Source organism: Bemisia tabaci, chromosome 3 (assembly GCF_918797505.1).
Source record: "Bemisia tabaci chromosome 3, PGI_BMITA_v3".
Taxonomy (NCBI): domain Eukaryota; kingdom Metazoa; phylum Arthropoda; class Insecta; order Hemiptera; family Aleyrodidae; genus Bemisia; species Bemisia tabaci.
In genome coordinates, this window is record NC_092795.1 from 38,300,712 (window position 1) to 38,434,698 (window position 133,987).

General features: G+C 38.5%; 6 protein-coding genes across 12 annotated transcripts in view; 3 read left to right on the plus strand and 3 right to left on the minus strand.

Annotated features, from left to right (window-relative positions):
- LOC109038955 (uncharacterized) overlaps positions 1 to 18,465 on the plus strand; it is an 18,586-nt gene extending 121 nt beyond the window's left edge. Inside the window, exons 2-3 of the mRNA XM_072297581.1 lie at positions 1,071 to 2,342; positions 17,667 to 18,465. Of these exons, the coding sequence (XP_072153682.1) occupies positions 1,071 to 2,342; positions 17,667 to 18,365 (1,971 nt within the window). The 3' untranslated portion in view covers positions 18,366 to 18,465. The remainder of the gene's footprint in view (positions 1 to 1,070; positions 2,343 to 17,666) is intronic.
- Positions 18,466 to 48,619: 30,154 nt separating this feature from the next.
- On the plus strand, positions 48,620 to 55,528 carry LOC109038993 (uncharacterized). The gene is made up of 4 exons (XM_019054297.2): positions 48,620 to 49,461; positions 51,412 to 52,594; positions 53,030 to 53,417; positions 55,153 to 55,528. The coding sequence occupies exons 1-3, from the start codon at positions 48,967 to 48,969 to the stop codon at positions 53,407 to 53,409; spliced, it is 2,058 nt and encodes a 685-aa protein (XP_018909842.2). The 5' UTR covers positions 48,620 to 48,966; the 3' UTR covers positions 53,410 to 53,417; positions 55,153 to 55,528.
- On the minus strand, positions 55,071 to 61,786 carry LOC109038996 (uncharacterized). 3 transcript variants are annotated; one of them, XM_019054299.2, is made up of 7 exons: positions 61,343 to 61,779; positions 59,921 to 60,028; positions 58,950 to 59,079; positions 57,640 to 57,761; positions 56,855 to 57,011; positions 55,869 to 56,146; positions 55,071 to 55,308 (listed from the first exon to the last, which is right to left on the minus strand). In XM_019054299.2, exons 2-6 carry the CDS (start codon positions 59,996 to 59,998, stop codon positions 55,932 to 55,934), a joined length of 702 nt encoding a protein of 233 aa, XP_018909844.2. In that variant the 5' UTR covers positions 59,999 to 60,028; positions 61,343 to 61,779; the 3' UTR covers positions 55,071 to 55,308; positions 55,869 to 55,931. The 3 variants fall into 3 exon arrangements, with proteins under 3 accessions (XP_018909844.2, XP_072154431.1, XP_072154430.1); XM_072298330.1 differs by lacking the exon at positions 55,869 to 56,146 and having other exon boundaries at positions 61,343 to 61,786; XM_072298329.1 differs by lacking the exon at positions 61,343 to 61,779 and having other exon boundaries at positions 59,925 to 60,028.
- Positions 61,787 to 63,011: 1,225 nt separating this feature from the next.
- Positions 63,012 to 78,439, plus strand: LOC109038991 (beta-hexosaminidase subunit beta). 2 transcript variants are annotated; one of them, XM_072298327.1, is made up of 10 exons: positions 63,012 to 63,168; positions 64,294 to 64,370; positions 68,854 to 69,179; positions 69,902 to 70,109; positions 70,763 to 70,896; positions 71,896 to 72,101; positions 72,685 to 72,800; positions 73,667 to 73,859; positions 74,224 to 74,443; positions 75,500 to 78,439. In XM_072298327.1, exons 1-10 carry the CDS (start codon positions 63,161 to 63,163, stop codon positions 76,091 to 76,093), a joined length of 2,082 nt encoding a protein of 693 aa, XP_072154428.1. In that variant the 5' UTR covers positions 63,012 to 63,160; the 3' UTR covers positions 76,094 to 78,439. The 2 variants fall into 2 exon arrangements, with proteins under 2 accessions (XP_072154428.1, XP_072154429.1); XM_072298328.1 differs by lacking the exon at positions 64,294 to 64,370 and having other exon boundaries at positions 63,016 to 63,168.
- Positions 78,440 to 78,587: 148 nt separating this feature from the next.
- LOC109038992 (cytochrome P450 4g15) lies at positions 78,588 to 94,419 on the minus strand. Of its 4 annotated transcripts, none has more exons than XM_019054294.2 (13): positions 94,050 to 94,419; positions 90,769 to 90,980; positions 90,216 to 90,331; positions 88,973 to 89,063; positions 88,254 to 88,436; positions 87,188 to 87,257; positions 86,699 to 86,825; positions 86,068 to 86,275; positions 85,219 to 85,328; positions 84,686 to 84,754; positions 83,914 to 84,082; positions 83,283 to 83,468; positions 78,588 to 78,949 (listed from the first exon to the last, which is right to left on the minus strand). In XM_019054294.2, exons 2-13 carry the CDS (start codon positions 90,968 to 90,970, stop codon positions 78,768 to 78,770), a joined length of 1,713 nt encoding a protein of 570 aa, XP_018909839.2. In that variant the 5' UTR covers positions 90,971 to 90,980; positions 94,050 to 94,419; the 3' UTR covers positions 78,588 to 78,767. The 4 variants fall into 4 exon arrangements, with proteins under 4 accessions (XP_018909839.2, XP_018909840.2, XP_018909838.2 ...); XM_019054295.2 differs by having other exon boundaries at positions 94,277 to 94,417; XM_019054293.2 differs by lacking the exon at positions 94,050 to 94,419 and adding an exon at positions 92,617 to 92,755.
- A 13,935-nt stretch (positions 94,420 to 108,354) lies between these two features.
- On the minus strand, positions 108,355 to 121,263 carry LOC109038995 (uncharacterized). Its single transcript, XM_019054298.2, has 2 exons — positions 118,284 to 121,263; positions 108,355 to 110,422 (listed from the first exon to the last, which is right to left on the minus strand). The coding sequence occupies exons 1-2, from the start codon at positions 118,299 to 118,301 to the stop codon at positions 109,244 to 109,246; spliced, it is 1,197 nt and encodes a 398-aa protein (XP_018909843.2). The 5' UTR covers positions 118,302 to 121,263; the 3' UTR covers positions 108,355 to 109,243.
- Between the last annotated feature and the right edge of the window lie 12,724 nt (positions 121,264 to 133,987).

A 133,987-nucleotide genomic window follows, 5' to 3' on the forward strand; every position in this document is an offset into this window, starting at 1 on the left:
AGCACCGCGCGGGCAAAAACAGTAAAGAACGCCTTCAACTTTTTTGACGCAACACCGACAGTCACTGAGTACGAATAGTTGTATCCCAACGTTGAGATCACAAACACGTTGCAAGGCCCGAGGTTTAGAGCAAGCTTCATGAAATCCGCTAAGTATTTTACACGTTACCTAAACAGAGTTACTTTCAGCGAGCCATGGGAAGGATGATTCCATGGTAAAATTGAGGCTTAGAGGTTTTTTTTTTTTATACAATTTCAGGAGTGAAAATTTTAATCAGGTGTTGAGAAGTTTAGAAAACACAATTACTTAAATCGATTTGGACTTTCCAAATGTTTTGTATGTTCTTCAATTAGAGAACAGAAAGCAGAACATATATTTTTGGTAGTTTGGTAAACATAATATTGGAACGTTCATGGAAAATGAAATCGGCAATCGAAGTGCGACTTTTTTCATTAGAATCAAGATTTCATTATTATTAAATTTTGAACACAAATATTTTTAGTTGGCACTAATTTTCATGTACATATAAGTGAAAATCTTGAACCTAAATACCTTTAATTACAAGAAAGATAATAATTCAGGGGCTCTGAACTTTGTAGTCGTAGTTACGAGTTACACATAGAGTGATGCTGTCTGCTCTCGATTCAAGAGCTTTGTCTTCTAAGTCTCGTAATTACGGAACTAATGGCCTCTGAACACGAAGTGGAGGATGCTTCAATGTATTTCGGAATCACAACTTTTAGGCCCAGAGTTTTTTCGTTCAGTCCACTCCAAATGTTGAGCATCTCATCACTGAAACATTATTAATATCATACCAAGAGCTAAGAAACAACACTGCTTAACTGACAAGTTTGGCAAAATTTGCCGCATTCCGCAGTATAAAATACGTAAAACTGACGATTTCCGTTTTTTCCAATTTTGTGGGGCAGCGCAGTATCGTAGTAATGGCACTGTAATTTTTGAAAAAAAAAATAAAAATCTAACCTCAAAATTATAAAAATGGCGAAGTTTCCTCTTCGTCTTGCAAAATTTTCAGTTTGCAGATAGGCGGTATCGGTACCTAGCCATAGATACAGTTTCCCATCATTCATAATTCCCTTTGTCTCACATCATCTAATGAAACACCTTGTTTGTTACAGGGAAATTTCCTCATCTTGTCTTTCGTCATCGGTGCGATCAGCGAAGAGGACTCGACGGAGCCAGCCTTCTCGGATCAAGACAACGCATACAGCAACGTGACAGTGGTAGTCCTCCCAGACCACGATCAGGACCTCAATTCAACCTCGGAGGACACAAAAACTCAAAAGCGGGGCATCTTCGGCGTGGGCTACGGTCTCGGCCAAGGCACCGGCTACTACGGACCCTCTGTCTACGCGCCGGCTGCCTACGGAATCCCCGGAGGCTATGGCCACACCTTGGGCGGCTACGCCGTCGGCCACGGAGTCAAGTTCAGCGGGATCCCCGGCGGGGTCTACAACCACGCTCCTGCCCCAGCTCCATTCTACGGCTTCAACTACGGCTACAAACTGGGTCAGCCTATCAGCCACGGGGTCGTCAAAGCCGTCACCATCCATCAGGAAGTCCCGGTCGCCGTCCCGCAGCCGTACCCAGTCCCGGTCGAGAAGAAAGTCCCGTACCCAGTCAAAGTCCCGTATGCAGTTCCAGTCGACCGACCATACCCAGTCCACGTCCCCAAACCATACCCAGTGACAGTCGAGAAACCAGTGCCGTACCCGGTGGAAAAGCCAGTCCCGTACCCGGTCAAAGTCCCCGTCAAAGTCCCAGTCTCACACCCGGTCCCGTACCCTGTGCCCAAGCCGTATCCAGTTCCCGTATCCAAACCTGTGCCCGTGCCATACCCACAGCCGGTGTATATAAAGAAGACAATCCCGGTGTATATCGGAGGTTCAGGTGGCGGACACTCGTATCCGTTACCGCCCAGTAGTAGCGGAAGTGTGTACCCACCTAGCAGTAGTGGGAGTATATATCCGCCTAGTAGTAGTAGTAGTAGTGGATGGTATCCACCTAGTAGTAGTGGGTGGTATCCACCGAGCAGCTCTGGGCATACACCACCCACCAAGTACCACAACCCGACCTACATTAATGCGATGGGTGGTTTTGCTAATACTGCAGGTGGGCTCGGTAAGTACGGAGGCATCTCTGCAGGGTCAGTGCCCTACGGACCCGTTGGAAGTTATTCAGAACACCCGGAAGTGGTCAGTACTTTGGACGGTGAACATAGCAGCAGCAGTGATACGAGTAGTCCCAACATCGGCGCTCCCGAGAACTACGAGAGTCCCAGTTACAGCGATGAGGCTCACATGACACAGATAAGTCGTTCCTGAAATACCACTATGCCTTTAACTTGTGGATATCGAGACAGACGGCAGATTGCAAATAATAGATTACAAAAGATAATGGGCTAATGTGCCTATTCTGTATCTCCAATTTTGCTGGAGATTTTATCTTCTTATAATTATGTTCCCTCACAGTTCACTTTAAGAATGTGAGCTTAAGAAATAGTATGAATTTTACCACCAACTTGAGGTCTAACGACTCTTCCTTCATTCAAGTCAATTAGATGGCATACTATTTCTTTATCTGAACGTCTTTTCTATGACCAACCTTTGAACTTACGATGGCCAAATTATATAAAATTACGAGGGATCTAGTTTATTGACAAATATGCATTTGTGGCTGTTAAAGAGGGTATATTAATTTAAGGTAGCGCACTATTTAGGAGTGCGATTTTCGCCCAATTGGACTAAAAAATCGAGATTTGAGTTTGCGACGGGAAAATAACTGTGGTATAATCATATTCATGAGATTGAAAAAACGCTTTGAATTTCAGTTCGAAAATGAGGTGTAAACTTAATGGATTTAAAAATATTGGATAGCTCTCAAAACTAGGGTTTATTACTGCAAAATTCACACTGTGTGTTTGTCATATAATTTGATTTGAACACATTCGGCGATTAATGTATACCGAAATTTATTCGCTTTCCCCGATACGATTTCGATCTTGGAGTTTTTGATGCTCAGGTATCTTACTTCCTAGATAGTTACATTTTGTTTCATTCTATTGTATGTGTATGCCTTACAAATTTAGATTCTTCAACAAATAATTTGTTTATTTACATCTCTTATTATATTAAGCATTCCTTAATACTGAGTGCAAAATAAGGTTTTTGGCATGATTGTACTACTCAATTTTCTCCATCAATAATTCTTCTGTACTATTCCCATTAATGCACTTTAAGACCTATATTATGATCGCAAGATTTGCAAGAACGTGATTTTTTGTGTCATTAGCGTTGAAAAAGGCATGTTTGCGCCTCAGACATTTTGCGTTTTGTATGTACTACAATTTATGGTAACTTATTAGGTTAAATTAATCAAACTTTTCATGCTCAGTCATCCTAGATTTAGTGCCAATATTAAATTATCTCAGTAATAAGTAATGTGATAAATCATTTTTTGCGAAGATTTAGCGGTTTCGTAAATTCATTTTTTGGTCAAGTAAAAGAACTTTTTTATGCGTATACACATAAACATATACACTTATGTTTATGAACGCGTCAGTGACTCATTGTGAAAACTTTGTGGTGGCAGCAAACCGCCATCCAGTCAGGGCTGGAGGCGGTGCGCCTTGCACTCGTCCCTTGTTGTATGGTGGTGGGTCACCGGCACAAACTATTGCACATTACAGGCAAATGAATTCTGCAATTTTGAAATGGTTTAAGGTTAAGTGCCATTTCTGCGATATAACCTCACCACAACTAACCTTTTTCACACTAATGAAATGTATTGTGCCAATTAACGCATAAACTCTACATTCTTAGGATTTAAAACCAAGAATATAATTGCGAGGAGACAAAATGGTAGAAAAATGTGGATCCATCTGAAATACACACCCTGGTAAAAATTGGCGGTAGGAGCTGCGTTTCAAAATACCACAGGAGTACTTATGGCCGACTAAAGAAGGCCATAGAAAATCATACAGCTGGTCGTAGAAAGCTGAGAAAATCATACGGCCGGGCTACACGAAGCGATAAAAAATTATGCAGCCGGGCTACAGTTCCTATCGCCGGGCTTTACACTTTATTGCTTGGCTGTTGCTTTATCGTCATCGGGTATAAAAGGCTAGAAGAAATTGTGTAGAAATTCGTGTGCTTTGTAAATCCTTAAGTTTGTACGGAATCACCTTAATATTTACAAAACACACATTATATTTTCCTTTAATACATATTTTTTCATAAATTAAAATGAGAATAATCCATACAGAGTGTGCAAACATTTCAAAATCATGAGTTGAAAAGCACTGACTCCGCGAGATTAAATATTAGAGCCTAATACAAAGCGGAGCGGCGACGCACTGGCGCCTACAAACCTAACAGGGATACTTCACGCATTGCGCAATGCGTGAAGTATTCCTGTTAGGTTTGTAGGCGCTTTCTGCCCGCCCGCCGCGCCGCAGCGTGCCACGGCGCCTGAAGCAACTATTTCACACCAGAGGTATTGCACAGTATCATACGAAATTGAAGGCGCTCCAACATATTAAGAATGCAGGCATCCTTCAAAAGTACGGAGCTTTCCTCGCAAATTAAATCAAGATACTACGGCTTCAAAAGAGAGCAGTAGTCCAAAAACTCACTAAGTCCTAGCATCCGTAATTAGTAACGTTTAGCATACACTTTTTCGCCTGGCTGTTGCTTAATCGCCATCGGCTTTAAAAGGCTATTAGAAATTAGGTAGCCGACTATAGAGGCTATTGGAGATCTTACAGCCGGCTTTAGGTCTATGGTATTTTGGAACACAGATTCTACTGTCAAAGTTTACCAGAGCATACAATAGAGTAATCGTTCATTTGTTTAATTTACTCGAAAATAATCGAAACCCTTAATTTAAACTTTGTATTTATAAACCAATTGAGTACCAACACTATTTATGTACCAATTAAGTAGTGCCTCTAAGTTTAATTGTGTTGTAAATAATTCGGTTTTATCTCTGTGCACTTGAGGAACGGCGCAAAGAATTATTATTGTTAAAGTTGCTGGTCTGTTGATAACTCACCCAAATATTATTTTATCTATCAGATTGACGGTTAACAATGAACAAACAAAGTTTAAAATCCTCTGCTGTTCGCTCTCTCTGATATTTAGGACATAGTTGAAAGTTACCACTTATTTGGATAAAAATACAAATTATTGTTAAGTTTTCTTCACATAAAAAAAGTTTTAACACACTACCGTCTTACTATCTGTCACGTCGATAACTTTCAAGTATGTTGTAAGATACAATAATTTTCGTCTGATTGTTAAAAAATCTCATCTAGTTGTTAGAATTTGGGGAATTTGTAATGTATAAAGGTCAAGTATGTGAGTCTCATTTTTTCTGGCCTCTACTTGTTTAAATTAAGCACTTGATCTAGTTTTTTGCGTGATTTTTAACCTTATGAATTTTATATGGATATTAAAGCGTGCACCTTTTAAATTGTGTTTCTTTCTTTTAAAATACAACTGGAGTTAATCGCAATACCAGTGGTAACTGATTGGGCAAATGGTAGAAAAAATATAGTAAAATAAACAATAAAGAAAAATCATTTAGCAGAGGCTCGTAAAGGAGGAACTTGCTCAACTTCTAACGATCATACAATGCAAAAGGTAGCCCAAACCGATTAACGCCGATTTGATTTTTTTTCTGACTCGGTCCTTTATTGGGCGAAGGTTAGTGGGACGAGGCACTTTCAACGTCTTTATATCCCCCTTGATTTATGATGGCTCTTGAGCTCGCTTTTTTTTCTCGGCTAAAGTGGGAGCACAAAAATCGTGCCAAAAAACAAAAATCACAGCTATCTATTCTCATCCATAACTCCTGTTTGATACAGAGTGGACTCAGCACCTAACATGTCAGAGAAGCTTTAATGGAACTGAAAATGCCCATAGATTGTTGAAATGTTCATAAAATCCAAAGGAGAGGCAGGGAGGGAAGAAAGGACACATTTTTCATGACGTAATTTCATGAAAAATGTCGGGTTTTATAAAGTTTGTAAAAAAAAAGACGAATCTCTATTATAAAAACTAAGAAGATGATACGAAGCAAAGTGTGACTTGATTTTTAAAGGAGAGTCGGGCATGAGTGACAAATGAGATGCGGTGCAAAGAAGGATAGGGTCCATTTGCATAGTTCGAAAGATGATGTAATTTACAAACGGCCCAAACTGGAGAAAATATTAAGAGTACATCCAAAACTATTCCAAAAATGATCTCTCTGCTGTATCACTTTTTTATTTCTTGTTTTCAAAATTAAAATTAGTTCATGGTTATTTACTGGTTTTCACCCACGATAAACCTTCAAACAATACCATAAAGTGCTCTAATGAGCATTTTATTTTGTCTTGTTCATTAAATTCCTATCAGCTAAATGCAAACTTTCCAGCAATGTGCATTAAATTAAATCCAGTACCGAGAACAATTTTGTCCAGGGTCATAAGATCGCTGATTGCGCCTCGCCAAAATGTCATGTAACTTAAAGGGCCCAAAAATCTTTAAAAATATTATCATGTATGGAGTGCTGTCATAAATTTTGAATGTCTTATAAACCAGTTTTCAAAGAGCATTTATATCAAAACTTTCTTCATACTCCCTTGTGTATGTAACCTCAGCATATCTTGATGAAGAAGACAGTCCTGGGAAAGGTCAGAGAGCTGCACTGTGACAAGTGTGACACATATTTGGATTAGATTTTATTCTCCTTTTGGCGTGCCTATTCATCTCCATTTACAAATAAATGCATTTGTTTATCACAAAGAACTGACCCGGTTTCATGATTTCTGAGAGTCCATATTTTGCTCAACTTATTGGATTTTTTTATTTTTTGGGGAGCCAAAGACTGAGCCTTTCAAGAGGAAGAATTTCAACATAGAAAAGAGGTCTCGTGGAAAGTACTCTCAATTCTATTTTATTTTTTGTCAGATAAGTGATAAATTAAAAGATTTACAATTTAAGACTTTCAAAAGCATACTCCGTAAGAATTTCAATCCATATTGAAATTCTTGATCATGTAAGATGAGCTATGTTTTTGAGAGAAAATATAAAACCAAGACTTTAAATATACGGCTGGACAGCAGTCTATCGTCTGAAAAGCAAACTTTGATAATCCAAAGGGGGGTTGGCGCTCCAAAATACGCACTAAGCACGAGCCAATTCGGTGACGAGCGATCGAGAGGGTTGTTGCATTGCTGGGCGCGCGTTCGGCTCAAAGTTCACTTCCAAGGACGTTAGGTGTCGTGACGGGTCTTCTCAGCCCCGGCCGCGACCGATGCGCGACGGCAGTGGAAGATTGTAAACTTGGCTCTCTCACGGTCTCGTGCGGAGAAATGTGTCAAGAGCAATGACCACGCGCGCCTCGCCAGTTACGCATACGCACGTGTATGACGCGCTGCAGATGAATTACCTCCTAGGATAACTCATGTAGAAGAGAGGAAGTTTGGGCACGAATGGAGATGTTTCATGTGGTAGGAATTTGCGATTTGACTGTAGATTCTTCTGTAAAAGTTCGCGAGAAACACGATGGTGCCACTGGTTTTCTTTGAAATCAACTCCAAAGCTCAAAAAAGCTCTCATATTGAGGCCAAAACTGTGGGGATATCCCACGCTATCCTGAGACTCCACCTCTACATAAAAAAAAATTCTCCATGCAAAGATAGGGAGCAAATACATTAGCAGGGTTGCCGTGTTTCCAGTTTTTGAGTCCCCAAATAAAGTGGCAGCCCTGTCAATGTATTTGCTCCCTATCTTTGCATGGAGAGTTTGTCTTGATGTAGAGGTGGACTCTCAGTATAGCGTGGGAGATCCCCTCCATTTTGGCCTCGACTTGAGAGCTTTTTTTTAAGCTTGGGATTTCAGAGAAAACCAGTGGTACCATCGTGTTTCTCGCGACGTTTTACATAAGAATCAACAGTCAAATCGCAAATTTCTCACACGTGCAACATCTCCATTGGCTTTAGAAATATGGCAACAGCTCCAATACTCCTTTAAGTTCTAGGAGCGGAAATTCGCAGAAAAAAAAGTAACTAAGATCTTGCGTTAATTTGGGAAGTGAGACACGAAGTAACACAAGCGCTTGGTTGATTTTTTGTGTTAGGTGTCCCTGTGTCGAATGAGCAAAGTCTTTGAGTTGAAAATCTGCGACTTCGTTAAAATTTAGTTGCCACCCGCTAGGAACGAACGTGGATCACATCGACGGTAATCCAATTCACCAGCCACTCGCAAGTTACTGAGAATGGAGAGGGAAACAAGAGTGCATGAGCTCGACAGGACAGTTTCTTTATGATACGATGTCTCATAGTAACTTACGGTTTGGGTTGATTTGACACAAAATTGTGTTGAGCAACCAGTCGGTTGGGTTGATCTGACTCAAAAAAGGAACAAAAGTTAACACAGAGCAACACCAAACACTGAAATTTTCAACTGTGTTATTGCTTTCAAAATAGACATGTAGAGGAATGTGCGATCTTGATTACTGTGTCGTCACGTACGTTTACTTAAGATGGCACTGTACCTTCTTGAAGAACGGTTAGAGAATCATTCAGTAGATAATTTCTGGATTTTAGTACTTTTCATATTCCCCCAATCATCAATTCACGCTATAGGGCATAAGTATTCGTGCGCAAAATTTGACCAAGACGTACTTTAAATATAACTCGCAAGGTAGGTCTCCGATGCGCATGAGAAATGCATTTTTTTTTCGTTTTCCGATCTGCGGTATTCATTTGGGATGCACATTTTAAAGTTATGTCCGAATGTTTCTCGGTCGAAGTTTGTGTGCGAATACGTGGTGGACTTCTCCGTGATTTGACATCAGAAGATTTTTGAGAATTTTGAGTGGTATTGGTGGTTGTGTTGTAATGTATGCCCGAGCAGAGTGGCATCTTGGTGTACCTTACATGCTAGGTAAAATGTTTAACGCAATCACTGCACTGAGAAAAATCGTATTTGAGCATTTAGTTCATTTTTTAAAGGCTGGTCAAAATATCAGTTATCTTTTGGAACTTCGTTCTCTCGGTAGTCCACGGTTGACGCAAATCCACCGCATGGGGACATTCGATGACAATCTATATTTCTCATAATTTTGCCTTCATATTTAGGTGGTTTTTGACTGCATTGTTGAATTATACTTACTATAATACTAATTAAGAGTGCAACAAAATAAGAAAAATAATCATTGGTTTGATAAAATTAGACATATCTATACTTTTTACCAATAAAACTCTGCCTTTTAATACATTTTTTGGTCACTTCGAATTGAATCCGGCGGTATATGAGGCACACAGTACAAGATGTCTATCCTTGGGTCATGGTAATTGCCAGTAGTGACAAATGTTCAAAACAGGCGTTTTTTACTTGGGACAAGTCTTTTAAACAGATGTCATTAAAGGTATTGCAACAAGTAAGTCTTCGAGGTATCATCTTGACTCAACAAGTGCTCCAGTTTTTTTTCAAGCCGGATTGCAAACCAGTTTCAAAGGATAGATGTTTCGAGTCTACTTGTACTTTGACAATTAAATAAACAGAGCTGTTTGGATGGGCCCCGAATAAGTTGGAAGAATGTAAATGTCTTCACAGTTGAGCAATGAGCAACTCGAGTTGGCGCCTCTTGCGGCAGAGTCCTGAAACTGGAGCATGCCCTTACGTCCATTGCAAGTGTGCTGGAGAGAGGAAGCAATCGGTTGTGTCACTACTAAAAAAAATTCGCCCGAATTAAATTAAACATCGCCGCCAAATTTGGGTGGCATTTTAACGAGCGTCCGTTTTTTGCCTTTTAATCGTGCTTCAAACGGTCCTTTTCATTGGGGAGAAAAAAAATTGCCGTGACTTGCCATGGGTGCCAAATCACTAAAAGGTTCTAAAACTACGTGTTTCAGTGTTTTGATAAAATCACTGTAGAAGACAAAAAAATAATCATAAAAATATACCAAATACTACTTAAATATTTTTCTTTAAAACTTTTTTGAAGGTGTGTATTTTTACGTTCCGTGTGATTTTTATAAGGATCTAGATAACTATAATTTGTCATACTTTCACCGATTATGCTGAGTAAGTTGTCCCATAGAAAAATAGTTAAATGGAGAAAATTGAGAAAAGATTTTGTGATAATCTTTAATAGGAATATTTTTAAATATACATCGAAAACTAAATCTATTTCTTAATTTTTTCTCGTGTTCAGCAGGACTGATAAATAAGTAAGGCATACTTTGATTTCTTAACTCCTCAGTGGTCATTTGATGCCTTCGAAGTAAATGACCCGCCATAATTTTTCAATTTATTCAGAAGCACGCTGCGCTTGATAAATAGCGTCGTAAGATATGGAACTGGCTTAAGTTGTTTTAAGCTGCATGATAACATTCTACCCATTTCTTTCAGTGGCTTGTCGTGCTTTGCGGTGTATCGATTGATCTGCCATTTAAACCTATGAAAAAAGATCGATAAACAGAGAGTTCGCAATGAACACTTTAATAATCGATTCTGTACCACAGCCTTAAATGGGAAAATAACGATGATCGATCATTTACGCCTCGCCTTTGATTTCAGTCAGTGACGTTACGCCGGAATGATCAAAGGAGTCCCTCCTCCTAATGCGTTGCTCAACCATGCCGTTCTCAATATCAAATTTCTTGGTGAATTTCTTGTCATGATCGCTAAAATATACATTGATTATGAAACTTCAATCAAAAGAACCTGCCAAACAGAAGCTCTTATTTTGTGTTGCCGCTTCTTGATTTTGAAACTGAGTCATATGCGCTATCTTTTACCCGGTAATCTCACCGCGGGATTTGTAAGTTGTGCGCTAGAAACAAGACAAATACATGAAATTGTATAGGTAATAAACCGTAAAGGATCTTCATTACTGATATCGATGGTGAAACTATAGAAACTCATCTCTTGTTTGGTGATGTTGCACATTTTATTTCTTGGAGAACCACCAATTATCGTTCATGCATAAAATATTGATCGATTTCCCTCCCTGCCCCCGGTTTTCAGAGTATTATTAGGCACAAGAAGACGCCAAGTAATTGTCCTTCTAAAAAATATGATATTACGATGAGTGTCAGGAATCTGTTCATCAAGATTAGACAGACAGTGGTGCGGTAATTAAAGGGGGCTTTCTAGGAGTTGCAAAAGAGGAAGGTTTCTGCTATCATCTTGCGCATTCGTTTACTCTCCCATAGATCAACTCTTTGTACACACCCCTATCAGAAACTATCATACTGAAAGCTTCGAAACTTCTAAACTGCTGCAGTATAGGCAAAAATACGAAGGTGCAAGTGGAAAAGCACTAATGCACAAAGCTTTTACCTGAAAAGTTCATATCCCGAAGAATTTGAAAATTTTCATTTAAAATGGATCATTAGATGGTTCTTTTTTGTACGCTTGTATTGTATTAAAAACGTTCACAGTCGAGGCACCTCTCCAAGATTGTTCAGATAGAATTGGAGAAAAAATGGATAGTAAGTGTTTAAGCCAATTAGGCTTCAACCCATATCTCCGTGATGACGGAGACATCTTATTAATGCATTGTCTAATTCATGTGCCTCATGTAATTGCCTACCTATGCTGGGACCTAAATAAAGTAATATCTTTGTTATTTTAAAGGTTATTCCTCAATTCCTCGACTACCCAACCTGAGGGCGTAACTACACTCGACAGTGAACCCTATCTTCCATACAATGCAATGCTTTTCCAGGCTCATCTCAATATGTAGTCACGCCCTCATGTCAGCCCAACGACGAATTACTTTATAGTTCCAATTGTTTTTAAATGTAAGCAAAGGTAAGGAACTAATCGGAATCGTACACAAGTACTTGAATTTCAGAAAATATATAATTGAATTGCCAAGCATCGGGAAAGTTTCTCCTCTAGCCGACAAACTTAAGGAGCAAACTCGGCAACACCGTTCTCGAAACTTAGATTCACGCCATCCAATGCAAAGGAGTCAGGTCCAAAAAAATCCAAAACAAACGATTTGGCAACTTTTCACGGTGCTCTGATTTCCCGCGATGACCACTCGGCTCTCGGCGGCAACCCCGCGGTCCGTTCTCACGAGCCCCCGTCGGGAAGGGGGGGCTAGGAAAGGGCTTTCGCAACCCTCGCCCTCGGCCGCTAATGAATTAATTGCCCCCCGAGCTTTTGCCCGTATAAATACTCACCGGCCCCCGGATCGGATCATAGTTCGCCTACTCCTTCGCTACCACCATGATCTGCTCTAAGGTAATTCAGTGTTTACTTGCAAATCCGAGATTCGTGCCCCCGCTTCGGTTGTGTTGTGTCGTGACTCCGGCTTGTGCCCTGTGGATTAAGCGCTAAGCGCTCTTCTCTTGTGGTCTTTCTTCTCTACACCCAACGCTTCGAACAAGAACTTGACTAGCTCACTCTACGATTGCATATCGTGGCTTATTCTAACCTACCTACCGTAGTTTTTTGCTGAGTGACCTTTTAATTGGGATAAATGATGGTGAAACGAGGGGTGCTGATAACGAAAGTTTCAACTTTTTAGAGCCCAGGAGACTAACAACTTGACTAGATCACTCTTCAATTTCATCTCGTAGCTTATTCCAACTTACCTATCATAGGTTTCTGTTTCGTGGTTCTTCAATTGGAATAAATGATAGTGAAACGAGGTGTGCTGATAACGAAAGTATCCAATTTTTAGAAACCAATAGACGAAGAATTTGAGTAGATCACTCTTGGATCTCATCTCGTGGCTTATTCCAACTTACCTACCATAGTTTTATGTTAAATGATAGTGAAAAGAGGGGTGCCGATGACAAAAGTATTCAATTTTTAGGAACCAAAAACCAACAACTTGACTAGATCACTTTTAAATTCCATTTCGTTCTTTTCGTAACTAAACTATTATCGTATTTTGTTTCGTGGCTCTTTAATCAAACAAAATTAATGGTGAAGTAACGAATGCTACTGAGATTGAATGTTGTGTCGTACTGTGTTTTTCTGGACATTTCTGCGAGATTAAAGATACTAGTGATCAAAATTGCCATTTTTCTTGTCTGTTAATATTCTCATGGGGAGATAATCGTAAAGGAATTTCCAAGTGATGCGGTAATTAACACATCGTGGTTTTCCGGGAAAAATCATTTAAAGTCCGAAAAAGCCTTTTGACTTTTTTAAAACTAACGCATTTTTAACTAAATTTGAGCATATAAATAAGTTACTTCATGCTTATCTTTAAATTAGAAATACTTTTGGTCAAATCATATTTAAATTTACTGAATTTTTTTTGTTCTCTTTTTTGAAAAAAAGTAGACTTAACTTTTTCGTTCAACCGGCAATCAGTCGCAATTTATTCATTTTTCTTTATTTATTTCACAAAATGCGTGAAAAAGGGACAGAAATACAGCTGCTTTCAATGTTTTTTGGCCTTTGAGCCATTTAAATATCAAATTTTCATCCCTGAGGTCTCATTAATCTATGAACCTCAAAAGCTCCTCTTTTAAACATATCGAGTAATTTCCTGCTGAAGTAGCCGAAAAACCTCTGCCAACTGCCTCTGACGTATCAGATACCTACTGCATACAAACGTTCTTTGAGTAAACTTAACAAAAAATTCTCATGACCCATGATAAGTTCTCTGTTTGTGATTGCAAAAATGAATATTTTTATTTTTATCACAGTGCCTTTGCCCCCTCTCGACGAATAAGGTTCATGCGACGCTCGTAGTGTAACAACCGCGCTAAAAGCCTCTCTTTAAATATGATTTTTCCAATGAATCAACCATGAAAAGAAGACAATTTTACAGAATATTGTACCTTTACAAATTCTCAGATTTCCTCCTCACGCACCAAGTAAAGTTGGACCGAAGTAAGCAGAAAGAAAGAAAAAAAAACATTTTTCGGTGATCGGGGGGGGGGGGGGGGGGGGTAGGAATAGTTTTGACCCAACACGGTCCAACGCTGCCATGCTAAGGAAGAACGCCATATGAACATTTGAGAGTTGCCAAATTCCCTCCGATAAAATGTTACTTTTTGAGGAAAGTTATGAATATTTTTCCTTGAAATTTTCAGAAACTTTAGGTGAAATTCCAAACAACATTTTCTGAAAAATTGGAAGAAAACTATTCATAAATTTACCAGGTAATTCGTGTTTAATAAATAGAAATTTGGCAATGCCTGAAGATTCATACGGCGTTCTTCCTTAGCACGGCAGAACGGGTCTGCAGTGAACTAGAGATGCGGCAGGATACTGATGATACGTGTAACAATGGGGTAATAGCGCACGAAAATCACGAGAAAAAATGTATTTCAATTCAGTTCTTAACACAGCTTTTGCACACTTCAAATCAGGCATTTTCAAATGTACCACGCTTGCCAGCACTTTTTTCATTATTTTTCAGAAATTTGGATTTCTCGGAGAGAGACGAAAGAGAGCCTAACCTTAGCATACCCAAAATCTTGCAAAGTGTTTCTCTTGAATGATGTTGAGTGTTGTCATGTGTTTGTTCTACCTTTATTTCTGCATGTCGCAGAAATGAAACGATGAAAATCATACCGTGAGAAAGATGTGCAAAAGTTTGCAAGATTATTTGTTTATAATTCGATTTCACTTTCTAGCATCTCTCTTTGGGAGGACCTGCTTAACAAAAGCTAAGAAATAAGCAATCACAGACGCGGTTTTAAAAATGTGCGAGTTGTAGTGCGCTGGTTTTGCGTTAAAGAGTCAATTTGAGAAAAACCTATCATGTTCAACGTGAATTTTGCACAGTTTTACGTATGAAACATCTACGGGATACCTTAAGAGCTTTTACAGCTCCAGCTCAACCGCTGGGTACCTTTCTCTTCGATATATGATTTTAAAGAGGTAATCTTAAGGGTGGCCTTCTCTCTTCGAGCTCTACTTTCAGTCTCATGTCTAAAAATCTGTCATGTATTTTCTTCTTTCATACATTTTTGGCGGGACAGCAATTTTATTAGACATGCACTTTATCAAATATGATTCCATTTCACTTGCGAGAGCGATTCGAAAAGCGATCGACCAACTATTGATTTTCAAATTTTGAAACATTTTCGAGAATGCATAAAAGTTACAACACACTGCAGTCTGTCACATATGAGAATACAAAATTTCATTAGGCAATACAAGTTTTGTAAAAACTGAATTTCAGTGATTCCTATAGCCTTCTTTGCGTCCGGATGCACATTTCCTAAGTTTTTAAGAAGGCTATAAGAACCTTAATTCATAAAGATTTATTTTATGAATATTGATTTCCTGATTATTGGTGCTGAATGGCGCACAATAGGGAATACTTGAGGTTTTCTTGAGAAATTTTGCATCTTTTTTAGAGAAACAGCTTTATTTCTCAATAATTTGTTAAAAAACAAAGACGATGGAAACAATAGCCCTCGCCCTGATTTACTAATTACCCAGCTATTTTATCTTGCCTTTTTTAAAGTAAAGATTTCCAACTTTGATGCATTCATACTTACAATGCCACCTAAGTTGGGAGAAAAATGTTTCAACTCCTATTAGTTTTGCGTTTGCGTTTTTTTGTCTTCCAGAAAACATCAAAAGTGAATGCTACTTTCCCTGAAAATAATTTGAAAAAAAAATCACAAATTGACTCTGAGCATTCTTGAATTCAAGCCGCAAAAAGGCACCATTGAGTAAATCAATATCCTCTGAATGTCATGCTGTAAAGTAGATTTTTAACTTTTAAAAAATCAAGAATAAAGTGCTCATTTAAATGTGTAGGAGGTGAAAAATCACTAAAATCCAGTTTTTAATCGAGCTGATTTTTAGATCTTTCCACTTACGCAGAAATTTTTAATAAAAAGAGTGACTGTTTTAAAAAAAAAAACAAAAAAAAAAAAAAAAATGAACTATGAATAGAACAGTCGGAAGTTCAGCATCGAGGTTTGCTGTTTAATGACCGACAACTGTCCAACGTTTTTTGATTGCCCCTTTTTCCTCACTTCACCTTCAAATCAATGCAAAAGATATCCATGAAGTCAGCCTTAAATTCACGAACTTACCTGTCCCAAGCTTCTTACCGCAGTTCGTTCGTGCCTTCAGATGCTGCAATGCTAACCGCAGTGCCAAGGCAACTTTTCAATTAACCCAATAAAACGCTCTTAGCAGGGTCCGAGCACGTAGCCATCACAGCTCATAATAACCCTCTACGTGCACCGAAATTGGGCAATTTCCCGTTTTATGGCAACGTTGGAGGTCATACAATGACCCTTGTTGTCAGCTTGCTCCAGCATCCCACGTCTCCGGTCGATAATTAGGTGTTTGGTGCTAGGTTCACAGTCTCGGTGGTCCAAGGTTGCGTCACAGCTCAATTTTGGGTGAAGAAATATTGCATTCCTACCTGTACCTAGCCAGTTGCTAGATTTCCATGAAACACGCTCAGTTTACGGTTACTCACACGGGAAGTTTCATGCATTTTGACAATCAAGATTGCCATCCGGTCGTGGTTTTAGTTGAGTTTGTCGCACAAAATAATGCGAGAAGGAATTTTTCAAATCAGGTTTGGCATCGTGGAACAGCGTGGCGAAATTTATGGTTCCAAGACGGGAGTAAATCCATAATGATTGGGAGCACTCGGGTTATTTGCAGTTAAATTTTACGATCAAGACCAGTCGTATGCAAGAGTGACCCTCGATTTGATTTAGACTAGGGTAGACGGAGGTCAAAACATCGTGCTTTGGTCTTTTCGCGGAGAAATGGAGCTGACATAACCGCTGACCCGTTTTCTGGGTGAAACTTTCTGGACTAATAGCCTCTGATATCTGCGAGATTCTGCTGTAAAATAGCTCGTGAAATATCTCATTGATACTAATATCAATATCAGTTCTTTAGTTTACCAGATCGTTCCAAAATCGTTCTTAGGAAAAAAGTTTTTTTGCCGCACAATGTAAGATTGGTTCTGGACAATTTTTCTCCTGCACCTAAGAGATTTTTTATATCTTATATGTTCATATGTTCTTCCAATTATTTACATTGAATTCAAAAGATACGTCTACATTTTTACAAATTGCATGTGAAAAGCATAAAACTCTTTTTTGGCAATTGCTTTTTTTTGTAAGAACTCCTATCTAGGATCAGAACCCCTCGTACCCTGAGTCAAAGTATGGATTCACTTTATGAAAGTGATTTACAATGATTGTGCGATTTCACAAACTTGGTTTACTAACGGTTACTTAAATAACTGGTCATCAAAGCTTATGGGTGTTACCCATGACCGTGTGGAGACAGAAGGCTCATCGGTTGTACAAATAATTATTTTATTCATGCCACACCTAAATGGACCGCGTTTAACAGAAAGGAACCGAGTCGCATCAGCTATTGCCAAATTTAACTGAGCAATTTAATTTCTTACGTGAGAACGTTTGTGGGGATCCCTTTGAAAATTTAAAAAAATTTACCTCTTACCATGGAGAAAATTCACTGAAATTTCCACGAAAATCCGCACAACCGTTTTCATGTATAAAATTAAATTGCCCAGTTAAATGGCAATAGTTGATGTGGCTTTGGTTCCTTTCTTTGAAACGCGGTCCAACTTATAAAGTCCATCGTTTAGTTAAAGTTTTACTCTAATTTTTCCCTCGTATCTTTGAGTATAGAACTAACAAAAATTTAATCTTGTTTCAGACCTTGCTTACTGCTCTGGCGCTAGCCAGCTTTGTCTACGCAGAAGACAAAACCACAACTAAGGAGGCCGAAAAAGATGGCAAGAAGCAAGACAAGCGAGGTCTCTTCGGCTTAGGCTACGGATACGACTCCTACTCCGGCTACGGACTCGGCTACGGCCACGACTCCTTCGACTCCTTCGGACACGGACTAGGCAGCTACGGAAGCTACGGCAGCTACGGCTCCGGATACGGTCACGGTCACGTATCTCACGTCACAACCACCCTCACCAAGGAAGTTGCCGTCCCGGTTCCAGTCCCCCAACCCTATCCCGTCCACGTCGAGAAACACGTCCCAGTTCCCGTCCCCGTCAAGGTCGCCGTCCCCGTCGACAGGCCGTACCCCGTCCACGTACCCAAACCCTACCCAGTAGCCGTCGAGAAGCCAGTACCCTACCCCGTTGAGAAGCCGGTGCCTTACCCAGTTCACGTTCCGGTCAAGGTGCCCGTCGCTCACCCGGTGCCATACCCAGTGCCCAAGCCCTACCCAGTCGCCGTTGAGAAGCACGTGCCAGTCCCATACCCGCAACCAGTCTACATTGAGAAGTCTCACGGTTACGGACACGGCTACGGACACGGCAGCTACGGAAGTTACGGCAGCTACGGCCACGGAGACTTCTCCGGCCTGAGCCTGCATGGTGGTTACTCGTCCTATCATTGATCTCGCTTGTTTATTGTCTTCCTCTCTTCCTTCTTAGCTTTTAAGGTCTTTTGTAAATCAAAAATTAAATATAGGGTCCTTTTTGTACAAACTTTCTAAATATTTAGTTGATTTTTTTTTCCTCAGTCGCAGAGTGACCCTCCTATTTCTGGATCAAACGGGATCTAGATTCTATGAGAATACAAAGTATTTTTTGGTAGGTTTCAATTGGACCACGTCCAGCAGAAAGGAGCCAAATCACATCCGCTATTGCCAAATTTTACTAGGCAATTTAATTTTTTTTACACGAGAACGGTTGTGCGAATTCCTTTGGAAGTGCTCAGGAATTTGCTTTGCACTATGGAGAAAATTCACTGAAACGTGCACGAAAATCCGCACAACGGTTTTCATGTAAAAATAAAATTTCCCAATTAAATTTGGCAATGGCTGATGTGGGTTGGTTCCTTTCTGTTAAACGCGGTTCATTTTATCTTCGATGGGAGGAGAAACATCCAAAATTATTTAAAAGGAGGTGATAGGAATGCACAATTATTCGATTGAAAGAAGGACAAGATTTAATCCGCTATCCTTCGGCAGAAAGTCGTCAAAATTGTTTTATAAAAAACCTAGATTATTTTTACCACGAAGAGCAACTCAGTATAAGAAAATCTGTCATATAGACGCTGTTGTTCCTCCCCACCATAGGAGGACAGTGAACATGAACAAGTTTTTTTTTAGTCTCTACGTTCTTACCTTTTCGTTCAAGTCTCTTGACAGGTGTACTTTTTGAATACACCACAGATTATAATGCGATGCTTGAAATATATCGAAGAATAAGTTTGCTCTGTAAACAGAATTTAAAAGCTTTGGGCTTTCAAAATATTTCTAATTTCTACGTTCTTACTATTTCGTTCAAGTATTTTTAACGATGGCCCTTTTTTACGAATTCCACTAGTTTTGAGATCAATGACATAACTAACAAAAAATAAGCATATGAGCGTTTGTAAATATGTTGTAAGGAATGCGATAAAAATAGTCACAGTCATTTGATATCAGTTGAGTGAATATTATTGAATTCAAATAAGAGTAATTAAAATCGGAGAAAACATAATTAATTAACATATTTGCTTACAATCTAGGTACACATTAGGTGTCTTAAATGCACGGCACACTTTTTTTTAAGGGAAGCGAACGGAAACAGGCATGAAAACGTGGTTTGTTGTCTTTTCAGTTCCTTGTAATTAATTTTAAACTAACAAAAATGTCATCTCTTTCGGCCAAAAATCGTCTGAGTTACAGAATCCATAAAATAACATGTCACATTGACTCCTCGAGACTAAATTAAAAAACAGTAATATAATTTTTTTAAAAAAAATATTAAAAATAAAATAAATTTAAATGAAAATAAAATAAAAAATGGTTTAATTTTCGAAAGGAAAAGACACACAGAATGAATTCTGCAAAATATACCATTTACATTAAATGGTGTTTCGATAGAACTGGAGAATATTATTTTCAAGAAACAGTCAAATACAAATGAAATATTGATCCGTCACAAGTACAACAGAGCTCATGCAGATTGATTTTAATTCATACATGTAGGATATAGGATTTTAGATTCACACGAAACCACATTTTGATACCGTCTTCCATTTACCTCCCCTTAAAGCCTGTGCTGTATTTTTGGACACCTTTTATACACAAATTAACAATTCAGGAAATACTTCAAATTTCCTCGGATGAAAAAGGATGGTGCTGGCTCTTAGACTTTAGGCAGAATGATATATGGTCACAGGCAGGAAACTCGCCTCTTATCACTTACCGCTATAATTTTACCTTCAATATTATTTAGTGAGTCAAATTATGCATAAATGACACTTACTTAAAACTACCGGACATTTGATTCTTTTTAATTAATTTCCTGGAATCCATCTAAACTAAGAATCTAAAGATCACTTTCATTTTCTCTTCAAAGCAAGTGTGATCGGAACTCAAGTAATCAATGGACGAGAGCTTTTAATTGAATTATTTGTCCTTTTTAGTCGATTCGAAACAAGCATCTAAACTCACCAAATTGAATAGGAAGTACTGTGGATTATGAGACGACCAATTTAATCGCATGGATTTAGCAAGATGACCGGCGCATGCAGCACATTTGAGACTAGAATTGAGTTAATAAATGTAAAATATTTTCCTGTCATCGTTTATTAAAATCAACGGTTGTAAACGACTTTCAGCAGGTTTCATCACAGCTTGAAAAGATAAAATAGCTTCCAAAGATTCCTAAGGTACCACATTTATTTATTTTTTAATACATGAGCGTCCCAGCATTTTCTTGACGCCAAGAAATACGTTTTACGGACGGAGTGTACGGTATTTCACTAATTATGAGGGGAAAATGTATTTTATACTGATATTATATATTTATTTTTAAAAGCATGAATTTAGTAGGAATAAAATAAAAGTCATAGAAGAAGCAGTGAGAGTTGTGATAGGATATATTTAGGCCCAACACAACTGAACTATAATGCAGTGGCCGTTCTTTGTCAATTTAAATGAAAAATTTGGCACTCTTTTTTCATTTCCAGTATGCATACATACAGGTTGTTATTATTGCATATAATTTTTGGGAAATTTTCATACCAATCTTTGGTGCCACATTCATTTTTTCATCACATGATATTTATTTACATACAACAAGAGCGTCAAATCTAAAGTGCTCATTTTAATATACACCTGCCATTACTGAATCTCACAGCTGAGAGGAGAGGAAGCTGAAAGCTTCTGTCAGCTTTTTTTTGTAACGAATCGCATTCAATTTGATCATGGCCATAAACACAGAGTAATAAATGTCACACCAATCATATCTCTCAAGTGCTAATTTATAAAAACTGTATTATGAGGATATTTTAAGCCTCCAACTTAATATTTCTGGAGCCTTAACGCAAGAAGTAAAACTGATGCTTTCCGCGCTGGCACATTTTGAGGATGAATCACGGGGGAAAATTGGATCAATTTTATAACAAAAGTAACTAAATTCAGGAGTCTTTTGCCATGGAAAAATCTTCTTTTAAAGATTAAAAAGCCGGAAAATGTTTAGCCAGCGGAAAAAAAAGAAATTTATGCCTTTATTGAATACCTTTTTTATAGTCGAAACTTTAAATTTTACAAAAATTGGAATCGACTTGAAGCCATTCGTAAGTTACGTCTCTTGTATAAAAGTGGGGTAGAAGTTGAGAACGATGATATAAGTAAGTGACGCATGATAGAGGATGGCGAGGAGAGGGTCACGCATTGCATGACGTCACTCAAAAACCTATCTAAAGCGTCGCATTTTTATTGAGTTTAACAGTCTTGTAAATCGTATTGGTTAAAAATTTAAATCGTCGAAGCTCAATAGAGAAAAGTATCTTACAAGACATGACGCATAACTTTTTATGGAAAGTTTCAACTTGACCGGATGAGGGAAGGAGCTTTCGGCAGGGGGTGTAAAAGTCTAGATTTCAGTTTGAAGAAGGTGTATAAGTAACGTTAGAAGATTTGTGTTGCCCATAACTGAATAAGAACAGTTACATAAAATCCAGAAAAAGTAGACGTATAATTAAATTTTCTCACCCAGTTTCCAATAATTTAAATGCAAGGAACTCTAAAACGTGTTTCTTGTTTTACAGCATTTCCGAAAAATGTCACTTAAAATCGTAAGTTAATTTTCTTTTGGAAGTAATACATGGAAGGACGTCGAAATTTTGCAGTCAAAATATGTGTTGTGTTTCTTGTGGTCAAAAATATCCAATGCTATATTTTAAGGGTTAATAACTATTTATGTCATGGATTTTGGATGCTTATTTGGGATATTTTTGGGGGTTCATTTTTGTTTTTGATTTTCTCGAAGTTTGTTTTAAGTATTTGCTTTATTTTGCAAACAGGTATTCGAAAATATTCCCCTTGGAGGACTTTGTTAGTGGACGATAAAATTCTGAAGTCGAGATCTTGATGGCTCTTCCCTGATGGGCTTTATGTTTCAGGCTTTTAACATTGGCGGATCCAGCAAATTGGCAACATTTTATTCTCCATTCAAACCTATGGGACTGGATCGATCCTTAGAGGGGCTAAGCGCTCCGACAAGAATCGATTATTTAACATAAGTGCAAATGGAGGCGGTGTTGCCAAATTGCCAAAACCGCCTCTGACCTCTAAGAAATACCTCTCATCTATGTTCACGCCACATCATCTTATGAGCCGCACACCTATTAAGTTGACAAAGCTCATTAATGCGCTATTTTGAGGTTGCTCTTATGTCCTCGAGGCGGAGGATGGGTGTACGACCTTTCTCCGTTTAAACCTATGGGACTGGATCGATTCTCAGAGGGGCTAAGCGCTCCGACAAGAATCGATTATTTAACATAGGTTCAAATGGAGGAAATCCGGTGTTGCCAAACTGCCAAAACCGCCCCTGGCCTCTCAGAAAGGCTTCTCATCTAAGTTCACGCCACATTATCTTATGAGCCGCACATCTTTCAAGTTGACAAAGCTCATTAATGCGCTATTTTGAGGTTGCTCTTATGTCCTCGAGGTGGAGGATGGGTGTACGACGGCATTGGTGGATCCAGCAAATTGGCAACATTGTCTTTTCTCCATGTAAACCTATGGTCATGTATCGATCTTTGGAGGGGCCAGGTACTCCGATATATTTAGCGTAGGTTTAAATGGAGGAAATCTGGCGTTGCCAAATTTCTGGATCCGCCTCTGTAGGACGGTCTGTGGCGTTGTTCACGAGTCCTCGTTCTCGTCGTAGTTGAAGTAGGAGTCGGTCTGGACGGGGTTCTGGAAGCCGGGCGGGAAGTGAGCGAAGGCGCTGGGCGGAAGGAAGCTCTCGGGGGCTTGGATGGGTCGCTTCTTCTGCGGGTGGACTTTGGGCTTCTGCTGGGGTAGAATTGCGGGAAGGGTTGGAGCCCGGATGAGGGACCGCTCGGTGCAGCTGGGAAGACCGGGTAGACGGTCAGCGCGTTCGCCGGTGGCTCGCGTCGGTGCTGCTGCTGGTGCGCGTAGCCAGCGCTGTACGCGTTCGCGCCCGGCACCAGTCTGAAACACGGCAAGGGCGTAAATTTGTGATGAGCGGAGCAATACAATGCATTTGAGCGATTTGTTGTAAACAAATCAGACATTTTTTCAAATTCCGAGGCGATAATAAAATAATCTTACTTGAATTGAAATTTTGGATATTTTGCTAATTTCAGAGCGGTTAGTTCTTCCGTTGCATTGTAAAATATTCACCATAAAAATGTGCAACATTCAACAGTATCCGTGGATATCTCCAGCCCTTGAACTAAGATTGTTGGGCCGTAAGTCATGTTCTCCGTAACGTAATTTATGGACGGCCCTATACCTGTCTGTCACCTTCGGACTTTCATTAAAAAATAATATAGTTGAACACACCCTCTCCTTCTCCTTTTTTATTTTTTAGTATTTAGTTTTAACCCTCTGTGGCATATCATTACGAATTCGTAACGACGTATTTTCGAGGTTTCTAAAAATTGAATCTTTTCCCTGTTGCCATGATTTTGCAAAATTTCATCAGTTTTTTCTTTTTCTGAAAAATCGATTCCCTTAAGTTAAAAATTTTGAAAAAAAAGTTGGCACTCAATATTTTTCATGCAAGCTACAAAATAGATTAGTGTCCCCTAGAGTCTGAGATCCAAAATTAATTATTGTGCCATAGTGGGTAAATGGAAAAAGAAATTGAGCTACTAATGAAATGATCGCTGACCTGGGTGCAGGTCGACTCTGGTACTGAGCCGGGTGTCCCTGTCCGGGGGCAGGTCTCAGGGGCTGATGAGCAGCCGCGAAGTGGGCATAACTTGAGGCCTTGTTGGGGGGACTTTGATAGGGCGAATATTGAGGCCCTATCCCTCTCTTGTCTTGTCGCGACGAGCGCGTCTCCCAGCTTTCGCTCTCTTCACTGCTCTCAGCTCTCTCGGCTCTCTCAGCCCGGGCTCCTGCCACAACAAACACCACACATACCTGCAACAAATCGACAAGTTTGTTTTGATAATGCGTGATTGGCTCAGGAATCACGAAGGAAAATGAGTCATGGCTCTTACAATACTGCCGTAAGAAGGAAAAACGCCTTGTGAACAGGGTCGGATTTACCTATTTGCTGCCCATGGGCCGCCTGTATTTTGCCAGCCCCCTTTTATCCGTTTTGAAACATCAATAAATACCATCAAGAAAACGTGCCGGAGGGGGAGGGGTGCATACGCGTTTACCTACTCTTGTTGGATACATTTTTTGCGAAAGCCCTGTCAACACAACTGCAAAATTTCACGGAACTTTGCGCGAAAGTTAAGTTCTGTAAACCTGGAGGTGTGGACAAGGTCCTCCATTTATAAGTAATGAACCAAAAAATTATGGAAGAACAAACATATTTGTGGTTTAATAATTTTAACTTTCCCACGATGTTTACATGAATTCCGCGATGATTGCACTGTGTTTGGCGCAATGCGTAAAGTATTCCTGCAGTCTTGTAGGCGCGATGCGTTTCACGCAAACCGCTCCTGACCGCACTGTGTTTGGTGCAATGCATGAAGTATTCATGCAGTCTTGTAGGCGCTAATATGTGTTATATGTACATGCCGACCGCCGCGCCGAGGGCTATTCCTTTTCGTCTCAAGTCCTCATCATCATTCCTCTCTGCGCTGGAGCTCCGGGCCAAATTGCGTGTTTCGTTCCTCTCTTAACTCGACTAATTAAAGATGCTGTCTCTTGTATCACCGTAAAACGACAAATTTAGAAATTACTATACTCTCAGGAAAGGGAGATCTTGTCCCCTTATCTCATTGGTCATTTTTTTTTTTCCGATTTTTTTATACCTACATTTAAAAAAAAATTCAAAATTTGCCGCCCCCTAAATTTGCCGCCATGTGGCCACCCCCTTAATACGGCCCTGCTTATGAACCTTCAGGCGTTGCCAAATTTCCTTTGATAAAACACGAATTTCCTGATAAAATTAAGAATATTTTCCTTCCAATTAATAATTTTGTTCGCAATTTTACCTGAAGTTCCTGAAAATTTCAAAGATAAATATTTATGAGTAACCTACCGCAAAAATAAAAATTTTATCGAAGAAAACGTGGCAACTCTCGAATGTTCATACGGCGTTCTTCCTTAGCACGGAAGAATATTCATAGCCGATTTTATATCAGATTTTTCCAGTACTATAAATACAATGCAGGATTGGGTCCTCCCGGCAGAGAACGCAGAGGAAGGCCTTTCAAACCGTGGATTGATGGAATAAGGCAGGAAACGAGGTGTGATTTGCTGGAGAAACTATGGCAGGATCGCGATCAATGGCGTTCGAGTGTCGCAGAGTGCATGGAAGCGCCGTAAGAGCGGCATATTAGTAATAGTAATAACTACAATGTTACTAATGGGCGACAGTTGTTTCAGCCCTGGTAAGGATGCAGGATGGGCCAGTTGTAATTCCAATTCCAACTCGCTATTCCCGTGCATTTTTACCCGTTGCTTGGACAAAATGGGCTTATTACAAACTTCAGCTAGAGCAACAAGAAAAGGTAATCCTGTTAGCAAATGGCCCAAAAATCACGATTAGCGCATTGTGGAAATCTGAAATACACTCCTAACTTCACAATCCGCGTAAAAAGTATGCTTCTTTTCAGATTGCCGCTTCAAAAACGATATTATGACACAGGTGAACATTTCATGAGAGGAGTCGTTCCATCCCACCCTTGCGCCAAAGGATGCTACGCGGTTGTAGGACATTTCGTCCACGATTTTTTGTCCGCGCACCTGTTTTTTCTAGTAGTTTACGTCCACGTGTTATTTCGGCAAGAGAGTTTCGGTCCACGTACAGATTGAGACCCAAAATAATTCAAGTTCAGCGAACATTGTAATACATCTAAAAGGTGGTAGCACTGAATATGTTGGTATTTGGAGTGTAGCTAGGAAAGTTCCGTACTCTTAAAGGATGTCTGTCATTCTTAAAATGTTGGAGCGCCTTCAATTTCGTATGATACCGTGCAACACCTCTGTTGTGAAATAGTTGCTTGAAGCGCCGCGCCGCGCCGGTCAACGGCGACGAGCGTTACGCACGCATGGGCGCCTACAAACCTAACAGGGATACTTCACGCATTGCGCAATGCGTGAAGTATCCCTGTAAGGTTTGTAGGCGCCAATGCGCGTGTCGCGCTGGCAGCACGCTGCGTGCCGTTCCGCTCTGTTTGGCTCAAATATTTAAACTCGGGGAGTCAGCATTTCTAAGTCTCGAACCTTTTTTTAAAATGAAGCAATATTTTTATTAAAAGAAGTGGTACAGCCCTCGCAAAATTTTCACCCGTAGCGCAGTAACGTTTTTGAAGCGGGTAGCTTAAAAACGCACATTTCTACGCAGATCGTGAAATTGGGAGTGTATTTCAGACTTTTCCGATGTGCTTATCGTGATTTTTGAGCCACTAGGCCCGACCCGCGGGGCACTGCGGGCCTTTGAAGGGTGCTTCGCGGCCAGCAAAATCGTCCGTTGGCGGTTAATGAGAAAATAATTTTAATTGAATGACAAAACTATGTTTCAAAGACAAATTTCCCGCCAATAACAATACTATGTTTCAAAGACAAATTTCCCGCCAAACAATCTTCTTAACTACTTACTCCTCACTTTGAATTTCGATTCCTCCTTTGGACCGTCTTAATCCCCTTCCTCACCCCGTTCATCGAGGGTCTAAAAATTATTCTATTAGGATAGAAAGGATTTTCTACTAGAAACAACTCCTCTATATCTGCTCTAACTGAAGTTTGCAATAGAATACCTTTATACGGAGAGTAGGGACAACTCGATTTGTGTAGCTCTTAGAGCCCAAAAGGGCGACAACGAGAAAAACGAAAATCACTAGAAAAGTGCCGCTGCCAACCTATGCATTTGAAATATTGATCAATAGGGCCAACAGCGTATTGTAAACAAGGGTTTTTAAGGATTAGACTTTGAAGCTGAGAAAACTTAGGCAAAATCAAAGTTTCATACGTGTTTTTATAATTTTTGATCAGTGTACCTACTTACTCTCGCAGTTTAAATTAGTACCACTAGATAATTTGAGTTCATGGGTTGGCTGCCTTTTTGGGCCCTTAGAGCTACATGCCCTGATCAAACCTAACCTCCAAATGTTCGAGTTGTCCATACTCTCCCTTTAAAGGTACTCTAGTTTGCAACAGGTACATTCGTTTTTGCGGCTGAAGTCAAAACTCGGCAAGCCTCACTTTGAGTCCCGCCGCGACCACTAAGCCAAGCCACACATCGGACGAAGCCGCTGCTGGCTCGAATCCCGGGAGACTGGAACAAGGACGCGGGCCACCGTCCTATCCTTCGACGTCTCGTCGGCCGGGTCTCCGCGCGCCTCTTTTCAATTCGATGCGATGGGAATCCGCTCGGAAACAATCTGACCAGATGTCGAAACCCCCCCCCCCCCCCCCCTGTGAATACGTAGAACTGAGAAATTTTTGCAATTACACCGATATCGGTTCTATGATTACGGTTCTCCGACGTGTCGATTACCCCGCTGCCAGGTGGGACTACGAATATGAGCTTGATTCGGTCCCTAGCTCAGCAATTTTGTAATGTTTTTGGTTGTAGAAAACTTGTTTATTCGTGTCCACAGGCAGAAATATCAAAAGAGTTTTAAGGTGATTCGTTAAGCTCAAATGACGTGGTCGAACTTGCATGCGATGTATATCATCGATTAAGTAAAAAATCGCGGAAGGTTTTGAATTTTTAGTAAAAAAAGGACGATTGCCCCTGCACATGAACCTAAAGAATCATTCTAAACCCAAAAATCGGCAAAATTCAGAGTAATGAAAGCAGAATAGTGTTTGGAAAAAAAACCTCGCATTCGATACTGAAATCGATAGCTGAATCGAATGTGAGATTTTTTCCAAACACTATTCTGCTTTCGCTTTCAGATGAATTTTGCCGATTTTTGGGATTAGAATGATTCTTTAGGCTCATGCGCAGGGGCTATCGTCCTTTTTATTTCTAAAAATCCAAAATCTGCCGAGATTTTTTACCTAATCGATGCGATATATTGCATGCCAGTTTGACCACGTCACTTGAGCTTGACGAATCACATTAAGATTTTTGTAACATTTCAATAAAATGAGATTTTACTTTTACGAATAGTGTAGAGAATCGAGTAACAACCTTGCCCATAGCCGATCTAGATTATCCATCTAACGAATTTGTGTTTTGTTTTAAAGCTCCATTTCGGCATTCTCGCCGTATTAATTCTGCACTGGGACAGCAGTAGATTAATTTCAAAGTGACAATGCATTTTTGGGAATTTCAATTTTCTTTTAGAATGGAAAGTATGGATTCAATTGACACCGATGGATATGATTCGAAAAACGAAACCGATCAATTGACAGATTTGTCGATCGGTTCTCGGATTTTATCGATTAATTCACGGATTTTTCGATCGATTCAATGGTTTTTCGATCGATTCACGGGATTATCAATCGATTCACGGTTGTCGACTGAATCACGTCGTTCGTTTCACGTTTTTATTATTCGATCGATTCATGTCGATCGAATCAACACCGGTTTTTTAATAATTTGTCGAACGAATCGGTGTAACCTCACGTCGATCGATTCACTTTTTTTTTCCTTCCAGTTTATATGTCGACCAAATGCACACCCTCCATTTAAACTCAAGCCTTTCTAAGCTTCTCTCAACCTACATCGGGTGATTTTGAATGTTCTCATGCTGAGCTGAAGATTTGTTCCACCAAGTAAATTTAATAAAATCGAAATACCCTAAAAAAATTACCGAAAACTTCATGGATCAAATGATCTAACTGTCAATCAAACTTATACCTACGATGTAGTGCATAACAGTGTTTATAATATATGTGAAGGTGTACAACAAAGCAAATATTTTGAAAGCAAAGTTTTTAGCTCTCTATAATATTTGGTGCTGTTTTTTGCTAAACATGAAGAGAGGATATAAGTATGTGAGTGTAGATTGTTGCGCATCTCATTCTAGCGATGGACATTCCCGTGAGAAAAAAAAACACGCCATGCGAAAGAATTGCACAACACCTCGGCGGATTTCTTCACTTGTGGGCCATACAATCCTCAAATGTAGATCCTATTATCGAACTGCAGATAAATAAATTCAGAAGAAGATAAAACGGAAATTTTGAGCAGACTTGTGAGAGTGATTATTCGGCAAGCCGCAAGCTTGATGGTTATGGCCATACCGATTACTATTATTCCCTAGTTAAGCTGGTGAGCGGTTTGGAAGAATGAAAACGATGCCAATATGCAATTCACATGATAGGGGTCTTAGTAAAAGAACCAGTTAAAGTCTTTAAATCAGCATAAGGAAAAAATAAAATAAAAAGTGGAACCTCACGAATTGACAGTTAAAACTCATATCGCATGGATTTTTTGGAATTCTGAGAAAATATCTTAAGAGAAGGTAGAAGTGATTGGTAGCTTTTCATTCTATTGCACGAGTACTTGAGGTTACGTTGGATGGCCTAATACTTTGAGTTAATTATTGTAGGATAGTATTTCTTTGAATTACGAGCTTCAAAGAATATTCAAGAGGTTAAAGGTCTGAAGCAGGGGTTAAAATACCTCAAACATGTTGAGTTTTACAGTGGAAAAAGTAAGGAGGAAAAACGAAAATCAAGGCTAAAAATACACAATTAATAAAACCCAAGACGTTTCGACTCAAAACTGAGTCATTTTCAGAAGGAAACAATAAAAATGTTTTTAAAAAAACGAAAAAAAACCTGAGCCCTACATGGCGGTGGTCGGGATCTGAGAAAGAAGGAAAAAAGTTGAGTTTTGGTACAGCTTTTGTGCTTGCGACATTTCTACACGTCGAATGCCGTTACATTGAGCATGTTGAGAATCGCTGCATTTCCATTTCAGACACATATTCCATCAACAAAATTATCGTTAAATTGATCATTTTTGACATTTTTACCATCTTCACTCCATTTAAACAAGAATTTTCAAAATTTATACAGTTACCATAATGAGCTTCCAAAATCAACCGAGGTCGCAAAAATTAGTCTAAAGAGTGGAAATTCTCTCTCTTTTATACTTTCTTCCAAAATAAAAAAAAAAAAATGAACAAATAATGACTGATTGTTGAAAATTAAACGATGCTTTTGAGGCATCTAAGTGTATACTCTCTGGCACAAAAATATTTCGATAAGTTCTAAAACATAGCTTCTGTAGCTTATTTTGGAAACTGTACACTACGGCTTTTTGTAAAGTTCAATGGTGTCTCATGAATCAAAATTAGCAAGGTCTTCTTTTAAGCCATTTGACTTTTCGAGGACTTAGATGCTTTAAAAAAATTCAGCTATCGATTACGGTATCTACTTAAGTGGCGGTGACTGTAAAGCAACACTTTTCAACAATGCTTAAATTCACACAAAAGAAAAGACTTTTTGCATATATTCTTTTAAGTAAAATTTACAATATAGGAAAATTTACCGAGAAGTCATTGAAAAATTACCTTGAATTATTCTCAAGGGTTGTTTCAACACTTTTTCCTCTGGGATTTTTAGTGTCATAAAAGCACAGTAAATATTTAAAGCGTTTTTAAAAGTAAATTTTATCCCTCGAAATTTTAATTAACAATTTACAAAAAAAAAGGTTTTCAAACTTAAATTTTAGGATCCTTTTAAATTACATTCTGAATTTCTAAGTTTAGATAAGTACGAAACCTACTAACAAGTGAATAAGTAAAAACGCACATCTTGTGACCCTACTTTATATTTTTTTTTAAATTCTGTGCTACACTATTTCATAAGTTAAAACAATGAGGATTTATACATCACTGTAGCCATCTACACATTTAATACATTAAAAAAAAAAAAAAACCTATTTTGATCTCCCCTCTAAGGTGTTAGTGGCTCAAATGTTAAAAACACCAAATAAACGTATCTACCGACCAACCGTAAGTTGACGGCGAAACTTTCTAGTGAACGGTTTTGCTCATGTGTACAAGACAGAGGCCTGAACCCGCGAAGACAGAGCTGCTGTCTATGAACAGCAGCTCAAACTACTAACTCGAAGAGTTGCTCGCCTGTTCTCGAGATGGCAGCACGCTCGCCGAGACCTGCTGACCCAGTTCCGGCTTTCTTTAGGTTATTTCGAATGAATTGTTCCGACCGCAGTTACATCACAGCATCTGCCCGACCAGTCCCGCCCGGTCGTTGACCGATTTCCCTGCTACACTTGTGATCCATTCGCGCCAACAGATCGGTTTACTGTCATTTACGCGTTGCATCGTTCCTGATCTTCGGCGATTAAAAAAAACTTAGAATCACCTTTTCTTCTCTCGATGAGTCGGAGAACAACAAACAACATTCGGATTTATTTTTATCCATGCGCTCATTCTTCTGTTGCTAATTTTTTGCACGCCGCACAGAGGATCGAGTCAATAGGAGAGGTCGGACAAAATTTGGAAACTTTAAACGCTTATAACTCCGTTTCTACAGAACTTTGAGGTTCAAAAGTGGCTCCATTGGTTTTTTCGTGAAATTTCCTTCTGTAGCACCCTTGAACTTTAAAATGTGACGAAATAAACATCAAAATTTGCAGTTTTTGTCAAAAATTTCATGTCCGACCTCTCTAATTTACTCGATCCAATGTGCGCCGCTGCGGTGTGAATTCAACTTTGCTAAAGCTCTACCTGGACCTAGTTACCCGCTGTGGTTGTCTTCCGAACGCGAGTGAAATTGATTAACGGTGGAGGATTTATAGAGCCTCTAGTGAGACGGTACGCTTTAGTTGTATAAAATATCCGATTAATGGGTGTTCTCGACGGAAGTAGCAAAAAAGCGTTTGGCATCGATTCCGGTCGAAAGTAGACACAATTTTTTTGTCAAGGGTTCCTTGTTTTTTGTCAATTGACTTCCAGGAAAACCGTTCAGGTTTATAGATCAGCTATCATGATACGAATGAGGAAAAACGGTCTGAACGTGGTTCAATGGTTCATTAGTGCGTACTTATGCGAGTTATATGATTAAATAACTCATTTTTAGTGCCCTTATGATATATGCATTGTCTCACCCATTTTGGGAAGGGGGGGGGGGTCAAAATTAGTGTACGAATACCGTGAGTAGTGCCAAGAAAAAAGAGGGGGAGAGAGGGTGTCAAAGGGGAAAGGAAAGAAACCTTGGAGAAAAGTATGCATGGTACTCTCGCCGTCTCCATCTCTATTTTAAAAAAATAAATCGGTTTTTGTGTATTTAAATCTGATACGTATTTTCTCTCCCGCATTCAAGATATAAAATGGGTATTTTATCCATGTGTGTTAATTTTGGTTTATTTGAACAAAATAGGCGCACGGTTACATAAAAAAATCCGTTATAAAGAAATTGAATGATTGACAAATTGTCTAAGAGCACAAAAAATATGAAAATGTTCCCCCATCAAACTACACATTCCGTTGAAAGACTTTACCTTTAAAAACATACAACGTAAAAATTCCTTCACAGTAGGTCGAGTAAAAATTTTTAGCAGTTTAAAGTCTCTAAAGAAACTCGGTCTTCTATATGCTGTCTTCTCATTTTTTGCATCGTCTCAGGCAAAAATGGATGTATGTACAACATCCAGTTAAGAATTTCAAACCAGGCAATGAGATTTGATGGGACTTTTGCTTTTCTAGACCGGTGAATGCAAACGACGAAGGGATGGCATTTCTTGGCAAAACTTATCAAAACTCATTTTCATTAAGAATATATTTCCTCCTCTCTGAAGTCAATATTTTCTCTCCAATCAGGGAAATCCTGGAGAAAGTAAAAACTGCACAAATTAGGACAGACTACTTTCGTATCCCTGCGTTCAAGTCTCCAGGAATCACTGAATATGGCGACGACTCACCCTGTATCACGCTTGCTACACATCTGTTTTACGATGTACACTACCACCAGCAAATTTTGACAGGGGTACTTTAAGCGCCGGGTGAATGCTTTTTGACAATGCATCATTCATACTTAATTTTTCAAGAATCACAAAAATCTCTGAGTCCCTGAGTTTTGATGACCATTTTGTGTAAAAATTATTATTAAGTAAAAAAGGGTTTGAAACGTTGATTGTTATCCATGCTTTTTACTTTCATCATTGATTAAGTTCGGTTTCATCGATTAATTTGGTAAAATCGGAATGAAGTCGGAGATTAGACACGTGTGGATTAACAAAAGGGGTGAAAAGAGAGTCGTCGATATAGTGGTTTGCCTCCCTTTCTACTTTGATTATCAGAGCAATAGCACGCCAGAGACCTCAAAGGCCCTCTGTGTTGTGAGGACCACGGAGCCTGAGACTCCTTCAATCTGTTCCATATGCAACATCGGCGTCTGTTTAGCACCTCAGTAATCGTTTTTAAAATCGTGGTAAACGTTCTATTGAGCTCTCACAGTCCATTCTGCATGGCTTGGTTCTTATTTGTTTGTCACAAATATGTCAATTTGGAAGATTTGAACATAAAGTTTTAAGCCAATTATTGCTATGAATTGCTGCTAAATATGTTTTCAAATCATACCATATTACTCAAAATGTAATTGAAAAATGTAAGTCTCACAAAACGTTTCCTAAAAAAAATCGAGATCATTTTCTCTGACAAACAAAAATGTCCTTAAAAAGTTTGAAAGTTTTACGAGAAATTAGTGGCATTTCCAAAGTAATTTAATATTTACTCGCACAGTGAAATTGTTCAATAAACCAACATACACTGGAAAAAAAATGCATTGGATCTTGAGCCCAGACTCTTGAAAACATTGACAAGAAAAAATACTCTTGATTCAATCGGATTTTTGCTTAAGAATCAAAACAAAATCCGCTTAAATTAAGAGGCTTGGTTCTTGATTTAAGCTAGATTCTGACTGAATCAAGAGTACTTTTTCTTGTCGATGTTTTTAAGAATTTGGACTCTACATCAAATGTGTTTTTTCCAGAGTATAAGTTTAAGAAAAAATGATTATAATATGAATACAATTATTCTTCTTTGATCTGAGTTGAAACAAATGATATTAAAACAAGAGGTAGTAATAATAGCCACCGAACCCAATTGTATTGTTCAGATATTACCGTCCTTTCCGTAATCTGTCGTCAAAGTCAGTGTCGTTTGATGTCGTTTGCATACCTCTTGCGTGCATGTTTTATCACAAAAAATGGAAGACTCGTCCGTTAATAGTCCAATAGGGATCACTCTTCACAAACACTGCGTCAAAATAGAGATGACAAATGATCCTTAAGTAATCCTCAACACGTAGAGAAACACCACACATATCCTCGGAGTGAGCTTTTCCTCGCACGGCCCTACAATCACAGACGGGAAAGCACAAACCACATTGGAAAAGTGAACGGGAAATCACGGGGCAACCTACCTGTAATATCTGGACCGCACTCATATTGATCGGAGTAAAAAAATCGGTCTGAAGACGGCCGCAATTGGACAATCACTTTTATATATGCTGTTTGTACACAGGCATTGTGCTCTCGGGCCCTATTATGCCCACCAATGAAAGTAATTTGGTGGAAAGAATTTTCATCGCGGTGAGGAAAGCGGGAGATGTCCACGTTGCCAAGTGTACACGATCAAATCATTAATTTTGCCGATCAATCATAACGTATTGCAATTAGGGAAATCTCGTGATTTGCTACCCTTTCTCGGGTCACAAATTTCTCTCTTTTGATGATCTTTTGTATCGGTGGCGCTTAAAGTCAATCTGAGCAAACACAGAAGGAAAGCTCATATGTCGAGTGAATTTAACGTATGCAAAGATAAGTTTTCTCATTGCTGGTGCCTTATAACGTCAATTTACAAATGGACTGCATTTTGCAATTTGGAACTATAAATTCTGACTCTTCTGGAAAAACACGTATGTGCATAGGGAGACTAATAGCACATACGTTGTTTTTAAACCGGGCTAGAATTTATAGTTCCAAATTGAAAAATTTAGTCTAAATATTCAATTGAGTCCATTGTTTCTTCTAGCTTTCATAAACTTCTCCACCTGACTAAAAATTAAACGCGTACGCCGATTAGGAACCGACAAATCTGCCTTTCAACAGTTTTTGCTTCACGTCTTGTTATTCACCAGCATGCTGACAACACGGGAGTGATAGGAGACAGTTCCCCGCCTTTTTTCTTCCGTCCAATCCTCGGGTTGCTTTGTTCGGTTTCTTCTTGCACGATGACTGCTCAGAATGGCACTAGCCGATCGGTACAATTTGGCATAACCGTCAAGGTTGACACGCTGCCTCTGTCCACCCTCCTTGCCACTGCCACTGAAAAAAGTGTTGAGGGTTATCCCCTGCGATTGTAGCACTATTCCAATTTGTTAGATGATAAGAGCATTTTCAATTAAATTTGGTAGTGCCGCAACATTTGGCATAGTGACCTAATTTATTGAGGTACTACCTTTATTAATTTAGTGGAAATCTCCATATCATCCAACAAGCCTGTGCTCTTTTTCCCATGATGATCTCACCCTCAACTTCTTTGAGATATTTTGTTTCCCCCATTTTTATGACAGCACGGTCAGGGATTCACATATTTGCATCCATTTGAGCTCCAACTCAAAATTGAAAAATGCAAAATTTTAAAATCGACTATTTAACTTCCCCAAAGGCAGATCTTTTTTGAAAACATAAGGACTGAACGACAAACACGGATTGAAGAGAATGTTAGTGGTTACTAAATCCCTGATTATGTATGATTTTTAGGAAATCTAGTAGCCAATACCAGATCTTTGATAATGTTAGTAATGCATTGCATGAAATAAACAACTTAGCGCACTAAGTCCTAACATTTTAGGTAAAACAGCGCCAACTGTAAGCAGTAGGGCTGAGTCCTACAGCTTGTAAAACTGTACCCGAAAGCTGTAGGACTTAGTCCTACAGTTTGTGAAGCCAGAAACTAAAGCTGTAGGGCTCAGCGCTACTGCCTGTGGTTGTTGCTATTTCACCTGAAGTGTTCGGCTCAGAGCTAAGTTGTTTTTTCTTGCAGTTAACATTTACCCGCAGCACTGTATGCACTATGAGAAATCAAGTACTTTACAGCCACTGCATTTCCTGAGAATCCTACATAATTGGGAATCCATTAACCACTAATATTCTTTCCCCCGCGTGCAGAGTATTGAACTAAATTGAAAAAGAAAAGCGACCCGCGGGTTTCAAAACAGGCTGTAGCTCGCCAGTATTTTCAGGAAAATGAGCCTGATGTTATGAACAGTGATCAAGACCATCAGCAAAATTGACAAGTTCAAAAATTTGTTTACAATTTTTAATTGGTGCAAATGAGTGGCTAGATGAATAGTGTCATTTTCGACTTATAAAATACAGCTGAGCCTTTAGAGCTTTCAGAGTATTGGAGTTCATACTTCTTGTGCGGGCTTTGAAGGAAATTTATATGAATAACAAAAAAGACTCAATTTTTCATAAGAGAGAGCAGATCAGTGGCGTGGCGTGCTGTGCGATATATCGACTGCTCTGCCATTTTAACCATGGAAAAGGATCGTTAGATAGGGAAGGATGCTCGAAACAAACACCTTATTAGTCGATTCTTTACCACAGCTTCAAACGGGGAAATATCGATAATCGATCATTCAGACCTCGCCACTGAAGCAGATTACGCCCACAAACCACTTGATCCGGACAGCACTGTTTCATTTACTTTGGCAGTGTAATAACAAATACATTCAGTGAAAGGTCGGCGTGGATCAAGTTAGTTTTTTTTTTCTTTTTTTTTTTTTTCTTTTTTCATATGAAGTTGTCCGTGGCTCACTCAATTACATCGCAAATTAAATATTCGGTGCTGTATCCGCCGTGGAGATTCAAGAGGAAGAATATTGGCTCGGGAGTGTTTGCCTCTCTTCCGACAAGTTGCATTTTTGTGTCAGGTGGTACTAGCCTCGGGCAAATTCGCAAACTTCGATGCTTCGCTGCTTATCCGGTCAGCCTCTCTTCTGAGGAATTTCCGTTGCTCCGTTCCGTAAACCTCCGTTTAGAGGATTAAAGTGATGACGTCAGATTTCGTAATTTCAATAAATCTTGGAGTCAATTTAGACTATGTCAGATAAATATCTTCTGTGTCTCGTTTCTTCTCAATCCGACCTCAATACTCTTTCACATTTTTTTTTAATTCATCATGCGCACGTGTGTGTGAATCTAAATAAGAGGATGAAAATTTTTGTGAGTTAAATTTTTGATGAATTTTACCAAACTAAAACGTCTTTTATAACTAGTAACTTTTGCACGGGTGGCTTTCTTAAAAGCAATAGTAGAGTTTCCTGCCCGAAGATTCTAAAGATCCACACATTAAAATTAACTTAGGACCTATAGTGGTAATATCGTAAATTTTCATGGAGTTGCGACCAAGTGTTTCCTAATTTTGAAGAGGACAATAGGAGGTAGATCAAAACATTCACTTATTTCCAGGATTACGTATGATCCAAGAATATGTCATCTAGGTTCATGCGTATCTATAGGTATCCCCATGATGTTTGATAAAACATTTTTTTAATAAAAACCGCGTTTCCTCAAACTTTCCAAAACTTTTTTTTTTGTTTGATTTCTTAGACTTTCTTCTAGCAGCTTTAACAAAGGAGAGGATTTTTGAAAATTTGAAAAAATAAAATTTTCTGAAGTTTTCGAAAAAAAATTGAAGCCACCCGGCTCTTCAGTCTGATTTTAATCTTTCTTGAAGAGCAACTACCTAGAGAATACCTTCTTGTCTATAGATAGAAACAAAAATTAGTATTAAAACAAAACAATTTTTTTGAAAAACCTACTGACTAATGAGAAAAGTGCATCTTAAGGTCAAAAAACTATGTTTTGAGGAAAACCTGTTCAAAGTTTTGGGTACCCATAGGAATGACGTTATCAGGGTGCCGAATTGCATTACAAAGAATCACGTAACTTGCGTAACTAATGATCAGGTTCTAAAAACCCGGGTCTTAAATCGCAGCTGAAGATATGTACAATTCGACCAGACAAAAAACTGAAAAAACTGGAACTAAAAATGACTCAGGACTCTCCTTACGTTCCCATACCCCCCAAAAATTAGACCAAAAGAACGGCATACTTCAACTTATTCAATGTTGGCTTATTGAGTGATCAATAACATATACTGCCGTGCTAAGCAAGAACGCCGTAAATCCATCAAAATTTTCCCTCGTTTTTAGGAACTTAACATTTTATAAAATAAAAACTTTTTTACCCATGAACCTCAAATTTTCAGGTTTAGTTCTTGATTGTATTTGCGAAAAAATTCCGGAAAAACGTTGTCCCAAGGTACACAAGTTTTTCTGCTACGATACATTGTTTCCAAAACATGTAAAATGGCGTTTACGGCGTTTTTGCGTTGCATGGCAGAATTGTGAGCCACGGTCCATCGTCGATGACAGAGTGAATGGCTGCAGAGGTGTCCCAAAGGTCATTGGTCAGTAATTTAAGAGTTGCATCAATGAGATGATTGACTCAAGGCACTCAGCTGTAGATCGGAACCATGGATCATTTGTGGTTATCGAAACTGCAGCAAAGTGCCGCTCGTGCGTGACTCGCACTTGTGCCCGTCAATTTCAATCCCCCCCCTCAACCCCCGTTCACCCCCGTTCACCACCCTTCGCCCCCCTCACCCCCCTTAAGCCCCCTCGCATGGATCAGAAGCGCACTCGTCTGCTACGTGCGTACCTCAAGCTGCCAATATTCTCTTGTATTTGCACACGTAGAATTTTCACTAGAACTGAGTCTGCATCGTTTAATCCAATTTCTAAAAATTATTATTCCAGAAGAAAACACTGGAAAAAAAACACATTGGATCTAGAGTCCAGACTCTTGAAAGCATTGACAAAAAAAATACGCTTGATTCAATCGGATTTTTGCGTTAATCAAAACGAAATCCGCTTAAATTAAGAGGCTTATTGGTTCTTGATTTAAGCTAGATTCTGATTGAATCAAGAGTACTTTTTCTTGTCGATGTTTTTAAGAGTCTGGACTCTAGATCCAATGTGTTCTTTTTTTCAGTGAAACAAGCGGGCAAGCTCTAATACGTTCCCATTAGAGGAGTGCTGTGCCGTTTTATATGTGGGCGCGTTTTTCAGTTTCCCGGAGAAGACGAGCACCGTTAGATGAAAGAACTTGCTCACCAAAATTTCAAACTATCAATTTTGAGAAAACCTCACTACCGCTAAAAAAAATAAACTATAGCAAAACAATTGCCGTCCGAGAAATCATTGAAATAAATGTAGATAAGCAAGCTGAAAAATTTAAAAATAAAATGGAGAACTACAGAGGATAAATTCTACATTAGTAAGCTACGATGTATTACATTGTGACTGTATTTGTTCATTATTTAGATTAATTCCTTGATTCAATGAAATGAATCGCAGTTTATTAGCTTAGGGCTCACCCGTTTTTTCTTATTCTAGAATTTATTGTTAAAGAAATTTGATGTTAAATAGAAAGGATTGGATTACATAAGAAATTAAAAGATAGGCAGATTATATAAAACATTGTTAAATCATACATTTGCATTTTTCATTACTTAAATGTCCTTTAACTTTTGCTTGAATCAAAGGTGGGAGCTTTAAGGAGCACCCATGTCCGAGTAAATTTGAGGATACTCTGAGAGCGGCATGAGTTCAAAAGATTAGCAAATCACACTTTGTCAGTCTATAACACCGCACGTGAATAAAAAATTTGAAATGAGACAGGAGAACAGTGGAAACAAACGTGAAATATGATTGATCAGGTATTTTGGGAAGGGACATTGGCTTTGCAGATGTTTGACCCCCGACCTCGTCAATTTCACCAGCGGCGTGGAGTGCTTTGCGATGTATCGATTGTTATGCCATTTAAACCTATGGAAAATTATCGATAAACAGGGTGTTCGCGGCGAACACCTTAATAATCGATTCTTTACCATAGGTTTAAATGACATAACAATCGATACATCGCAATTCACGCCACGTTACTGAATTTCACTCTCAAATTCAAAGATGCGTCCTCCGTTGTAGGGAGACGTTCTCAGACGTAGTTGTCAAACGATGCAAATAAAACATTCAATTTTTTATTTGGATTCATAGGCGTCAATTTACTTGACTCAAACCTCTGAAAAATATTTTATCGCACGTATGTCATGTGGACATACAGTAAAGGATCACAGGGGAACAAAACAAAACCATTAAACAAATGTTTGTTGTTTATTATTATTTTATAACAATTATGTTAGCCCCAAAAATATGATGCTGGCTGAATGTGGCACCACTAATTCTGGTCGCTGCATCCTCTCCTCCCCCCCCCCCCCTATCGCTGAAAAATTATCGGGCGTATCCATCATTTCTTGGACAACCAAAGTTACCGGCGGAAGTCTCCAAAGTTGTTTCCGTAATAAATCCTACACAGAATTCAGCTATGGGCCCCCTCGTGTCTGGACCCGTTAAAAGTTTCATCAAAATGAGTAACAGAACAGTCTAAGTTTGTTACATTTTTACTTCTTTTTAATGGTGTTTTTAAACTGTAATGTGCGTGGTATGCAAACTCTGTCTTCGTACTCGTAACTTGTAAAGCATGACGATACCAATAAAAATGTTCAGTTTTTTCCGATGAATTTTGTTCAAATTTTACTATGCATAAATGCACAAGATGAGTTTGGAAAAGGAATGTCATTTAACTGTTGGTAAATAACCACACATTCCTTTTAATGAAAATTTAGTCGAATAATGAGTATATGATTAAGGATGAGTTATATATTTTTTTTACCAAAGTACGAAATACTGACGGAGAAAATTCTCAAATTGGACGATTTAGCCACACCAAACAGAATTTAACGACATGCAGAAGTTTAGTTGCGGTGCATTGTGAGCTGAGAATACGATCATTGTTGATGGTAAAACTCAAGACATGCTGGTTCATTACAGGGTCAGTTGTGTAATAAGTCCAGCAGATTGTTTTACGTGTGCTGGATATTGTCCAATGAAGTCGAAATGCACAAATTATCTCATTTGCATGGGGAAGTATCTCAGTTGAGGTGATCGAGGCCCGTAGAGAAATTAATATTATCGCAACATGAAGCAAACTCAAATCAGAGTTCATTAAGGTGGAAAATGTACGTCCCGTATTAAGTACCTACTCGTAACTTTCGCAACACTGCATCGCGCATTGTGTTTCGCGAGGGTCGTTGAAGTTGGTAAAAATGTTACATGAAGACAGTTGATAATACCATCCTACGTACATGCATTGCGAAGGATGAACAAATTTCAATTTTTAGCCGTCAAGATCGTTTATCTTTTTAAATAACAAACACAGTATGATTTTCTGGTAGTTTCGCAAGTCCACTCGTGTTGCTTTGACAAAGTGCAAAAACAGCGTTGAATCACTTACCCATATCAAACGTTGAAGGAGAACGCAAAAAACATCCATGCCATTTGAAAGTTGCAATGCTTCTCGTTATCGAATATTTTTTTTTCAAGAATGTCCTAAGTCATGACCTTTGTGCTCATGTCGTTGGAATAAAAGCACTCTGTATAATCTGACAGTCAAACCCCAATGCTAAAGTATAGTGCCCCAGGACAGTGCCAGCATGTTGACACTATGGGCAGAGTGGTTTTTAGCCGGTGTTCGACGAAGATTTTGTTTACTTTTAACGTTAGGGAATAACTTCCAAACGAAAAACATGTTTTCCCATTTCTCAAACAAAAAAGGGAAATGAGGCATACTTTTTTAGATAAACGAGTCAAATTACGAATAATAGTAAAAATTGATTTGCAAAAATTATTGCAAAGCCAGCATTAAAATTTAGCCTTGTCTGCGAACGTCAGGATAATTAAGTCCTCTCTACACCGCGTCAATTTCTATTGCTCCAGCGTTGTTATCCAACTGTAAATTAGGGAGCTCCCTCCATAATTTACAGCAATGAAGCAGTAAAGTGTTAACCTACTCAAAAAAATGTCCCATCTCTCAAAAACACTCCACAAATTTGCGAGAGCACCACTGGTAGCCTGACAGGCGTCTGTTGCCTGCTGTGCAGTTTTATTCGATGCGCGATGACCTTTAGAGGGTCTTAACGGTGGCTCGTAGGACGCCGTCGGGGGCAGTGACGTAACATCGGGACCGCTCAGTGGCGTGGCGTGCTTTGCGATATATCGATTGTTATGCCTTTTAAACCTATGGAAAAGTATCGATAAACAGGGTGTTCGCAGCGAACACCTTAATAATCGATTCTTTACCATTGGTTTAAATGGCAGAACGATCAATACATCGCAATTCACGCCACGCCACTGGGACCGCTCTCCGTCCAGCGGGGACTGGAAGCCCCTCTGTAGGAGGATGAAGGGAGTGGAGCAACTCAAAAGCTCTTTCCGTAGTTTGATCGTATCAGATCTATGGATAAGACTTGAACCAACCTAGTTCTGCCACTGATGACCTTTTGGAGGTTATCCGGCGGGATACGTAGCTTGGTTTGTTTCATTAATTAGTAATAAAACTTATTGCAGGTTGAGGTGGGTGCGCGGGGATTGAGGTTGTAATAGGATTCAGAGTTGCCTAATCGCTGATATTTCCGGAATTCTGGCATTCCTATATTTAAGCCGGTATACATTAGTCGCTCAATCCTTCTACAGGAAAAATATTCAATGAACATGCCGTGTATCTCAAATCATCGCATCTAATGACATTATTGATTGTGAACGTACCAAAATATTGAACATTGGGAGACAAATGTTCATTTTCCTTTCTTACGTCATGACTTCATTCAGGGGAAGGGGGGAGGGTTCGATCAAAAATGTCCCTTGGAAAAAGTTTCAAACGTAAAAAATTCCAGTGAACACGTAAAATGACGTTATTTTGGGGAAAGTTTACCAAGGGGCCCAGATTCTCTGGATCTCCCTAAAGCTTTTCCCTCACTACGTCACGGAATGCATCGGATCTGGAACTATGATAGGAGTGAGTGAGAATAGGATGTATTTATGCTAAAAGGAACTATGTGCATAGGGTTTGTGTGCAATGTAGTTCCTTTTAGCATAAATACGTCTAATTGCATGCTTTATACTGTCTGAGGAGTGCAACGCACCTGTATCAGAAAAATAAATCTGCGCCGAGAATTGCTTTTCTTTACTCCTAAAACTGACTCTTTCTGAATATATTAAAAACCGCTAATATTGATATATTTCTCAATAAAATTTAAAACAAATTGTGATCATTTTTGAAAAGACTTAAGTTTTGAAAAATTAAATGAAAGAAAAGAAGAGAATGTCTTTTAAAGGTTTTAATTATAGATGGAAGCTTATCTTTGTAGACAGAACAAGGACTAAAAAACTCGCTTCTTTTAAAGTTTCGTCTTGTTTATAAACGTATAGAATAAAAATAACCGTAAAACCATTCAATCTGGTAACGTCGCATGGGTGTGAGATGTGACGGTGATCGCATTTTGATAATTGTAAATGAACATAAATTGATTGACTGGGTGCGGATCGAATATGAAATTACGACTCAGGAAGTCAAAGACTGCAACTCGCATTATTTTGTCGCGCCTTGCATTGATGCATTTCGACCAATGTTATATTAATTACAAACGGATCTCATCCGGAACAAGTTATTGCCTTGCCGTGAACTTCTAATGAAATTGATAAGAAATGACAATAATTGATTAGCTTGGAGGACAAGGCGCATAGTTGCAGTTTTTTAAAAAAATTGAGTATTAATGATTTCAAGTAAAACTTGTCTTCATTCGCAAAAAAGTCGCTACGAATTCCAATTTTTAAGCATCTAAAAGTCAGTGTGACCTTTCTTTCCACCTTAAAGATCCATGTAATTTCGAAACTTCAAACACGTATTTCTCGAAATCGCGAACACTGCACTTATGCGTTTTTACCTCCAAGTCCCTAAATAAAGGTGTGTCTGCAACAGCAGATTTAACTAAGATTGATATTAATTCAAACTTCTTCTTTTTCTATTCCTCTCATTTTTATCTTGTGACTTAGTTTTGAAATTTTGAACCAATGTGTAGCCTTTTATAATCTACGTACCCGAGGTGCAGTTAGAGGATCTCCAAATTAGACATCAAAGTTCTCAATAATATTAGGCCTTCCGGTCCGCAAAAAATTACCTGATTTTTTTCGCATGATCTCACAATAAAAAGCACACATCACAACGCCCCAACCTACGGCGGTCACATGCGCATACGGAGGTGAATGTATCTGACGAAACGGAGGTTCCAGATTTGCAAAGAATGAGAACTTGCTCATGTAACGAATAAGATAATTCATTAATTGGCACTTTCACTCCTTGTCTATATTTTTAACGAGGGAAATGAATTTGAATCAATTCGAGCTGAACATATAAAACACGTTTGCTTCTGCATGCAGCATCTTCGATGAAAGGAAAATAAAAGCAAAAATCCTTCAAATTAAAAATATTCTAACTGTACTTTTTCGATGAGAGCAATTTTAGTGGATGTATATTTGCACCGCGTGGACCTCTTTTTTGACCCTTAGAAAGCTATTTTAGCTATAGTATTTGGCCATTTATTTACGTGACGTTTTCATGGGAGTTGATCCTAAGTCGAATCCCGAAAATGAAACTGTGTGAGGGTTGGGTGTGTGTGTGTGTGGGGGGGGGGGAGGGTCCACAGTTATTGTCCCCATGGGACGAGGCTCTTACGTTCTTGCGTGGAAAGATACGAAGTCTGTTAGATTAGAAACCGGATTTTGGTCATAACTACCCCACAATGCGTCCAAATTACGTTTTCTTGAGCTCTTCTGATAGCTGAAAATATACTAAAGAACGCTACCTTCACAGATTTTGTTTATTTTGATCAGTGTTTATTCTGTGTCATCTTGAATACGAGTAAGTCAGGTGCGTTTTGCGATTTTCATCATGCGATCACTGATAGAACAAAGATTCAACATTAAATTTTGTTTTAAACTCGGTATACCTTGTACCAAAACTTTTTGTATACGCTAAGTAAAGTTTACCATGATCATTGTATGAGATGTTCCCACTGTTTTGAATGAGTTAAACGATTCAAAACTGGTCAGGAGTTCGTCAAAGATGAGGAGCATGGAAATCGACCCTCAACGGCAACCGACATTTGTCACGTGGAAGAAATGCGGGCAAAAGTGCTCGAAAACGGTTGTTTCGAGCTTGTTGAACTGAGTAATATTTCTGAAGGCTCTGTACATACAATTTTGATAGAATATATAGACACGCATCGAGTTTCAGGTACACTTTCCCCTTGATTGTTGTCCGTTGAACGAAAATCCAACCAAATGTCAATTTCCCTTTAGCTGCTGGAACGTTCTAACAGTGATTCTACATTTTTGGATAGGATAATTTTTGGTGAAAATATTTTAGTGTATGGCTACGATATGGAGACAAAACTCCAATCGTCCTTGTGGGTTGAAAAATGTAGTGCAAGACCGAAAAAGAGAGACAAGTTCGGTGAAACATAAAAATCGCAAAACACCCTTGAGGTTGCCTTACTTCAAGCCACATACCAACGAAGCTCATTAGGATTTTTCAAACTTGTGAACGTAGCGTTCTTAAGTATATTTCCAGCTATCAGAAAAGCTCAAGAAAACGTAATTTTGACGCATTGTGGGCTAGTTATGACCAAAATCCAGTTTCTAATCTAACAGGCCTCGTATATCGATGGTGAAACTACCAAACCACGTATCTCGGTTTGCGACGTCGCAGACTTCCTGTCATACTTTATTTTTTAAATGAAAAACTACTTAATGTCCAGTCTTAAGAATTTCTGTGATTTTTCCTCTTCGTGCGAAAGAAAATTCTGTGAAAATTTCAAGGAATGATATTGATTTGGTCTATTTCAAAAAAATAAAATGTGAGCGTATATTTTTAAACATCGCAAACGAGATACGTGGTTTGGTAATTTCACCGTCGATATTTGTCCGTCATTAGGGTAATAATAGACCTTAATTAATAATTAAAAAAATTATTTAAATTTTACAAACACGAACAATCAAGTAAACAATAAAATATCGAGCGATTTGATTTGATTTTTCCTTCCTCTCTCCGATTAGGAGATGCCTTTGATGAATAAAACATATTTGAGAGCATCCTACCTTTTTTATCCTCACAGTAATGCCTACTGTTGGTGCCGCGCCATGAGTGAAGTGGGGAGTATCTGGACGCTCAAAACGCCTTCAATTCCGTGCGTATGCAACACGGGCATCCATAGAGCCCAAATAGTTGCATCCAGGAGTTAAAAAGACATTTGTATAGTGCTCGACGGACTCGATACTAATAAAGCGTGTTGATTCTAGAGTTAACTATTTGTGCCGATGAAGTGAACTATTACCGGTATTATCGATTTTCCGAAAAATGATTTGATTTTTAAAATCTATAACAATGTCGTCTTCCTACAGATTTTGGATGCGCCCCTTCCCTTTGTAATCTGAAAAGAACGAGTGCAGGGACGGCAAATTCGTTTCATGGTCACTTCAGGATTTTTTTTAGTTTTCGCTGAAGATTTAGAGAAAAGTCCGGTCAGAAATGTAAATCAACCAACGTTTTAAAGATTAACGGAACATTACTCTCAATGAAAAATAGACATGATCTGCGAAAAATCTCTAGAGCCAGAAGCTCCTTAACAGTAACCAAGATTTCATTTAACACAACAAGGGTTATTTTATTTCATCTCTAATCTTTATTTACCTTAAAGTGTGATTTTTTAAAGGATGTGACGTTCTCTAGATTAATTTTAACCGAAAGTACAGAAACAACTAGATTATTCCCAACTTTAAGGTTTGTAGATTCTCTGCCTCATAAAAATATTTATAGGTTTTAAACAAGCATTGTTGCGACTCTTTATTTGAGACAAGTCAACGAGTGTCCCAATCGCCGCCCATTGCCTCTTTAAATAGCGAGTAATATCCCGCAGAGAGAATTTGAATAATCATCGTAGCAAACAATAAAATCAGCCGTGGTTGTCAGCGCGCAAAAAAAAAATGAGCCGATGATCATTTGCATGAGTTAATACCCATGTTCGGCGCGTCAGCCGTTACCTCCCGCATCAGCAACGGTCGCGCGTGCGACTTCCGTGAACTTTATTGGCGATTGTTGCGTTTTCGGGAGAGGTCTCCAACATGCACGCCATAGGATTTACGAGCTGCTACGATTGTTGTTGCGGCGAACGAGAATCATGTTTCTTTCGGGGCTTTACGTGATTATGATATTGATAAGTTAAGTCTGCATTCGTTGATTCAATCATCGCTCAAAACTGTGTGAACCAGTCTCGATTGAATGAACCTCGTGTTTTGTTGACAAATCGTCACCATTCGGCCAAATAATCACAAGCGCCATGTGACGTTTAAAAATCCCCGCCGCCATTTTATATTTTTAGAGAGGAGTTTTTCGACGAAGCTATTCGAAAATTTCATTTGTTTTGTTTTTGTGCTGCCGATAAAATTCAGTGAAATTTTCAAACAGATTCAACCAAAAATTTCTCTGTAAAAAAATAAAATGGTGGCAGAAATTTTGAAACGTCGCATGCCTCCTGTGATACTCTGACTTGAAGGTGACGAAATGTGGCGGAAATACGTCCAATTGGGACCGAGTTTAACAGGAACGCAGCAAGTTTGAACCAAGAAAAAGAAACTTGAAGTTGCACTCCTCCATAAGATCCAATGTTGGGGGCAAGCTTTAACGAGTACTATCACGATTTGAATTCTTTGACAGGAGAACATTTACGACTAGTTTCATTCAAAATTACTCATAACTTTATTCATCTTCAAAATGCGACTTGATGTGATTTGTCAAACTCGATCCATTTCATCCCCGATTATACTTATGCTCAAAAATGTATAGAAAGGTTTTTAGATCGTTTTTGCGATATTGGTATAAAAATCAGAAAAAGAAACTGCAGGAAATGAGGAAGAATAATACAAAAAGTAAGTTCCTCTTTCCAAATAATAAAAGATAGATCAAATTGACAATAAAGAAATATATAAGACATACTTTTAAATTTTAGACGAAGATTTTGAAAATTGATTGGCGGATACGAGAGAAAAATCAACCACACTTAAGCCACGATATCCTCAAATGAGAAAAGCAACTTTCATTTTTTTCCTTTTTCTGTTGCTGTAATGGTTATTATTCAAGTGGAGCCTGCAGTCCATGACCATCAATTCGTCTGTTGTTAATTTGAAGTCCTGGGCCAAAATCAACAGAATCACTAGGAACACTAAAAAATGAAAGGATGAAGAAACGTATCTCATACGGTCAATATATTTCGAAAAAAAAAGAAAACAAAGTATTTTCAAGTCGAAAGTACACTTTTTTCAGGATCTAACGTTGCTTTGTACTTCTCCAGGTGCATCATATATCTTCTGTAATAAAAAAAAGTATTTTCTTATCAAGCAGAGGAAGGCCGTTAAATTTTTTGCTTCCTTAAGAATCAAGTCAAGAAATTGCTTTTGAGGACAAATCTAACACAATTTTTGAATACCAAAAAAAATCGCAATCCTATACATTAAGAAAGAAGGAGCTCCTCACCTGTAAATATAAAATAGTGTGTTAAAAACAATAAAAACTGAAAGAGGGGTTCTGGTAAAAGTGCACGCTTCGTTCAGTATGCTTCAAGTTGAAAGATCGAAGCGCATGGCTGCTCGGTCGAAAATCTTTAAAAAACGACCGTGGGTAATGCGTTGCGATCCGCTGGACCACGAACATTACGAGGATGACTGGATAAACATGGACATGCGTGTGGTGATGCGGGAAAAAGACCAGAAGCCGGCCGACGCGTTCATGTCACGCATGGGCGATAGAATGCGCTCGGGTCGCCCGAAAAGCTCCGAACCGGTTGCCGTGGACAATCCCACCGCCACCGGCCGGCCCCCATGCGGGCCATCGGCCAAAGGAGACGCATCCCAGTTACACAATTGCCAATTTTTGTGGCCCAGCGAAAGTGAGAGTGAGAGGGGGCAAAAAGAAAGGGAAAGAGATGGAGCGATGAGGCGCAAGTGCATCTTACGCTCGTATAAAAGAACTTTGGACTCATCTGCTGGTCATCAGTTGTTTGTTTGGCAGCCGTTGAATAGTGTCGGGTCCAGCATGAAGGTTTTACAGGTATGAGCATCTTCAATAAATAAAAACGTTCAATATAATTGTGTTGTCAAATATATCGGAATCGGCGGAATAAAACCAACCAATCTTGGATGTTGTCAAATTTTTTTTCCGGATTGATTGGGAAACCGGGTGCTTTTAGTATTTTATTTATTCAAAGGGCATTTTGAACACAATACATAGTGGATGGACTCAACCCTTTTTTTAAGTTTCACATTTACTGCCTCTTAAAAAGATAACGGTAGAAATTTCAACAAGTAAAATTCGGTCTTGTTCAATGAAATTAAATGAATATCAACATGAATCATACTATGAAATGAACTAGAAAATCAGCTAGGAAAATAAATGATAAAACTAATAAAATATGGGCCTCTCTTTTTAAATTAAAAAAAAAAAAAAAAAAAAAAAAAACCAATGAGTTCAACTTGTGCTGCAGGGATCGAAGAGAACCGCAAACAAGAAAATATATTTGAAAAAATAATAAAAATAATTAAATAAATGAATAATATACATTTTTCAAAATGGCTCAAAACAAAACTATCGAAATACTTTTTATTCATACTTGTATCGACTGCATTTGTGTCACAGCTAGAGAGTAAAGTCAAAAGTGCTTAAGAAAGGTGATAAGCCAACCCTCCCTTGCAAGTGTGTTTTTACATTTGTGAGTAAATAAAAATAACGGGTTGAAATCTATCCATAAAAACTGATAAAATATCAAATTGTATACTTTATTCAACCCGTGATAATGTAAGTTCAATTTAGAAACCATAATACATTTTGGGCTCATTTTTGAATGGATAAATTTGAGATAAAATAGCTCCGAAACAAATTTTTGAGCAATGAATTTGATATGCCGCGGAAATTAATATACCTTTGCTTGTATTTTGTTTTTTCTTCTTTCTTTGTTTTGACATTTATAGTGGTTAACCCCTAGCACATAATAGTGTTGCTTTAAAATCGATGAGGCTTTGAAAGTTTTCCTTGGCGATTCAATCTTTCGAATTTTTCAGGTTATTTTTCAATAATTACGATGATCCAAAATCCAGTGTTTTTTTGTATATTTAAAAGGTGAATTATTTTTAAATTTTAGTTGATCAATTAAAAATAAAAAAATTCGACGATCTAAAATTTTATTCCGCAATTTTCTGATCAAAGTAGTATTTCATTAATCCTTAATACGCATGCAGAAACTACAATACAAGGAAAAATATCCTGTTACCAAAAAGTAGCGGTTTAATTTTTTTCATATTTTCCACGTGTGAAATGCAAATACAGTAAAGAATTGACCGCTAATATAGTGTGCCCACATGTGACGTACAGAGATTACATTTTATGGAGGGATATCTCAGCATTATGCTGAGAAACTTTATTTTAACACGAGACTCTCTTGGTGACTTTAACGATGGGTTAAGAAAATAGGAAAAGAAAATGCACTGAAAAATAAAAGCAGTAATGGATATAATTGTTTCTATTCTTTCCATTCTTTTTACACTGAATCCTTGTCAGTGCCTCAAGTAAAATTTTTAAAAGTCCCTCGTCTTTCATCACATGAACGGATGAAATCATGTTAATTTCAGGGTGACTATCTCTTACAACATGTGCGAATTATTTTCCTCCCTCACTCATCAGAAACTCATAATATTTTACTTCCTTAAAAATCATTATATTGAAATATGTTCAAAATATTCAAAAGCCCCTTTGCAGAGGGTCAGTGCTAAATTTTGAATACTTACGATTTTTCTAAAATATAAATTAACCATCGCAATCCTGGTTCCCGTGGTTTCAGAGATCATCCCCACAAGAGCGAAGGATAACTCTCTAATCGTATTTTTGTGAACCTCCATCAACGACCAACATTTTGCCTTCCTGTACCGATTCAATTTCACAAATTTTCACGTAGAAATATCGAAAAAAATATCTTTGCAACACTAAAATAACCCCCTTTTTTGACAGGTATGCGCAGTCCTTGCGCTGACAGTGGCAGTCGCCTACGCTGACAGCAAAGAAAAATCCAAAACCGACAAGTCCAAGGACAAGAGAGGCCTAACTCACGGTCTTAGTTCCGGCGGCTACAGCGGCGGCTACACATCTGGGCTCGGCGGAGGCTCTTACGGAGGATACGGAGGCAGCGGCTACGGCGGCAGCTCTTACGGAAGTGGCTCCTCTTACGGAGGTGGCTCCTCTTACGGAGGTGGCTCATACGGAGGTGGCTCTTACGGCAGTGGCTCTTATGGGGGTGGCTCTTACGGAGGCAGTCTCGGCAGCAGCTACGGATCCTCGAGCCTTGGCTCTTACGGAGGCGACAGCGGTTACGGCGGAAGTTATGGCGGTAGCTCTCTTGGCTCTAGCTATGGTGGCGCCGACTACTCCGGATCATTCGGTTCCGGTGCTGGAATCGGATCAGGAATCTCAGGAGGTTACGGATCTGGCTTCTCATCTGGCTCTGGCTTCTCCTCTGGCGCAGGTTTCTCGTCCAGCAGCTCTGTCGTCTCCGGTGTATCTTCCGGCCCTGTATCCCTCCCCCAACAACCAGTCCAGGTCACTCACTCTGAGTCCCAGTCCACCGTCCATATCCCAGTGCCCAAGCCATACCAAGTAACGGTCACCAAGAAGGTCCCAGTGCCGGTTCCTCAGCCCGTCCAGGTCTCCGTCCCTCAACCCGTCACCGTTCCCATCCCTCAGCCCTACCCCGTTGCCGTCCCCAAGCCATACCCTGTTACCGTTAACAAGCCCTACACCGTCTCCGTACCCCACCCCGTACCCGTAGCCGTCCCTCACCCCGTCCCAGTCTCCGTCCCTCACCCAGTCCCCGTCGTCGTCACTCACCAAGTTCCTGTTGCCGTCCCCCACCCAGTCCCTGTCGTTAAGCACGTCCCTGTCTACAGCCACGGCTCCGTCGGCGGTGGATACTACGGCGGCGTTTCCTCTGGAGTCGGATCCTATGACTCGTCTGCTTCTTTGGGCGGCTACGGAGGTTACGGAAGCTACGGAGGATCGTCTCTTGGCAGTTACGGAGGAGCCTCTCTCGGCAGCTACGGAGGATCTTCTCTCGGCAGCTACGGAGGATCATCTCTCGGCAGCTACGGAGGATCTTCTCTCGGCAGCTACGGAGGATCTTCTCTCGGCAGCTACGGAGGTAAGTTTTGCTTTTTTTCAAAAATAAAGAAAATACGGTAGTTTACCTGCATGGGCAGCTATAAATTAATATTAGAATTTATAAAATCCAATGGTTATTTAAATTAAAAAGGAATGGAGGCTACTTTAAATTAGTGTTTAACTTTTCAGAGCAGTCCTTCTTTTTTCACCTAATTTTTGAAAATGGATATTTATTTTTGAGTTTTTTCAATGTTTTATACAGGATAGTAAAAGCAGAGTTAATAATATATCCCGCAACCTTTTTTTAAACACATCGAAAATAAATTCATCTTGATTTTAAAACGGAAAGATACATATGTGTGACATCGTACCCCAGAGTAACTACTTAAATGTGTGCCTCTACTGAATGAGGTTAGCTTGATAATGGTTTGTTTAAATCGATTTTTAACCCAGTGAATTCTATTTATCTTAATAGGTAGCTACGGTGGTTCTTCATTAGGCAGCTACGGTGGATCTTCCTTGGGCAGCTACGGTGGTTCCTCATTGGGTAGCTACGGTGGCTCTTCTCTGGGCAGCTATGGTGGTTCCTCATTGGGTGGCTCTTACGGAGGCTCCTACGGAGGCTACGAGTCTGCTCCCTCTTACTCATCTGGTAACAGCTACGACTCTCACGGCTCCTACGAGTCATCCTCTTACCCAAGTTCCTCATACGGCGGCTCATCCTACGGTGGCTCATCCTACGGTAGCTCCAGCTCTCCCAGCTCCAGCTACGGACCCCCCAACTACACCCCTGGTGCACCCATCGGATCCTCCCATGGCTCTGACAAATATAAGCGAGCTAACCCAAAGCAGTAATATGACACGTAAGTTCCCTTTTACGTTAAATCCATTACTATAATTTTAGGTCTCTCGTCAATTTTCCCCCCTATTTTTCAGAGTATTGCAAGTTAAAATTCTAGCCGAATAGAAAAAATCGCGAATCTTTTATGACGGTCGTTTCTTGAAATAATTGAACGCTTTCATGCTAAAAAGAAAATGCAAGAATGAATTAAATTATAAGGACACTCGCGCTTCATGGTTCATTTTGCTTTATTCATTTGTACATAGTTCCTTTGTGCATAACCAGGTTCAATTTAACGCATCAAGACGACTTTGACATTATGATAGATGCCTCTTACTGACGTATTTCTGCCAAACAGAACTATATTACGACTTGAGCCCTAATACCCAAAAGAATATGTGCATAACAGGGCTCACGTCATAATCTTTGAAAGAGAGTGAAAGTCGGAACCTCGATTTTTTAATTTTTTGTCCGAGTCTCTCTCGTTTCTAAAACGGCCAAACTCGGGGTTTTTATGATGTTATTTTTTTTTTGCGTAGAAACGCTCTTTTCTGGAAGTTGTGCAGTTTTTGCTTTCGCCTAAAACATTTCTTTTTTCCGAGGTGGGTCATTTTCGAGCTGAGAAGTCCAATTATTTACATTATGCATGTCATACTTGAAATTAAATTTTTCACGATGCAAAAACATCTAGATATCCCCTCATGTAGGATTCATTCTATTTTTCTGATGAGAACTAAACAAATTCAATACACTCTAAAGGAAGGGGTTATCCTACGCAAAAAAAAAAATTAATTCCACCTATTATAAAAGCGAGGAGAGGATGAGTTGGCCAACTTCTGAGCGAAGTCTGGAATCCCGGCCAGATAAACTTGCTTCACGGCCTTAAATCAGCACGACGAACGGGGCGCTAAACAAATTAAAGTATCAGTGTTACCAGGTGATCAACGGCAAATGTCACATATCCTTTACTTCTCATTTGGGCAACTAACCGCTGCAATCGGGTTCCCCCTCCACCGCTCTGGCCGTCGGGGGCCAGTTTCGGCGGACCCCGTTATCTTTTTATGGGCGCGCCTCAGTGAAGATGTCATCGGATCCCCCCAAATTTCGTAACGAGCTGCCCGATTGCCCACGCAACAATCGAGATCCCGAAATCGGCCGTTTGTTCTGACGGCTGACTCTCCGTTTACCGTCCAAAGTGATGTATCCGACACATTCCGGCTGAAAGGTCACGTGATGGGTGATGTAATTGTGCCCGGAAGTGAAACCGTTCTCAGGTAACGACCGCGCTCCGGTGAATATCATCCGATCGACCTTTTTGTCTACAAATATTCGTATTCCTAGCGTGTTAACGGGCTCGACGCGGGCAGGCTAACCCAGTGGGCGATTCTGATTCTTTTAAGAACTTTAGTTTTGGTGCTAGAATAATCCGAGTGTTTGACAACATAGCTTTTTTTGTTGCGTGTCTACAGAACTGCAAGCTTTGTTGAAGGGTTTGAAGAAATAATAATAAAAAAAAAAGAAATTAAAGAAAATAAATTGTTTAAAAATCTGACTAAAATTTTGAAAAGATTCTCATGGCGCTGTTGATAAAAGTATATTGCAAAATTATCAAGGAGCAGAGGGGCACTTTATGAAGGGACAGAGAGATAGCTTTTAAAAATGTCTAGAATATAAATTTACAAACTTAACAACAAATATTTATTTTGAATTTAAGAATTACAATATTTTAAAACAATTGTGTCTTCTTTCTGTTGCAGGTGATTGAGAAATTACTTGTGTATTATTATTCTGACTGATATTCAGTTACCAATGCACGGCTGTAGTGGCCCAAAAGCGGCTTTTGTCCTCCGACAACTTAAGTTCTCCTCACTGGTCGGACAGCGAGACCGAAGCTGTTCTAATACAAACCTCGCCTGAAAAACACCATCAGTAAATTAGTTTGTACTCGTTCGTTGCTGATCCACTTCGACGGTGCGGAAGAACCGGTCAAAAATCTGATTTTCCAGTTATTTTGGAAAATTTCAAGTCATTGCAAGTCATTATTGTTTAAGTCATTCAAGTTAGAAGTTATTTTTAACTTATTTTGTTAAAAATGCGTTTAATAAATTCTAGGTAGTTTACATGTTCGTAAAACTGACTTTTCATATTTTTTCAATCCCAACCTCGAACTTTTGCCAATTTTCAAAATAATTATCAAGTGATGCAGTTAAACGTTTCCAAGTAAACCGTTCAACATTATTTTTTGATTTTCTCACAGAATTTCACCGAAAATTTTAAGAAACATTATTAACTTTCTTTTAAAAATCCAAAATATCATAGGAAAAATTGCAACGTTGCATTATTTACATTATTTTTTATTCATTTAGTTCTTTTTTCTATTCGATTTTCTCATTAAAGCAGCTAATCAACCTTTACGCTAATAAAAGAACTTATAACTAATGAGAAAAGTTAAGTTTTAAGTTTGAGCTCTCACTTTTTAATCCTGGCTTGACTTTTTCAGTAGTTAATGCTTTGTTATCAAAAGAGACTGCACGCATTAAGTTCCATCTTTTGTAAATTCGCAATGAGTCTCAAACCCAGCAGGTAATGTTGAGGCTTTGGCTCTACTTTGAACAGCCGGGTTATAGGGTGGGTTGGTTTCTCCCAAAAATGGTGGGTAGTAAGGAGGTGCCCTTGGCATTGGTCTTCCTGTTTTGAGCTTCTCTTTTTTGTAAAAACTGAACACTACCCAGATAAAATACGATAAGAAGACTGGAATCAAATAAAAATTATTTACTAATAAAAAGATTAAATCATAAAATATAGTTATTTTTCCTTTATTTACATTATCGTATCGAATGACAATTTATTCTCTCTGTATCCAAAGCAAAAAAGTAAATATGGAGTAACATAATTACAGAACTTTAGACGAATAATTTGTGAGAAGGAACATTTGAGTTGTGTAACATTTGAAACGTACGGAGTAGAATTTAAATCATTTAAAATTTCTCACACGTGTTCCTCTCTTTTGCCTACTCAATCGTTTTGTGCAAATATTCTTAACTCTACCCCTGAGTTAAAAATCAAAAAATTTAAAATGAAGTCGCGTGATTTTACTGCGATATGACGCTGAAATCAGAAATTAAACGTGATCGGCTGACATTTCTCTCGTTCTCTTTAAAAAAAAAAAAAAAAAAAAAAAAAGACACAAACAGGAGGGTAGTAACTAGGCTGCGGGCGGTTTCGTTCAATCCTTAGAATAATTCTTAGTTTCAAAACTAACAAAACCTTCTACAAATCGTAGGAACTATCAAATCTGGAATACTTCTCGTAGCTCTCATGCTCTCTTCTCTACAGCGTAACTTGACAAATAGGTAATTAATTAATGCGCTTTCAGGATGATTTCGTAATAGTTGGACAACTTTATTTCCTTTTCTATCTTGTTTCTGAAAGTAGAACAACAAATCCTCTTTCACTTACCACCATGTGAAACTGCATTGATGGCATCAGCCATGAAATACTCCGGATATTGACCTGAAACACTCATGATGACGAGATTCGTGCAAGAGACTCCCGTCTCTGTTATACACGCTTGACTGAACATAATGAGCCATGGCAGAAAATAATCTGGTCGCCCCTGTACAATTTTAAATCAGTAAACATTAAGCTTATTCTTTTCCTATTCATACGTTGGATTTTAATGTCAACTTTCCTAAAATTCTTACACTAAATCATTTTTTAAAAGCCAACCCATCCTAAAAATAATGAAAGTTTCATGAGGCCATACAATAGACAGTTAAAAAAGTTAAACTCGTGAATGGTAAGGCACGAAAAAAACATGTATGAGAACGTTTGCTGATATTTTATCATTTATTAGTGATATTTCGTTCTTTAGAGAAAATTGAAGGTCATCAATATCTATGCGTTACAATTATAAAAAAAAAAAAAAATTCTAAGAATTACTCTCGAACGTGTCAAGTCTTCGCAAAAAATTTGGTAAGATAGATTTTTGCCTGTAACTTCAATGAGGCTGAGAATTGAAAACATCGCATATCAAAATGAATGAAGCGATTCGTTAAAGTTATTTGAGCAATAATTTAAATTCCAGTGCCTGCTTAAATTTTCTGAGAGTGTTGCGATGGAAACTATCAGGTTGGCACTCGTTCCTTAAAAATGAAATCAAAACATAAAGCTGGTGAAGATCACCCACTTTTGGTTCTAAACCATTTTCATACAAACAAGGGTGTGAAACATGAGTTAATTACCTTATCCAAGGCAAAAATTCCAAGTGCGCAGGCTATGATCTGGAAGAAAGCCGTGATGCCTGTCATGATAACATAACGTTGAATATATGTTCCTTTCGTGAAGAACAGTAGCTGATCAATTCCTGTTTGAGATCAAAGAACATGTATGTGAATAGGCAGATTGCTGCAGCTCTTCATATACGAAATAAGCACTGAAGTAATTAAATTTGAGCACTCTACGTCTCGTCTCGATAACATCACTATGGTGTGAGTAAAATTTTCATAACTTATCATCATTTATTTAGTTGTATTTAAACTAGCTGTGAGGAATTTCTATCAAATGAAAAATGGGTAGCTTGTTCAAAGTTTTGTATGTGTGGCATCTTTTTCATCAATTTTGTTCGGAAGCAGTTGCACCCAAATAGAATAACTTTTAGAACAGTTTATTGGAAAATCTTTCCACGTTGAAAATGCTTAAATCTGCTTAAGGTAAAAAGTCTAAAGGCCAATTTGAAATTTTTGACGGACCATAGCTATCAAAATTCGCTCTTAGTTTCCATCGTTTGAAATTTGACACTGGTACTTTCAAACCAAATTCAGTAGATAGTAACAACAGCAAATAGAGGTTTGTTCGTTAGTTGCGAGAATATAAACTCCATTCAAGTGATTCTTATGCAGTTAGTTTCTCTCGCTGAACTGATTGGAAGACTCGTCTTGCATTCAGGAGGAAAGGAACTAAATTAATGAAAATTCAAAGGAAATTAGCATTAAATTTTATTCTCTCGGCCGTAAATAAAAAACAAAAACAGAAGGTCGTAAGTTGACTAAGATTAAGTATTGATTTTTTTCTCGACAAAAAATAAATAAAAAGTTTACGTCAAGCAGACCCCAAAAAACTTGGTTTCTCTCTGCTTAACTTAATCTATTTTTACGGAGAGGGAAGGAACCACCGTTTTTTTGTGCAGGGGAGATGTCTGAAGTTTAAAAGAAGTTTCTAAAAATGACGTTTTTGGGGAAAATTTCGAGATGGGGGGGGGGGGGGGGGTTCCAGACTTCCGAGCCCTCTGTGGCTACGCCTTCGACCTGGTAACTGGAACTAGAATGATTTTCTTTTGTATCATACGACGCAACCGATCTTTGGCAACACTAGCCTTGATGCCACGTTTCATATATTCACCTCACCACCGCGCTCCTTTTCCAACCTCTTTGTCCGACACAGATGTGTCCCACCGACGTCGAGGCGTCTCCGTCGAGCGTCGACGTCGCGTCGACGTCGCGTCGGCGTCGCGGCGCGCGGGAAACTGGTGATTGATGTAAGAGGGAAAACTCACCGTGGCCGATTTCGTAATAGAAGGAGTTGTTGGAGGGACGCGGGTAATTCGTGACGACTTGATTCGCCTCGCTCCGCAGCAAAGACGTAGCCAGGTATATCGTCGTGAAGACCAGTAGCAACCTCGTCAGCTGAAACAATCGAGCACACGAAAAATTACACGGGCAAGTTACAGGCCCATTGAAATTCAATCACAGCAAAATCGATGAGAGTCAAAATATGAGGTCGAGTATACAGTGGTGTTACTAGACTGAAAACTTGAAGGAAGAAGTTTGGCAAAAGTCTAAAAATTACCCGTGAACACTGAATTACACAGTATATGGTAATACATAAAAAGATAATTACTCATTCTCAAACTTCTTGGAGGAAGCAGTGTTTCCCTAGTACCATATACGCAGAAAGCGTCACTAGTCGGGTAAACTTTGATAACACACTGCAAAGTCATTCAAATTCTGTATAAAGAGACCGGAATCAATGCTAAAAATGTATGCATTATTTTTTTCCCCCTTTTATTTTAAGCAGTGCAATGCAGGAACAAAGGTAAAACATACACGTCAATTTATAAGAATTCGACTTTTTGGACGCCTTTCATCTGCTTTTGTTCAGTCTTGGCACGGTACTCCTTGGCGTTGCATTTTTCCGTCATCATTTCGATGAGCAGGCAGAAAAACTCTCAGATACCTCATTAAAGTCGCATCCGCGAAAACCAAACTGTATCGTTCCGTATTGTTCTTTTGAGAGTTTAAATCGTTGCAGCTTTGCAATCTCATATAACACACTAGAAAGGGTCACGTTATAAGATTACAACAGTTGGTTTTTATAGCTTTTACTTTTAACAACGGAACACTCTTCTCCAAAATACTTCGAGTGTATATGTTGGATGAATGGTGGTGTGAAATTAAATTTCTTACAATGCAATTTTCTTACAATTTTCTTCTAATATGCTAAAGAAAATGATCAGTTACAACTTACGCACGTTATCCATATGACAATTTGAGTACCAGTGCGCAATGGAATGCAGCATAAAAAACTCTTCAGTAGATATACCATATTACTAAGGCACACAATAGATACATTCAACTGAAAATTAGCCAAGGAGAGTTCAATTAGTTTTGATAGTGCTCCAATATAATAATGGAATCATAACAGTAAATATGAAAAGAAAGATACAGAACATTTTACATTGAGACGATAGGGATGTTTGGGATTTGAGGACTCATTTTTATGCTGAGAAACAGAGTTGAAAAGTTCAGCTTCCCAGGTTCACATAAAAGCAAAGAAGAAGAAGAGTTGTACATTTTTACCATAAAAACATTACGCATGGTTCGAGATTCTGAATCGCTTCAATTGAGGTACATATTTTTTCAGAAACTACATATATGATAAAACGGAAAGAGAACATCAAGTCGATATTTATGACGCCTAGTCCTAGTTTGGCGGTGGCGCTATTAGCACCGCGCCAACCAGCCCTGCATGGTCGTGTCAGCGCCGCAGTGTGAAGCGCCTTCAATTTCACTTAGCTGCAATATGGGCAACACCCATGGTCGAATAGTTATCTCACAAACGCCTTCCCTAAATAGTGTCCAATAGCGACGGCTACACGCGAAGAAGCCAATTTATCTCCGATTGAAACGTTGCATACCTCCGCTTGTGTTGTATTTTGATTTACTTTTTTAAAATTAAGGAACCATATTTCTAATGATAATTTTTCGCGGCTTTTCCCTATTCTATTTCAAACATATTTACAAAAAGTTCAAACAGGAGAATTGTTTTCTTCTTCTTTTTGTCTTTTTTTGGGTATTTTATTGTAGAACAAGCGCAATTATTTCCGACCTCGGATGAAATCTATTCCGATGAATGCTTTTACTTAATGATACCTATATTTGAAAAACATTCACTTCGAAGGTGATTCACAAGTAAAATTGCAGCCTCCTCACTATTGTGTCGATGTATTTATTTGTTACAACGCGATTTTCTTGCAAAAAAAGCAATTTTCGATCATAGTAACAATTACTTAATGATAAAAATTAACAACTCGAGATTTTTAGAAGAAAACCGCCGGCGTGAGTTCTAAAAATGGCCCGATCGGTTTGAATCTTTATGGGAATTTTTTAAAGTAGCGGCTGCTATTGGGAACTGGAGTGATGAGCTTTTCCAACATTTTTTTAGGATATAAATGAGGCGTATATTAGTGAGGCAACCTATTCTGGAGGATTTTTGGATAAAGTGATGAAGTGATAACTACATCGATTATATTACTCTTAACAGAAAATCGCAAATCCGCATACTAGAGGACTGTGGTAGATAAATCTGGGTGAAAAAATTTGGTGAAACCAGCTAGATATTATTTGAGAATAAATATATCTAAATTTAACGCCTCTCTTTAAAACTCACCTCGCTGCTTCATCTCTTGATAATTTATTTCAATCCAGGGAGACTGGAGATACAACAGGGCCCATCACAGGGTTTTCACCGAAAGTAAACTCTTAGTTCACTTACTTACATAAGAAATGAATTTTTTGAAAAACCAATTCCACTCTTGTTGTTTATCATTCAATCAGAAACACAACCTTTGAACATATACATCTAATGCAATTCACTTCTGTTTGGAAAGGTCTTCGATTTAATGTGCCGTATGCGCTCCTGTCCCGTTTTTTAGCTGAAATGAAAATCTAGTCTCACTTTCTGTAGTAAGTACAAATCACAAAATCTTCCATAAAACTAAAACAGCTATGTATTTTCACTGAAAAGCTAATTGACTTCATTTAGTCATTTAAATCCCTAATTTTTAATCCTAACCCCATTGTTTTTATTCCGCATAGGAACAGCTGATAGATAACCTAAAAAAAATCAAACAGATACAACCTGGGAAAAAACCGTAGAGTAAATTGGACTAAGTTTAACAGAAAGGAACCAAGCCACATCAATTATTGCCAAATTTAAGTGGGCAATACAATTTTTTACGAGAGAACGTTAGTGCGGATTCCTTTGAAATTTTTAAGGAATTTGCTTCAAACTGTGGAGAATTTTCACTGAAATTTGCACGAAAATCCGCACAACCGTTTTCATGTAAAACATTAAATTGCCCAATTAAATTTGGCAATAGCTGATGTGGCTTGGTTCCTTTCTGTTTAACGCGATCCAATTAGAGGACGTCACAATGTGCTGGAGTGCCGATAGAGTTACTTTTTAAAGCTGTTTTGTCCAGGACTCCTAAGAATAGTGTGCGGTGAATGGCGATGCCGTATGCACGGGGTCCCAGCTCCAGGCTTCGCTCAGGAAATATGGGTATAACATTTATTTCATAGAAACCGGGAGTTTCGTAAATTCTTTAACTTGGTCAATATAATTTGAAAATAATAATCTATTTATATGAATAAATCCCAAAAACCACTCGCGGCCCGTGACTCTCCCATAAGCCGCGAGAAAATGCCGTATGGTTCCCATTTTCCGGCGAATGCAAGAGGCTAGAAATGTATCGTTCTAGAATTGACTTCATCGGCGCTCCAGCGCGTCGCTACTTAATTGTACTTAATGAGAAAAACCACATCACTCTCGACAAAACCGAAATAAATTTTTCAAATTACCTGCGATTTTAGTGACATGGTTATAATGATCAACATGAAATGATCCGCCGACGTCGATCTCTCTCAGCTCTCTTTCGAGAGGCTTATGTTCATCTGAACGAAGTTCGGCCAATGAAACAAGAACAAACAAATAATCAATACCCCGTTTTTTATCACTCGACATTCCGGGTTCACTTTTAAAAAAAATTACCTGAAATTTTTTCTTCAAATGAAAAAAATGCTGACTTTTCAACCGGATTTCCTTCAAATTGTACTGGGAGCAGTAATTTTTCTCTCCGTTTATTTATTTATCCTGCATAGCAAATAAGGAGATCACATCAAATGTCTCAAAAAATGCAGCGAAGTTAGCGTAAGTAACTGAGCTGGTTTTTGATTTGGCAACGAGTTGTTTTTGATGAGCCACAAAATACCCGGTGAACTTAGCATAATGTGTTTGTTCAACGTGATCAAACATACGAAGCGCGGCGACAGACGTAAGTCGGCCCAATTGCTCGGTTGGATGTTCACTGTTAGTGTTTTAACCCTGTGACACTAACGCTTCCATTTTTAATGTATGATACCGGTTGATTAGAAAAGAAACCTTTATTTTCCATTTCGTGTGCTTTTTCATGATAAAGTGAGCGGCATGATAAAGTAAGTAAATGCACATAAATTGAACGACACTACTGAAAGAAAGCAAATAAATAATGGCAGTTTTACTCATCATTAAATTAAACTGGGCGAAAATTTAAATACAACAACAAGGAGTCCTTCAAAAATGGTCACCATGTGTAGGCGTCATACAGCAATGGTGTTTTTTTTGTTTTGAAAAATTGCAATCTTGCATCCCGGTATTTTTTGGATGCCGACAAGCTTCGATCGCTCCAGCAATTTAGCACCCCATTAGACTGCATTTTTCAAATAAGAACCTCTATGTTGGATCATTCAATAGTGCATCTACCTATGCAATGAGACTAATGGCACATAAATTGTTTCAAAAATGAACCTCAAGTAGTGGCTCCGTATTGAAAAAAGTAGTCCAACTGAAAGTATATCATGCAGTGATGAAACTACCAATAAGCACGGCATTTAGATTTCCTGTCAGATATTACTTTGTTGCAGGATGACAACCTGTCATTAGCGCACAATGTTTGTACAATTTTATTGCCTTTCCAAGAATATAATCTGATAATTTCTCATTGAAATTTCATGGGAAGTACTCTTAAAAATAAGGTAGCGGAATTTTTGTAAAATCGAAGTCCATGTACATTATTCGATAGCCTCAGTCATCGATAAATGGGAAACCGGTGAACCATGGCCATGCATGGGGCCTTACGGAGTCTTTTCCAACGGTGAAGCGTTTACAGAGCGCGTATCGGGAATTCAAGTGGTTGCATCTTCAAATATACGAAAACTGCGCATATTTCCCAGAGAGGATCAAATTCTCACCGGGAAAGAGGTGGAATAAACTTACTCCTGGTTGGTTTTTGTTGAAATTCCACAAACCTGAGAACAAATCAACGCATTTATGTTATTTAAAAATAATAATGTCCATTGTTTGATTCGTTTGCCGCTGTTGACCTCGAAAAAAGGCAGCGTCCCTTTCTGTTATTTCTGTCGGAGGGGGGAGGGGGGCGGGGGGGGGGGCTTTAGTGTAACAGAGCCATTAATTCGATTGAAAAATATCAGATTCATTTCAATCTTGGGCTGTTCTGGCTATTAGTTACTCATATCTCTCTTTTAATGCAAAAAATATAATGGAAATTATTTTTATTTTAGGACCGGCGCATACACTGGATCGAGTCAATCGGAGAGGTCGGACATGGAATATTTGACTAAAACTGCAAATTTTGATGGTAATTTCGTCACATTTTTAATTTCAAGGGGTACGTCCGAGTAGAATCAAATAAGTTTTGCTCTACCATGTCTGTCGACTTTTTAGCCCTTCAAAATGGAAAAATCTGACCTTTTTTTTTAAATTTGTTCAAAATTTTACGCTTAATCAGATCCCAACATCGTTTTAGGCAGTTTTTGCCATTAAATATCAGAATTTTGGCCCTAAACAGCTGAAATGTCCTGTGCCGTAGCCTGTCTGTGACTCAAGTGCGCAACTTTAACGCTACATAACCATCATCTTGCATCTAAATACTTCCACTTCTGCTGTAAATTCACACTCAACTTGTACCTAACTTATTATTTTCAGTTATATTAATCCAAATAAGTGAAAATATTGACCGTCTTTGCGTCAAGCAGCCTTGTCTGCGGAATTCGCGTCCTGTACCGTAGCCCCCTTTTTTCAGCATCATTTCGTCCGTTAGAGTGCAGCACTTATGAACTTTGTTTACTTTTTTTGCGTTATCGTGACTATCACACGCTGATGTCGAGCAGAGGAAAAAAACCCGCAGTGAAACAGTAAAGAGCGACGCCAAAAACGACCGTTTTTTGGCACAATTTGGGCCAGAAGGGATTTTTCTGAAACCGGGCCCAAATGATACCTTATGATACCCTAAAACTCTGGTAAAAATTTTAGCTTGAGTATACGCACCGTTTTTGAGAAATGGGGGGGGGGGCAAAGTTGCCAAATCGCCATCATTCTGGACAGCATTTTTACAGCAAAAAGACGGGAAAAATGGACGAAAAAGTTACACTATTGATGGGTTTGGGCTGTAAATGTTCTTATTGAGCCCCCGTGCATGTAACTGTGTTCAGTTTTAAAAATTTTGGACGTACAGTGGTCCAAAATGGGGAGAAATCGTGGACAGATAAGGATTCTTTGTCAAACTTTTTAAAAATGGAAGTAAAATTGTTGGTCTCCTGCAGAGATCATGTGGAACAATGTTCTTATCGGTCTTCAATGCATTCAATTGAGTTCAGTTTATCAAATTTTCATCGCACAATGGTCCAAAATGGGAAATCAGTGGACAAATTAAGTTCTTCTGCCTAACTTTTTAAAAATGATGTACGACTATTGGTCCCCTGCAGAGATCATGGGGAACAATGTTCTTATCAAAGCATTCAATTGGGTTCAGTTTATCAAATTTTCATCGCACAATGGTCCAAAATGGGAAATTAGTGGACAAATTAAGATCTTCTGTTGAAATCTAACCTAACCTAACCTAACCTTTCCTAAATCCTTAGAAAGGATTTATTGTAAAGTATTATTCTAACTACAATTATTCTCTGACAACTAACTAGGACAAAAACCACCCAGTTAGCCGGATTTTAAGGATCCAAAAGCTAAGTTCCTCCTGAATTACCGTTTCCAGACCTCATTTGTTCAGTTCAAAACAGTGAACATGGATAGCTTTTATTGGCTACTAACTTATTTTGAATTTACTTCTTTCGAATCTAGTGAAGAACCTCATAGTTTCATGTTATTTTTCAAAAATTTCAACAGAAGATCTTAATTTGTCCACTAATTTCCCATTTTGGACCATTGTGCGATGAAAATTTGATAAACTGAACCCAATTGAATGCATTGATAAGAACATTGTTCCCCATGATCTCTGCAGGGGACCAATAGTCGTACATCATTTTTAAAAAGTTAGGCAGAAGATCTTAATTTGTCCACTGATTTTCCATTTTGAACCATTGTGCGATGAAAATGTGATAAACTGAACTCAATTGAATGCATTGAAGACCGATAAGAACATTGTTCCACATGATCTCTGCAGGAGACCAACAATTTTACTTCCATTTTTAAAGTTTGACAAAGAATCCTTATCTGTCCACGATTTCTCCCCATTTTGGACCACTGTACGTCCAAAATTTTTAAAACTGAACACAGTTACATGCACGGGGGCTCAATAAGAACATTTACAGCCCAAAGAATGACAAAGAATCCTTATCTGTCCACGATTTCTCCCCATTTTGGACCACTGTACGTCCAAAATTTTTAAAACTGAACACAGTTACATGCACGGGGGCTCAATAAGAACATTTACAGCCCAAACCCATCAATAGTGTAACTTTTTCGTCCATTTTTCCCGTCTTTTTGCTGTAAAAATGCTGTCCAGAATGATGGCGATTTGGCAACTTTGCCCCCCCCCCATTTCTCAAAAACGGTGCGTATACTCAAGCTAAAATTTTTACCAGAGTTTTAGGGTATCATAAGGTATCATTTGGGCCCGGTTTCAGAAAAATCCCTTCTGGCCCAAATTGTGCCATTCTTGGCGTCGCTCTTTTGACCGTTTTTTATGAGTTTCTAGGTTTAACGACCATCTAGGATGTCCTTACCGTATACCTACCTTTTTAATGCATAAATCACTTCAAACTCTCGAATTTTGGTATTTTTTGATACGCTCTGATATCTTAACCTCAAATCCAGAATTTCAACCACATGCGTGAATATGCCCGAGCACCATTGCCAATAATCACACGATTTGTCCGCACCGTAGCCGTCCGTACCGTAGCCCGTAGCCGTCTGGTATCGTAGCCCGTAGCTGACGCGCGATGCGGCCGGGTCTACGGTAAGTACGGACAAAATGCGAAAGTCATCCAAAAATCGGTGCGCTGTTTGATAGATCATCCCACTATACTTTATTTTATCTATCACCAAAATTTGGAATTTAAAAAAAAAGAGAGACGTATTTTTTTTTAGTACGACGCGACTTAGAAGAAGGAGGCTTTTTTTTCGATGATTGCATAAGGATCGCCATCTTTTTATTTTTTTCATTTTGTCTTTTGGAACTTAGAGTCCTCTTTTTCGTCTGAAGTTGTCTACCACATCTTCTAAGTTAGTTCTAAAGAAATTAATTAAAATTAAGCGTTTAATTACATTTCCTGGCTTTTTTAGGAGAAAAATGATGGCGCAAAATTCTAGAAATCGGACTTTGGAGCAATTTGGGGGCTAAATTTTGAAAGTAAAAAGTTTGAAGGATATTTTGTTTTATTCTTCTACAAGAATATAGCTCTATGAGTGCAAAAAAACTTAAAACGGTATTATTATCGCACGTATTGATAGGAAAACAAGCCTGTTTAGTTGGTTTACGGTACGGACAAAAAATTTAACTTCCAGTGATGAAAGAGGCCAAAAAAAATTTTCTGTTGAAAACGAAGATTGACCACTATTAAAATCGACTTTCCAAGAGTATGAGGACTTCAGAAAACATGCTGAAGTTTTAAAATAACTAAAGTCACTTTTTTAAAAAACGATGGCTCCAAGAGCAAAACTTATTTGATTCTACTCGTCCGGAGGAAAATTTCACGAGGAAACCAATGGAACCACTTTTAGAGCCTCAAAATTGGGTATAAACGGAGTTTATAGCGTTTAAAGTTTTTAAAGTTTCCAAATTTTGTCCAACCTCTCCTATTGACTCGATCTGTGCGGCGGTTTAAAATCTGCAGAGAATTCTCAAAATCGTATTTGATAGGTCAAGTTCATTTGGATACGTTGTTTTACCGCATGCCTCTCAATTAAATTTGAAGAAACGATTTGTGTTAAGCCATGGTCGTTGAGTGCTTTCAACTCGTTCCAATTTTTAAAAGGAAAAAAAAACGAGATAAGAATGTGTCAACTGACTCGATAATTGTAACGGCGCGGCGCGGTGGTGGGTAGATGGATGCGCAAACTTTTTTGAACATTGATAGATAAGTTGAAACGACAATGAGTATTAGCTTTGCTAATACAGGCGCGTCATCTCCTCAATACTCCAACCTCTTCCTCGTGAGCCTCCAGTACATGATATTGAAGTAATCATCAAGAATCACTGACGAATTAGTAAGCTTGGAGGAGTGATTCTACAATGAATAGCTCAGTTATTCCACATCCTTTGACAAGGTTTAGTAAGCTTTAAGTCAGGTTATCGAATCATTAAAAATTTATGACTTAGAGTAAGTAGCCTGTTGCACTGTTAGTTGCAGACCGAAATATTAAATGAGAATCAAGCTGACTCTAATTATTTCCACAATTGATATTCAATTTAATGAATTAAACATCTTTTTAAGTGAGAAAGTACAACAAATAGTGAAGTTTTGACCGGATAAAGTTTGGTGTAAGTGACATTATTTTAAAAAGTCCACAATGATTCACGATTTCAAAATATGCAGTATTTCTTTTAGCGGTTCTGCCGATGCTCGTGCCCCTGTGCTGCAATTCCGATCTTCTTCACTTTTGGATGTCCAATGCGCCATGTTTGTGAGAGTGCGTGGTTTCCACGCAATTATTGATCTGCTCGAGGAACGATAAATCAATTTATCCATGTGAATAAACGAACTAAAGTGTGCGAAAACGCGTTTAATTAAGTGTTTCAATACAAACTTCGAAAAATGCGGAGGCTTATTGAATGGTGTATCAAGCTTTGAGTGTTACATTTAAAGTGAATTTTGTAATTTTTGAAGGACTTAGAGGGCACTTCCTTGCAGAGGAGATACGGCGTTATGTCTCTAAGATCAGATCAAAACACATCATCAACAGCAGCTTGAACATCAGCTTGTATACTATCATGATGAGGTTAAAGTGCCTGAGTATGGCGCCTATAAATCTTTGTCAGTTTTTTCCGATGGTCATTGGGCTTTTATTTCACCTGTTTATCACTCTGTACGCGGCTACCTCAAACCTTGGACCGGAGAGGCCTGCAACCCAAGGTTCTATTTGGCCGAAACCTAGATTTGAAAAACGGTTCCAGTTTTACTTCACAATCGACACAAATCAGTTGCAGTTTCAGGTGAGACCAAATTTTCAAGACTACTTCAATATTGGAATCTACCCCCTTTAAACCCTGATCTAATAGTAAGAAGCTGCAACCTTGCGGTAACATGAAATGTGAATATTACTATATTAAATTTAAGGCAATATCAGAAAATATTAACACCGTTTGAAGTGGCTAAACCCATACAGTGCATTCTGTGAGAGCAAAGCAAATTACAAACAAGGCATGTAACCAGAACCTGTTGTTTCAGCAACTATTTTTCTGACTTTTCTAATTTTTTAGCGTCTGGGGATACCTCAATTTATCTCAGAATGCCCCAGTAGAATTGATTGACAAAGTTGATAACCTGTTGTATACTTTTCTTCATTATGATTCAATGTTCCATACACATTGATTGTCAAACTTGATATAATTGGAAGGGATTACCGGCATAATTTTAACTACGTCGAACGTTGCCTAATTTCCTTTCATGTTTCATTATTTTGCAAGAAAATTGAACACTTATCTGTCTTGAAATTTTTGGGAACATATTTCAGACTCTGAAGAAATTCATGGAAAGTGTTTCGGCGTCATGTTGATTAATTTTCCTTTAATAAAAATAAAATTGGAGAAAACTAAGCAATACAGAATGCAGATAGTCTGATATTGGTTCAATATGTTCATTTATTACAGCCCTCCACATTTTCTTCAAGTCAAATACCCTCCCTCCCCCCCATTTTTCTCTTTTTCTGCTTCAGATCGTGGGTGAAACCTGCAGTATTATTGACAGAGCTCTTGAGCGGTATGCAGTCCTTGCAAAGTCGACCGTCATGTATGGAAAAATTGACTCTACTCGTCGTGGAGTGAAGAGTGCCCCGGAGCTCAATACGAAAAACTTGACAACGTTTAGAATAAACTTGAAGAAACCATGTGAGGAGTATCCAACGGAGAAAATGGATGAATCGTGTAAGTAGTTATCTATCTTTCTTCCAGTCCTCTCTCTCAACCTATCACCTTTCTTTGCCCCTCTTAAAATTGTATATGCGTAAAAAATCAATGCGTGATTTTGTAGGAATTTTCATTAAAAAATAAGTTAGTAAATAAAATGTAAGAAATTTGCGAGTGTTACCACCTATATATTTGTACTCTCATCATCGGTTTGTACTTCCACTAAATTACGGATGTATGCTTATTCTGAGGGAGAAATTCCACTAGATTTTTGGCCCTAATACGGTAAGTGACAGCATAGTACAATAGCGCTCGATCCACACTATTATAGGCGCGAGGGATTTAAAGCTAGAAAAACACATAAAAAATTGTAAGAGTCACAAAATAAAATCCAATGATTTTCGGTGTAAGTCGATATCAGCTATAAGAGAACTGGAATACTCAGCTGGGGTTTCGTTTGCTTACAATACTATAATTTTAATTTTTGGTTTTTTTGGAACTTGATATCTTCTCCACAGACCACAGTGAACCCAACATTATTCTATCATCCTAGTTACCTACACGGAGGTTAACTGAGTTCATATTTCCTGGTTCTTACCTAGTCATTTTTAGTATTTTTCCATTCACGCATTCTAAAATTTAAAACTGGAATAATATTCTTTTATTTGAAGATCAACTAACTGTGGCTCATCATTCATTAAATGACATGCCTGAAGATAATCTATCAGCCGATTCAGTTTGGGGCATACTCAGAGGACTTGAATCATTTTCTCAGATGCTTGTACCACATAAAGAAGGACGTGTGGTAAGTATTCTGAGCTATGTGCAAACGTATTTGTTTATCTCCGTTCCTTTCATCCAAAAAGTCAAGACGTGAGCTGTAGATTGTAATTCATATCGTCAGCGATTATATTTCTCCTCCAATTTCCTTTTATGCAACTCTTACAGTCCGCGAGCATGGTGTGGTGTTCATTCTTTTTGAAGGAGTTTTTTATTTGAAAGTTATACGGATTTTTAAGGAAGATCGAGGATTAAGAACTTGGATTTTTTAAGACATTGCGAAGAAAAAAGACAGACAAACTAGACTAAGAGTTCGCAGTGAGTGATTTTATATTGGAATTAAATTTACTTTAAGGCTGTTTTAGAAAGAAGTTTCAGCGAATAAAAGAACAATGAAATTGCTCCGCTAACCTTGATTAAGTATCTCGTGTTAGTCTGCATGGCCTGGGATTATTTTATCTCGGATTAGCTCAGCTTATGGAAATAATTGAATAAAATCTGCAGGTTTATGCAACTTCTCTCTTGTAGGTAAAGAATACACCAAGTATCTTGAACTTTTACAACCCAGGAAATTAACTAGTAGCAATAAACGTATAACTTTAGACAATACGAACAGTTACAGGCGGAGCCTTATACTGTCCCTTTGTTTTCTACAATTTTTACGTATTTCTAATGTCAAATATTACATAATACATTACACCGTTTACTTTTGATGATAAATGTAATAAGACTATTACGACCTAGCTAAGCAGAAAAAGTAAAATTAGAGGAAATTGAGTCAAGAGATATGCTCGCCCATACGAGTTTATGTATAAATGAGTTTAAAGTTTACTTGCTGGATACTTAAAACCCAGTGCATGATCTTGGTCTTTTGTATCGTAGGAGCTAACAGCAGGTTAATCGGGCTTTTGGACTCATCTCGCACCAATTTTACTTCAAAGTTTGACATAGTTCCTTTCTAATATTTAGATTGCAAAACTTAATTGCAATGGTTGCTTTTAAGAGAATCTACCCTTACTTCCAGTTCATACTGCAAGGAGTTTTGATAGAAGATTCTCCTCGATTTCCCTATCGCGGTCTCCTCTTAGACACCTCTCGACATTTCTTCCCTGTGCCTGAGATTCTCCGTGTGCTGGATGGGATGGCTTATTCTAAGATGAACATATTCCATTGGCATATCGTCGACGACCAGTCGTTCCCGTACCGGAGCATCCTCTTTCCTGAGCTGAGGTTAGCATACGCTCTTTTTCAAAATTATTTTTTACCTGTGAGAATTACCAAGATATTTATTTTGTGCCCTGAAACAAGAACTAAATAAAAGACAAAACCTAATGGATCAATACGTCGTCCCAGATCCCAGGAGAAGATAGGTAACTCCTAACTAACAAACCTTGGTTAACCTTGGTCCTAACCTCCTTGGTTTTCAAAACTAATTTTAACAATTCAATTTTTTACAAAAATATAACTGCAATTTCTGTACAACGTATTGTGAATTTTTACAAGTACATATAATTAGAGGAAAAATTGATTGTTTTTTTTTTAAATTACGCATTTTCTAGATTGCTAGGTTTAAATAGTTTAACCCTCTTCAAAATCAAGAGGATATTTTTTGGAGTTTATCATTTTACTGATGAGGTTTTTTGGATTATGCGATATATGTATTTTTCTAGTAATCATCGATGTGTTTCCGATAATGTAAATGTCTTTCGCAATAAATACAATCAACACAAATTTTACTTTTTCGTCTATGTTAAATCTTAATCACTCTGAAAAAAAATATGTTTTATTAGTTCTCAGTATAATACTTTTGTAGTGCCAAAGGAGCATACCAATCTGAATTGGCTGTGTACACACCCTGTGACGTATTGGCTATAATTGACTACGCGCGTGATCGTGGTATACGCGTGATTCCGGAATTCGACGTGCCAGGTAATTGTCATTCTATACACGAGCTCTGAATTATTATTTGATCAACCTAATTTTATTCTTCTCCTTGTACTCCACCTTATTCTCAGTAGTTTTCATGAATTATCCATTTACCATGCAGTCAAAAAATTTTGTAATATGTCATCAAAGGAGGAATTCCAGTAAGGGAACCATTTACTGATAATGAGTTAAATTTTAGTTGAGTAAGCATATGGCTGACGACATCTTTAGTTCCAATCGTTTGGTTTGGCGACCCAAATGATTGTCCTGAAAATAACCGTTTTTAGGTGGCATCTCTTACAGTTTAGGGTTGGGCAAAAATCCAAGGAATGAAAGATTTACGACCCTTTTTTTCGGGCGCATCATCATACGTATGAATATACATCGCATGCATATCCTTATTCCATTAACTTATAGGAGTGACATTATGTTAAAAATTTGTAAAAGCCTCATTGTAGTTTTTATTCAAGTACTTACAAATTGAAACAGCAGAATATGACACCCTCGTAAAAAAAACATAATCATGATGTTCAACCGATTATCAGGGGGACCTTACGCAGAGATCTTCAACGCACCTCACTATAGGGTTGACAAAGTGTGATGTAGTCCACTCTTCGTTTCTTTACCTAGAATTTCCGAGTCAGAATTAGCGAGTTTCTAGGTAAAGAAACTACAACGGGTCCCGTAACAATCGAGCAATACTGTCGTGATAATCATTGAAGATTTATTCATACTTCTCATGATCTCATGAAAATCATTATGGATGATGTATCATATTTTTACAAGGGATGCCCAAATATTTAAAAAAAATTCAACAGACCGCAAGTATTTTGACTTTTAGGTTCTATGTCTTTTAATTACGTCCATAGGCCATGCTCGATCTTGGGGCGAAGGCGTGGATGGTCTGCTAACTAGATGTTCCTCTACGAATGAGTACGGACCCATGGACCCTACCAAGACAGAAACCTATGTCTTTCTCAGGGATTTTTTCGCGGAAATAGCCTCCGTCTTTAAAGACAAGTATGTGCACCTAGGAGGTGATGAACTAAATACGAGATGCTGGTAAGTATGCCTAGACAGTTAAGTGAATTTTATAAAAACTAATAAAAATTATAATAAAAACTTAAAAAAAAAACTAATTATATCATTTTCTAGCTTTCGAAGCCACGATGCTGAAGGCCACGCATGTAGTAGGATATTCCATCAAATGCGTACATTTTGGTAGGCCAATTGCGGTCAGCATGTATTCAACTAGCAATCCTCAAAGGTCAATATAAACGGATAAGTCATCATTTGAAAATGATGCACAGAGCAGTTTATAAATGAGGAGTCTTTATCACAGCCACTCACGTATCTAGATTTTTACATATATGACAAAATTTTATCGAAGTGAGCATGATTACGACCTATTTCTCTCGCATTTCAGGGAGGACAACAAGCTGATAGCAGATTTTATGGCTAAGAGCAACGACAGTCAAGATATAACAAGCCTGAAAAGATTGTTTTACCAGAGGGTGCTGGATATTAACAACAAGCTTGGCTTAAAATCCATGTTTTGGGAGGAAATTTTGGAGACGGGCTTGCCCTTGAACAAAGACACAGTGATCCAAGTTTGGAAGGTTGAAAGCACTTACACCATCCAACCGGTGAGTTAAAAATAGGGTATTTGGATATTGATGAGATTGAGAATACTCATTTTGATTTCGGTCAAAAATCCCATTTGGATTTGCACTTCTATAGGAAAACTTATAGTTAGTGAATTTTTGCATGACATTTTATGGAAGAATACTTCTGAAGTTATGCAATAAGCAAAAAAATTTTTGGCCTTAATTGTGACTGAAAACTCAAATCCAAAACTTGGGCATTTCAATTGTTGAAACAAAAAATAATTTTATCACCATCGGAGGGCAAAATATAGCTAGAAATTGTACGTCATTTCGCAATTGAATTTGTGCTGATTTACTTGCGTAAAGGATGAATTCATTCATGAAAAATAAGTCCATAAGTTTTGGTTCCTCTTGAAATAATGTCACGTGAAAACCAGCTCAGTGTTCATGCCAAGAAAAAAAGGTTGGCAAACCGGGGTTACCTAGATTTTGGGTATAGTTATACTGGCTGTGTCCTGATTACTGGTATTGTGAAGGTTAGTGCTGGTACACACCCAAAATGCTTAGGTGTTGCCATTCGGTAGAACCCATGTCTGAAGTTGATTTTTCTGTGCTATCTCTATTTCGAATCTTCCTTAATCGGTTGATTGTTGAACCGATTGCTAACAGATTAATCTTAGCGAGAAATGAAATCGGCAAAAATTGGCAATCCGACCGCCAACTTTTGATGAATGGATCGCCCCTGAAGGTGATATGGCGATCCAGTCACCAGCTTCGACGATCGAATCCCATACTTTCCAGTTGCACCATACACAGTTTACAACTCCGTCAACAACCGTTACCTCTGCGTTTTTTTGTTTTAACATGTTATCCGCTAAGCAACTTAGATAGAATTTGTGAATCCAATCACTTCATAAATTACATGTTAAGTTGTACGATAATGGGACTGAGCTAATGAGAAAATAACCAAGTTATTGGCTCTATTTCAAAACAACGTATCTTAAATGAATAGTGCACATGAGAAAAGTGGTTCTGTAACAAGGCGGAAAATTTGGTTCCTCTCTGATAAACTCAGTCCGATGATGATGTTACCAGGTCGTATCCCGGGGCTTCAAGGCGGTCTACTCCGGCTGCTGGTATCTGAACATGCTGGAGAGGAAGTGGCACGACTACTACAAGTGCGACATCCTGGAGTTCAACGGGACGCCGCGGCAGAAGTCCCTGGTGGTGGGCGGCGAGGTCAGCGTCTGGGGCGAGTGGGTTGACGAGTCGAACCTCTCGCCGCACATCTGGCCGCGAGCCTGCGCGGCGGCCGAGCGCCTCTGGACCTACACGCCGGACTCCGAGGCTGCCGCTGGGGCCCGGATTGAAGAGCACGCCTGCAGGCTCAAGCGCCGCGGGGTCCCGGCCGCCCCGCCCAACGGCCCTGGATATTGTCCCGTCATCCCTCTCGCAGAAGACACTGGTGCTTCCACTCGCGAGGTGGACGCCGAGACGCAGACTCGAAAGGTGGACGCCGAGACACAAACTCGAGAGGTGGACACAGAGACGCAAACTCGAGAGACCCCCAAGCCGCAGGCACCAACCAAGGCCCCCTCCGACGTCTCCAAGCCGGAGAGTGAGGGCTCCTTTGTGGAGTCACTTTTTGAGTTTTTTTCGTATTTTAGGTTTCTCAGAGCTTCTAATTAGATGAGTTACTTCAATATCTATGTAAACCATTATAACATAAAAACACATACCACATATGAAGACTTATACGTAACAATGGCGGATGTGAAAAATTACCTTTTTGAAACACGTTCAAAAAACTGTTTTGGCACCGAGAAAATTTTGATAAAATACTTGTGATGTGATCTTCGAGATCATTGCATTATGCCAGAGGCAAACATTTTAAAGTTTTGTGTGACCTAAACAGTTTTTTAAGCGTGTTTCGAAAAGGTAATTTTTTTCATCCGCCATTGTTACATATAACTTAATATAACGAGGCCTTATATGATATAAGGCCTCATATGTAAAAGCCTTCTTTCCGGAGGAGCCCAATCAAGCATATTCTTCGGTCATGACGTCGAATACGATGACATCTTATGGACGGCATACTTGAGCAATAGGACGTATTTTGCTATAAACGGAACTAGAAATGTGTGGGAAATATGGGGTGCGCTCGTGGTGAGCTGGATAAGAAACAATGTAAATGTGGGGGTGACTTTTTTTAGGGAAATGAACAAGCGGGATTAGACATTAAATCAAACGGAACCAAGCGCCAATCGTATGCTAGCTCATGAGCCGTGGGCGCGAGACACTAACGTTGTGGACAGGGCTCATGAGTTAATGTGGCATCGTTGAGCTCGTCAAGTCAGGTCGTCGAAGGCGACGTCACTGGCCCCTTATTTTTTTTTGTTTACACCTTAGATATCCCACGAGGGATACTATTGCGCTTTGCCGTCCCTAAAGTTCCACCCCTCATCCTCCATGCCTAATCAAGCCAGTCCCAGATAACCGTTGTTTGAGGTATTCAAACTCAAGTCACTCTGACCAGGAATCGAACCCAGGACCTCTCGATCATAGAGCAAGCGGTCATGGAGCAAAGCTTTATAATTCCTACTCATTCTAACGACTCTTATTTAACGAGCACACCCCTTCTTTCCCACCTGCCTCTGGTTCCGTTTAGCAGAGATACGTCAAACTGTCTCTCTTCGGTGGATAGCCTTTGCAGTACGAATGGCCCAGAAAGCTTTCATAAAGGAAAACTACTTCAACTCGTTCACCACTGGAAAAAAACTACAAGTAAAAATCGTAAAACAACCATGTAGAAGTTTCTTGAGAGATGGATGGATTCAAAACCCGACGGATGCACCCAAAAGAAAGCTACATTCATCTCTGATTGCAACGTTATGCACCACTTTTATATTTTATTTTTAATAAATGTTTAATAGCTACACACACTTCTTCTGAAAAGTTGCCGCGTATATACCTAAATGATTCCAGATGAAAGTATCGAAAATTTCGACGCGATACTTTCGTTCGTTCTTTTTTCGTTGAATGTAACAAAAAAAAAATTGAATACCATCCGAGTTTCTGAATTGTTACATTGAGGATAAATATTTATTCCTTTTAAATTACCATAGTAAAAACTGGAGCAGAGAGTCAAAAATGATGACACACGGTCATACAGCAGTTCTACAGTCTTGTAAGCGCTAGTATGCGTTTCACGCCAACTGACCGACTGCGCACTGCGTTTGGCGCAATGCGAGAAGTATTCATGCAGTCTTGTAGGCGCTATTATGGGCACTTGACGCAATGCATGAAGTATTCCTCAAGTCTTGCAGGCGCTAATATACGTTCAACGCCCGCCGCAATGTGTTTGGCGCGATTATTTGAACTCGCGTCATCGAATAATAGAGCTTTCAAGGTCTATGTTGTGTTTCGACGCAGTATGAGCATTGAGCATTCCAACCGTTACCTCATTTCTCCAGTTTAAATATTTTTTCAGAGAAAAATTAGGAACACTCTTTATACCCACGACTATTATTCAATATTTTCACTTCATAGATCATCAGAAGGTAAGACATCGATGACTTGTCAACAAACTAACATAAACTATCGTTAAAATAAAAGTGCGATTATTTTACAACCGTTTCCTGCTTTGCCAAGCTTCTATTTTAATTAACTTCATTTTAAATTCCCACATTCCTGTAGCAGATGTTGAGGTTTCTATTCGCGCAATCCTTCTGCCTTTTTCGCGCAATCCTCATGTATTATCTCAGACCTCTCGCGCAATCTTGGATCACCGCAATGTTGCTAGGATTTTGCAGCTTTCATTCCTTACTATAAAGTTACTGAAGTAATGAAAAAAATTAAATTTACAAAGGTGATTTTCATCTAGAATTTATAGTTTATTGGGAGTGAGGATAAAACTTGTTTAGATATTCAATTTATAATTGCAAGGTAAAAACAAGTTGCATCATCTCACGTATCCCAATGTATAAATTGAAACATTCCGCTCATAGAAAAAACAATCATCATCTTATTTCGACAATGGGATATTGTTTTCGTATCATTCAGGGCGAATGGAATGGAAGCGTAGGTAACTCTACACTCATTACATTCACCTTGCTAGAGCTTTTTGGAACCTCCCTCATCTCTGGTGTGGGGGGGATGAAAAAGAACTAACATGTAGACGAGGTGCATTATATAAATGAGTAAACAATATATTAAGGATCAGAGAAGAGAGAGGAAAAAACATAATACCTAGAAACATAATAAAAATCACTACAAACAAAATGAAGCTCTCTATATGTTCCTTGTTTATATCTGCCAAAATTTGATCAACACTACCAAAGATCATTTGTGCTTTAAAAACCATTCAATTCTTTGGTTTTGGTGTCATTTTCCGTGGTTCTAATCTAATCCTAAAACCATCAGCTCTTTTAAGAATGATGTCGGCTTGCAGCTTCCAGTCTTTTTGTGGGACGTCGCTGTAGATTTTATAGTTCCTCAAAACCGTGGAGAGCAGTACTTTTAGTTGGAGCATGGCAAATTTGCGACCTGTAATCGTGAAAGTCAGAATGAAATTGATTGATGGTAAATATAGTATATTGAAGAGCACTCATTGTTTTAGCAAACTGCTGTGTTCTTTAATGTTCTCTACTCGACATTAAAAGAAATTAACAAATTCTGTATTTAACCTTCTTTTTTTGCAATTTCATTTTGCATATATATCACCGGCAGAATTTGTTCAATATTACCCTTCGAGAATTTTTTAGATCAATGGTTAAACACCATGTTTTTAATGAAAAACGAAGAATGAAAAAATTCTGTGAGTTACGATAAGTAATAAAAGGTAGTCATAATTAAACAACTGGATTTTAATTAATCTAAAGAAAATCAAAAGAGGACATTGATTCCTTTCCTGTAAAACGGAGTCTATAATTTTCATAGGCCTGTTACAAACTTTTGCTAGAGCAAGAATAAGAATTTTGTCCATCAGTAAATGTCTTACAAACCACGATAAGGGCATTGGCAAAGTTTGAAATGTACTCCTAACTTCACAATTTGCGTAAGAAATTTGCGTTCGTTTGAGCTTCGCGCTTCAAAAACGATACTACGGCACAAGTGAACATTTCGTTAGGGGAGTTGTTCCATTCAACCCTTTCGTAATAGCAATACCCTACATAGCCGACGCTTCCGCGCGCAAATCGCAAGCGGGAGCACAAGGTAAACCAAAGCGGATCTTTATCAACGCGAGGAAATCGTGAATGTAAACAAGCTGTGTTGTTAACAAAAGGTTATTAAGGTTATACGTGTATGTAGAATCTCGTCCAGGCACATGTGTTTTGGCGGGTTGTTGTCGGCCATGTTGAATATTGTGTAGTATCCAAGTGCACACGGGTTGGATAAAACGACACCCCTAACGAAATGTTCAACTGTGCCGTGGTAGTGTTTTTGAGGCGGGAAGCTAAACAAGCAGGAAGCTCCAACGCATTGGCGTCGGAGAGCGGCTCTGGGGGCAGTAGTTGTAGTCAAGAATGAGGGCCTAGACACATTTTGTCATTGATGTACAATCCGACAACTGTCGATTCATGTTTTGTAACTTAGCAGATTTACGTAGCCGGTGTATAAATGTGTATTGGGCTTTGATATGGCGAATACATGGCATTATCACTTGTTGTATACTTTTAATTTTGAAAGCTCTTTGGAGGTCCGCTTCCTAAAAAATCTCTGGTTGATAAGTCGTTTAGCGAGGCTGCAAAAAATTTGCATTTTTATATCTGAAAGTGTAGGTATTGGTTTTTTGTATAATTGTTTTTTTGGATTGCTGGAAAAGTAACGCATACTTCTATAATTTAGGACTGAGTCAGGGAAATATAAGGTTCGTTAAATAGTAAATATTCCTAGTACCGTGTGACACTATTGTTAACGAAAAGTTTTTGCAACTTGTCAAAGAGGTTGTTGAATGATCTTCGAATAACTTTTGATGAGCTAGAGGTTCTATCTGCAGCTCGTGGACTTCTGTACGATATTGTCCAGAATCATCTGAATTTTCAAAAAGTGTCCGCTTGTTCGATACCCAATTTGCTCATTCATGCATACAAGGAGAAGCACATGAAAGCTTTAGCAGACATTTTGGAGATGAATCAAGAATTAGATGAAGAATTTATGACTTAAATCACGGCACCTTAATCACGGGATGACCTTAATTACGGCAACTATTTATTGTCCATGAGATGCAGATGGTTCCATTTCCCTAGCTCATCAAAAGGTATTCGAAGATCAATTTCATCAGCCACCCGTACGAACCACGTTTCTAGTGACCCGTACTTGCTTCGCACGTATGAAACATACAATCAGAGAAAACAGAATTCATCTTACAATAATCAATAATCAGTAGGACATGAATCGTTGCGATGTATAATACGACATTATAATGCGGCATTACTATTGTAATTCATTTTAATGGATTAGGGGCATTATAAATCATTATTGCCACGTCGGAATGAAATGTTGTAGACTGAATTGAAAAGCATGTTGGCAAAATTTATTATAAAAATAGTATAACATGTAGGTACATAACATAAAGGTAATACAAATTAAATGATTAGAGCGTGTATATTTCATTACATTATAGGTATATTACAATCATTTTTGTCATTGTTGGAAATTTTGATAGTTTGAAATTTGATAGTTGATAGTTTGAGAGTTGAAAATTTGGTTATTTTATTTAGTTAAGGTGATTCGATAGACGCCATATTTTGTGTCAGAATGGCATGCGACATATCCCATCAATTGGTTCCATTTTTTCATTTACTCATCATTTTTCTCCAATTTTAAGTTTCGCAATTCTGTTTTCAGGAGACTAAAGCACTCACTTATCAATTTGTATATTTATATTGAGTTAAGGGTAGAGACGTATTCCTCACCGGAATTGAGGAATGGAGGTGTTACAGTAAGTCCGGCATTAGGTTCCATTTCGACATCAGCGACGATCAACGCTACGATACTGGAAGCCAGTCTTCCGATATTAAATCCCTAGCGGGGAAGAAAAAAAATGCCTAGATTTCGCTAAAAATCCCTAAATCCCCAGATTTGCTCAAATATACTTAAAAAATCCCTAGATTTTGCAAAAAGCGCCATTTTTAACGAAGAATCATGATGTCATTCGATGTAGCGATTTGCAATATTTAAATCTGATTGGCTCGTTTGAATTTTGGCGCTCTCTGAAAGCAGTGCTAATCCAGACCAATAAAATGAAAGAATATTAGTTGATTTCTTATTATTAACAGGTTGAATGCAGTTGAATGTCAAGTACATCGAAGGACGCAATCGTTTTAATTTCCGGCTTATTTGCGGGGAAAATAGTGTTGCCAAAAAGGCCTACAAAATATAGATGAAAAAATGTTTTCGATTGTCGAAGCTAGAATTGAGGTTAAAAAGTTGATTTTTGGTAACTTTACCTCATCAAAAAAAAATCCCTAGATTTCCTGAAAAATCCCTAAATCCCTGGAAATTCCGGAAAATCCCTAAATCTAGGGATAAACCCTTAGACATCGGATGGCTGTTGGAAGCATTAGAGTCAACATTTGAAACGCTGCTGCAGAATTTGCCGGGAGTATAATCGAGTGTTGAAAGTCAGTAGAATTGAACAATGTAATAATTGCTTTCCGAAATAAGCGTTATAATAAAAAAACCACGAATCTGAACTGTTAATACTGGAACACACCTTCTGTAAATGTACCTTGCGAGAGATAAGTAAAAAAAATAGATGTACTGGAGGAGAAGTGCTTCTCCACAGAGTTTGAAGAAGGAAAAAAAATGCCCAAATTTACTTACTTCAGCATTTTCGGCAAAATCACTGCAATTTCCGAACCTTTTTCTGGCCAGGGGCCAAAATTAAATGATTATGAAGGGCCACTTAGATGTTGTAGATAAAAATAGGACTGCTGAAAAAGTCGCCGTTTTCAATAAATATGTTCCCGGAATGGAAAAAACAGCTCACAAATAAAAGCAAATTGCCATAGAAACTTCTTCACGAAATCACACACACAACGAAGAACGATGCGCTACAGACGAGTCCGTCCAGGACAAGTTAAAAAATTCCCATGAACCGAGTGCCGTAGGTTAAGGGCCCGTTCGCCAAAACTAATCGGAACTGTATGAATGAATTGCTCCTTTTAAAAATCAAAACAATATCGAATTGCGATATATTACACAGTTAAGATAGGGCTATGTCCTGTCGTAAGCGGCGACATACAGTCGATATCATTTCAATAATCGCCCCAATGGCCACGATAGTTGTTAGACGTTTACGGTTTCCCTGGTAACCTTTGTTTGCTATCAGCTGATATCGAGTAATTAACTAGGAAGCTCCAACCCAGTGGTTAAAGCTTCCTTAACCGCGAAAACTTTAAAATTCAAATTTTCAAATTTTGAACGTAAAGTACATTTTTTCCATCACGAGATAAAAGCACAAACAAGTTTTGAATTATTGACTGTATCACCATGATTCCAAAAATACAATACACAACATAGCATTGACTAACAATAAAACAGTATGCAATAAAATAAAGTCATGACAAGGAACATAGCCGAAAATGGCGCCGATTCCCATCAACCAACGCGCGGTCTCTACAATGTAACATGCTGCATTGATACTCCCCAGCTGGGACCGTCCGGAATAGCAGCTCTAGTGCAAGCACCAGAGCCGCTAAAAGAAACGCAAATCTGCGCAGATTGTCAAGTTAGAAGTGCATTTCAAACTTTGCCAATACGCTCATCGTGATTTTTGAAACTTTTACTGATATAAACAACCCTTATTTTTGCTCTAGCCAAAGTTTGCAACAGGCCCATTATGTGAGAACTTTTAAAATTGACTTCCACTCACCAAGACAGCCTCTAGGTCCTGCACCGAACGGGACGAAAGCATAGTAGTGCCTGTTCGACGTTTTATCAGGTAAGAAATTGTCAGGGTTGAATTCATCAGGATTTGGATAAATCGATGGATCTCTGTGCAGCTTAAATATTCCGATGAGAACAGTGCATTTTGCAGGAACTGTTAAATCCGTGGACTCTGAAAATTTCATCAAAAGTTTATTTTAACAGCATCTCAAACTGTTATTTAAATTTTAAGAGCGTTTTGAACAAATATTTGCTCTCCTGATTCATGAAAATATCACAGAAGTAGAGTACGCACCTTTACAGGCACTACTAACAGTTACCTTTAAATACATTTTAATGCCAAATTTGGCTGACTAAGCTGCATAGAACATGGTAATTGATTACAAAAAATTCAGGTAAAAGCCAAAAATGAAAGGTTCAAAAATGAAAAGAAACGTTTGCTTTGTTTCTTTTATGTTTTTTTATTATTTCTCATACCTTCATGTAGTTTGAAATATTACCTACTTGTTTAATTGATTTTTGGCTTATAGCTCAATTTTTTTAATCAATTACCATGTTAGGTACCTTTAAATTTGTTTCTTCTACAAGGAAAAAATTGTCTTGATTTTCAAGCTTACTTAATTTGATCTCTTCCTGGGGCTCTCGGCCGGTCATGGGCACCGGTGGATACAGCCTCAAAGTCTCCATTATGCACCTTTCCATATATTTCATTTCTAACGTATCTTCAAACGTGCATGGCCTGTCCGAATCACCGAATATTTGTTCAAGCTCCTCTACCACCTTTTCCTATAACAACAAAGGTGAGTTAAGAGGAAAAAAAAAAATATGAAGTCAAATGCATTTTTACTCAGGTGATAAAGGTTTTTTATCACCCCTGAGCCAAAATGTAGTTTTCACTTCTCAAGTATGACTGAGCTCATTGGTACCTATATTTCAAAGAGTGCGACGCTCTGAATCAGTCGTTTTCAAAAGGGGACAGGTTCATTCCTTAGTTATAGCATGCCCTGTTATGCAAGCCAATTAGGCTTAATGGACTTGTTCCATTTTGAAAACAACTGTTTCACTTATGAATGTGAGTGGACAATAATGAATTTTAACGTGCATTATTTGCGAAAAGAGAATTTTCTTTGTCACTAACTGATTTCGAAATTATTCTGTACACAACCGAGTTTGTGTCTTAATGAATTGATCATTCAATGTTCAATTCTAGATATTCCTGTTTCCCATCATTTTTAGAAGTAAAGTGCCTATAACTTTCTCACGTGACACTAGCGTGCTTTGAAAATTCACCGTTCAAATCTCACAACGAATGCAAATATCACATTGTAGTTGAGGAGGAAAAACAATTAAACATGAGAATAGATAACGATTAAAAAAATGTAGACTTGCCTGTATATCGGGGCGGACTCCCATCATACAAAGGAAGAAACTGCTTCCAGCGGCCGTGGTGTCGTGGCCCTATAATGTTGGTTGCAAACAATTTCAATATTAAGTATTATTTGAGATGATTATTTGAGTATGAGCCCAAGTCTCAGTAAATGTAAAGTTCATCTCTTGAATTATGATGCAAACTTTATTTCCTGTGGAAAATAATCCTTAAAAACGTTGAAATAAATGCTAAAATGAAAAAATTTCCACATCATAGTATGTGATATTTCTACTACGTTCCGATAGTTCGATGATTTTAAATAATTTTGCTGTATTTTCAGTATGAATATGAAATATATGTGGATGATGTTTTCGATCAATGTGTGAAATAAATGGTTACTTGTGAATACTTTTTCAAAGTAATTTTCATTCAATTTGGATGTATGCAAAATCGCATCATCTTTCTCCTCACGCGAAAATTTTTATAATCGGTTTTACCTAATTATAAGAAACATTTAGACCAGAGGATCAAAATAATGCTGAAAACAACTTACTGCAAACATGATGGTATTAATTTGGTCTCTGATATCTTCATCGGTCAAGTTAGCTCCATTTGCTGCATTTTCAATGAGTGATTCTAGGAAAGGCTGGCGCTTCTTTTCACCTGACAATTTGAAATTGAATTGTTACTTCATCTTCATCTTTGATTTAACCAGAAAAAAATGATCAACCGTACATGGGGGTTTGTACTGTCACAGGTTCAGCAATCCTGCGGACCCCAGCTAGTATAGCCGCGGCCTCAAAGGGGGCTCGGAATTTGTCACCGACTTTTAGGTGTATGAACCATCCAGGGTAAGGCGGATTGGGCTCTTAGCCGTTACTGAGGGTAACCGATATGGATTGGGTGTCTCAGAGCGCCAGAGAGCGCTATGAGAAAGGCTCTTATGTATATGAAATGATCAACGGTCAACCAAAAATGATTGGAACTATCAGACTTTGATATTTCGTGACGTTCATTATCGCGGCTTTAACTTAATGTCCCCTCGAGGAGCCGGGAATGGATTGATACAAGTACACTGGAAAAAAAGAAAAATACATTGGATCTAGAGTCCAGACTTTTGAAAACATTGACATGAAAAAGGACCCTTGATTCAATCAGATTTAAGCTTAAATCCAAAGGGAAGCCGCTTAAATTAAGAGGCTTGGTTCTTGATTTAAGCTTAAATTAAGCTGATTGAACCAAAAGTATTTTTTCTTGCGGATGTTTTTAAGAGTCTGGACTCTAGATCCAATGTGTTTTTTTCCAGTGTATGTACGATATTTACGATTTTAAAGTGAAGTTATACGTTCTTTCATTGCCAAGTGACAATTTTTTCATTACTTTTACAAGCAAAATGCGTTACCAATGTCATCATCTAGATCGTCTTTGAGCCCTGCTGATTGACCATATGAAACTCCTTCTACTGTCTCCGTGACTTCTCCCTTGTTCCTTTTCGCGTCAAGTCTCTGGGCCCCTCTTTCGGCCTCTTTGACCTCTTCGGACTTTGTATTACACTTTTCAGTTGTCGTTTGTTTCTTTTTCAAGAAATCTGCTTTCTTCTTTTTCATGACCTTGAAAAAAAATCACAAAAAACAGTTATTTAGCATGAGCTACAGTTCAACGGTAGAAGATACATTTTGGTGATGTTTCGACATTTAAAAAATCAGATTGACCATGATATAATGATATAATATCAGCTATCAATGGAAGCGCATAAACAGTTGCACGTACTTAAAAAATTAGAATTTAATGCAGAAAAGTCGCAAATTCTGTGTAATAGTTTACATCAAGCAGCAAAAATGAGTATAACCGTTAAAAGCACAGATTAAATAAATCCTAGTGATTGGGCAAAATTTTAAATCACATTATTGCGAAATGTGCAAAACAAATCAAACCAACGCAGCAGCTCCAATTTTAAGATTGTGTCCTTAATCTTTTGAGCTACTGTTGGAATCAATACCTATTGAAAATTAGAGATTTTTTTAGAGACTCACTTTCTGAGGTAATTCATCGATATATTTAAGCAGTCTATTATGTTCAGACGCATAACTGGTAAGTTTAAAAGCACTGTCCGGCCGCAACCATAATTTCACTTGTCGTAGATGCAAAATTTCACATAGCCTGAAACAATATTTGTCAGTGTGTAGCATGCAAGTAAAATAAAAACAGCATATTTACAGCCAAGACAACTGTTTCTGAGTATACTCCCTTTGTCTCATTTTCCCTTTTTTAAGCATTAATTTAACTCAATTTAGTCAAAACAAAGAGTAAATTGTTTTCAATAAGGACTGACATCGACATTTCACTTACTTCTGCGTTGGCCTACACAAATTTACCATGCATATGACTTTTGGAATGTAACAAAAGAACTTGAATTCGAATCCCAGATCTCCTCGACGTTTCACTTTCATCCATCACATGACTATCATTTTGTAGTTAAAAGGGCAATGTGAAGACATACAGTTTAACAACTGTGAACTTACTTCATGACAGCTGAGGCATATTCAAAACCGTTGACCTGGTGTGTTTTTTTGTCGACACCCATCGCAGTTTCTGGAAATCATGTAAGATGAGGGTAAAATTATACTCGACGTAAAATAATTCATAATTTTTTGTGTGAATTAAAATACTTCACTAAATACTACAAGCACTATAAGCTCTGGAAAGACCGTCCTAGTGGATCCCGTTTCAAATGAAGTTGCCTTTTTTTTCCTTGTGGGAATACTATAACTGCTATAAGTGCTATTATGAGGAAAGATAATTTAATTAAATTGGGATTTATAAAGATGATCTTTAGTTATATCACATTATGTCGGTATCGTGTCATGGTGTTGTGTTTTTAGTGTATTTTCTGAAGAAAACACACTATTGCATTCTCCCATGATGTCGGACCTAGACCTGAGATCTTGTGAAAAGCACCGATCGCGGGTCGTGGATCACGAAAATATAGTCCACTCATGTGTGTATATATGCAGATTTATAAATTTATTTAAAGGTGCTTCAACATAACATGGGTTATTAACACCTTAGAGTAGAAATCAAAAAAGACAAGTACAAAAAATAAAAAAAGAGAGGAAGGATAATCAGTTAAATTTGGAGATTGAGTCGTTTGAAAAACGGAGGGATTTGATGAAAAAAATTCGAAAGTATGGTATTGAGATCAGAAAGAGGAGGGAAAATTTTGGATATGGCTTGGAGCGAAACATCTCGATTTTAATATGTATAATTTTAGCCTTGTTTCCCCTGTTTCGTGTTTCACATTATGTAGTGTAACGTAATCGTAACTTAATTGTAACGTGAGTGAAACGTTTGTATATCACGAGTGTCTCGTATTTATTTCGGATTAAAATGGTGAACTACATCTGTGACGAGAGACCGTCAGTTTGAAAAAAATATTTCGGAGAGTTTCCACTGTTGGTCATCAAATGGAGGAAAAACTTGGTTCATTTTCGGAGATGCCGATCTTTATTCTTCTGATGCATTCTCCTTGCCACCGAGCACATATTTTCAACTAAAATTTAGCGTGGTTTTATCTAATTCATAGCTTACCCAACAAAATTTCTGTGGTGCATGCACCCATGTAATGGTGGACGTCAAATTCTTTGGAACCTTCCTCCTTCATTTTATGGACGACTGATAAACTATGTTTGTAGAAGTGATCAACGAATGATCTCAGAACATTCAAATGGAAGGATGGTGCGATGAGCTTTCTCAGAGCTCGCCATTTTTCACCTTAAATTTTGGAAAAAAAAAAAAAACATTATCAACTCGGATTTCGGTAAGTTAATTTTATAAGTTTGCGAAGAAGACAATTCATTTCGTTTTTCAGTGTTAAAAGTAACTTTGCTTCACAGAACAGCAGGAAAACTAATTTAGGCGTGCAAGAAAACGCAAGTACTGTATAGGAAATTTGAAAGCATACATTTGCTTGATTTCAATATATTAAAGATTAGTATTAATTTTTCCCAAGGAACCCCAGAAGTGATTTCAGGTAACAACTCTTAATTTTCCCCTAAAATGTGGGTTTCACGAGCATTACGAGGATACATAAGATTTTTCTAAAATGTCCTAAGTTTAAATAATCTTAGTACTACTAAAATGCCCAGTGAGTTCTAAAATGCAGCATGACAATTCATCTCTAGGCAAAGAATATTCACATGTCACTCACATCAACTAACAACAGCTCATTTCCGCGCACACCATTGCTTCTTCCAGTACACTGAGCGGTATATTTTAAATGTTGCAAGTCGATTATATTTCTAACTTACCATTATTGATAAGGATACCACTACGAAGCCAAGAATTGAAAAATCCATATTCAGGAGATTTGTAGATGTGTGTTTGACTGCCATAAATTACCTATAACACAATAATTATTTTTTATAACAATCCTCTTCTTATTAGAGCTATGAAATAGAAAAAAGGCCAGAGATACTTTAAAAATATTTTTTTTCGACATTGATGTGGGAAGCCCCAAGTCAATTTTTACAATTTTCAAAGGATTGCTGCAAATATTGTAAATACAAGTGTTGCACACTTAAAGTAATACATAAAGCGCAAAAGCACAAGGCGGCAGAATCTCAACATGAATAGTTCCGTCTTGAAGGTGCTCCTTCAAATCGAAAGCTAGGCTGCAAGCACTCGACTGTATCTAGTTTGGTTATTAAAGTCCAAACTCGAAAATATACCTGGACTCCCCTCGCCCTTAGGTAGATTCTTTTGCACACAGTCTGATATGACATTATTTAAAAATATAAACCCCTCGGTTCAGCTCGGCTTTTCGATGGTAATAAGTTTCTGTATTAATTTCCGGAAATATTAAGATGAACAAACGGAGATCGGACTGCTTACACGATTACAACCAAAAAAATGTACGCGTCATATTGACGCTGGTCCTAGTAATAATATGAATTCAAAATGCTCCAAAATAGGTATTTTCCACGATGGCCAACAAGATAGAGGCCCTTTATACTGCGAGTTAAGACAACCTCCTTTCATGGAGTCACAAACGGGAATAAAGATTACACAAATTGAACATTTTTCGTAATCTTTGATTGGCTCATTCTCAAATTCCTTCCTTCGTTCCTTCTCTCATTCCGCTAACCCTTGTCGAACCTCTGATTCCCCGGTCTATGCAATTGGTGAAAATGAAATCTTTACTGCCGTGTGTGACACTGTGGAGGCCTGAAATGCGGGAACCAATCAGAAATGGTTTCGCATTGTCTTAACTCTCAGTGTAAAGGGACTCTACAACAAGATATCTGACTTTTTTAAGAATGAACCTTTAAAGTTTATGATTGTGTGAAATCTTACTTGCGAGTGCGTGAGATCAGACTTTATAGCCATATTGGGACTGAGATTGTTTTCCATCCCAAAAAACTCTCTCAGCGGAGCTGTTATGAATGACATAATAAGGACGGTCAACTTCAACTTGTGTCTTCGCAAATTTATTTCTTTTGTTATCTGCTCTTCACGGATGTAAAGTTCCATCAAAATTGAGGAATGGCTTACCTCGATGTCTTTTGGGTGTGATAGAAATATAATGAGACGATGACCGATCCAAAGTTTTCCTGGGGAGCCATTCTTTGTGTATTTGTGACTAAGTTTCCACATCTTCTGGAATATCTCTGAAAACATACTCATATTAAAATAATGGTACTTTTGAATTTTTTTAACTTATTAGAACACCGGTAGTGAGATGATGATATTTGTTTGAGGAATAGTCGATGAGAAAATTATAACCACTCCTGTAGTAGAGCAATACTTAGAAAATCTCAGAATTTATAAAAAAACTGTATATCTTTTACTATACAAAAAGCTGCTTTTTAAATCAACTAACTAACAAATATATACTAAAGCATTGAAACTGAACATTTCCCCATGAAACGGACGTAATTTAATGAGTGTTTTTTTACTAGTTTTAAAAATTAGATCTGCTACAACAGCGTAAAATGTTGAAATTAAATTTTAACCGTGAATATAAACTATGTTTTCCATTTTTAAAACAGAATTATGCTCAGATTAGTGTTTTTGAGAAAATGTATGGATACTTAATTTAACCTACTCATTGGATCACCGACAAACTCGTGAATGCTACCCACTAAAGGGTATCCCTCTAGTCCTTGAAATTGGGCTGCTAGCTCGTAGAGCCGTTTACGGCTCATTCTGAAGTAGACAAACCATAGAATGATGGTTGGAATTAGTAAGTAGAAGAAAGCATCAGGGTTTGAAAACAGCGAGGAAGAGCTGAGGCTTGTTTTAGCCATGTCTGCCTTTCTGCAACCAAACCAGGAAAAATTAAGTACGTAAATAACCTTGACTTTATAAGTGTCACGTTAAAAAATTATATGAATTTTGAAAATGCAAAATTTAAACTTTTTTGGACGAAAATGCAGTATCAACTCCATCAAACGCGTAGAAAGTAAGTTTCATCCTTCTTTTGAGGCGCAAAACAAATGGATTGATAGAAATAAATTTTAGGAGTAAATGGATCAAATTTTTACTGGGTGTGTGGATCTTGTAGTTTGATCAAGTAAGCTCTCATCCGGAAAAATCCATACACGTTTCAAGTATGTACTCCTAATTAGTTTTGAATGTTAAAATAAAAAAAAATGTCATTTTCTAATACCGTAGACCGTTTTCTGAAAATTGAAATTTCTCCGATAAATCTTCATATGATCGGAGAGAGATGGCTTGTATTTTTTAAGTCAGTGATAAATATACATATCGACGGTGCAAGTCGGCAATCACATAAATCGTTTGCGGTGTCTGAAAATCTCCGCAACTATGTTATTTTTTTAAAGGAGAACAAATGGACATTATTCCTTGAAGTTTTTGCAGAATTTTCTTCGCACACAGAAGAAAAATCACGGAGGTTTTAAAGAATTACCGTTGAGTAGTTTTCCATTTAAAAAATAAAGTATGACAGGGAGTCTGCGACGTCGCAAACCGAGTTATGTGATTGCCGACTTTCACCGTCGATATGTGATAAAGCGTACTGTCTGAGCTCCTTGCTTCGTATACGACTTTGTTTTTATGTCATGCATAAATATACACCGAGAGAAATTTCCACACAAAAGTTTGGTTAATACGGGAATTAAAACACAAAATTACCCTAGCCTTATATTCGATATACGATTTAAAGAGAAAATGCTGGCTTGTTTCCTTGAAGAAATTCAATCAAAAACGAGTGGTAAATAATAACGATGCAGTTGGAGTAATGCATTTTCTCAGCCTGTCCATTCTTAATTGCCTAAATTGACCGCAAACTGTACCAGAAATCAACACAAAATTTGTGTTGGTTTGTATTTTACTTCCTATATCAACCAAAAGTAACACAATAACACACATATTATTATCAGTGTACAACATACGACTTATGCATAACACAAGTGCATGCAAACGTAAACACACGTATCAAGTCAGTACATGTATCAAAGTAAACACGATCATCGTTTAGTAAACAACATCGTTTCGTAAACTCAGCAGCAAAATATGTTTTGTCATTATATATTTTACACGAAGTTTAGCCAAGCATGAAATCACTTTTTTGCGATAGGCGATACGTTCACATTACGGCCTGATGATACCCCATGAAAGGGATCCGCGTAGAAGGGTGGTGGATGTAGAAAAATCCACTTACCCAGGTTTTTAGGTGATCAAATTGAATGTCTTTCAACGCGCTAAAAAGTGAGGTGTAATTGTTCGAGATGCTTTATATCGGTCGTCTTTGTCTATAATCGGTACGTAATCTTCAACTGTAGCCATTGATAGTTTTAGCTATTGATAGATTGATATATAATTAACTTTAATCTTAAAACGCTTAAAATAGTAGCAAATCTTATCGAAAGTGAATAAGAGGGGTGAAAAACAGTAACATTTAACAACAAATTCATTGAAATGAAAGTCTTACCCCATGTATTGAAACTTCATTATGACGAGAAGAACAGAGGAACAAATTGATATTGTAGTGTCATCTGACATGAAACTTGAGAAACTGGGAGAGGAGTGGTTCTTTTCTACTAAAGTAATATTTGCACCTCAAATTCCAGAGGACAATAATACGCTCTATTTATATTCAAAGGCACAAAAAATTTGAAGCGAATATCTGTTCTTGACATTACACAATAGTACGTCGGATCGGTGGCGCGAAATAATTAACCATAAATAAATACATAGAAATGTTGAAATGGACCTCCCACGAGGTGTTTAATTTTTTGTTATATATTCCTTGCAAATATATTTTTTTCCAAATGAGACATGAGTGCTTCGTTGTAATACTCAAGGATGTTACATAAAAATGGAATTTTCCGAACTTTCGCCTGATGTCAGATTGTGCGATAAAATTTGGATACTTTACATGGGTTTTAATGAGGGAAAGTGTTGTTTTTCAGCACTATCTGGCAACTGCTTTCCTTCTATGTCTAAAAAATCTACCTCTGTAATTCGATGCGTGCCCATAACTGAGCGTTTGGATTTTAAAGAGAAGTGCTTGATGAAATTCTGAAGTGAAAAAAAAGAATCGCAAGCCATGTTTTGTGGTTATGTAAGACATTTTTTTACTGGTTGGACACAATGCAAGGCTTTTTACTCTTTAAATGATTTTTTTTAATAATTTGTAACTGTAATTTACTATACCTTTTATTTTATTTTGTAAAATTTTGTAATATTCTTAATGCTTCCCTGTGTTCTTACGTACCTATATTATATTAATGTGTAATATTTAGGGGGGGGGGGGGTTGACAAGTATTATAGCCACAACGTGTGGCATTTATGTACATGAATAAATAAATAAATAAATAAATAGATAAATAAATAAATAAATAATGAAATAAATAAATAAAGAATGAAATAAGAAAATGCATTGAATTAGAACTTTTCGCACTGTATAATGCATTTTTAGACAATTCAAAGCTTTAATGGCAGATTTAAACATTTTGTTCTGTCACATATGCTGTCAATCAAACGCAGCGTGCCAAGGCCCGTGAAATTTAAATGCTCATAATACATTTTTGTGACTAGGTAAGCCGATTACCGCATGTATTTCGTATAGATAATTACATTCACACAAGTTCGGTTTTAAACACAGGCAGTGTTTAAGATCAAGTATTTTGCGGTTACATCAATTAAATAAGGCATATTAAAATTGGCATTACGTGTTTTCTCAAGGTGCACATGTTCAGTAAATGTTACGTTACTTACGTAATCTTGCATTATTTAATATTTTTGTTAGATACCTATACGATTCACCTTGTGATAGATTATGTTTCTAATTGTCATAATTTCCATTCAGAGTTATTTCAGAAAAACAGAAATAGTTAAGATGTACAACATATTTTTACATACCACTTATAATAATGAAGAGTAGAATCGAAACCTTTGTCAAGTGACTACATTTTCAGGCAAAGTTCTTTGTGAGCGCGAATACTGAAAAAGCTCGAAAAACACTAAAAATATTCGCAACATGTGATTCCACTGAATGGATATTTATACGTCACAGGTATTCTAAATAGAACATTTCGTTATTATAAAACCATTATTATTATTATTATTTACGAAATAATAAAAAATACCTAAATATGTTGCCACTACTTCAAAGAAAGGTAAATCTTTCGACCGGAAATTTTGAACTCGCGCAATCATACCATATAACATGTTTCGCACTCGCAAAATACTTGATAATCCGGATCTCTACTTGCTTACACCTGTGTCTAAACGTTTCTCCATAAATTTATTCATCGGTCGGAAGAAAATTGACGTGCCTAATTTTGCACGTAGCGTCACTGCCCTTGAACAGAGCACTCGAATATGTTCGAAAGCGGTCTCCGTTTTCCAGTGCCTCAGCAATGCATTTTTTTATATTTTGTTCCATTACGATCTCTACCTCCTTCTTTCATGAATGGATTGATCCAGTAAAATCTATTTCAGTTAGAATATATGATTGTACCTGAGCTAATTTACGAGTGCCGTTTACAACAGGTGTTCTACAAGGAAATTGATCGCACGACATGTCAATGTCCCGGTCCCCCCCCCCCAAAAAAAAAACATTTAGTATGTAAATAAAAAAAATTAATATGTAAACAAAGGCCTTCGGCCACAATTCTGTTCAATTGTGGTTCCACCCTGTAAACAAACTAATGAAAGTATTTCGTTATTTAAAAAAAAAAAAAATGTCCCGGTCCCCCAATGCCCGGAAAAATAGAGGGATCGCGCGGCGAGTCCCGCGCCCCATCCACGCTTTGGAAGATCGGTTATCCCGTTCGTTCCGTCGGGAGATGCGCAATTTTGCGTTATTTCAATTGAAAAATCTTCTCTCTCGATTAAAAAAATTTGGAAAAATGAGTGAAAAAAGAACAGGAAAATTTCCACAATCCTTCGATCCCAGGATTGCAGGCTCGCGGTGTGAGCACCAATAGGCGACGAGGATATCGATCGCTCGACGTCGAGCTCGAAGGATCAAAATCCTAAGCTTAGATTAATTCCTTAACCGTGGTAATAACGGTTTTTATGAATAAATTTAACCTTTCCACTCATGGAAGAAAGAATAATTTATTTCGGTTAAATTGCACGCCAAACCTCACTATGACAGTCTCAGTAATATGAAAACAAGTTGGTTTTTGCAATCGCTAGGGATAGCAATATTCGTCATGGGAACTTTTGCTTCTGGGATATGAAAATGTTAAGGTACAGTTCGTTTGTAGTATCTTCAGAATTGAAGGGGCTATGTAATTTTGTGTCGACATCTCTTTTTTAACATTTTTAATTTTTTTTCTTTGCAAACAAGAAAGCTGTTATTTACCAATTATTTATTTTTGTTGGATTATGTATGGTTTTCGGAAGTTAACGCATTTAACTTTCAGTTTCGTTTTTTCGGCGTAAAGTATGATATTTCTACTCTACGCATATGCCTGAATACGCATCATAAGTGACCTATGTGCTTCCTCAGTTGCCATTTTTTTCATTCAAATAGATGTAACTGAAATGTTAGATGTGTACCTATACTACTTTCATGTCATTGCTCTATTTATTTATTTATTTATTTACTTTTTGCGCAGGTATAAATTGTTATTTTTTGCTGAATTTTGGAGAAAATATTGCTTTAAGAACGTGGAATGTAAATTAATTTTATTGAAAAAAGAAAATACCATCATTAATTTGGGCGAACAGAGAAAATATACATCAATATTTGGGTCAACATCTCCCTGATTATATAAGGGATGAATATATTAGTATTTCTGTATCAAAAAACTTAGCTTTTGTCTTCAGAGATACAATGATTCTAGTTCCAGTCAATTTGTTTTATTGAAAAAACAAAAAAACAAAAAATAAATTAAAAAAAACAACTGAAATGTTAGACATACTATTTTCATGTCTTTCTATTTGTATCAATAGGTACTTTTTGCTTAACTTACGAACGTTGAATGCAAATTAACTTTATTGAAAAAAGAAAATAACGTCATTAATTTGGGGGAACATGTGGCTGATTATATGAAGGAGGTATATTCCATTATTTTTGTTTAACATAGTAACTGACGAGAAAATGTTCGTACATTTATCATCTAGTATTAATTATTTTTTGATGATTAGTCTAAAACATTCAATACAACCATATTAAAAAGTAACACCCATCGTCGGGTATCGAACTCCCGATCGCCTATTGCCCGCACCTAATCAAAAATATGAGGCGGATTAGTCAACTAGACTATAACGAGTCGAGGTGTGAGGGAGTAAAAATAGCATACAAAAGACTCGGGCAATGGGCGGGACTTATCACAAGGGACCTTGACGCGCTGGGATATGAGAGAAATCAGCTAAGCGCATTGCTGCATGTAGGAGCCATGGTTCGCACTGTTTTAATGTGTCTCGAGGTTCATCCCAGCATGCATCCCGATTGCGGCAGTTGAGCTAAGGCAATATTTGCGTATCCATGAATTAAATCAATCAATCAAGCTCTGATTTTGACTTCTTTGTCCGTAACGAGTCCTCCAGAGCAATTTTCCACCTTGTACGATGGTTATTATGTCTTTATTTCTATTTGTCAAATTTGAGGTGGGATAATGGCGGCTTCTCAAGAGCAACGAGGTAGGCGATCTTTTGCACCAACGAACAGAAAACTGATGGCGAAAAATAACCAATCAGAACCTCCCAAAAAAAAGAATTTGCCCAAAATCGGAACTTCGTGGTTCTGCGCAGATTTACCAGTCAGACACGACATCTCAAGGTGGAAAAAAACTCGCTGAAAGCGAATTTTAGAAATCAACACAACTTGACGTAGAGACATGATTGGCTAAAAAATACAACGGTTTTTGATACATCGGAAAATCAACCAAAAATCGAAGACTGGGCGAAACGCTCAAGGTCGCAGAGGCATAGGGAATCCCATAGCGATAGCAACGGAACGATTGTAATATCATGGGGAACTCCGTTCCCATGACAATATGGCAACCTCAATCTTGACGCTCAGCTCAAGCTGTATAGTGGGGCGGATTGGCATAACAATCGTGCATTTCCGGATAAAAGCATGAAACTTTCAGGAAGTCTTCTACACCGATGAAGAAACGAATTTAGCCTGGGTGCCCAGTTCTATGGGGTCCCAGGGGGGCAGGGGGGCGGGGGGGACCCTAAAATCATAAAATTCAGGTTTTTCTGTGAGAATTTTTGTACACAAGGGCATAAAACTGATTGAGTTTGCGGAATTGACCAGTTCAAGGCCACCTCAATACATACTGGAACGATTTCACCCACTAATCGCCCAATTTTGACCAAAAGGGTGCTTGGAGGGGAGGGGGGACCTGAGATTTAAAGCCCTGATTTTCTTGTGAACTTCGAATGCGTAGTTAAGGTTTATAACAACTAAATCCATTAAGCATTATAATTTTATACTGCCGAACTATTTCAAAATTGATACAAAAAATTCGTCATGGCCGTGGGGGGGGGGGGGGGGGGGGGGGGAAGCGAAGCGCAAGCGCACACCGTGCGAAGGTGGCGCAGCGTGCAATAAGGCTCTCCTAATATAACGTCTATGTTGTGCCGCATTTTATATTCGATCGTTGCACGTATCTTACGCTCGGTGAAATTGGGGGGGGGGGGACGACTCATTTTCAACCGCTATTATAAAAATATTTAAAAAAAAAAAAAAAAAAAAAAATGGAAACGAAAAATCATAACATCCACCGATTCCAAGAGATTATAATTGAGTATGTCCCATCTCTTTTTGGATTAGAAATCCTTTTCGGTAACATCAGGATAATTTGCAGTTTCCTCCTCATTATCATCATTACCAGTGTTATAGTTTCTCATGTTTTTCGTGCACTTCTTGTAGCCGTTCCCACAAGCTTCGCAATATTGTAGAGCCTCGTGCATTTTAACAGTGCCCCCTCACATCTAGTGTTACACTTTCGGTAGCTGCAACTCAAGTATGTTGTACCTAATGATAGGTTGGATTCACATTGAAAAGGCCATTCTGAATTTCTTGAAGAACTTTCAAATGACAGTGTCTGTATTGAGACTCTCATCGAAGCCAAAATGCGGCATCCTTAGGACGTACGCAGTTTTCAAGTTATGTCCATCATACAAAAAGGACAAGCCATGCACAAAATTCACATCAATTGACCCTGAGAGCTTCATTTGATGTTAAAAAACAAGCATGTCCAAATTTTGTTGTAGATTTTAAGAAAAACAATGAGAACGGAGCTTCTTCCGCTTGAAGAACGCAACAAATGAGGCAGAGAATCAAGCCCTCAGTATTTACATCGGAGTCTTGCAATTTAGCTGGAATAGTGCCACCTTGAATATCTGATATCACTGCGAAGCTCCAACTTTGAACTTTACGTAAAATCTTTGACGAAAATTTCTTCTTGGTTTTCCACTTTTAATCGTTGCACGTATGTCAGATGGCTACCAATTCATTTGTGAGATATGGTAAATCTCAAAGTACTGGATACCTTAATTTACACCGATTTTTTTAATGGAAAATTCATTGCTTATTATGGTGAGAGAGAATTTGCCGTCATATAGGCTTATGATAGGCTCATGAATAATGTAACTGCAGGGTCAATAATATTGGAGTAGTTGTCGGTTCCAGAGAGAATCCCAGGTTCAGAAAAGAGGATCAGCCAAGAAAACCAACTGCATTGACCATCTCTGCCACTGTGAACACAGATGTTATGGTGATATCACTCGCCGCTTTTGGTGAGCTCAACTTCGACAGATTGTAAATAGCTTTTGGTACTGGTACGGAATTTGAATGATTTTCGATCCATCAAGTTTTGAGTAAAATTGGTGCTGCAAGAGCCGCACCTCATTCGCTACTTCATGTTTTTATCGGATCTGATACAACGTCTGCACTCGATGAATATGGTAAAAAGTCGATCTGAAAAACTTTATATAATTTCTCCGAGGTCTTAAAAATTTTTAAGTCCTGTCAAACAAGCTCGCAGACGCTGTTGAGGCTCTAGTGTAGTGACATCGAACAGTTCGTTGTGGCTATGTATATGGTCAAACTTAATATCTGAAACCTTCGCGAATAAAGTGCTGTAAAGAAGTTTCTATGAGAAAACGTCGGATTTTGATGAACTGCCACCCATGCACGCAGCTTTGCTACAGCACGTTTGCGATGCCTTTACCAAGCAGGATATTGTTGAGAGGAAGTGTAAAAGAAGAACAAGAGGAATCTGCTCTAACACAGTAGTAGTACATGGGAAACTAACATTGGTTGGTAATGATGATAATGAGGAGGAAACTGCAAATTATCCTGATGTTACCGAAAAGGATTTCTAATCCAAAAAGAGATGGGACATACTCAATTATAATCTCTTGGAATCGGTGGATGTTATGATTTTTCGTTTCCATTTTTTTTTTTTTTTTTTTTTTTTAAATATTTTTATAATAGCGGTTGAAAATGAGTCGTCCCCCCCCCCCCCCCAATTTCACCGAGCGTAAGATACGTGCAACGATCGAATATAAAATGCGGCACAACATAGACGTTATATTAGGAGAGCCTTATTGCACGCTGCGCCACCTTCGCACGGTGTGCGCTTGCGCTTCGCTTCCCCCCCCCCCCCCCCCCCACGGCCATGACGAATTTTTTGTATCAATTTTGAAATAGTTCGGCAGTATAAAATTATAATGCTTAATGGATTTAGTTGTTATAAACCTTAACTACGCATTCGAAGTTCACAAGAAAATCAGGGCTTTAAATCTCAGGTCCCCCCTCCCCTCCAAGCACCCTTTTGGTCAAAATTGGGCGATTAGTGGGTGAAATCGTTCCAGTATGTATTGAGGTGGCCTTGAACTGGTCAATTCCGCAAACTCAATCAGTTTTATGCCCTTGTGTACAAAAATTCTCACAGAAAAACCTGAATTTTATGATTTTAGGGTCCCCCCGCCCCCCTGCCCCCCTGGGACCCCATAGAACTGGGCACCCAGGCTAAATTCGTTTCTTCATTGGTGTAGAAGACTTCCTGAAAGTTTCATGCTTTTATCCGGAAATGCACGATTCTAGGGGTATTTCTTGCTAATCCGCCCCACTAGTACAGACTTTGAACAACACAGTGTGGGAGAGAAACAATGCTCGATTGAGTAGTCTGCTAAAGCCGTTATAGCGCACAATTCGACTCAAGTATGGTTTTGTTTTTCTTGTGACCGGGCAATTCAAAGTTCCCGTAACCAATGGACAATAAAAACGTTTATTTCTTAGCTAGAAGTTGATTTCAGTAGTTTTCGTTCTACCGAGCGTTATGCTCACTCTGCAGCGTTGGTTTTTGCTTTGTTTACATCGCTTTTTTCCAACTTAGTTATCCAAAGTCTGGAGACAAGTCGCTTCAAGTCTAAAGCTTTATTGTAGTTAAAAATTTTTTGTCATCCAAAACAGATTGATGCCTTAACAAAGGCAGTTGTTGTTAATTTAAGACTATTCCACCTATGTCATGTTCATTGTATTTACACTGTTTTGACAATAAAGAATATATATATAGTAGTTTTCGTTGCGCGAATCGTATTCTACGTGAAATTTTGGTGGGGAATCATGTATCAGAGTGCTTAAAATCGTTCCTTGTTTAATGGTCAATTCAATATAAAAAAGCGAACACACAGAACTTTCCTAACTTTTCTCATAAAAAAATATTTCATAGGGAGAAACGAGGCAACGTTGGAATGTTCATACGGCGTTGAAACACAACATGAACCTTTCAAGTCCCATTTTTCGATGCCGCGATTGTCCTAACGCGAGTTCAAATAATCGCGCCACACACGGTATGGTCAGCGAGGGGTCTAACTCATATCAGCGCCTGCAAGACTGCGTGAATACTTCTCGCATTGCGCCAAACAGCGCGGTCGGCGTAGCGCCTTCCTGACTGCATGAATACTTCTCGCATTGCACCAAACGTAATGCGAGAGTTATTTGCGGTAACTAGTCGACCACTTATATCGGCATATTGCCGCTAGCTGGATTGAAAGCGCATCATACTGTGAAGATGACTCAACACGACGCTCGACCGCACTCCAGTCCCTGGCTTCCGCGACGCTAAAATCCCTGCAAAACTATGTTCACGCCTAATTTCTTTTGAAGATCCCTGCGCGGTTCTTACTCCAACTAAAGTGTAAATATGTATCTTAATTGCACGGATTCTGAAACTTTGACAATGTTTAAAAGATGCAGTGATTCTGAAACTAGAATCGAATATAATTAATTTTTGTTTAATAAAAAGAAAACAGAATGAACGGAGGTATCGCGTCGAAATTTCGTGTGATTATATTTTAAATCATTGCGGAAATTTCGAAACTACTAAAAAAACTGTGTGTAGCTTTTTTGTATGGAAAAACAAAAACAAAAAACTTGGGAACTCTTCAGAAAAACAGTGTGTGTAGCTTTTTAAAAACGGTGTTCAAAAATAAGACATAATTCGCGTGCACCCGTTGGCTTTTGAGTCTATTTATCTATGGTATAACCTAAACATGGTTGTACTACGATTTTTTGCGTGTAATTTTTATCAGTGGTAGGCGGTTGCGTAGCGACCACAGGCCCCTAGTTTGAATTAATCTTGAAAGAGGTTATCCAAAAATAAAGCGCAAGTCCAGTGGTGGAAGGGGGGGGGTCATACTGTACATACTTAAGATGTAATTTGAGAGACTCCATATTTTTAACTATTTTTGCATGTCATCCCCTGGGCCCCTCTTCAGCTCTAAGGGTGTCAATTGCAAAGATCCCGACAGCAAGTCACCGAGTAATCTCCAAGAGGTGTTATTAAATCACCGCGAGCTGTCACTCCTGCTCGAGGAATGCACTGACTGCCGAGCCCACACGCACATTTATTGACAAGTCTGTCAAGCGGGGGTCACCAATTACTCCTGCGCGGGATGCGGGTAAACAGTGCGAAGTTTCGGGGCGATGAGGCAAATAAACGGTCGGTGATGCAACAGAGGTGATATGAACACGCTCCCGGTTAAATCACCGATGATCTGGATCGGACCGATTGCCCAAGATCATCCGAGATGACCGCTGATGATGCATGCTGCAACCGGTGCGGTGCAGAGCCGCGCCGCGATTAACAGCGTCGTTGACAGTTTGACATTCGTTGACGGACCGTTATTCAACACTGAAAAAAAACACATTTGATCTAGAGTCCGGACTCTTGAAAACATTGACAAGAAAAGATACTGAAAAGCGAATTTTCGCGATCGAATGTCATTCATCAAACGAATTGATCAGTGCTGAGTGATGCCGATGATCGGTGATGTCAGGAGCCAATCAGAGCTCAGATTTTTTTCCTAAATGAAATTCAGAAGAAAATAAGAAAACACGAAACACTAAAACACAGAAATTGCGAAAACACCAGACTTGAATTGACTAAACACAACAACAGAAAGAGATGACAGAACAAAAATTTTGGTGAGAGATGAGGTTTCTGACATCGATTGCATCAATTCAAAAATCGAATTCAAGTCCCGAGGTGAATTCGAATTTTCAAATTGATGGATTTCAACGGTCTCTGGCGAGACCAACGAAGAAGTCGAATATCATTGAAAAAAAATGCACAATCGTCGAATATCATTCAACGGTGAATGATATCCGATCGCGAAAATTCGCTTCTTGATTCAATCAGATTTAAGCTTAAATCAAAAGGAAATCCGCTCAGATTAAGAGGCTTGGTTCTTGATTTAAGCTTAAATCTGATTGAATCAAGAGTATTTTTTCTTGTCGATGTTTTTAAGAGTCTGGACTCTAGATCCAATGTGCTTTTTTTTTTTTTTTTTTTTTTTTTTTGTGAATAACAGATTTTCTTGTTCCAAAGGACCAATACCTGTCCTGTAAGTGTCCTGTAAGTGCCTCTATCGGGCCTTGACTTGGTCACGAATTCTGAATATGTGCAGCGAAATTTTTGTGAGGAAAATTTTACCTTTCAATATCATTACTCAAAGACCGCGGGCTCAGTTTTGAATTTTTTCGCTATGATAATGGTAGCATTTTGCTTCCGTGGTCGGGTTTTACCGTGTTCTTTTGCGGAATTTATGAATGTATTTAAGATTTTTTTTTCTTTTAAGAAAATGGCAAATTTATTAACTTATTTACTGTAATGTAACTTGGAGCGTGAAGATTACTTTCCTTCCCTTTGAGTGTGTGACTCCTAAGATGCATTAGATAACATATACATACATTCCAGTCGCTTTACAGCGCGCTCGGGCGCTCTGCGACACCTAATCGCCATCCTTGCCTATCGATCCAGAGGTCATCTGGTAGATGGCATCTTGTGATTTCATCTTGAATGCCACCAATCCACGATTTTGCTGGGCGTTGGGCGTCCCCTACGCCTTCTCCCAGGAGGAACCCAATCTAGCACCTTCTTAGGCAACCTATCATCCGCCATTCGTTGAACATGACCATACCAGACAAGCTGTTTGGTCATAATTTCATGCACGATGTTCTGCTCGGCGTTCATGATCTCACGGACTCTTTCGTTCCTTACGTGATCTCTCCTCGAGATTCCGGCTGATCTTCGCCAGAAATCCATCTCAGTTGCCTTAAGAATCTTTTTGGTACGCTCTTTCATGGGCCACACTTCACTGCCGTAAGTCAGAATGCTTTTGATTATGGTGTTATAAATCATTCTCTTTTTTTCTTTAGAGATACTTTGATCCCAAAGAATCCTATTTAACATAGCAATAGCTTTCCTTCCCTGCAGGTTTAGATCTTTTATGGCTTGGTCCATCTTTCCATCCTGGGATACTCGAACTCCTAAATATTTGTAATGCTCGCAGCTTTTAATACACTGTCCGTCTTCCAGCTCTATGTCTTGCTGATCCCCTCCAATCGTCAACTTTTCCGTTTTCTTGACACTGACCTCTAGGCCCCACCTTCGATATTCTAGCACTAATTTCCGAGTCATATATTCAGCGTCATCCATTCACCGTCAGATAACATATTCAAAGTTAAAATATTGGCGACTTTGCGTTCATAGTAAACACGAAGCAAATGAAATACATTGAAGAAATGCCAAAATAATTATTTCCAACTATGCTTAGGAATAGACGCAGGGAGGCCTGATTTTGAGTACTGAGTACTATACCTCAAAGATAAAATTTCAAGACTGAGTTAGAGTCTTTAAGTAATGCTAATGAAAAGTGCAATTTCAATGTTGAAATGATTTTTGAACACTTTGAGCTTCAAAGTCAAAAGAGTCTCTTATGGGCATTTGTCCCTCATAGTTATAATTCGGTTATTACATTTGGGGCCCTCGTCAGGGTTCAACGCATGGCCTTGTTCAGTAAAATTTCTGGGATTTCAAGGAAAACGGATTCCAAAATGAGTAATTTCATGGAATCTCGAAGCTAAAAAATGATCCTGCCGTACTCCGAATGATCAATATATCAATTTCGTCCTAACTTTTATCCGTTGAGCTCACACAATGGGCTGTATACACATTTTAATATACATTTAAGGGAGTGACGGACCCTGGGGGCCCTTAGCTGAGCAGGGTTACAAAAAATCCCACCTCGTTGAACATATCGACGATGTAAATGCGCAACCACGTATCTCTGTTTGCGACGTCGTAGACTTCCTGCCATACTTTATGTTTTAAATGAAAAACTACCCAACGGAAATTCTTAAAAAATGCCGTGATTATTCTCCTTAGTGCCAAGAAAATTATGCGAAAACTTCGAGGAATGAAGTCGATTTGTTCTCCATTAAAAAAATAAACTAGGAGCGGAGATTTTCAAACACCGCTAACGAGATACGTGGTTGCGCACTGGAAAAACATTGAAAAGAAAAAGTACTCTTGATTCAATCAGATACATACATACGAGTCGCTGTTATAGCGCTCTTTGGCGCTTTGCGACACCTAATCGCCACAAAGCTCGGTCTTCCCACAGGTTATCAGGGAGTTGACACTCCCTCATCTCACTTAACACCCCCTGTCGCCAACCTCTCACTGGGCGTCCCCTACGCCTCCTCCCAGGAGGAACCCAATCAAGCATCTTTTTTGGCAGCCTCTCTTCCGTCATCCTATTGACATGACCATACCAAACAAGTTGTTTGGTCATGACGTCGAACACGATGTCATTTTCGACTTCCATTATCTGACGCACTCTATCATTACGGACCCGATCTCTCCTAGAAATTCCTGCCGACCTTCTCCAGAAATCCATCTCCGTTGCTCTTAGCATATCCTGTGTCCGTTTCTTCAGCTGCCAAACTTCACATCCGTATCAATCAGATTTAAGCTTAAATCAAAAGGAAATCCGCTCAAATTAAGAGGCTTGGTTCTTGATGATTTACGCTTAGATCTGATTGAATCAAGAGTATTTTTTCTCGTCGATGTTTTTAAGAGTCTGGACTCTAGATCCAATGTGTTTTTTTTTTTTTGTTTTTTTTTGTTTTTTTTTTGTTTTGTTTTTTTTTTTTCCAGTGCGGACTTACGCTGTCGATATGCAAGTTTTGGCTAAGTTATCTTCAAGTTGTGGCCCAGAAATGTGTAATTTAGGGATGTTTGGTATAGCAAATAGGTCCGTTATGACGTTGACTTTGAAACGCTGGAGCGGGATTGGCGCGCGAGTTCCGCGTGGCTGCCGAGAAAGCTGTCCACGGCGCGACACGGAGCTCCAAGCGGAGCGTTTGAGTCGGAGCCTGTAGGAGTGTTTCCTGACGCTCCACATTGGGTCGATCGACTAGCCCATTTTGCTCCAATTTGTCGTCTGACTACCGGACAAATTCCGTAGTCGCTCAGCCTCAGTGGAAGATCCATCCGGAAGATGCGAGGACACGTAGACGAGGAACCAAACAACTTGAAAGTTAGGAAGGCGGTCACTTTGTGCTACTTGGATGTAGATGACTCTAGAGTCCCTTTATACTGAGAGTCAAGACAATTTAAATTAATTTCCGATTGGTTCCCGTATTTAAGGCCTCCACAGTGTCACAAATGGGAAAGAAGATGACATTTTCACCCATTGCAAAGATTATGACGTAGAATGGACCGAGGAATAACGGGTTCGACAAGGAACAAACTGAATGAGAGAAGGAACGGAGAAAGGAATTTGAGAATGAGCCGATCAAAGATTATGAAAAACTGTCAATTTATGTGATCTTTATTCCCGTTTGTGACTCCATGAGGGGGGTTCTCTTGACTCTCGCAGTATAAAGGGACTCTAGATGACTCATTCTGCTGTGCTAAGGAAAAACGCCGCATGAACATTCTAGAGTTGCAAAATTCCCTTCGATAAATTTTCAGGAACTTTAGATGAAATTATGAAGAAAATTATCTGAAAAATTGGAAGGAACATATTTACAAAATTTCTCGAAAATTCGCTATTTACTAAAGGAAATTAGGCAACTCCTGAAGGTCCATACGACGTTTTTCCTTTTACAGCCTTCCTTTGCAGCGCATTACTGCCATACTCACCTACGACCACAACCAAAAGCCTTACTCGTAAAGAATAATTGTCAGAAAGTGATATTTATATTTTTGATTTGCAAAATCCGAAAACAACTTTCTTGCATACTCACCCCCGAAAGCTAGCTTTTCTCAGTTTCCTCTTGTGAAGATCAGTCTTTAAAATTGGATACCTTAAACTTCAACTAATTGACGATGATGAAACATCTAATAGCCGCACTATCAAATGTACATGTTTCAGCAAGGACACTTTCTGAGTTTTTTCGTGGGATGTAGGATGTGGGAAGGGTGCGAATCAATCGCGGAGCTGTGGCATTGGATGGACGTTAAATCTTAAGAGATGATAAATGAAACTTCTTGGAGATACGTTCGGCTTTTTTAGGAACTTGATGAAAGCTAAGGAAAGAACCAAATCATCTCCTCTCACGCTTGGCTTGCGAGTACCTATAGGTAATAAGTAGTACTTTATTTTTTCTAAAATGATTGGTCTTTTCTGTAAAGTACGTTGATAGGAGATTGATAAGTGGGATGGTAGTTGAAGTTTGAAACTGTTCATGCTGATTGTTTAGAAGTTTAAAAACACATCGTCATAATCAAGACATACATATTTTGAATTTTTAATCGTAAAATGTGTGTATGCTTTTCAATAGACCTCAATCATTCAACATAGCAGTTGAAATCATGGTGCTATGGACTAGAATATATTGTAAAATTAACAAATTGAAAAAGGAAGTCTATTTCAAGACTGCAGCGGTTCCTGAACCAAAATATATAGGAAAGAGAAGCCAGGATTAAATGAACTACATTTTGCAATTCGGAACTATAATTCCTGGCTCATTTGTAGAAACACTCATGTGCATAAGGTAACTAATGGCATGGACGTTGTTTCTAAACATAGTCAGAAATTATATTTCCTAATTGCATAATGTAGTCCAAATGTTTATGAGGAGTGTTCCCCTTTGAACCTGTTCCTGTCCTAGAGCCGGTTACTCGTCATTTTAGAGTTTCGTTGGAATATAACTCTAATTTTGCCTTGCTTTCGTTTACAGCTTCCCAAGATAGGATGGCATTATATTATTATGTCATTATATCGTTGGAAAGACAATGATCTGATTTCTATCATGCATGACCTAAATTTTTTTCCTTTGATTTAAATTAAGTGCAGCAATGTATTACAGAAAGGTAAAAATATAGTTATTATGGATGAATAGGACGACTTCAAAATAAAATAAATAGTACTGTCATTCATGTATAATTACTGTCCTTTTTTACGACAATTGTCTACTAGTATTTGGTAATTGTTATAATATTGTTATATTTGGAAAAATGTTATAACTACATGCTTAATGTCTTCTCACGTTAATTTTGTATAACAGCTTTTGTATGCTTAGCGGGAATGAAAATATCGCAATAGATACTGATAAATATTTGTCATTTATTTTGATCAAATTTTCGTGCTTATGGAAGTTTTTTGAGATATAGTAAGACGAGAAAAACGTATGCTTCAATTTGTGATTTTGTGTATGAATATGTTCCATTTTTATTATTCGTATTCCTAAATCGCGATGTTTATTTTTTATAAAGATGCTTCTTTTAAATTCAATGACAATTTTTTCTATTATCTTTTGTTAATTTTATTGACCAGTGATTTTTTTTATCTTCCTTTCTTCTTTCAGTAAAATTTTAAAATAAACTATATTTTCGACGTCCTTTGAACATTTGGAGGTATGACAATGATGGTAAGCTGAGGAAAATGAGAAAACGACTTCTTAATTTTTGAGAAGTTTATTCTTCAAAACTTACAATCTAATTAAGTAAAAAAAAACAAAACACATTTAACATTAACATAAAAACAAACTTGTGGTTAGAAAATTGCTCCAACCGTTGATCAGCGATAGACACGCTTGGTAACTGAACGGTAACTTTAATTCACGTTGAACACAGATATCTCGTATCCGATATTGGCGAAAGAGGTTAGGGTGAGGTATCTTAACCTAATGACTATCATAAGAAATGCAGCGTTATTCGAATACTGCTGAGAGGACGAATTCATAGCTTTTAAGTAAGCTTACAGTCTTTTTGTAATACGTATAATTTAAGTAAAGGTTTCCTTGTCGTATAATTATGTGAAAACATATCCTCAAAGACAACCTAAGTCTATTTTATAGAGAATCAGAAAATTAATGGCTGATTCGCAAATGTTTCCTCGCTGTAAGATCACGTGGTAACTATAGAAGTATTCGCTTTAAAGTCCAAAGAAGTTGGATAATTATGAGGTATAAGACCTTCCTGTATCCCACTATTTACGTTGGGTTATAAATAGAAGTATACCTGAAAAATGTCATTTTTTGTATAATTCCATTTTACAGTTTCAATTTGATCACCATTTTGCATTCCGTTTTGAATGGAAATTTTAAAAATTCAAGGACAGCGGAATTAATCAATGTTAAATTAGAATTTTCGCATTTTCTTTTGGATTTATAAACTGCTCCGCCTAGACTGCGCAGCTAAACCAGTGCGCGGGAAAATTCTTCAAGCGTCAATGAAAAAAAAACAAAGCTTGAAGAACTTTCCCACCCCTAGCAATTACTTTCTCAGAATTTGAACTTAATATTTGGCACAGAGAGCGCGATTTCACGCGCATCTATCCCCGACTTAACGGTGGTAGCCGTGGATACCGTAGGGTGTTCCCAGTTTGTAGCTTGAGTAGCCGGCGTAAGGAGCCGAGTACTTGAGACCAGAGTATCCACCAATCAACGGCGACGCAAGTTTGTAGCCAGCGTAGCTACCGTAAGCGTGAGCTCCACCCAACAAAGATGTCGCCGCATGGTAGGGAGCCACGGCAGCGTAAGATTTGTATCCTCCTAGAGCGTAGCCTCCGTGACCGTATCCTCCGTAGCCAGCATAGCCAGCGTAGCCGCCGTATTTATATCCTAGCCCGGAGTAACCGAGCAAAGCTGAGTGGCCCACGGCTCCGTAGCCGAGTCCGTAGCCTGCTCCGTAACCTCCGTATCCACCGTAACTACCGTAAACGGCTGGGGCTACGGCTGCGACGGCGGGTGCTACTGCGGGAGCTACCGCTGGTGCTGAAGCGACAACGGTGGGGACGGAAACAGGGTAAGGTGCGGGGACGGAGACAGGGTATGGCTTAGGGATGGTGACTGGGACGGGTTGCGGGACAGGGACACCGACTGGTCTTGGCACGGAGACAGGGTAGGGTTGGGGCACGGAGACTGGGACGGCGCGGGGTACGTCAACTGGGTACGGACGGGGGACAGTCACTGGGTATGGTGCCGGTACGGAGACGGGAACAGGCACGGGTTTGGACACAGGCACGGCTTGTGGTACAGGCACAGGGACGGGTTTGGTGACGGTGACAGGGTAGGGCTGTGCGACCGGGTAGGGGACAGCTTGGTGGACTTCGCTGTAGGTGTGGGGGATGGCAGCCGGTGCAACGGGGGCGGCAGCGACGGCGGGGGCGGCGGCGATGGCTGGGGCGGCGATGGCGGCGGCACCGAGTCCGTAGGCGGAGGCTCCTAGGGCTGGCGCTGCGACGGCGGCTCCGTAGGCGGGTGCGGCAAGGGCAGCAGCTCCGTAGGCGGGTGCGGCAAGGGCAGCGGCTCCGTAGCCGTAGCCAACGGCAGCCTTGGCGTAGAGGGATGCGCCGAGAGCATGGCCGGCACCTACCTCATACCCGTGCGGGATCCCGTATCCGTAGGCGGGGGCGGCAAGGTCGCCGTGCACGTAGTCCCCGATGGAGCTGCGCTTGGAGGGCTTGGTTTCTTTTTCCGCGGCTAGCGCCGGTGCGGATAGCGCGAGGGCTACGAGACACAGCTGTAACAACAGAATAAATCAAAGGTTAGTGAAGCTTTGGTAAAGGCCTCGACACGGTGAAATTCTGAATAAATTCTGATCAAAGTAGACCAGTTGATAACTGATGGTCACCATGCAACCGTCCTCCTTGATGGAAGTTGGACGGACCGTCAAATTTTGATCAGAATGGAGTGTTACCGTTCATCATTTCCTGCCGCTCGAAACATTTCTGCCCTGTTTTTATTTTAAAATTAAGCAAGGTAACGATTTTAAGACTGATGAATACTGACACATTGATGGTAATTGGTTCGAGGATTTGAGCGCGTATCGAGACCTTAAAGTGTGGAGATAAAGCTATTTCACAGTTTATATAAATGAGCCAGTCCACTGATCGATAAGGAAAGGAAGAGAAAAATGAAGCTTCGAAGTGCCCCCTCAAAATTAGGTAATGTAAAATGTAACTAACAATAAGATAAAAAGGAAAACGCATAAATCCCCTCCGCTTGAAACAATTCTCTATACCATTTCAAAAAAAGTATTACTTCTCCAGGTAAAGAAATTATCAAGTTTAATTTTCGCTAAAAGTGTGATCCACAGTCCTCACCAATTAAATTACTATATTCTTCCTAACACCACAGAAAAAAAGGAAATAAAAAATCATAATAAAATTCTATTTGTTTGTTAATTTAAATGGACGCGGAAAGGCTCTAGTTTGTTTCTCACAACGGAAAGGGTAACATTTTTTCGAAGTTCACCAAAAGTTCTTTCAAACAAAATTAATCCCAAAAAGGAGAAGTGGGTCGTGTAACACCCCCTTAGCTCTTTCCTTTGTATCGGTATCGAATGTGTCAAAACTTTTTTCGAGTTTACTTTGTTTCAACCATTTTCCAAAAACTAATCCGGACTCTACTCCAACTTGTCAATTGCATAATCGGAAGCCATTAAAATAGGTAGATCAAGTCGCGGGCTTTCCAGCACGCGACAGAAGCACGTGTCACGTCATATCAATACTGCATTTCGCGGACGTGTTTTATTACTGCAATTAGCCAAAACTGGGTCTTGCACTTAGCGCGAACGTGTACATTGATTCAACGGTCTTTAAAGTACGTTCAGTTGGTGATAAATCAATCGGACTGAAGAGATTTGTGAGCTAATTAAAGACATAATGAGAGAGCAGCTGATCGCTGGGAAAAAAGGAGACGTGGTTTCCCACGAACAGACGGATGGACGCGCCTGAATGAGGCAACCAACCTTCAGAGGGAAGAATGCCCAAAATTGAAGAAAAGTCTAAATAAGGCTAATGGACCACTAGACAAGGTACTAATTTCAGCATTCTAATACATGTTTCCTCACCAAAATTCCATGTAAAACATGATGCGCACAACGAAAATTGCCGAAATCAACTCCTTCCGAAGATATTTAATGATTCTTGGTGCGTGAATTGAAGCCACCCGCTCATGAAAACTCAAAGCTCTACGCGATTCGCATCGCGCGCTGAACGTAATCATGATATTCTCTGCGATATAAAAATCTAGCAACCTCAATCTTGACGCTTTGGCTCAGCTATAGCAAATTACTTATAGTTTGAAAAACACATGGTGGGAAATGAACATTGCTCGATTGAGAAGCTTGCTGGAACCGTTGTAGTGCGCGATTTGACTCAAGTAGAGCCTTGAGTTTCTTGTGAGCGGGCAGTGCAAATTCCTCGTAACCAATGTAAAATGAAAACGTTAATATTTTCGTTAGGAGTTGGTTTCAGTAATTTTCGTTGCACGAATCGTGTTTTACGTGAAATTCTGGTTAAGAAACATGTATCAGAATGCTGAAATTCGTACCTTGTCTAGTGGTCCATTGATTTTAGTATCTCACGTGTTCTCTTCCTCTTAATGGGACCTGTTATGCAGTGCACTCAGGCCCGCCACATCCCATCTCGGGCCCTGGTACCAATTTTCTGGCCCGGGCCCCTAGCACAGGGGGGGGGGGGGGGTCCGGGGGGCCTCCCCCGGGAAATTTTTGAAATTTTAAATCTATTTGGACGCATTATGAAGCTCTTATGATGGAGATTTTCCATCAATTTCTGCAGAATAATTACGCCTTTTTGTTTACTTTCAGCACCAAAAACTTTCGAATTGTTGCATTCAAAACATCTATACATTTTTTTTTGAGGGGGCAGATGATAATTTTCAATTCTATGGGGAGCCGGGCCCCCCTGGACTCCCCTTTCGTACGTCTATGGCAAGGGAATTAAGCCATCGAAGTCGAGGATGCCCAGAAAGGAGCCTCTTAGCATCCGACAACGGAAGAAAATGAAATACAGTTACCAAAAATATCATTCTACATATACTCAAAATCTTGAAAATCTCTAAAAAAGTAAGAAAAATTTCATAGTGCCCTAGCGTGTTTTTGAAACTTTATTCACCTTTTGCGGAATTTTTAGGGTAATTTTTTCACTTTTCCCTACGAGACAAGGGTTACACATGAATTCGTAGTGGTTTGTCACCTGCGTCACGGGCCCCTCCAGGGCCCGGGCCCCGGTACCAAGGACCCAGTATCCCCCCCCCCCCTTGTGGCGGGCCTGAGTGCACTGGGAAAAAAACACATTGGATCTAGAATCCAGACTCTTGAAAACATTGACAAGAAAAAGGACTCTTGATTCAAGCAGATTTAAGCTTTAATCAAAAGGAAATCTGCTTAAATTAAGAGGCTTGGTTCTTGATTTAAGCTTAAATCTGATTGAATCAAGAGTGTTTTTTCTTGTCGATGTTTTTAAAGAGTCTGGACTCTAGATCCAATGTGGTTTTGTTTCCAGTGTGTGTAAAGATGGATGAATTGTTATAGAGTCGACCATTTCATGACCTACGTATGAATTCGTATCAAATTCCGATCGAATCGAGCAGTTAATTGATTTTGTATGTGAATCTACTAATTTCAAGAAGAATTTTTCATTTTTTTTCTTTTTTCGTTTATATATCTGAAATGTAGTGGCCATAAAAAATTACAGTCGTTGAAAGTAAGTTTCGCAGAGGATAACCCTAAAATTAATTTAATTATCATAAAATTACTTCATCACATCGTCGTATTAAGTATTAAATCTTTATTTTTCCTCTATTATTTCCTAAGCATTTTGTTCCCCGAAAAAATGTGTAGGTTACCATTGCAATTGTTGTGGTCATATTAATTCTAATTATTGAACAGCGGACCAAGGACGCGGTGGCTTCAGAAGCTAACTCTAAAGACGCAGAAAAAAAGAGTAAGTCAGGAGGCAAAGACCAAAATTTCTAATAAGTTATCAAAATTTGGTAGGATTCCTTCAAAGTTGCTCAATTTTTCTCAAAATTCCTTATGATGGCTTCAATGTTGCATATTAAATCCAAAAAGTTAAAATGCTTTACTGAGCTAATGGAGTTGTGTCGTGCGCGCTTACTCATACACTCCTTAATTTTACAATAGGATTTAACTTTTGTCGACGTTGCCACCGAGAGAGAAAAAAAATACTGAGACAAACCGTCTACTCATATTTGCGAATAGCTGGGTCGTCGTAGCGCCGAAGGCTTCACTTTTTCTCAACACGTAATCAGTAGGTAACGCAGCGTCATTAGGAGTGCTCCAGTGATTAAATGTTCGACTCAGCTCAGACTAACTCGTCATTTCCGCGCGAAAGTGTATCAGTATCGACGAGTTGAGTTCAGATCGATAGTTTTCAACGTTAGGTCTCAATACTGTTATCGATTCTACAATCGAATGTACCCCTCGGAACTGGTGTGGATGATGAGGGACCATGATCGCGCACATGATCAGCCGCTCATGGCTATGCCACTTAACGTTAAAGTTACACCGCAGTCGGCCGACCAGTTGCCCCGATCGGGAATAGTCCGTCACCTGGCTGACAAAAAGGCGTAACTGCATTTAAAGACGAGTCCGAGGAGACATTGCGTTATGTGGATGACAGGTATCATCACGAAGTGTAGTTACGGCCTTATGTCAGGAGAACGACGAACAGTGGCACGGAGTGTATAGTCTTCCGTTTTCAAAGAAAAAGGAGTGCTAATCGCTGCAATGGTACGATGTTATGTAAGCGCCAGTTTGTGAAGTAATAGGTCGACATAGTCGAGAATCTCACTCTACTCTAATCGAGAAAGGTCGCGAATCAGTCGGAATTCTACCTGCTACACTTTAATTGCGACTTAAACGAGACGAAAATGTTCAGTGTCAAATATCTGCACAAAGAAACGAAATATTCGAATTACCAGATTATTGTAGTCCAATATCAAGTTGTGGTAAATATTAGCTACAGACGAAAATAGTGGTATTATATCTTCAGTCAAGGCCACTGCGTCGGTAATTTTACCATTAGATGCGTCAATAAAGTTGGCAACCGACGGTAAAAATAACAATTTTATTTGTGATAACTACTGTTTATCAAGAGTTAATATGGATTGAATTTTGCAATAAGGAACTATAGTATCTGGCTCATCGGTAAAAACACTTAAGTGCTTAGGCAAACTGATGGTGCATTAGTTGTTTCTAAACTGAGGCAGAAATTGTAGTTCCTAAATGCGAAAAGCCATTTTGTATTTTTACCGTAGTTTCCTTTCAATATGGCATGATTAAGATTTTTTAAAATCGTTAATCATAAAGTGGGTTTTCCTCGAATAATTTTTTTCGTTCCGTCTCAGTTGCAATGTCACATTAATTCTGCACGTTGCCGGTCAATTGACGATGCCTCAATCACATCCAAAGTTACTCGAACTACGAAAAAAGGCGTATCTTTGTTCACGAGATTTTTTATGCATTTAATTTTTGTATCTCCTCGCCCGATAAACGATTCTCACAAGTCATAGGATGTGGCATCACAAAATTCCCAGTTCACACCATGGTCTAAAATCGAAAAACTACAAACCTATACTTTTATGGTTATAGTTTGTTGACTCGCGCGTCCATTAATAATATTTGTCACAAAAATCTTGAGCTCCGTTCCGTTTGGTTCGAAATGGAATGTTTACATCAACTCTAGGACCGGTTACTGTTTCAGACTATGTACATTGTTGTATGACTGGAGCATTTCGTAATTTAACTTTTTAAAATATTCTACACATTTCCTTGATACCTCCGAGAAATCGCAGAAGAATCTGACAAGCCCTGTCATATCACTTGATCTACTTCCTAAATAATTTGCAAATCATTATTCAACTCATTTTGAAAGTAGCGTTTTTGATTCCTGAATAAAAGTAGATCCGCAAAAAATTTATGTATTTCATCCAAATTATAAAAAGGCTCGAGAAACTTTCTAAACATAGCTGTTGGTCAAATATTTTATTTCATCAGCTTTCTAAAACCACAAATTTTTATTCTTTGTCGTGGTTCGTTCTCGAGATTTTCTGAGACAATTTTCAAAATGTTTGCGGCCAACATGGGATAAAAACTTTTAGATGAGCCCATTTTCTTTAAAAATTTGAAAAATGACCCACAAAGCTACCTATTGAGAGAGTTTAAGCGTCTTATAGGTAAGGTGGGTCGGAGATGAACCCCTGAGGCTCTATAAGTACAACAAATAAACCATTTTCAATCTATCAAATGCAAGGGTCATGAGGTCAGCCCGGCGCATTTTGAACCTACAAAAAATATATCCGGACAGAAGAAACTCGATTACACCTGCGGATCAATCATATCTCGCCTTTATTAAAGCTTAATTTCATGAACATATGAGGAACAAGATGGAAATAAGGGGATCAATAAGCGTACCCTTACACGCGGCAATTGCATAATAAAAAAAATGACAAAACCAATGTAAATTCGATTAGGCCCCCTTCTTTTAGGCGTTTTTGGCACATATTGTGAGGAAAATGAGTAAATGGTCCCCTTAAAATTTGACTTTAAACTTATGAGAAAGAGGGAAAGATACCGTGATCGGAAAAAATATCAAAAAGTTTACATTGGGAGAGGGGGAAAAACTTCGGAAAGTGCAAGCCCCTAAGCGCGAGTAAGTCTAGTCTAACGCTAATTTGTTAAATCTAACCCACGATGCAAGATCAGCCTCCTGACCACTAAAAAATCAGGCCGTGCAACAATTCGTAACAATTGAGCTTTAAAATGGACCTGTAAAGCACTTTATCAGCAAGCATCCATAAACAATGAAATATGGGCGCACGGTGAAAAAGGCACGATAATTTCAACTATTTTCCTGGCTGATTTCAGCAACAATCGGAAGTTTGGCTTGAGTCGGCCAGTCAACTAATTTTTGGTTGACTCAACCATACCTCTGACTGGCAACCACTCCTCTGGCTGGTGCCAAAAGCAGCCGGAATTAGCAATTTTTTCGTGCGGCTGACCATTAATAAGGGTTTTACGCATATCTATGGCCAAAAAGCGAAACCACGAATCTCCATTTGCGACGTTGTAGACTTTTTGTCATACTTTATTTTTTCATTTGAATAATAGTCAACTTAATTTTTTAAAAACTGGCTTGATTTATCCCTCTATTAGCAGACTATTCTGTGTAAATTTCAAGCCATGGTGTTGGCTTGATTCTCTCCGAAAAAATAAAATGAGAGCTGAAATTTTGAAAAGTTAATGAGTCTTACGTATTCTTTCGGTAATTCACATAGAACAGTACACACAGAGTAAATGAGTCAGCTGCCCTGATCGCAGAATCATGTCTTGATGTTTGCTTCTTGTGTGTCAGCTAAAAGCAATAATATCTGTGCTAACAGCAACTATCTGTGTTCAATATTAACCGAGATATCGCGCTTTTAAAAGTTCGTTTAATGACGTCATACCCTGCAGTAGTGACACCCTTGGTTTCTTTCACCTTCCTTTCATCTGTCAGGGAGACACACATTTTCACTAGTTACTCAACGTGAAACTCGGATGAAAGCAAGGTGGAAGAAACCAAGGGTGTCACTCCCGCGGTGGATGACGTCATAAGCCAAATTTTTCAAAGCGCGATATTTCGGTTAGTAATGTACGTAGACAATTGCTGTTTGGACAGATTTTATACAATTTACCTGATCTACACAAATCAAACATCAAAACACGATTCTAAACACGCACTGACCCATTAAAGCATTGTTTTACGAACAGGGTAGGCAAACAGTAGTTGAAAAAGCACTACAGCGTGTTCGAACGAATATAAATAAAATGTTCCCGTTTTAACCATTGTTCATTGCACTGAGGGACTGATTATTTTATGTGGAATTTATGGTTCGGTAACCACGGAGCGCCTTGACAAAAAAGAAACTCAACATTTTCAAATGACAGCTCATCTTTTCTGAGTGATTATCAAAGAGAGCTTAAAAAGAGGAAACCTTTCTCGCAAACTACAAGTCTGTGCCGTTTAAGACTAACGTTTTTAAAATTCATATTAGTAGAATATAACACCCGATCTTTCAAGGTAAGCACTAGTTCCCACGGGAAGTATATGTCAAATCAGTAACGCACATGGCTTTCAATCGCACGCGGATCACGGACCGATTTTAATACAACAAAAACTTTAAGTGCACGGCTTAAAACATTCAGGGACACACAAGCACATTCGAAACATGGATGGTTAAAACAACGATAAAGATCATAATCTAAGAGCTTCACATCTATATCACTTTCGCAAACAGCTCCTTAAATCAGCAAAGCTGTAGCGCAGCTTTCAAGTTTACACGAACTTTTACCGATTACAAATTGAAGTTTTGTTTACGTTAAAAAGAAAATGTAAACATTACGATTAATATGTATTCTATGGTGAAATTTGGCGAGAAAACACTTGTAACCCACCCCAGAAATTTGTATTAAGCCTCAAGATTGTCCATTCGATACATCGAATATCCTGTCACTAAACAATCTATTAAGCCTAGGTAGAATGCATGCTTGTAAGTATCGGCTGAGTACGTACCGAGATTGCTCTGATCATGATGTAGATGTGTCTGGTGAGTAAATGAGCGACAAACTCATATGTTTTTATATATTGAGCGCATCGGGTTGTCCCCCATCTAGTGTCCCCGTGCTTTCACCCCGCGCGGGGCACTCTCGTCTACGACCGTTGTCAGATCGCTGTAAATTCTGAATAGTTCATGAAAAAAACCTAAGCTATTCGTGGATTCTTTGCAACAATTGGCAACCTCACTAGGCGTCTTATACGCACATGTGCAAGATGCAGCGATTTTTGTTTGTTTGTTTTTTTTTTAGATTCGGCAATGCGTGAAAAGTTGGTGACTATTAAGTCTCCAAAAGTAGACAACTTTTACCATTTTGGTTTCCTGTTCTAAAAAATTGTAAAGATACGGAAAGCTCAGAAAATATCTGCTCAAATTTGCCCTCAAAAAAGAAACTTGCAAACTCAAGATAAATGAGCTAAACGCCTTGTCCTGTTCAAAAGAGAAGCTCCCCTGCCAAAAATTGCAAGCCAAAACGCGGGAGCTACCGTCATTTTTTTGGCTAAAGTCAACGTCTGCCGAGATTTTTTAATTCATCGATACTTCAATTATATCGCCTATCAGTTTGATTACACCAAAAACCGGGACGAATCACCTTTAAGAGCTTTTTGAACTGTATTGGATCATTCTAGGTAAATATTTAAGGAGACAAAGGTTTCCCACGCGTCAGTATGCAGTGACCTTAATATGCATGCAGCAATAATTCAAGATTTTCCGCTTCTTAGAAACCTACTTCTGTCCGATAGAATAAGCAAAAAACAAAAATTCCGATGATATTTTTTGTGGAGGTACTCATAAAAATATTTACGGAAAATTATGCATTGAGCTTAACTGGCAAGTACGGCGTTTGTGGTGCCTTATTTGGCAACAAAATTGTGCATACGGAATGGATGGATCTTAATCCGCAATGGAATTTCACCCATTTAATTTAAAGAAATATTTAAATTGAAACTGCTAGTAAAGGCTGTCATTTAGGGAATATGTTTCAAAATGATCGCTTGCAGAAAAGAAAGGAGATATACATATATTTGAAATCAATAAACTCATTAAATGAAAACAATCCTTTAAAAAATTGTGCTGATGCAAGGTAATGAAGGCACTTCTCTTCAGTTTTCAACCAAACAGTTCAGTGCGTAAATTTTCTTCAAAATTGTATCCGTAAGTAATGAGTATCCAAAAAAAAAAAAAAAAAATTCTTACCTCCCATTGTATAACCTCGCATGGCTTATTTTGCTAAAAGAGAGCTGAGCAACATTTTTTTCTCGGAATGTTTAAGGCGTTTTTCAAAGTTTCTCTTTAAAAGATTAAAAAAATCATTGGAAATTGTTCATGTTCAAATAGAAAAGAGTAATTTTTAAGAATGACCTCGGATACATCTAGATTTAACGCATAAGAAACTGTGCCTGAAAACACTATTATTCTTCTCATTAATTGTTAGTTACTGTTTCCGCGCTATCAAGCTAAAACACACACACCCCAAAGTCCAATGCTACCATGCTGAGGAAGATCACCATGTGAGCATCCAGACTTTGCCAAATGTCTTTTGACAAATCACGAATTTCAGAGTTTATTCATAAATCTTTTTCTTCCAATTTTATCAGAGGATTTTTTCATAATCAGATCCAAAATGTTCGAAAATTTCACGGAAAAAATTCACAACTTTCTTCCAAAATGAATTTTTCCTGAGAGAAAATTTGGCGACATTCGAATGCTCATGCGGCGTTTATCCTTAGCTCGGCAGAATGAGGATCATGTTTTCAAATTAGAATCTGAAAACTCTACATTGTTATTTTGTAAGGACACGGCAGTAGGTTACCTGCTGATTGCTGCAACATGTGGCAACGGAACCTCAGTGACATACCGAAATGTCTCGTAGCCGACGGTAAAATTGCGGATCGAACTATTAATCATCGATCAGGATTTTTATGGAATCCAGTTTTTTTCTGTATTAATTAACTCCTCAAACACTGAAATGTGAAGATGTCTCCACTGTTCATCGACCCAGATTGTTCAGTATGCGGTAGTTCGTAACCTGTGAACTTCGTGCGTCAGCTGTTGTCAACTATGCATGGGGACTTAGAGTAGCATTTTGATATTGGTGACATTTTAGTTTGACTGGTCATTGCCCAAGAAAAAAATATTTCCTGTTTGAGAATTTTCTGTCAATTTGTAATCTGTCGAGTCTTAAGTAGCAGTTACTCATTTAGGTATGCCACAGGACAAATTTCATCGGAACATTTAGACTCAAAAGTATGACAACAATTCCATAACAGTCGTCACGCTTAACTCATCAAATAGACCGAAATACATCATTTAAATGGCTGCTGATGACGTGCCTAATGGCGGATACCGGCAGTCACCCAAAGTGTAAATTTAGTTTATAGTTATATTCAGTGTATAATTTACCTCTTTTCATTCTTACTTTTCCTTTTGTTCTCTCTCTCGATGTAATATAATTTTATCTCATCTGTAAACCTTTTAGTGGCAAATAAACAATTAAAAAAAAATTATTTAAATGGATTTCCTATTTTTAACTCTTATCGACACATATATTTTGATTCCAAAGGCCCAAATCTAAAAAAAGAGAGCAGAGAAAAAGGTGCCATAACTTTATTGACAGTGCGAGCACGTTTTTAATTGACGCAAAGGCTGATGGCATTGATTATAAGATCCCCATCTGTAAAGGCCTTTAAACCGCATCATAGATCAACCGACAACGATGTGACTTTTCTCTAGGTCTTTATATTTTCGTAATTGATTTAGGGTAGTTGCCAAAGTGCTTCAAAAACTGATTCAGTACGTTTACATTGTTGTCAGTTAAAAGAAAGCTGCAGCCAAAATAAAATGCCGGGAATTTCTACTGATTTAAAACATACACAATTTTCATTTAGCATGGGATAGTGTAATTGATGCCAATCAGCTTAATATGTATATTGGACTATGTTACTGATAGAGGATACGGTTCATTCTTCCATATTTGTGCGGCTTTCCAATAAGTAAAAAAGACCTAAAGAAATAAAATAATCCCATCTTAACTTACTTTTTGGGGTAGTTTCTTTTCTGATAAGAACCTTTAAAAAAGTATACATTATCAGATAGAACAAAACTAGGTTCATTAAACGAAGACAAATTAGCATTAGAAATATCTCCCTTCTCCCATCCATGGTTGGTAGATTTGCTATTGATGGTTGAATTGAAAGTTTGAAATTTTCTTCAAGAATCAAATTTTAACCAGTCTCAGAAAAAGCCTAGCGCACGTATGACGCAAAATCAGCACACAGATTTTAATAAATTTACTGTAGAACAATAACTCTCGACAATTTTGTAAAAATATCAACAATTTCTTGGCTATTTGTACGATAAAGCTTATCTGTTAGGCGGAAAAATTTGGGTTACATTTTACAAATTTCAAACTCACAATTACCCATGTATTTATTATTTTAATGTAAATATTGTAATTTCGGAAAAGAAGGCCAATAAAACCTTGAAATTTAGAAGGAAAAAAAAATCCATGTATCAACTCTTGCTTACTCTAAATTTGCGTTGAATTCCTGTTAGCAAATTTAATTAATCAATATGAAATTTATGAACCAATATGGCAGCTTTGTGAGTACATAACCCTGTTTATCCAAAATTGATCATCCGGTGCAATTAAAATTGCCACTGAGAAGCCGGCCGGCCGGCGCGGCGCGTCGTCCGCCGAGCTTCCCTCCGTCCAAACGTCCAGCATCAACCGAATGATTGACGTATGCTCCATTTTTGATGTGCCTGTACATGTCGTGGAACAACCCAATGCCCACAAATCAGACTCAGCTAATAAGCGCTTCCTGCTGCAGGTGTTTAAGAGGATATAGTCATGAAATCGCTACCGTGGTCCCACTGAACAAGATATCCATGGCTGGAGTCAAAAACGCGTCTCTCCATAATTGCGACGTTTCAAAATCTCCGATCATACATATTTTTTTTTGTAAAAAATCTGACTATAAAACATCTTTTTAAAAAAAAATTGAATATTTTTAATTGAAGAGGAGGGAATCCATAAATTAGATGTCGTTTTCTTTTTCTTTTCTTTTTTTTTTATAAAACGAAACTTGATTGCATATTCACAATGCCGCAATTAAAGATGAGCGTTTTTTTATTTTATCTATCAATATAGACTGTATTTAAGGTTTAGTAGGGAATGAATCTGAAGGTGTCACAATAAACAAAAAACAACTGCTATAGGTCTAACTCAGACCCCCTCAAAATTTAGTATTGGAAGATTACAAGACATCACTTCCATTTGTGTCTAATTTCTACATCAATTCCCAAATTTGGGTTCAGGTTTAGGGTCCACTGTTGTCAGCATGTGACACCATTTTCCATGGTTTTAACACATTTTTAGCTCATAGCCTTGCTGTAAAATATTAAAATATCAATAGGTGTCAAGGTGTCCTGATGCTTTATTTTTGACCCAAAGATATGGTATGATGACTTTAAATGGAACTTTTGTCTAGAGATCGGGGTGGGCAATTGAATATGTAAACCGGCTAAGTTCTTCATTACACTGTCATAACTGAACAATATAGCTCACGCAAAAGTTACCTTACGGTATCATAGTCAAGTGGTGTAAAAACAGCGCTTATTTTAATAGACCGATTTATTTACTTTATTCACATGCTTTTTGTACAGGTTTTAGAGGAGTTTTTAAGTCACTTCGAGATAAGTACAATGAAAATGAGACAATTTTCATCTCACCGTTCAACCTTTGAAGCTACTTTCCTAATTTGTTGAACATATTTCAATTATGAAAAAAGAGTGAAAAATTCTAATTTTTGAATAAATTGAAGGTGAATTTTTTGCACACATACTCTCTCACGAATGATTATCACATTATGTTAAAAAAAATACATGAGGGAAACTTTTTTCCACTTCGCCAGAGTTAAAATTAATCAAATAATTTGTGTGAATGCCAGCCGACATCGGCTTTTTTGTGTAATTGAATGACTCAAATTATGAGCTGTGTATCTTGTTGCGTCTGCGCCATTTGCGGGCGCTTTATTTCAGCATTCTGATTAACAACTGCAAACAAGACTGTTAAAGCGGGAAGCACTAAATTATTGTGCCCCGTCGCCGGAATAGAATTAGCCGTGGCAACTGTTATAGATAAATTGAAACAAAAAAAAAATTATCAAATCTGACTGTTGAGGCTGATGAAATCTAAAATAACGTATTTTTGAAACGTAATTGAGTTTTTTTGTTCAACATACAGAAAATTTAAAATGTCCTCGCGGTATATTAATCAGCCACGGACTTAGCTCTCAAAACGTCTGATTTGAGAATAGCTGATTAGTTATACCACTGATATTCTATGAATTAGTTGAATGATACTATGTAAACTATGTATGATCCTTGGTACTGCATGAACAGCTACGAGAATGAATTGTAAAATAATAATTGAATTAGTTGATGAATTATTACTGGTCAGATAATCAATCAAGGCTCGTTGAGTACATAGTGAAGTAGAAGTTAACATATCATTTTAATGTGAACTATTTTGACCCATTGTAAATTCTTGAATTTTTTTCATGACATAAGCCCTAACCCCATGAATATATGTGGTATGGACTTATCCGCTGAGTGGATAGGCTCTTTTTAAAAGAGTCTAATGTTGCGAAAAAGGCCTGATGTTTAAAAGCCGTCCGTTTCGGGTCTTAACAACTCAATTTCAACCGGATGAAAGAAATTAATTACTCAACGCTACCTAGATTTCAGTACAGGGAGGCTTCTTTTGCAGGAATTGGCCAAATTTGATTTACCTAATGTTGACCGTAGTCAGCGTCGATTCTGGAAAATTGACAATGCTGTCTTTTCTCCATTTAAACGTACGTAAAACAATCGATTCTCTGTGAGGCAGCTTGTCTCACCAAAAATCGATAGTTTTAATGGATTTGAATGGAGAAAAAGTAGTATTGTCAATTTTCAAGAATCTTCGCTGACTACGGTCAACATTAAGTAAATCAAATTGGACCCATTCCTGAAAAAGAAGTCTCCCTGCACTGAAATCTGGATAGCTTTGAGTAAGTAAATTATTTTACCCGAAACATCAGACCTTTTTCGCTTCATTGGACCTTTTTGAAAAGAGCCTATCCACTCAGCGGATGGATCCGGATCAGTGTTCGAAACTTACCTTTGAGTTTTAGGAGCCATGTGGCGCATCAAGCCCGATTTTTAGGCGCCATTGAAGATTTTTTAGGGGCCTAATTGACTTTTTGCCTATATGTTACGGCGCATTTAGTGAAAAGTTAGACGCAAGATGTTTTCGGAACAGAACTAGTAAGTAGCTGTAACTTGGGGAAGACAAAAGCACTAAGAATGAAATCGTGAAGAATAGATGAAGCTTTCAGTTGTGGGGCGGAAATAATGAGTTTTTTTTTTTTAATTAAAATATATTTGTTTTTCTTTCTTTATGTGACTTCCTATGAAAATCCAGATTGTTAGGGGCCACGTTGGCGCAGAGCCTTCATTTTTTAGGCGCCATGGCCGATTTTTTAGGCGCATTTGGCGCGTTGACACCTGTGAGTTTCGAACACTGATCCGGATTAAACTTAGTCGTATACAGGCTGTTTCGTATTGCCAACTTGAAAGAATCGCCACTGAAAATGCCCCTGTTGACGTCAACGTTACCCGTGACGTCAACTCGGAAGGGTCCAGCCCGATTGGAGCACGTCGCAACGGGGCTAGAAATCACCTGCGGTGCGGCATATACAATACATGACACGCTGTAACTCATCCGAGCGCCCTGCGTCCGACGTGGAGCCGTGGTCCCAGTCCCTGTCTTCCTCAATATCTGTCACTCTTCCTCGGGGGGACTCACTTTTTCCCCCTTACGTAAGCGCGCGCTCCACTCTTTCAGCGTGCTCCCGGCCCTTCGCGGGGTGTCGCCCTGCGTCCGCCCGTCCGCGTCGCTCGCAATTAAATTTGTAATTTCGCTCTTTTGCAAAGTGGCCACAGGATAGGCAGCCGGGCTGTTCTCAGTTCTCCTCACTGCGCGTGCGCGCTGCCTGGCATCGGGATTTAGCCCTGTTGTCGGCTTGCCAGGGAAATCAGACCACGGGAATTGTGAGGAAGTATTATCCGAGCATTGACTTCGAGTACAGTAAAGTTTGGCTTTTAGAGGGTTCAAAAAACCGGATGTGCATCGCATATGGGACTTATATGTAACAATGGCGGATGTGAAAAATTACCTTTTCGAAACAAGTTCAATAAACTGCTTTGGCATCGAGAAAATTTTGAGAAAATACTTGAGATGTGATCTTCGAGATCTGTACATTATGTCAGAGCCGAACAGATTAGACTTTTGTGTGACCAAAACAGTTTTTTAGGCGTGTTTCGGAAAGGTAATTTTTTACATCCGCCATTGTTACATATAAGGCCTCATATCAGCTCAATGAGACAATACACTGAAAAAAATAATAGAGCCGTAGAGACAAGATAAACTTGTTAAACCTGCCTTGTCTCAGGAACAAGACTTTTAGTCTGCCAAACAACGCAGTTTGTTTGGGAAACAACACCCGTTTGTTAATGCAACAAGACCAGTCTTGTTTTATATGCTAGGTTTCTGAGCCACTGGACTCGATAGTCTTTGTCACTGTGACAAGATTCTCTACTCACCGCGAGTAATGGTCAAATTCAAAGAGAGCGTATTATTTTATATATTTTGAAAGAGTATTTTAAGAACCACGCTTAATAATTGTTCCCCGAAAATTCTGGATGTTTAATGACAAGGTAAAAACAACAAGTTTATAATTCTTTTTTAAAAATAAATCGCTCATGCGTAAGGTTTTAAAATCAAATGTATCTAATTATATAATTATTTTTTTAACGTTTGATTTATTTATATATTATTAATTATTATCATGATATAAAATAAAAATTAGAATCATAAACACGGAACAAAGGAAACATCGTTGCTTGAAGAAACACATTTTTTCGGCCTAAATTGTCCATTTTTATCTGATGTAGAATGTAAATTCCTTTTCGTAAACGGTAAATAGTAAAAAAGAAAAAAAACCAAACAATCTGATGGTCTACGCATTCCATAGACTTGAGATAGCAACAAAATGAAAAAGTAATTCTGTGGGCTGTACTTATACTTAAAATTCGGCTCCCCAAATAACTAGTCCGGATAGCTCGGTCAGTAGAACACTCGAGCCGCGATTAGATGGTCCCGCGTTCAAATCCCGATTAGGTCGGGAAAATTTGAAAGGTCGATTGGGACGATACTGGTGTAAGAGGAGTGGAGGAAGTAGAGAATAAATATATTCTCATATAAATCGTGCAATTCATATAAATTTGTGACATTTTTTTTGCAATTTTAATTTCTTCCGAATACTGTGACAAGACAAGTCTTGTTCCCAGAACTAGACAATTTTGTTACCGTGACTAGACTTCTGACTTATGCAACAAGGAAGTCTTGTTCCCTGAACAAGACTGTATGGGTCCCATGAACTAGAATGCCTTGTGGATCAAATATAGCAAGACGGTCTTGTCTGGGGGACTAGAATCCTTGTCTCTCGGACAAGGCACTTTTTTCAGTGTAGAATCTCTCAGTTCGAAAACGACCCAATTCAGGTTTTTTACGATTGTTCATTTTTTGGCGCAGAAACAATATCTATCTGAATGTTAAGCAGTTTTAGTTTTCCGAGATGAGTCGTTTTCGAACTGAGATATTCAATCGCACATGCAACCGATTCATACTACAAACGTGAAAGCTATGAGACAAGTAAGGTGTAAGATTCAGGGTCAAACTACTAAGTCTAATACTTTCAAAGAAATTTGGTGGAAAGTCCTCCAAAAATGATTATTTGGATTGAGAAATTATTAGTCAGAGACACAGCAATCCGACTCGGGAAACCAGAGGACAGTCGCCATCTAAATCGAATCCAAAAAGAGCTCCGCAGAGGGCCACCTATGGTAAAAATTCGGGCCCAGTTCGGCACTTTTTAAGAAATCGTACAGCGCCTCCGAAGGCCTTTGTTGAACCTTTGCCCTTCTCTTATAAAAAAAAAGCCCTTGCATCATGTTTTCTTAAAAAAAAAAAGGCGGGCAGAGAGTGCGAAACGTGCATTGGCGCCTACAAACCTAACAGGGATACTTCACGCATTGCGCAATGCGTGAAGTATCCCTCTTAGGTTTGTAGGCGCCAGTGCGTCGCCGCGCAATCCGTGAAGTATCCCTGTTAGGTTTGTAGGCGCCAGTGCGTCGCCGCGCAATGTGTGAAGTATCCCTGTTAGGTTTGTAGGCGCCAATGCGTCGCCGCGCAATGTGTGAAGTATCCCTGTTAGGTTTGTAGGCGCCAATGCGTCGCCGCGCAATGTGTGAAGTATCCCTGTTAGGTTTGTAGGCGCCAATGCGTCGCCGCTCCGCTTTGTGTTAGGCTCTAATATTTAATCTCGCGGAGTCAACGTTTTTCAACTCATGATTTTGAAATGTTTGCACACTCTGTATGGACCATCTTATTTAGTTAAATTTTCACTTAATGATTTCCAAAGCACACGAATTTCTACACAATTTCTCATTGCCTTTTACAGCCAATAGCGATAAAGTGTAAAGCCCGGCTATAGGAACTATAGCCCGACTGTATACTTTTTTATAGCTTCGTATAGCCCGGCTGTATGATTTGCTCCGCTTTCTACAGCCAGCTATATGATTTTCAATAGCCCTCTTTGGTCGGCTATAAGAACTCCTATGGTATTTTGAAACGCAGCTCGTATCGCCAATTTTTACCAGGGTTGGAAAAAAAATATTCTTAACGTGCTGGGGCACAAAAAGGGATGCATTTTAACCATTTCGTCGCTTGGCTGACATAAGGACGTAACTACACATTGAGATGAGCCCAGAAAAGCATTGAATTGTATGGGAGACAGGGTTCATTGCAGAGTGTAGTTATGCCCTTATGTCAGGTAGGCGACAATTTACATGAAAAACAAAGGTTTTACTTTGCTCGTTCTTTTGTCATTGTTGTTAGAACCATCTTGTAATTAAATAAAATATGAAACTAGTGTGCTTAGAAGTAAATCGTCTTCTCAAAACGAGCTTGGGGTTTTGTCCCTTTTCCTTTTTTTTCCTGGAAATGTGGCAGCCGGACATCGATAATTTGTCCCTGTATTAGCGCACTGCCGCTCAATGATCGGTGGGTACTCCAGTGCCCTGGTAACCCGTTTCCTGGGTCACAGTTGGGCTGCAAGCCGCGTCTAACTGATCTATGTTACAAGGAAAGTGAACACCGATGCATGGCAAGTACACGGCACGCGACACTTCAAAATTGGTCTGTCTCACACCTTTGCACGAACGTGAGCATCGCTGTGGGCAGATCCTCTACAAAGTAAAATCCTCACTTCAAGCGTCCAAGTCCTCGAGCCACGAAATACCGTTTAAGTCTTGATCTTTGACGTAATAATCATGGTTATTGTATTTTCGTGACATTTACTAAGTGCTAGAGGTTAAAAAAATATCATACATTTGACATATGTCATGCCTTGCTCAATGTTTGTGACTATCCGTATGAAAAATAACTTTTTTCTCCTTTTTCTATTCAAAATTTTAGATAAAATGGTGCAAAAAGGTGGAAGGGTTATCTTCTCAAGACAATTTTAGATTTTCCTTTCACTTAAAGAAAGCAGGAATCAAAAAATTTCAGAAAATAGATGCCGACTTTCTTGGTAGTTTGCGATAAAATCAGAGCATCCTTAGAATATGCTGAATAATGTCCCCCTTTTTTTCTTTTTTTTTGCCGCGAGGGTTGTACATCAAAATTTTCAGAAGAAACTCTTGAATTCGTAGAGACGTTTTATATTAGAGCAAAATTGCACAAGAGAAAAATTGGAAAGAGTTTTGGAAGATACTATGGTAAAACTGGAAGCAATTGTGCTGTTTTTTTGGTTTTACAAGGTACAAACGGGCTAGTACGTTTGACTAGGGTACGGTACCTAGTGGTAAAGCCACTTTGGCTCTTGCTACGTAAACCTGATGAAAATTGGTTCAAAAGAGGGCCCTTCGTTAAATGCATTTTTTAGGTATTCAGGAGCATATTATATAAAATTTAAACTAAAATTAAAGAAAATTCACTAGTGAAAAGTACTTGAGGTCGACGATGTTAATTTAATAATCAGATTTATTCGTCATTACATAAATAATTATAAACGTTAGACCTGCACGTTTCACTCACCCAACAGAGGTGATATAAAATGCCCAGCCGAGCCGAGCCGTGCGGTTTCAATTTATTTCAGCACCGGCCGTCGTAATTATTGTCATGATGCTATGAAGCTGATTGAGCATGTGAGCCTCTGAGCCTCCCTCCGTTTAGCTTTTAATAAGTATGAATAGGCCTGCGATGCATGGCAAGTCGTAATTGTGATGAGCGATCGTTTGGTGTTCGTGGTGCCACACCACCGTCGCTCGCCGCGCTATCCCGGCTCCACCAATCATTTAAGTGCTGTGCCTTCCGGGGGCTGTATGATAGAAAGATGAGTTTGTTTTCAAGTTGATCGGGGTATAAATTTTTTTATGCTCTGACCGTAAGATAATAAGGTGGCACAACTTGACAGAAGAGAGTAACTGACAATGAGTATTCTGAATTACGGGCCACATTCTTAGCCTGTAATTGCTGCATTCAAAGGAATTGACGCCCACCTCCCTTTTTATAATCAGGATTTAATACTTAAAAAATTAGTCAAACCTAATTAAAAGTATTCAAAATGCTATAAAAAGACTATTTGTACAGTAGAATTTAGTATACTCACAGCTTTTATTTAAACCCCAGCTAAAAAAAAAAAAAAAAAAAAAAAAAAAAAAAAAATACAGGATTACTCCAAAAATTTCACACGGGCAGCAAAGCGGGCGAGTCGATAAGCGGGCATTTCTAGACATATTCAGACATTATCATGTACAAATTTGATCATGCTGAACCACACCAAATCTCGCCGAAGACGGCAAAATGCAGAAATCAATTCAGAGACTTTAACGCTGACGCAGAAAAGTAAGCGCACCGACAAACACGAGTTACTGAACGCATGAAATTATTTTAGATACAACTAGTGAAGTCGGAAGATATCAAATCATTTCTTTTTCTTCTCCTCCTTCTCCTCCGTCTTCTCCTTCTTCTTCTTTTTATTCTTCTCTTTCTTTTTCCACGAATAACTAGGGCATAGCCCTGTTTGTCAGGCCATTCAGTATCGAGCACAGTAAACTATACATGTAAAAATTAAAAATCTAAAAATCGCTAAAAATAAAGGACTCGTCAAATCAATATAAACAGAAATCATTTGAGGAATCATTTTCTGAAATTTTGAATAAACCCTATGAATTGATAACAACAAATCGTAACGCAAAACATAGCTTTTTAAGTTATTTTGTACTTGTTTCTTCTCATTTCTTTAGACCAAACCTTGCTCTGTTCAACAGCGTAGCGACGGCTCGTTTTTATTTTTAATTTATTTTCCGGTTGAAAATGAAATTGTAACTATTTTGAAACGTTCCGGGTTTTGTTTATCCTTTGTTCTTTTTTTTTTGCAGCCTTTTCCCCAAATTAAGTTGTTCTTTTGTTATGTGTGTATTGGCTGATTAAATTGTTTTTTCATTCTTGCTCTGTTCGTTTCTATCATTAATTATTTGCAAAATTGTCATCCGGGTGTTTGTTTAACAGCCGGCAAGTGGTTGAACTGGTTTTCACGATAGTCAAGCTTCTTTTTGACACAGTGCATCAATACGCATGGACATGCAAGCGAGAAGGCGTCGCGACGCGGTGCCGTAATGACATGAGCAGATCCGCGAGGGAGACGCTCCCTAAGGACCTTGACCGTAGACGCGGCGGCGCCGGCGAAAGTACGATCTGGAGCAAAGCGTTTGCCGGAAAACGGAGTAGTTAGACGACCAGTAGACGGGTCCCTTTAAAACACTCTCCCAGTCACCACAGCATCCGCGGATTATGAGACACATCTCAACGGCGGCGCGCCGCGCCTACATTGTTGCGCCACACTGTTGCCGTCCTAGGGACAAGTTTGTTCGGCCAGATCTCGGATACTATCTTTGAGAGTGATTTGTGGTCTTATTTTTGCGTTTTTATTATGTGAAATTATTGAGGAAATTACACGGAAAAAACGAGTTTAGGGCTGGTACCTGCGCCGAAGGTCCCAGTCCTAACCGGGTAGGTAAAATTGCTTCACCTCCACCGCCATAAGAGCAGGCCCGGCGCGCGTAGAGCCCAAATCTACCTACTCCAGGGTTCAGCCCTACCTGGTAAGAGCTAGACCCTGTCCAGGTAGGGCTGGGCCTTACCCGCGCAGGGCCTGCCCCTGTGGCGGTGGAGGTGAAGCAATTCTAGGGCCCAGCCCTAATCTCGTTTTTTCAGTGTATGCTATGGTTGAATCATCAAGACACACAAGAGAGATTTTTCAAAAATTAATATATATATTGAACAAAGACCAGCAAAATATTGTTTTTTATTCTTCAAAATACGTTTAATTACTTAGGGGGATGGATTGAATACATTCATAAAACAGGTTGCCCAAACAAATTGAAAATATGAACTTTTTGCGACAAGATATACTCTAGCCTGCTGTACATTGGATTACCCCTATTTTGATCCCAAACGCTTTCATTTGAAAATATGTATGCGCTTACTTGAAAGACAATTGTTTATTTTTACAATTTTTATACGTTGAAGACTAGACCCAATAATTTTTCCTTGTTCATTTTTTCTCCTTAGTTTGTCAAACATCAGTAAGAAGGGGTTTTCAAAAAAGCAGTGGTTCAATATCACGAATAGCGACATTACAAGTATTTTAAGATCGTTTCTTCAGATTTAAACGTTCTTCTTCTGCCGCAAAAGCAACAAATCTTTTCGTCAAAAAGAAGGCACGAATTTCATATCCAGAAATTAGGTACATTATGACGGAGTGAATGCTAAAATATGGGCAAAACTTAAAACGAATAATGTATAAATAACTTTACATCAGATTGCAGACGCAATAAAATTATCATCGAACGAAGAATTTTAAAACCCTACAGTCCTAACTTTTTAATTTCTATAATGATACCAAGCCTGAACATAATTCGTTCCAAAAAGTTATAATTTCAACGACACTACAAAAGGCAGAGCCTTTTGAGCGGTCTTCGGCTCATTTTCAGTCACAAAAACAATACAAATTGAGAAAAACGAAGGAGAAAGGTTTTTAAAGGGAAAAAAAGGTATTGAGAAGATTGCGTCATAACAATCGAGATCAGATCGCCAATTAATTTTTAAAATTATTTTTGCAACTGGAAAGTGAGCTTGAAAAGTGAGCTGAAAACGTTCTGCCTATTTTGTGGTTTTATAATCTGAGCCTGGCTCACCCATTTTTTTAGTTTTTCTCTATTTAATGCCACGGATTTTTAGAATCAAGGAAAACAGTTGCCTCAAATGACAAAACTTATCTCTTGATTCAACATGGCAATTCAGCAAGCGTGTCTTGTGGCTAGTGCCGGGTGTGACGAAGCTAGTCTATGCCATTCGGAGCATCTCTTTTGCTGCGGCAATGTGACATTTATAGCTGCTCTGAATTTCTATCAAGGTAGCTCCTGCCGTTCGCTGTCTTTACGTAACACGACCCCGATACCTCCAGCGGAATTTTTCATTTTTTGATGAACAAATGGTCACATCACCACGGCCGTAATAGTTTCAAAGGACCCGGCACGTGGCACACTTAGTTCGTTCCCGTAGCTTCAAGACATAAAAGGGTATCTTTGTTGGATTCAATTAAAAGAGTCTCGACCATTTAATAAAGATTGAAGATCGCAGTGAGTGTATTTAGACAGATTTGGAATCAGAGGCGTAAAATCGCTGTGACAGACACCGAAATAGGTCCAGACCCGAAACATTTTTCTACTGCTCAGGTGTTACTGCCTCAACCCTAGGTGTCAGGGAAAACTTAAAGATCATATCTGCGAGGTTCATAATATAAAACCAGGAGCAAGCGTGGAGAAGAGGCTAAACAGTAGGCCCTAAGAAACTTGAGAAGCTATCAAACGCATAATTGAACCCCGCCTCCTTCTTTACTTCAGATGGAGAGATATGAAACAACAACAATATCATCATCATACAGCCAGGTGAATAAGGAAATATGCGGTTTTCAAAACATCCTTCTTTATCTAGAATCCTCATTCTAATAAAGTCCAATTAGACAGTTGCCATGATCGAGTGAAAGAAAAAGTTACGTTGCACCAAAAGTTGCCATGAACTCGAATAAAAACAGGTATTATTGCCTTATGGCAGAAATTGTCCACACAATCGACTATTCGAAATGCTAATTACCTAAACTGAAGATTTTCAAAAGTATACAGATTCGGAAACTCCTCAAAAATCGCTGTTATTCGAAATCGAGCACGGCCCATAAATCATAAAATATCATAAGCGCTCGTTACATAAACGTCATAAATATCGCGTTTTATCGGCAGTTGAACAAATTAAATTAACCGTCGTCACGTTAAAGCACTCGACTAGGAACCAAAGCCGAACCGGTACGTGGGAACTTGCGCGGAATATTGATCCGTCGCCGACATATTTCGATCATAAATCCAGGTTGCCGAACCGGCAGAAAAATAATTATACTAATACAGAAAGTAATAGTTTTAGATTTCAGATGAT

Coding starts and splice junctions, on each gene's coding strand:
- LOC109038993 (XM_019054297.2), top strand. CDS start 48,967: ATGCTTCAAGTTGAAAGATCGAAGCGCATGGCTGCTCGGTCGAAAATC. Junction 49,462..51,411: donor CCAGCATGAAGGTTTTACAG/GTATGAGCATCT, acceptor CTTTTTTGACAG/GTATGCGCAGTCCTTGCGCT. Junction 52,595..53,029: donor TTCTCTCGGCAGCTACGGAG/GTAAGTTTTGCT, acceptor TTATCTTAATAG/GTAGCTACGGTGGTTCTTCA.
- LOC109038996 (XM_019054299.2), bottom strand. CDS start 59,998: ATGGTATATCTACTGAAGAGTTTTTTATGCTGCATTCCATTGCGCACT. Junction 59,080..59,920: donor TTGTCATATGGATAACGTGC/GTAAGTTGTAAC, acceptor CGATTGTTTCAG/CTGACGAGGTTGCTACTGGT. Junction 57,012..57,639: donor GAATTTTTGCCTTGGATAAG/GTAATTAACTCA, acceptor AAAATTGTACAG/GGGCGACCAGATTATTTTCT.
- LOC109038991 (XM_072298327.1), top strand. Junction 70,110..70,762: donor GGAGAAAATGGATGAATCGT/GTAAGTAGTTAT, acceptor TTTTATTTGAAG/ATCAACTAACTGTGGCTCAT. Junction 73,860..74,223: donor GAACTAAATACGAGATGCTG/GTAAGTATGCCT, acceptor CTCGCATTTCAG/GGAGGACAACAAGCTGATAG.
- LOC109038992 (XM_019054293.2), bottom strand. CDS start 92,687: ATGTCAGATGACACTACAATATCAATTTGTTCCTCTGTTCTTCTCGTC. Junction 87,258..88,253: donor CACCACAGAAATTTTGTTGG/GTAAGCTATGAA, acceptor CATGATTTCCAG/AAACTGCGATGGGTGTCGAC. Junction 78,950..83,282: donor AGGACCTAGAGGCTGTCTTG/GTGAGTGGAAGT, acceptor TCACGATTACAG/GTCGCAAATTTGCCATGCTC.